The sequence below is a fragment of the Somniosus microcephalus genome, chromosome 19 (assembly GCF_052327205.1).
Source record: "Somniosus microcephalus isolate GS21.2 chromosome 19, FLI_Smic_1.0, whole genome shotgun sequence".
Taxonomy (NCBI): domain Eukaryota; kingdom Metazoa; phylum Chordata; class Chondrichthyes; order Squaliformes; family Somniosidae; genus Somniosus; species Somniosus microcephalus.
The window spans coordinates 59,470,556-59,595,736 of NC_141005.1; the positions used below are offsets into that span (position 1 = coordinate 59,470,556).

At 45.2% G+C, this 125,181-nt stretch overlaps 3 protein-coding genes and 1 non-coding gene across 5 annotated transcripts; 1 reads left to right on the forward strand and 3 right to left on the reverse strand.

Moving 5' to 3' along the window:
- Positions 1 to 14,441: 14,441 nt before the first annotated feature.
- On the forward strand, positions 14,442 to 48,554 carry LOC147104499 (serine/arginine-rich splicing factor 1A-like). Of its 2 annotated transcripts, none has more exons than XM_085961854.1 (5): positions 14,442 to 14,460; positions 28,455 to 28,666; positions 37,852 to 38,015; positions 40,197 to 40,369; positions 48,281 to 48,554. In XM_085961854.1, the coding sequence occupies exons 2-5, from the start codon at positions 28,476 to 28,478 to the stop codon at positions 48,428 to 48,430; spliced, it is 678 nt and encodes a 225-aa protein (XP_085817980.1). In that variant the 5' UTR covers positions 14,442 to 14,460; positions 28,455 to 28,475; the 3' UTR covers positions 48,431 to 48,554. The 2 variants fall into 2 exon arrangements, with proteins under 2 accessions (XP_085817980.1, XP_085817979.1); XM_085961853.1 differs by lacking the exon at positions 14,442 to 14,460 and adding an exon at positions 27,559 to 27,842.
- Positions 48,555 to 49,407: 853 nt separating this feature from the next.
- On the reverse strand, positions 49,408 to 64,096 carry gatc (glutamyl-tRNA amidotransferase subunit C). The gene is made up of 5 exons (XM_085961855.1): positions 63,559 to 64,096; positions 62,319 to 62,369; positions 61,530 to 61,690; positions 53,026 to 53,129; positions 49,408 to 49,689 (listed from the first exon to the last, which is right to left on the reverse strand). The coding sequence occupies exons 1-5, from the start codon at positions 63,709 to 63,711 to the stop codon at positions 49,628 to 49,630; spliced, it is 531 nt and encodes a 176-aa protein (XP_085817981.1). The 5' UTR covers positions 63,712 to 64,096; the 3' UTR covers positions 49,408 to 49,627.
- A 34,856-nt stretch (positions 64,097 to 98,952) lies between these two features.
- triap1 (TP53 regulated inhibitor of apoptosis 1) lies at positions 98,953 to 106,258 on the reverse strand. The gene is made up of 2 exons (XM_085961857.1): positions 105,996 to 106,258; positions 98,953 to 99,508 (listed from the first exon to the last, which is right to left on the reverse strand). Exons 1-2 carry the CDS (start codon positions 106,140 to 106,142, stop codon positions 99,416 to 99,418), a joined length of 240 nt encoding a protein of 79 aa, XP_085817983.1. The 5' UTR covers positions 106,143 to 106,258; the 3' UTR covers positions 98,953 to 99,415.
- Positions 106,259 to 106,724: 466 nt separating this feature from the next.
- On the reverse strand, positions 106,725 to 106,797 carry trnak-uuu (transfer RNA lysine (anticodon UUU)). The gene has a single exon. It is a non-coding gene; the product is annotated as a tRNA-Lys (tRNA).
- Between the last annotated feature and the right edge of the window lie 18,384 nt (positions 106,798 to 125,181).

The following is a 125,181-nucleotide window of genomic DNA, read 5'->3' on the forward strand; positions in this document are numbered from 1 at the left end:
TGTATCTAACAAGCCATACAATTACCCATTAAGAGTAATTTTAACATACTTGATGCTGAGTTGGCTATATAAAAAAAATCAAAATACAAATTTCAAACCATTTTATACAAATTTAAAATACTGTAAATCACAGTACACATCAACAACAACTTTTATTTATATAGTGCCTTTAACTTGGTAAAAATGTCCCAAGGCGCTTCACAGGAGCGATTATCAAACAAATTTTGACACCGAACCACTTAAGGATATATTAGGACAGCTTGGTCAAACAGCTAGGTTTTAAGGAGTGTCTTAAAGGAGGAGAGAGAGGCGGAGAGGTTTAGTGAGGTACTTTAAAATCTTAGGGCCTAGGCAGCTGAAGGCACGTCGACTAATGGTAGAGCGTTGAAAATCTGGGATCCGCAAGAGGCCAGAATTGGAGGTGCACGGAGATAACGGAGGGTTGTAGGGCTGGAGGATGTTCGAGATATGGAGAGCTGAGGCCATGGAGCGATTTGAAAACACGGATGAGAATTTTAAAGTTGAGACGTTGCTGGACACTTTAACTTTAGCATTACCTTGATGCTCAGTTGATGAGGCACTGACCTGTGTGACACTGAGCCAGAGATAGGAAGGTCATATGTTCAGTAACACAGAAGAGGAAAGGACTGTCTGTGTGGAGTTTGCACATTCTCCCCGTGTTTGCGTGGGTTTTCTCCGGGTGCTCCGGTTTCCTCCCACAGTCCAAAGATGTGCGGTTTAGGTTGATTGGCTATGATAAATTGACCCTTAGTGTTAGGGGGATTAAATACGTGGGGTTACGGGGATAGGGTGGGATATGTGTCGGTGCAGGCTCGATGGGCCGAAATGGCCTCTATCTGCACTGTGGGGTTTCTGTGATCTGTGATCTGTGTGATCTGTGAGCAAGCAGTTTAGATTTAATTACATTACAAAGAAACTGGTGTATGTGTGGAGTAGACTGCCCGGGAATCAGGGGAAGACCAATTATCAGTAAATTCAAAGGGGAGTTGGATGCGTATTTAGCAAGGCAGGCAAGTAAGGGAGCATGAGAGGTGTATGAAATTTTATGCAAGGAAATTGTATAAAGCCACGCTTTAGTTCATGGGGGCAAGGAGGAAGCGTGTTTGCTTATGAGAGCGGACTTGTTGCGTTGGTCACAAGAAAAGTATCTAGAGTGAGCTCAAATGATACGATCATCAAATCATTGCCTGCAACAACACAGAATAACTGCACTTCCATATATATATATTATGCACAGTTGCTCAAGAGTTCCAACAGTGACTCTAAAGCATGCACAATCTTGTTCATGTGTCATTGCTACAAAATCATGTTTACAATTTTATTATTCTGGGAGGTTTGCACAGACAAGCAACGTGAAAATTGCATTCCTGGCTTTTATGGGGGGAGGGGGGGCAAAAGAGTAAAGTGGCATCCCGGATAGCAACCGGAGGGAGCCAATTACTTTTGCCACCAAGAAATGAGACCACTCCTGATCTGGTGGTCTTTGCCTCTAGAGGAATGTACCCAGCTCATTTATATTACAATGCTGCCTCTAGAGGAGATGTTGTAATGTTAATGGGTATATTTTAATAATGCTGACAAAGTTTTAATCACTTATGCATCCACATGCATGATCAGCAGACGCAAAGTCCAGTCTGTAGAATTATGGTGCCATTTGATAATGCAGCACAGCAACATGCCAACAGACTGGATTGCACTCAGTGTCACTGTAGTACCACTGTAGGCAGCAATAATAATCACACTGAAAATGTAAAGAGATTACAGGCATAGCATTATCAGGAGTAACAAGTTCTTTCTTTCTTCCGTTACCTTTGGCATGCTTTTCCTCAGTAGCTGGTAGTGTGGTTTTTGCTGGAAGAACCAGCTGAAAATCAATTACCACCCAAAGTGAATGTTTTCCCTCACTGAAGCATGAAAAGAATTTACATATGGTGACTGTAGTGTATGTAACCGTTCTACCTTTAAGAGAACTATTGTATGTAACCGTCCACCTTTAAGAGAACTATTTTAGGTGTTGCACTACTTTATCTTGGCTGCTGTATACTGTAATACCGGGAGTGACCACACCGGTATATAAGTGCTGTGTAAGGATTTATTGGGCAGATTCGCCCTGACCTTCGAATAGTAAAGTCCTGTTAAAGTTACTCTTGTAGTCTGTGTATTAATTCACCATATAACCCACAGACTTTACAGTGGCGACGGGTTCGATCTTACCCTGCGGCAGCGACACACCCGAAGCAGTTAACGAGCGTCGAGAAGAGGCACCCGCCCTCGTCGTTCTGCTGAGAGAAGACTCGAGTCTGCAGAGCAAGGAAGAAGGAAGGATTCAGACACGAAGCCTTCCATCAGCAACAGGCTGTTATTGTCCCTTCTGCCACGACGGTGAGTGAGCCGATCAGCCAAGAGAAGCAAGTCGGCCACGTTGACTGTGAGTAGGGGAAAAATAAAAATAAACGGAGGATAAGGGCGGTGAACTCGACCACGGTCGGGGGGGAAAGGAGCCGGACAGAAGTCGGGCCCAGAGGCGCTGAGACTGGGGCAGCGTAGGGCACGGAAGCCGCGGTACAAGCGGGAACGCAGCCGGTGTGAGAGACCGGGATACAAGCGGGAACGCAGCCGGTGTGAGAGACCGGGCTACAAGCGGGCTGGGAGACGCAACAGCGTCGTGAGACAGCTCGACCGCGACCGGCGAAAGGCCAGGCAGCTACCGAGGCCGCGAGGCGCTGCGACCGGGATCGTAAGGTGCGGGAAGAAATAAAAATAAGAAACCGCGGAGAACTCAGCCGCAGCCGGGGAAGGAAAGGACCGGACTGCGAGAGGGCTGGGAGGCGCGATTGGAAGCCGCTGAGGGAGAGACAGAGCCCGAGTGAGCGGGAGAGACAGAGCCGAGCGAGGGAGACCGAGGAGATTCAGCCAGCGGCTGGAACTGTTCGCCGTCAACGGGTTGTCCCCAGCGCCGGTTGCCCTGCCGAGAAAAGGGAACAAGGAACGCACTGAAGCCGGCGCGCAGGCTGCGAACTCCGAAAGCCAGCGGTCGTCGCCCGAAGGAAAGCTTACCCCTCCCGCCAGGGGAAGAAATGCGGGAAGCCGCCAGTAGGCGGGGAAGAAGACAGAAGCGGGAAACCGCCATTTTGAAAGTGGGCGGGGAAGAAGACAAGCGCGGGAAACCGCCATTTTTGGAAAAAAAAAAGTAACGAACAAATTCGTTGTGGTTTCTCAAAAAGATAGTGAAGATGCCTAAGCATGGTAACATCAACAACTTCGATTCCGAGGTGGAAGATTGGGCCACGTACGTAGAACGCATCGAGACATATTGTGAGGCCAATAAAATAGCAGATGATGATAAAGCTCTCACCTTATTAAACGCAATGGGGGCGAAGACATACGGGCTATTGAAGCATCTTCTATCACCAGCTAAACCGGCGGATCAGACTTTCGCTGATATTGTTGCTGTCCTGAAGGATCATTTGAACCCCACGCCGCTGATGTTGGCGGAACGATTCAAATTTTATGCGAGAACGCAACGGAAAGAGGAAAGCAACGCAGAATACTTGGTCGAACTGCGTAGACTAGCGAAATACTGCCAGTTTGGGGAAAATCTGACAGAGGCATTGAGAGACAAGTTCGTGTGCGGGTTGTCGAAGGAAGGAACACAAAAGCGACTGCTCGAAGAGAACGATCTTACACTTGACAAGGCTGTCCTTATTGCAGCATCACACGAAGCAGCCGCGAGAGGCACTGCGGAAATGCAGCTGAAGGCAGCGGTACTCAGCGTGGATCAAATGACTTCGGGTACAACAAAATGTTATCGTTGTGGGAAGACAACACATGACCAGAACCAATGCTGGTTTAAAAACCAGGAATGTAGAAAATGTGGCAAGCTTGGTCACATAGCTAAAGTATGCCGGTCAGGAAAGAAGACCAACAACAGAAAAAAGTCACCGCAGGAAAAGTACAGCAAGGTACACAAGGTGGCTGAGAAGAGTTCCGATGAACAGAATTCGGATTCAGACCCGAACGGCCAGGAACTGGGTAGTCTGAGAATTTACAATGTGAGTAAGGAAGCTGACCGACAAACTATCTGGGTCACGCTAAAAGTAGCCGGAGTCCAAGTGAAAATGGAATTGGACACAGGATCAGCCCTATCAGTCATAAATCGAAGGGATTACAACCGGCTATTCTCACATATACCCTTGAGAGATACCAAGATCGTATTGCAGACATACACGGGGCATAAAGTATACCCCATGGGAAAGATACAAGTCAAGGTGAGAGACAGGGGCAAAGAACACCAAGGAATGGACTTATATGTACTACCTGAGGGAGGTCCACCACTTCTGGGACGGGAGTGGATCAGGGAAATAAACATGGAATGGCACTACCTAAAAGCAATAACGAGTGAGAACTCGGTGAAGACAATCAGCTCAGACTCTGAAACGGATGACGACAAGACCAGCCCAGGTGCGAAAGACAAGTCTAAAATGGACTTGCTGACTAAGGTTGGAAAAACGAAGGAGTGCATAAATACTGATGCTTCAAAGGAGAACAAAGTTTCAGAACAGAATTCCACTGAACAACAACAACATAGTTTGGCAGAGAATTCTGAGTCTGTCCAGTTTACAGACATGCACAAGTCTGAGGAACACCGGGCTCGAACTCAACTCCATTTTAAATTACAACAGCAATTAGAACAATTGAGTTGCCGTCTCGAGCAAGAGATAAAAGCAATGAAAACGTTCTTTGACACAGAGTGGGAGAATCTGGAAAGACAACAGAAACAGCTGAGGGAGAAAAGGGAGCAGGAGCACACAAACCGTCTGCGCAAGGAGGCCAAACGAATCAAAGCTGATTCGGTTTCTGAAGGTGCGTGCTCTAATCTGGTGGAGCAAGATGTTCAGCAACTGAAGGCGCTTGTTAGCAGATTGCAGGCAGAAAAGGCTGAGTTGGTCGCCATGAATTCCGAGCTCCTACTGAAGTTGGGTGCAGCATCACCGGACGAGTCATTTGTGGAAATTCGAATGGTGGAGGCTGCGGATGATGGCGAAGTAGAAACAGCAAAGGAGCCCCAGGGCAAGGTTATAAACAGCCCTGCAGCTACTGGGAAACGGATGAGGTCAGAAGAGTCAACGGTCAGCCAACTCCTTCATATGTTGAGGGACAAGACTCTGAAATGGGAACAATTTGGACATGAGTCTAAATCTTCAAAGGAGAGGGGTTTGGAGCTCCCAAAAGTTATTGGAATAGCTGAGGTTGCAACACAGACTGAGAAGATGGCAGCAGAGCAAACCTTGGATGCCAAAAGTACGCTGATTCACGTCAATGTTGAACAACAGAATGCTGAAACAGCTGCTCCAGTAGAGGGATTGAATAATACAATCAATCAATCTCCCAATGAAGTTGAAGTATTGAAATCACGAATGAGGTCAGTAGTAAAAGACTTGCAGGAAGCCCAGAAAAAGCTGGATGAAACTGAACGCATGAAGAAGTCTCTTCAGGAAAGATGTCTGGATTTGGAACAAAAGCTGGCTAACGTCCAGCTGGATATGGAGGAAATAGAAGACCCTCTCGCTGGCCTAGCTCAGGACGACACCGAATATTACCATGACCTGTTGGACGACACCGAATATTACGATGACCTGCTCTGCCCAGCTTGTGATGAAAATTCCCAAAGTGCAGAAACCATGAAGAATCACCTAAAGTCTAAGGAACATCGGGAGATGGTGGCGCTACTACAGAAAAAGGAGGACGAGAAGGAGGAACGGTGCATGCAGCTGGCAGCTGACAGTGGAGCCCAGAGAGTCTCCAAGAAGCAGAAAAGGAAAAGACGAAGCAGAAGATGATGACCATCTGAACCATTATCACCTCTACCAGGTCACGCACGTGGTCTCTCCGTACGGAGCCAAATCAGTTTGGAAGTAGAAAAACTTCCCAAGGTACTCAAGCTTTTAGAAGTCAACAATGCTGGTTCAGAAGTGACGGAAGTTCAAGCTGTTAAGTCCAGTGAAGGACTATTGGATGAGTCACTCCAGCAACGTGAACCGACTACACCGAGACTGAATCTGTGAACTGTTTTCCGCAGAGACTGAATCTGTGAACTGTTTCCCGCAGAGACTGAATCTGTGAACTGTTTCCGCAGAGACTACATCTGTGAACTGTTGTTACATGAAGTTGGATATATGTTATGTTTAATGGGGAATAAGTATGTTGTAAGCTAAAAAGGGAGGATTGTAGTGTATGTAACCGTTCTACCTTTAAGAGAACTATTGTATGTAACCGTCCACCTTTAAGAGAACTATTTTAGGTGTTGCACTACTTTATCTTGGCTGCTGTATACTGTAATACCGGGAGTGACCACACCGGTATATAAGTGCTGTGTAAGGATTTATTGGGCAGATTCGCCCTGACCTTCGAATAGTAAAGTCCTGTTAAAGTTACTCTTGTAGTCTGTGTATTAATTCACCATATAACCCACAGACTTTACAGTGACGTCTGCTCAGTAGATCTTGCACATGATGTGTGCCTTCTCTTGTGTTTTCTGTCCAAAAATATTCTCACCGAGGACAAAGCTGCATTGCTTTGTATACAACGGAGGTAGAACATACAAAAAAGACTCAGCCTATCCATTTAGACATTGCAACCTCATGCACCACACTCCCCAACCATTAGTAATTCTAACTGAGAAGAAAAGAGAAACTGTGGCCAATTTCAGAAAAATTCCCTCTGATTTCCTAAGGCAAACAAGCAAGCTCCAGGAGTGCTTTATTTGTCGTGGTAACGGAAGAAAGAACGAACTTGTATTGATATAACGCCTTTCATGACCTCAGGACGTCCCAAAGCACTTTACAGCCAATGAAGTACTTTTGAAGCGTGGTCACTGTTGTAATGTAGGAAACAGACAACTAAATGTACTTACATAATTCCTCTCCTTCCGAACCCCCCATTTATGCCCCGGTGTCCTTAAGAACATAGAACTGTACAGGACGGAAAATATCATTTCATCCATTGGGCCAGTCAATACCCCCTTAGCCTTCAATTACTCTGCCATAAATGTCATCCTCTCAAAACGTATAACATACTCTGCTTGCACAGACTCCCTAAGTAGGACATTCCACATATTCGCCACCCTATGAAGGAAGAACTTGTATCTCGGACTGTGTAATCATCTAATCTAAACGTGAATCCAAGTCTCCCTTGACCTACAGCTTGTATTAATATTAAACATCACTGTGGGATGCAGTTCCTCTATGTCCTTTAGGATCTTAAGTATCTCGGTAAGATCAGCCCTAAGCCTCTGTTTTTCCTATGTAAACATCCCTTGTATCCATGGTCTTCTCTCAGGCACAAATGCCCAAACCCATTTATCAACTTAGTTTGTACTTTGTATCCCTCCAAGGTCAGGCTGTCCCTCCTGTTCCCAGAACTGTACATATTTTTGAGAAGACCATCTTTGACAGGCCTTGGCCTCACCAACAAAGGGCAACATTGGAATACTGTTGGTATGGGTGGAAGCCTGTTCTCCACCGCTGCATAAAAGGAGAAAAATCAAGCAGCTATTGGGAGTGCATTTTTATGACTACTACAGCCAGCAGAATATCATTACCACAGACAGTGTTACTGTACTACGTGCATGTACCAGCAGTAGGAGAATTGCACCCTAATCCTGTTGAGTGTTTCATAATCATCACTTTTTTCTGGGTTTTTTCTAGTTACTCCCTCCTCCCCTGAAGGTGCTGACTCATACTGGATATGATTCCACAAGAGAACCCAGGTGATTGTGAACAATGAATCACATGTGAGTGTGAACAATGAATGTCGGCAGTCTGTTCAACTGTGGAATGCATCACAACCAAGCCTGACTGTGACCTCACTTGTCCCTGTACAACAAAGGGGCCGGGCCAGCTGCATTCAGGAAAACATCTACAGTGGCCTAACTAGCGGTCTTTAAAGGGACTTCTAGACGCTGCCACCAAAAATACACGTTTAAAAAAAATACTTGCCTGAACGTGGAGCCGGGAGAAGCAGGAATGCTCTTCCCATGTCCACTGCTGTGCCGAAGACCGTTGCTGACCCCCTCTACAGTTCTCCAGTAGAATTTTTGTTTCTTTGGATTTTTGTTAATTTTTTCAATAGCATGAGTACTAAGTATTGATTGAATAAAATGACTTGGAAAAGTAAGATTAAACAACAATAACAACTTGCATTTATATAGCGCCTTTAATGTAGTCATAGAATCGTAGAATGGTTACAGCACAGAAGGAGGCCATTTGGCCTGTCGAGCTCATGCCGGCTCTCTGCAGGAGTACTTCAGCTAGTCCCACTCCCCCCACCCTATCCCCGTAGCCCTACAAAATTTTTTCCTTCAGGTACTTATCCAATTCCCTTTTGAAAGCCATGATTGAGTCTGCCTCCACCACCCTTTCAGGCAGTGCATTCCAGATCATAACCACTTGCTGCGTAAAAAAGATTTTCCTCATATCGCCTTTGGTTCTTCTACCAATCACCTTAAATCTGTGTCCTCTGGTTCTCGACCCTTCTGCCAATGGGAACAGTTTCCCTCTATCTACTCTGTCCAGACCCCTCATGATTTTGAACACCTCTATCAAATCTCCTCTCAACCTTCTCTGCTCTAAGGAGAACAACCCCAGCTTCTCCAGTCTATCCACGTAACTAAAGTCCCTCATCCCTGGAACCATTCTTGTAAATCTTTTCTGCACCTTCTCTAAGGCCTTCACATCCTTCCTAAAGTACAGTGCCCAGAATTGGACACAATACTCCAGTTGTTCATCATAACTTCCTTGCATTTGTACTCTATGGGCTGGATTTTCATTGAGGAGGTGGGACTACAACTTTCGGGGTTGTAGTCCCGCCTCCATCGAGTTCTAGCCAACCCACGCAATTTTGACTTGATTGACCTGTGGGCGGGCTCAGCAGGCCAATTAAGGGCCACCCGGCAACAGGTGATGTCACAGATTGACATTTCATCTGTCGAGACCTTTTGACAGATGAAATATCGGCGTTTCACAGCTGTTTGAAGCTGTCAAACGCTGACCATCTGTACTCCAAGTTAATCCGGATGATTTAGAGATCTCCCCGGAACAGAAAGCTGAATGCTGCAACTTTTGACAGATCGTGGCCATTCTGCTTTCTGTGCCGGTGAGATGAGGGACTCCCGAGACCTGAAGGAAGGAAAGCTGTAAGGTAAGTAAATGTAAGTAAAACTTCTTTAAACACCTTACACACACCAAACACACTTACCTCTTCACTCATGCACCCATCACTCGCCTGAACACCGGACATCTCGACCCTCCAAGTCCTTCATCCCGACGGCCCGCCTCGCTAACTTGGCGTGGTTTGGAGCCATCGGGAATCCCACATTTCACCAATGAAAATAGTGATTAGGCTAAAAACTGCCTGTTAACTACCTGTTAACAGGCAGTTAATTGGCACTAATCCCCTTCCTGCCTCAGGGAGGCGGGTCCCAGTGCGGGTCGGGTACCCGCCTCCTTTGAAACTGGCATGGAGGCGGGATGGGTTCGTGCCCCCCGATTTCGGGATTTTAACCCCCCACACGCCTCCAATCCCGCCTCCACGGCCCAATGAAAAACCTGCCCTATGCCTCTATTTATGAAGCCCAGGATCCCGTATGCTTTTTTAACTGCTTTCTCAACCTGCCCTGCCACCTTCAACAATTTGAAAGAAAAGAAAGACTTGCATTTATATAGCGTCTTTCACGACAACCAGATGTCTCAAAGTGCTTTACAGCCAACGAAGCACTTTTTGAAGTGTAGTCACTGTTGTAATGTAGGAAACATATACCCCCAGGTCTCTCTGTTCATACACCTCCTTTAGAATTGTACCCTTTAGTTTATACTGCCTCTCCCCGTTCTTCCTACCAAAATTTATCACTTTGCACTTATTATTGAAATCTATGATTAAGGACAGAGTGACTTAGAGAAATTTGAGCTGATTAGAGAGAGCCAACATGGATTTGTAAAGGGTATGACATGTCGAACGAACCTAATTCAATTTTTTGAGGAAGTAACTAAAGTAGTAGATGGTGGAATGTCTATGGATATAGTTTATATGGACTTCCAGAAGGCATTTGATAAGGTTCCACATAAGAGACTGTTGGCTAAAATTAAAGCTCATGGAATTGAGGACAAATTATTTGCTGGTTAGGAGATTGGTTAGGCAGAAGAAGACAGAGAGTAGGGATAATGGGTATGTACTCAAATTGGAAGGAAGTGACGTGGTGTCCCACAAGGATCTGTGCTGAGGTCTCAACTATATTTATTAATGACTTAGATAACGCAATAGAGAGCCATATATCCAAGTTTGCTGATGACACAAAGATTGGTGCCATGGTAAGTAGTGTAGACGGGAGCATAAAATTATAAAGAGACATTGATAGATTAAGTGAGTGGGCAAAACTGTGGCAAATGGATTTCAATGCAGGTAAGTGTGAGATCATCCATTTTGGACCAAAAATGGATAGATCTTCGTATTTTCAAATGGTGAAAAGCTAGGAACAGTGGAGGTCCAAAGAGATTTAGGGGTCCATATACACAGATCACTAAAATATAGTAGTGAGGTACAAAAATAAACCAAAAGGCTAATGGAATGTTAGCCTTTATAACTAGAGGGCTAGAATATAAAGGGGAAGTTTTGCTACAGCTATACAAAGCCCTGGTTAGACCACATCTGTGTACCGTTCTGGGCACCACACCTTAGAAAAGATATTATGGCCTAGAAATTCAGGTCTCCATGGGTGAGTACGCACGGGGTACTCACCCGTAAGCCCAATGGAAGTGCCGGTTTTGTGCATGCACTGCGCATGCGCGGGAAACAGGCACTTCCGTTCCCCTGAAAGAAGGGGTTCAGAAGTCGAACGCGTGCGCAGGAGAGGCAGCGCGTGCGCATCGAACTTATTTTTTTTTTGCAGGTTTTCCCGGGAAGGTAAGTCTCCAGAAGTTAGACATGTAAAAAGCAGTCGCAAGGCCTGCTTTTTACAAGGTAAGTGGTGAATTAATTAAAATTAAAACATTTTTCCACAGGTTTATTATTTTTAAATACTTTAAAGAAAGGTAAGTTTATTTTTAGCCCCGTTAGAAAATTTAAATTATTGTTTAAAATAGTTATTTCATGTAATTTATAGTTTATTTTAAAAATGTTATTTTTTTATTTTTTTATTTATTAGAATATTTAGTGATGTTTTGGGGTTTATAGTATTTATAGGTTTGACAGGTCCTGTCAAACTTCTGAATGAAGCATTCCCTGCTACCATTGGCTCTCCATGGCCCACGTGATCCCAGGGGACGCTTCGAACTAACTGCGTCCCTGGGATACGCAAGCACTGCACGCCGGCAGTTGGAGGAGGCCCAGGATCGCAATTCCACGGGGGCTCACAGCTCAATGGCCGGCGCAGTAGGTAAGTTCAGGTCGCGGGCTTGCACCCGCGGGAAGCCCCCGACCCGAATTTTTGGCCCAATATTGGCCTTGGAAGGAGTGCAGCACAGATTCACCAGAATGTTTCCAGGCCCCAAGGATTAGATTATGAGGAGAGATTACATAAACTAGGTCTGTATTCCCTGGAATATAGAAGGTTAGGGGGTGATTTGATTGAGATTTTTACGGTTTTGAAAGGAATTGATAAGGTAGATAGAGAGAAACGTTTTCCGCTGGCGGGGGAGGGAGGTGCGGGGAGTCTAGGACAAGGGGACATAACTTTAAGGTCAGAGCCAGGCCATTCAGGAGAGAAGTTAGGAAACACTTCTTCACGCAAAGAGTGGTAGAAGTGCGGAACTCTCACAAAAAGCAGTAAATGCTAGCTCAATTAATAATTTTAAATCTGAGATCGCTAAGACTTTTGCTAGCCAAGGATATTACGGGATATGGAGCCAAGGCAGGTGGATGGAGTTCGGATACTGATCAGCCATGATCTCATTGAATGGCGGAATAGGCTCGAGGGGCTGAATGGCCTACTCCTATTCCTATGTACATAGGAGTGGTATCAGATAAAATTTGACACCAAACCACATAAGGAGATATTAGAACAGGAAAGAGGTAAGTTTTAAGGAGCACCTTAAAGGAAGAGAGAGAAATAGAAAGGTTTAGGGAATTCCAGAGCTTGGGGCCTAGACAACAACAAATAGTATTTATATAGCGCCTTTAATGTAGTAAAACGTCCCAAGGTGCTTCATAGGAGCATTGTTAAACAAAATTTGACACCGAGCCACATAAGGAGATATTAGAGCAGATGACCTAAAGTTTGGTCAAAAGAGGTAGGTTTTAAGGGGCGCCTTAAAAGAGGATAGAGAGGCGGAGAGGTTTAGAGAAGGAATTCCAGAGCTTAGGGCCTAGGCAGCTGAAGGCACGGCCGCCAATGGTGGAGTAATTCAAATTGGGGATGCTCAAGTGGCAAGAATTGGAGGAGCGCAGGGATGTCGGAGGGTTGTATGGCTGGAGGAAGTTACAGAGATAGGGAGAGGCAAGGCTATGGAGGGATTTGAACATCGAGACATTGCTGGTCCGGGTGCCAATGTAGGTCTGCGAGCACAGGTGTGATAGGTTTATGGGACTTGGTGTGAGTCAGGATACGGGCAGCAGAGTTTTGGATGAGCTCAAGTTTACGGAAGGTGTAAGATGGGATGCCAGCCACAAGAGCATTGGAATAGTCGAGTCTGGAGGTAACCGAGCATGCATGAGGGTTTCAGCAGCAGATGGGCTGAGGCAGGGCAGAGACGGGCGATATTACAGAGATGGAAGTAGGAGGTCTTGGTGATGGAGATGACATAGGGTTGAAAGCTCATCTGAGTCAAATAGGATGCCTAGGGTGCGAGCAGTCTGGTTCAGCATTAGACAGTGGCCAGGGATTTTCTGCTTATCCGATATGGGATGTTGGACAAGCAGATGCAGTGGAGGAGACGAGGGAGAGGTAGAGCTGGGCATCGTCGTGTACATGTAGAATCTGACGTCGTGTTTTCGGATTAAAGGATAAATCTTGGTGCTGGCTTTATCCGTGAATTTCCCAGAAATGATTCCCAGTCTGCGCTGATTATCTGATCTGAGCTGGTGTAGTGGTAGGAGTGCTCTAATGGGCTTCAGACCAATTTAGAAAATATCATCAGAGTTTCCACTCTTGATTGCTACCCATTGACTCTGCTGGAAATATGCATATGTGAGCATTGGATGAGGACAGGTTCAGGTTCCAGTAGAAATAATTCCATTATCTCGTCTCCTCATAACCAGTTTCTAGTATCACCTTGGTCAATCTATGTTCTTACTGCCTCGTGCTCTTATAGCCTGTTGACATTCACTAGGGTCACACCTGAAGAATGGCCGCCTGGGCGAGGTACAGGAGGACAATTGGTACCTGTGGTACTGTACCCCAGCAAGGATTCTGCATTTTCAAGAGGAGAGGGAAGAAAAATGGTGGAAAGAAATACAGTAAAGACCTAAAACAGGTCCTGGCAGATGTTCAATAGTCACATCTCTGCTAAAGGCACTGACTCTGGGAGTTTCCACAGGCACCATACATAGGCATCAGCCAAGTCGCCATTCTTCATATGTAATCATAAGAAGTAATTGTCAATAGGCTATTCAACATCACAGGGCGTGACAGCCAACCCTGATCCTATTATCACACATGGTGTGGAGATGCCGGAGTTGGACTGGGGTGGACAAATGTAAAAAGTCACACAACACCAGGTTATAGTCCAACAGCTTTATTTGAAATCACAAGCTTTCGGAGCGCTGCTCCTTCTTCAGGTGAAGTGGAGAAGGAGCAGCGCTCCGAAAGCTTGTGATTTCAAATAAAGCTGTTGGACTATAACCTGGTGTTGTATTATCACACAGGCACTTTCCAGCCGAGAAAGCTAGTTAGCAGTAAGGAAAGGGAACATGGCATGTTTTTCCCCTTCCTGAGCTGAGGTCAATTGTACCAGTCCAAATAATGTCCTGGCTGAGATCGGCCAACTCTATCAACTAGGAATCAAATCTAGGACCTTCTGGCTTATATGGTTTAGTACTGCACTGGCTGATGCCTTTACCCAGTAGTCATCAAGAGAACTACTTTCTGCTTTCTATTGCCAATCCTCAGGTATAATATCCTGTAGAACCATTGGGGGCTAAATTGGGTCATGTTGTGCCCGTTTTGTAGGTGCTATGCGGCCACGTAAGACTCAAATGGACGTGCACACTACCGAAGGGAAATGCGCAAGGCGCCATCTTGGATTTGCACGCGCGCGTATATCAACCGCAACATGCAGAGCAGCGAGATGTTGACCTGAATCAGTGTGCAATGCTGATTTGAAGCCACAGCTGCCATTTTTGAACTGCACACTCCAGTCTTAACCTCACACAGCTGAACACGATGTTAAACGGAATGAAGGCCCCCCAACAACACCAGCACTATTTAAAGAAATCATGAAGTACTAACAGGTCAGTTGCTGGATTATTTCTTCAGGCTGCTGGTGCACTTGTACATGTTTTTGGAGGTTTCCCATACTTGGCTAAAGTTTGAATACAGAGAGTTGTGTGACTTTTTTGTTGTATGAAATATTGTGCTGAAAGGAGCTGCTTCCAGACAAGGGTAGCCTGGTGTGGCTTCCTCTGGAAAGTGAACATGACTGGGATAATGAAGAGAGGCCACGCAGATCAGGACAAGCTGCTAGAAGAGGGAGGAAGCGGATGGGGACTAGGGAACTCGGCAAGAGGCCATATATGCAGAGGGCCTTCAGGAAGAAATTCTCTTAGCTCAACTTCAGCAAGGACCAATGGATGAGCTGACTTTGCTTCGAAAAACGAGATTGTGAGTGAAATCTTCCAACTGCATGGCCTTCCATGGCCTCGCCCCTCCCTATCTGTCAGCTGTGGCTCAGTTGGTAGCAAACTCGCCTCTGAGTCAGAAGATTGTGGGTTCAAGTCCCACTCCAGGGACTTGAGCACATAAAGCTAAGCTGACACTCTAGTGCAGTGCTGAGAGAGTGCAATGCTGAGGGAATGCTGCACTGTCGGAGGTGCCATCTTTCGGATGAGATGTTAAACCGAGGCCCTGTCTGAGCTCTCAGGTGGACGTAAAAGATCCCATGGCACTATTTTGAAGAAGAGCAGGGGAGTTACCACTGGTGTCCTGGCCAATATTTATCCCTCAACCAACATAACAAAAACAGATTATCTGTTCATTATCACATTGCTGTTTGTGGGAGCTTGCTGTGCGCAAATTGGCTGCTGCGTTTCCCACATTACAACAGCGACTCCACTTCAAAAGTACTTAATTGACTGTAAAGTGCTTTGAGACATCCGGTGGTCGTGAAAAGCACTATATAAATGCAAGTCTTTCTTTCTTTCTTCTATCTCTAACCTCCTCCAGCTCTACAACCCTCCGAGATCTCTGCGCTCTACCAATTCTTGTGCATCCCCGATTTTAATCACTCCACCATTGGCGACCATGCCTTCAGCTGCCTCGGTCCTAAGCTCTGGAATTCCCTCCCTAAACCTATCTGCCTCTCTAACTCTCCGCCTTAAGACATTCCTTAAAACCAACCTCTTTAACTAAGCTTTTGGTCATCTGTCCTAAAATCTCCTTGTGGCTCGGTGTCAAATTTTCTTTGATAATGCTCCTGTGAAGTGCCTTGGGACATTTTACTGTGTTAAAGGTGCTATATAAATGCAAGTTGTTGTTGTGCAGCCTCAAAGCAGGGCAAAGACAGCATTGCCTGTGGTTGTCAAGGTGACCATGGCTCTTAATTTTTATGCATCTAGCTCCTTTCAGGTTGCAGCTGGAGATTAATCAACATCTCGCAGTTTGCAGTGCACTGCTGTATAAGGGAGGTCACTGAGGCTCTCTATACAAAGAGAAACACACTCATTTCATTCCCTCTTGCGAGGAGCGAGCACAAGATTTTGCATGGACCTCAGATGCTCCAATGATTGTCTCACTAGGACTTGATAAAATTTGGCTTGAAACAGGATTGGAAGTTAGAGGGATAATGACAGACTGTAATAATAAAATGCTCTGTGGTGACATGATGGTTCCTATGTTGCTGGGGCTGGGGAAGGGAGCTGTTGTCTGGAGGGCAGCCAGCAAGGGTGGGTTTGGTTGTTTGGATCGAAGAGCCAAAGAGTTCTATTATTTTAAAGGATTGGCTCTGGTTTTCCCAATGCCTAAACAACATTATCTGACTAATAACAGGAGAATATGAAAAACACTCTACTTTGATCTTGAACTTGTTTTCAGTTCCACCTGCACCTAGTCTTCTTGTACATGAGCATTATATTAGTAATGTGTCTTGGCACTGTTTTGAACTGTACAAATGGGAGAATCATTTGGAAATTAGTGAACTTAGTAGAGACTAATAAATAAGGTCGCAGCTTTGCTTGCTGGTCTGGGCTGTTATCTGATCTCAGCCAGGCTAATGGAGGGTGATGCAACTGGCCTAATTGACCTTGCTTAGGGAGGTGAGCTAAGTTCCACTCCTGATTGATATCCAATTATCCTTTTTGGAATAAACACGTGTGGATGCTGGATGAGAACATGATTGGCTGTGGTGGTCCTCACAATTGAATGTTCCCTACATTACAACAGTGACTACACTTCAAAAGTACCTCTGGCTGTAAAATGCTTTGGGACATCCTGAGTTTGTGAAAGGCACTATATAAATACAAATTCTTTCTTTCTTTACTGATTACTCACTGTACAGGCTTACATGTAAAGAACAGGTACCTCAGCAAGGTACCACTGAGCTGATGATTTCTGTGGAACTGGACCACCGCACGAATCACTCCTTGAGAAGGGAGGGGAGAAAGAGGAAAAAACTGAGTGGGAGGGATTTTGAACCAATGTGGTTCATACTACAGCTTTAAAAAAAAAAAAAAGGAAGGTGCCAAAATATTACATGCTAGAATATGATTGATAGTCTACATGTAGTGGTATGAATAATTGAAAGATTGAACAGAATGTTATACATACGTTGGTGAGAGGTGAAATGGAAGATGGGCCATTGATATGCAAAGCAAGTTGAATTCTTTATCTCCTGCCTATATCTTGGGAAGTATATTTTGACAATTATGAGGTGCTACAGCATTTTTGTGTGAAAGATTTTTCTTCCTCTTTAGGTTCTCGCGTACAAATCCCCATCAAAAAGGGTTAGACAGAAAACCTACTCCCAGGCCTTAAGCTATATTGCCAACAGATGCTTCAGGTGACTTTTTGAGACTGCTACACTAAAATTACCATCACTTGATCAACTGTGACACCTTCAGTATTTTAATTTTATTTTTTGTGAGGGAAATTATTTGGTGGAGCAACTCTTTGGAAGGAAAGACTACTTAAATGTGTTAGAAAATGCAAGATCTATCTTGAGTGGCAAGTTAGTTACAACACTACAGCATTAGACTTTTGCAAATATGAGTCCGAGAATTCAAATCCCAAACCAGATTGATACTCAATTTCAGACGCCAAATTGGAAGCCAGGAGTTTTTTAAAAGTCGACAAACCAACATTAATGGTCAAGATTCATATTGCTGGACATTTCCAAATTTGAAATGAGTAAAGAGGAAGACTATGTAAATCAGGAAGAAGTGGTTAAATGATGCTTTAAAAACCTGAAGATTACAGGAGAAAGGAATTAATGTGGAGGTATGCTATTCCATGGTATTGAGGTCCTGGAAAAAAAAATAGATAGGATAGGAAACTAGAGGGATAAATTTGTAAACCCTCGCTGCTGGCTGGATGGATGGGTGTGTGGGTCAGAGAAATCACTATAGAGCCAATTCTGTTCTCCCATCTAGTGGGGCTCCACACTAGGATCCTCAACTTGAAAAATTACCCCATAGATATCAACACAGGATACAGGGAGGAGACAGAGTGTTTGTGCGCATCACCCACTTTTGTGAGTTATTTATTTTCCCTCTCTAGGTTCCCACACACAGTTTAAGAACTCAAGACTTAAATAATATTTAGGAATAAATAAGAAAATTCTATTTGGCCCAACAAGCATGCAATTTTTGGTTGATCACTCTCACCTACCTGACTTATCCCTCAATTTCTTCCGTCTCCCGAAACTATCTAATTGTCTCCAACCCATTTGCCAAATAAGAGGACAGACAGCAGACTTCTTGCTTTTAGTGAAAAAAATCATACAATCTATTTTGATTATTTAGATTTTGTACATCCAAATTCTCCAAACTGAATTACTGCTGTTTGATTGGACTTACTGATGCTAAGACGGAAATTGTTCTTGCCAGGTTGCTTGTTGTCCATGCTAGACAGTGTGGGATGGTCTGGTCTCTGATTTTCTATCATTCCCTCTCCACGTCATTTTTCACACTGGCAACCCAAAGACAACACATCACTGTATGGGGAATCGTAGGTAAAACTCATTCACCGACCATGTCATCAAGAAGGCTGACTTGCACTTTGACTTCCCAGGAGATAAATTTACCTGTCAGAAAGGGTAAGCACAGCCCCTGTCTGTAGCCTGGACCCTTCCTAAGCATGAAAGCACCAGTGACTACAGCACCAGTGAGTGCTATTCACATGATGTGTTTTTTTGGTCAGTTTGGTGTCTGACATATACAGAAAACCATCACCATGTTTTAGAGTTTCCAAGCCAAACTACTGAGAAATCTATACCTGTAATTTCTGTTTGCCTGATATGAAGTGCACACCCTCTCCCCAAAAGGACACACCCCACTTACCTAAGTTCAGGGAGTTTAGGCACAGGTTGTCCGGGAGAAAGCTTAGAACCCCCAAGTGTCCACAGGAAATTTTTAGCAAGTAAAACTGTGGAGTTTACTAATACAGAGCATTAGTAAGCTTCCTGCTTCTCATTCAACTCAGACCACCCTCCCCATTAAGACATTGCTTGCAGGGTTATCTGGACCCAAGTACAAACTTCCAGCACTTCACTGCTGACTACAAAACCTGGGTCAATTAGTTTAATTCAGTCTCAGAACTTCTAATTAGTGTGCATAAGATTTGCTGCAATGAAGTTGAGGCTTTTGGAGCCTGCCTACATCATAATCTTTTGATAATCTTAAAAGCCATAATTTATAGTTGATTTTATAACCCAGTATCTGCATTGCCTTGTGCCAAGACAAACAGTGGCCTGTCAAAATCACCATTATCTATCACCTTGTTCAGTGTTTGCCTGTAGTAATTGGTTTCCCCACCCCCACCATTCACACCTGGCATCTTCCAAGTACCATAGGAGTGAGCTGAGCGGAGAAATTGTTTTCACTGGTGATTTAGACAAGTTGAGTGAGTGGGAAAATACATGGCAGATGCAGTATAACGTGGATAAATGTGAAGTTATCCACTTCGGTAGGAAAAACAGGAAGGCAGAGTATTATTTAAATGGTGATAGATGGAGAAATGTAGATGTTCAAAGGGACCTGGGTGTCCTTGTACACCAGTCACTGAAAGCAAACATGCAGGTGCAGCAAGCAGTTAGGAAGGCAAATGGTATGTTGGCCTTCATTGCAAGAGGATTTGAGTACAGGAGCAAGGATGTCTTACTACAGTTGTACCACACCTGGAGTACTGTGTGCAGTTTTGGTCTCCTTACCTAAGAAAGGATATACTTGCCATAGAGGGAGTGCAGCGAAGGTTCACCAGACTTATTCCTGGGATGGCAGGACTGTCGTATGAGGAGAGATTGGGTCAACTAGGCCTGTATTCACTAGAGTTTAGAAGAATGAGAGGGGATCTCATTGAAACGTATAAAATTCTGACGGGGCTAGACAGAGTGGATGCAGGCAGGATGTTTCCTCTGGCTGGGGGGGTCTAGAACGAGGGGTCACAGTCTCAGGATACGGGGTAGGACATTCAGGACTGAGATGAGGAGAAATTTCTTCACTCAGAGGGTGGTGAACCTGTGGAATTCTCTACCACAGAAGGCTGTGGAGGCCGTCACTGAATATATTTAAGAAGGAGATAGATTTCTAGACGCAAAAGGCGTCGAGGGGTATGGGGAGAGAGCAGGGATATGGTATTGAGATAGAGGATCAGCCATGATATTGAATGGTGGAGCAGGCTCGAAGGGCTGAATAGTCTACTCCTGCTCCTATTTTTCTATGATGGGTCCAGGTTCCATAAGTGAACCCGGCTTGATCAAGTTAGATTACTGAGTCTTCCACAGCAGATTGATTTGGTTACAATCTTCCATCAGCAAATGTGTTATCTTGGAACCACCTCTATCCAAAAGATATGCTGCTTACTACTTTCCTGGCAGTCGTCAGTTGATCAGCAGACAACTGCTGATCAACAAGCTGTCAGCGTTGGCTCAGTAGTAAAACTCTCACCTCCAAGGTAGAATGTCATGGTTTCAAGCCCCACTCCAGAGACTTGAGCATATAAATCTAGGCTGACACTTTAGTGCAGTACTGAGGGAGTGCTGGCCTGTTGGAGGTGGCATCTTTCAGATGAGACATTAAACCAAGGACTCGTCTGCCCTCTTGGGTGAATGTAAAAGATCCCATGGCACTATTCGAAGAAAAGCAGAAGAGTTCTCCCTGGTGTCCTGACCAATATTTATCCCTCAACCAACATCACTAAAAAAAAAAATGATTATCTGGTCATTATCACATCACTGTTTGTGGGACCTTGCTATGTGCAAATTGGCTGCTGTGTTTCCCTACATTACAGCAGTGACTACACTTCAAAATTACTTAATGGCTATAAAATGCTTTGAGACGTCCTGATGTCATGAAAGGTGCTATATAAATGCAAGGTCTTCTTTAATTTATAAATGTGGATTTGAGCACTCGCTAGATGGACAAGAGGTACTAAGACTGCTCATGCTCTGGTGAGCAGTACTCACCATAAATTGTATGAGTGCATTGCCACCATCCTCCAGACCACAGCTTGGACACAAACGACATCCCATTAAAGGTGGTTCCACCAATTGGAGGTGCAGAACTTCAGCAATAATTGCTTGTCTCTCTGCAACCTAATCATGGTAACTAGCAAACCCTGGATATATGAGCAAATGTTCTCATATCAAACCCCCAGGTAATGCCTTCCAACAGCATTCAAGAGTTTCCTTGTCAGCTGAACAGCATGTTGGAAGGACCTGCACAGGGCCGCTTGGGTTGTATGTTAATGTCCTAGACTTTGAAATATGGTGCAACATAACAGGCTCACTCCACACCTACTCCTGAATCCAATGTTTAGCAGTGACGTGCCTGCTGTGAGGCTGAGCCTCTTCTAGGGTACTCAGTGTCAGATCGTTGTAAGTCGGAGCTCACATTCCTTGCAGTTGTGACCTTTTTTTCCACAAATCCACCTCACAACGTAATCTTGGATCTTACACATGTTCTGGAGGTGGGCCAGGCTGGTATACCCCACAATCTGTTATGCCAGTAGCGCATGTGTTTGTGTGGCAGAGTCAGTGGCTGATCGTGCCAGGAATGTTAGCTTCAGCAATGAATGCTTTATATCAATGTCTCTGCCAGTTTATGCAAGTGAGTCTCAGTCTGCCTGTAAGTATGCCAGTGCTAATATGGGTACAGTATTCCCACTGACAGCATTGGAGAGCACAGACTTGCCACTTTTCAGTTCAGCTGAATTTTCCGCACAGTATATATGAGTGAGTCTGAAGGTGAATGTGAGTCTGTGACAGTGACAGCACAAGTATAACACTTCTGGTGGCACAAGTGAGTGTCAGTTCCAGCAAGCACAGGCTCTCATGCTGAATGAGTTAAGTCAATTCATTTCCTAGTTGTGTGACAGCAAACATCAATGTGGCTGTACCAGTGTGACAGCTGGACACAATGAGTGATAGTGCTAATGATCTAGGGACTCAGATAGAGAATGGGTCAAGGCTCATTTTTCCACTCACTGGCTGTGAGTAAATGGCAATGCAAGTAGTCTGAGTGTGAAATACCAATGAATACTGGTGTGACAATGCCTTTTGGTACCCATATGAGTATGACAGGGTCAGTTAGACCTAATGTGAGTGTGGCACTACCAGTCATTACTAATGTAACAATTTCAGTTAGTGCTGATATGGCAGTGATAGTGTGGCAATGTCCGTTCCAGTCAGTAGTCAGTTGGCACCAAACACAATGACATTGCCAGTCCATGCTCCTGTGACCATGCCAGTTTAGTGCCATTATGCCAGTACCAATACCATTTGGATGTGATCGTAGTCATCAGTACCAGTGCAGCAGTGCCAATCAATACAAATGCTGCAGCGTCAATCAGTGCCAATGAATGTGACAATGATAAGTGGCAGTGATGTAACAGTCCCAGTGTAAGTGTCAGTCAGTGCTGGTATAACACAACCAATCAGTACCTGTGTGCTAATGCAATTGTGCCAGTCAGTGCCATCCAATGCCAATGAATGTGACAATGCAGTTAGTACCACTGTGACAGTTCATGAGTATGCCAGTGTAACACTACCAGTCAGTGCCAATAAGTGTGGCAGCGCTAGTTAGTACTGGTGTGACACTGTCAAGTCAGTGCTAATGTGACAGTGCTAGTCAGTCTTCATAGAATCATAGAAATTTCTGGCACAGAAGGGGGTAATTCAGCCCATCGTGTCTGTGCCAGTATTCTTTTGTGCCAATCGGTGCTAGTGTTAGAACAACTTGTGTTTATATAGTGCCTTTAAAGTAGAAAAACATCCAGAGGTGCTTCACAAAAGCATAATCAATCAAAAAATGGATGCTGAGCCAAAGAAGGAGTCATTAGCAGGGGTGACTAAAAGCTTGGTCAAAGAGTTGGGTTTATGGGGGGTCTAAAGGAGAAGAGGGAGGTGGAGGGGTGCAGAATATAGGGCATAAACAGTTGAAAGCACATAGTGCCAATGTTACAGCCAGTCACTATGTGGCAATGGCGGTTAGTGTGACATTCCTGGTTGGTGCCTGTGACTGTGCCACTCATTGGGCCAGAAATTAGGATCGGGTGCTTGCCGCGCGTGCAAGCCCCCGATGTGCACTCACCCAGCGCGCCGACATCTGAAGCCTGGGCCTGCTTGGAATTCCTGTCACTGGCCCGGTTCAGATGTCGGCGCGATGTGCTTGCCTGATCCAGCGGCGTAGTTAGTGCGATGTGCCGGCTGGGATCAGGTGAGCACTCTGCAGCCAATCAGGGGAGGGGAAACTTCATTCATGAGTTTGAGAGTAAAGACTGTCACTCATGAAAAGTATGGGCGCCCAAAAGACTAGTTTAACTTTAAATAAAATTTTATAAAACATCCCAATAATTAAATAAACTATAAATAACTTTTAAAAAACTATTTTAAACAATAAAATTTTTGAAAAAAATATTTTTTTAAGAAAACAGGTCTAAAAATAAACTTACCTTACTGTAAAGTCCTTAAAAACAATGAAGCTGTGGAAAAAATTTAATAATTTTAAATAATAGACCACTTACCTTCAAGAATCCACTCCTTACGCCTCCTTTTCAGATGTGTAAAAAGTTCAGGCCCTTGCACACGGGCAAACCTGTCAAAAAGAAGGAAGTTCAACGTGTGCGCGCAGAGTCCTGCGCGCACGCGTTGGACCTCTGAACCCCTTGGAGGAAATGCCGGTTTCCTGCGCATGCGCTGTGCATGCTGAAATCCGGCACTTCCAACGGGCCCACGCGTGAGTACACCGTCCGTACTCACGCGTTGGGACCGGAATTACTGGCCCATTGTTGGTAAATAAGAACATAAGAATTAGGAGCAGGAGTAAGCCATATGGCCCCTCGAGCCTGTTCTGCCATTCAATAAGATCATGGTTGAACTTCCACCTAAACTCCACTTTCTTGATAGATCTCCATATCCCTTAATTCCCTAGAGCCCAAAAATCTATCTATCTAAGTTTTGAATATGCTCGATTCAACATCCACAGCCCTTTGGGGTAGAGAATTCCAAAGATTCACAACCCTCTGGGTGAAGAAATTCCTCCTCATCTCAATCTTAAATGGCTGACCCCTTATCCTGAGACTATGTGTTCTATAATTCTGTGGTGTGGAGATGCCGGTGTTGGACTGGGGTGGACAAATGTAAGAAGTCACACAACACCAGGTTATAGTCCAACAGCTTTATTTGAAATCACAAGCTTTCGCAGCACTGCTCCTTCGTCAGGTGAAGTGGAGAAATGCATAAAGACACAGCTTATATAGTCAGCGAATAATGTCAGATGTTTACAGGTAATCTTTCCAACTGCCATTTATCACACCTCGGCAGAGAGATAATCACAGCAATCAAAGGTGTGAATGGTGTCCAAACAGGTCAGTCAGGAAAACATTACATCAAAGAACAATGAGGTGGGGTCACAAGGGGTCAAATGTTGCAGATGCTGGGGTCTGTATGAAAAATAAAAAAACAGACAAAAAACATTTTTTTTGCTGGAAATCACAGCAGGTCCGGCCGCATCTGTGTAGAGAGAACAAGCCAACGACGACTCGAGTCTGGATGACCCTACGTCAGGTGGGGTTACATGTAGCGTGACATGAACCCAAGATCCCGGTTGAGGCCGTCCTCATGGGTGTGGAACTTGGCTATCAGTTTCTGCTCGACAATTTTGCGTTGTCGTGTGTCTCGAAGGCCGCCTTGGAGAATGCTTACCCGAAGATCGGAGGCTGAATCTCCTTGACTGCTGAAGTGTTCCCCGACTGGGAGGGAACACTCCTGCCTGGCGATTGTTGTGCGGTGTCCGTTCATCCGTTGTCGCAGTGTCTGCATGGTCTCGCCGATGTACCATGCTCCGGGGCATCCTTTCCTGCAATGTATGAGGTAGACAACGTTGGCCGAGTCACATGAGTATGTACCATGTACCTGGTGGGTGGTGTCTTCACGTGTGATGATGGTATCTGTGTTGATGATCTGGCATGTCTTGCAGAGGTTGCTGTGGCAGGGTTGTGTGGTGTCGTGGTTGCTGTTCTCCTGAAAGCTGGGTAATTTGCTGCGAACAATGGTCTGTTTGAGGTTAGGCGGCTGTTTGAAGGCGAGTAGTGGAGGCGTGGGGGTGGCCTTAGCGAGGTGTTCGTCATCGTCGATGACATGTTGAAGGCTGCGAAGAACATGGCGTAGTTTCTCCGCTCCGGGGAAGTACTGGACGACGAAGGGTACTCTGTTGGTTGTGTCCCGTGCTTGTCTTCTGAGGAGGTCTATGCTATTTTTCGCTGTGGCCCGTCGGAACTGTCGATCGACGAGTCGAGCGTCATATCCCGTTCTTAGGAGGGCGTTTTTCAGCGTCTGTAGGTGTCCATCGCGTTCCTCCTCGTCTGAGCAGCTTCTGTCGCAACACTACAGACTTCTTACAGAAACTCAGCACCCATGGACCAGTTGAACCAGGAACACTCCTCGCCACGATGGACGTCTCGGCACTCTACACCAGTATCCCCCACGATGACTGCATCGCTGCGACAGCCTCAGTACTCAACACCAACAACAGCCAATCTCCAGACGCCATCCTACAACTCATCCGCTTCATCCTTGACCACAATGTCTTCACCTTCGACAACCAGTTCTTTGCCCAAACACACGGAACAGCCATGGGGACCAAATTCGCACCCCAATACGCCAACATCTTCATGCACAAGTTCGAGCAAGACTTCTTCGCTGCACAGGATCTCCAACCAACGCTATACACCAGATACATCGACGACATTTTCTTCCTATGGACCCACGGCGAAGAATCACTGAAAAGACTACACGATAACATCAACAAGTTCCATCCCACCATCAAACTCACCATGGACTACTCCTCAGAATCGGTTTCATTCTTGGACACACGAATCTCCATCAAAGACGGACACCTCAGCACTTCACTCTACCGCAAGCCCACGGACAACCTCACGATGCTCCATTTCTCCAGCTTCCACCCTAACCACGTTAAAGAAGCCATCCCCTATGGACAAGCCCTGCGAATACACAGGATCTGCTCAGACGAGGAGGAACGCGATGGACACGTACAGACGCTGAAAGACGCCCTCGTAAGAACGGGATATGACGCTCGACTCGTCGATCGACAGTTCCGACGGGCCACAGCGAAAAATCGCATAGACCTCAGAAGACAAGCACGGGACACAACCAACAGAGTACCCTTTGTCGTCCAGTACTTCCCCGGAGCGGAGAAACTACGCTATGTTCTTCGCAGCCTTCAACATGTCATCGATGACGACGAACACCTCGCTAAGGCCATCCCCACGCCTCCACTACTCTCCTTCAAACAGCCGCCTAACCTCAAACAGACCATCGTTCGCAGCAAATTACCCAGCTTTCAGGAGAACAGCGACCACGACACCACACAACCCTGCCACAGCAACCTCTGCAAGACATGCCAGATCATCAACACAGATACCATTATCACACGTGAGGACACCACCCACCAGCTACATGGTACATACTCATGTGACTCGGCCAACGTTGTCTACCTCATACGTTGCAGGAAAGGATGCCCTGGAGCATGGTACATTGGTGAGACCATGCAGACACTGTGACAACGGATGAACGGACACCGCTCAACAATCGCCAGGCAGGAGTGTTCCCTCCCAGTCGGGGAACACTTCAGCAGTCAAGGACATTCAGCCTCCGATCTTCGGGTAAGCATTCTCCAAGGCGGCCTTCGAGACACACGACAACGCAAAATTGTCGAGCAGAAACTGATAGCCAAGTTCCGCACCCATGAGGACGGCCTCAACACTGGGATCTTGGGTTCATGTCACGCTACATGTAACCCCACCTGACGTAGGGTCATCCAGACTCGAGTCGTCGTTGGCTTGTTCTCTCTACACAGATGCGGCCGGACCTGCTGTGATTTCCAGCAAAAAAAAATGTTTTTTGTCTTTTATATAGACCCCAGCATCTGCAACATTTGACCCTTTGTAACCCCACCTCATTGTTCTTTGATGTAATGTTTTCCTGACTGACCTGTTTGGACACCATTCACACCTTTGATTGCTGTGATTATCTCTCTGCCGAGGTGTGATAAATGGCAGTTGGAAAGCTTACCTGTAAACATCTGACATTATTCTCTGACTATATAAGCTGTGTCTTTATGCATTTCTCCACTTCACCTGACGAAGGAGCAGCGCTCCGAAAGCTTGTGATTTCAAATAAAGCTGCTGGACTATAACCTGGTGTTGTGTGACTTCCTATAATTCTAGACTCTCCAGCCAGGGGAAATAACCTCTCGGCATCTATCCTGTCAATCTCCCTTAGAATCTTTATATGTTTCAATGAGATCGCCTCTCAACCTTCTAAACTCCAGACAATATAGACCCAATCTACTCAAATCTCTCCTCACAGGACAACCCTTTCATCCCACGAATCATCCCAGAAATGGTAAGCATACCTGTGAATGCTGATGCATGTGTGTGACTAAGGTGACTGACTATGTGTATGTGTGTGAGTGAGTGACTGAGTGTGTGAGTGTTTAAGTGTCTGTTCCTGTATGTGAGTGCAAATGTGTGTGTGTATGTATGTGTGTATAAGTGTGTGTGTGTGTGTGTGTGTGTGTATGTATGTATGTGAGTGAGTGTACTCTTTGTGTAGGGACCATAAACAAATAAACTGTAACTTAAAAAAAACCTTAAATGCTCCATCTCCAGGGCCATCCGGGCGTGAACGTGGCCGGGGAAGAGAGGCGGGCCGAACGACCCCCTTGATCGCCCGCTGCCTGAGTTTGTGTGTGTGATAGTGAGTGCATGTGTGTAAGAGTTAGTGAGTGTGTGTACACCCGCCCGCCAGTGGCCACGCTCTGGCGCTGCGCGAGTTAATCGGCTCCTGAAGCCACAGTGCCCCCGCGCGACCGGCCGCGGAGTGGAAGCGGCGGGAAGCAACGTTGCTGCGGTCTGGGTGGGAGCACGAGCGTCGGAAACCGGAGTAAGTAGCGAGGCCCGAGCTTAGGGGTAGCCGGTGAGGAGAGGCCGGGGTGGCGGGGCCCGGGCCGGTGAGGAGAGGCCGGGGTGGCGGGGCCCGGGCCGGTGAGGAGAGGCCGGGGTGGCGGGGCCCGGGCCGGTGAGGAGAGGCCGGGGTGGCGGGGCCCGGGCCGGTGAGGAGAGGGCGGGGCCCGGGCCGGTGAGGCGAGGCCGGGCCCGTGAGGAGAGGCCGGGGTGGCGGGGCCCGGGCCGGTGAGGAGAGGCCGGGGTGGCGGGGCCCGGGCCGGTGAGGAGAGGCCGGGGTGGCGGGGCCCGGGCCGGTGAGGAGAGGCCGGGGTGGCGGGGCCCGGGCCGGTGAGGAGAGGGCGGGGCCCGGGCCGGTGAGGCGAGGCCGGGGTGGCGGGGCCCGGGCAGGTGAGGAGAGGCCGGGGTGGCGGGGCCCGGGCCGGTGAGGAGAGGCCGGGGTGGCGGGGCCCGGGCCGGTGAGGAGAGGCCGGGGTGGCGGGGCGCGGGCCGGTGAGGAGAAGTCGGGGTGTTGGGGCCCGGTGAGGCGAGGCCGGGATGGCGGGGCCCGAGCCGAGGTATTTGCCGGCGCTGAGTTTGCCTTGTTTTGCAGGGACCGCTTTTTGAGGGAAAGATGTCGGGCGGCTACCGGTGGGGAGGCCCCAGTGGCGGCGAGAGCCGCATTTACGTCGGGAATCTGCCGACCGATGTGCGGATCCGCGATATCGAGGACATCTTCTACAAGTACGGGAAAATCAGGGACATCGACCTGAAGAACAAGCGCGGCTCCGCGCCCTTCGCCTTTGTGGAGTTCGAGGACCCGAGGTAAACGGCCCAGGCCAGGCCCAGCCACACGCCTCGGACTGGAGGGAAAATCCGTTAAATACAAAGGGCTCTGCTCCAAATCTCAATCCCAAACCCGCTCACCCCCCACATCTGAATCCCAAACCCGGACTCACCCCCCACATCTCAATCCCAAACCCGGACTCACCCCCCACATCTCAATCCCAAACCCGGACTCACCCCCCACATCTCAATCCCAAACCCGGACTCACCCCCCACATCTCAATCCCAAACCCGGACTCACCCCCCACATCTCAATCCCAAACCCGGACTCACCCCCCACATCTCAATCCCAAACCCGGACTCACCCCCCACATCTCAATCCCAAACCCGGACTCACCCCCCACATCTCAATCCCAAACCCGGACTCACCCCCCACATCTCAATCCCAAACCCGGACTCACCCCCCACATCTCAATCCCAAACCCGGACTCACCCCCCACATCTCAATCCCAAACCCGGACTCACCCCCCACATCTCAATCCCAAACCCGGACTCACCCCCCACATCTCAATCCCAAACCTGGACTCACCCCCCACATCTCAATCCCAAACCCGGACTCACCCCCCACATCTCAATCCCAAACCCGGACTCACCCCCCACATCTCAATCCCAAACCCGGACTCACCCCCCACATCTCAATCCCAAACCCGGACTCACCCCCCACATCTCAATCCCAAACCCGGACTCACCCCCCACATCTCAATCCCAAACCCGGACTCACCCCCCACATCTCAATCCCAAACCCGGACTCACCCCCCACATCTCAATCCCAAACCCGGACTCACCCCCCACACCTCAATCCCAAACCCGGACTCACCCCCCACATCTGAATCCCAAACCCGGACTCACCCCCCACATCTGAATCCCAAACCCGGACTCACCCCCACATCTCAATCCCAAACCCGGACTCACCCCCACATCTCAATCTCAATCCCAAACCCGGACTCACCCCCCACATCTCAATCCCAAACCCGGCTCACCCCCGACATCTCAATCCCAAACCCGGACTCACCCCCCACATCTCAATCTCAATCCCAAACCCGGACTCACCCCCCACATCTCAATCCCAAACCCGGACTCACCCCCCACATCTGAATCCCAAACCCGGACTCACCCCCAACATCTCAATCCCAAACCCGGACTCACCCCCACATCTCAATCTCAATCCCAAACCCGGACTCACCCCCCACATCTCAATCCCAAACCCGGCTCACCCCCGACATCTCAATCCCAAACCCGGACTCACCCCCCACATCTCAATCTCAATCCCAAACCCGGACTCACCCCCCACATCTCAATCCCAAACCCGGACTCACCCCCCACATCTCAATCCCAAACCCGGACTCAACCACCACATCTCAATCCCAAACCCGGACTCAACCCCCACATCTCAATCCCAAACCCGGCTCACCTCCCAAATCCCAATCCCAAACCTGGACTCACCCCCAAATCTCCATTCCAAACCCGGCTCAATCCCCCAAATCTCAATCCCAAACCCGGCACACCCCTCAAATCCCAATCCCAAACCTGGGCTCAGTCCCAAACCCAGCTCACCCCCAAATCTCAATCCCAGCTCACCCCCAAATCTCAATCCCAAACCCAGCTCACCCCCAAATCTCAATCCCAAACCCAGCTCACCCCTCCGAATCCCAATCCCAAACCCGGCTCACCGCTTGAATCCCTATTCCAAACCCAACTCGCCCCTCAAATCCCAATCACAGCTCACCCCCCAAATTTCAATCCCAAACTGCAATCACCATAATATCTCAGTCAGGACCCCAGCGCACCATAAAATCACAATACTAAACCTGGCTCAACCAAACTTTCAATCATAAATGTAACTCATCATCAAATCTCAAACCTGGTTTGTTCCCAATCCTGCCTTATTCCCAATCCTGCCTTATTCCAAATCACAGTTCCAAACCCAGTTCAAATTCCACCCCCCAAAATCACAAATCCAGCTAATCCACAAATCAAAAGCTTGGATTGCATTATTTCCTTATAATAAAGATTTATAGCTGCACAGTTAGTTTATTTCTTTTTAAGGCTGGGCCTGTGTTATCCATGTTTGAGTTGCCACATGTCAAACCTGTTTCATTCAAGTTTTAGACATATTTAAAGAAAAGCTTTAACATGCATTTTCAAAGTTGTAAGATTCATGTTTCAAAATAAAGGCTTGTGCAAATTGTTTTCTTGGAAATCTGAAATAACTACAATTTCCAAATGTTGCTAAGGCAAACAAAATATTTCCAGTTTTCTTTTGAATTGAGTTTCGAAGCTGGGGAGCACCTGTGCTTTCTGGCTATAGGAACGGACCGATTCCCTTCGTCTTCGAGAAGTGCTGAATGAAGAATATCCTTTATATGGACGGGAGAATTAGCACTTAACCATTTTTCCCTTATTCCATTCCCCAGTCTCATTCCTGAAGCCTAAAGTGTGCCTGTGACACCATCGTATTGTCCAGTCAAGAACCCCCACCCTCTCCATTATCCTTGTTACTCTCCTGAAGCCACTGGGTCCTGCTGGTATGGGCTAGCACCTTAGCCTGGAGACAGAGAGGCCAATCGGGCCCCACATGCTCCCTTGCTGATATCAGTGAATTCAGCACAGATCGGGGTTGAATCTGCTACCACCTTGATGTATCTGGGTCAGCGCTACACTGGGCAGTGGATTTAACTATTGATCCATCAGGGAGCTCCGTGTTTTAGCTTGGTGCACACTACAGATCTGTTCTCCTGGGTGCCAAAACCAGAGGATGTTGGTTTTTAAAAAGAAGAAAAAGGGTAGGAATTGTTCAAGTTTTTGCAGTGGAGGCACATTAGAAGAATTGTATAGCTGTGTCCAAGTCTCTGCCAATAGGAGCCAGAACTTGGGTGAAGAGTGATTAAATCATCCAACAAAGACTGGAATAATAGATGTGTGCTTTTAGGTTTAAACAAAAAAAGGTGTGTTTAGAAAGAAAAGAAAGACTTGCACTTGCATAGTGCCTTTCACGACCTTCGATCGTCCCAAAGCGCTTTACAGCCAATGAAGTACATTTGAAGTGTAGATACTGTTGTAACGTAGGAAACGCGGCAGCCCATTTGTGCACAGCAAGGTCCCACAAACGGCAACATGATAATGACCGGATAATCTGTTTTTGTGATGTTAACTAAGGGATAAATATTGGCCAGGACACCGGGGCTAACTCCCCTGCTCCTTTTCAAATAGTGCCATGGGAGCTTTTATAGTTCCTATGATAGATATATATTTGTTGAAGGTATACATTTTTTTGTGACAATGGGTATATGCTACTTTGAAGTTGGAAATATTTTCCTTCAGTTCCATTCAGTAGCAATTTTGATTAGATTTTGCAATAGTAACTATTACTAACTTGCATGAAAGGTGCTACACAAATGTACGTTCTTGAATAGATAAAGAAATGTGAACAGGACTAATGACCAAGTGGGTAGCTACCAACTTGCATTTATATAGCACTTCTTGCGTGTCTCAAACATTTAAAATGCTTCACATACAATCAATTATTTTGTGCAGTGACTGTTATGGAAGCAAACATGGCAGCTGTTTTGCGCACACAATCCCAGAAACAGCAATAAGATGATTCACCAGCTAATCTTTTTCCAGAATATTGCCTGAGAGAGAAATGCTAGCCATGGCACTGAGAGAATTCCTTTCCCTCCTTTGCATATCATCAGATCTTTGATGTCCATTTAAACCAAAGGAACAGGCAGACAAGGTCTATGTTTAATATATCTCTGAGAATGCAACACTTAGTACTGCACCAGATTATCAAAGTAGATTGTGAAGTCCTGGAGTGGGGCTTCAACCCACAGCCTTCTGGCTTAGACAAGGGTGTTGGTACCAGTCGATCTAAGCTAACAGAGTGGTGATGTCTGGTATAATTCTGCCAGTTTTGTTCTTGGGCTATACTGATTTAGCTGATCTGAACCAGGGCAGTAGAATCATCGACTCTTACAGCAAAGAAGAGAACTTGTCGGACCTGTGCCAGCTCTTTGAAAGAGCTGTCCAATTTAGTCCCACGCTCCAGCTTTCTCCCCATAACCCTGCAAATTAGTTCTCTTCAAATACATGTCCGATTGCCTTTTGAACGTTCCTTTGGAATCTAATTCCACCACTCTTTCAGGTAGTATGTTCCAGATCATAGCAACCCTCTGTGAAATAATTTCTCATTTCCTCAGTTCTTTTGCCAGTTATTTTAAATCTATGGCCTTCTGGTTATAAAGCGTTTCTGGGCTAAGGAGGGAAAAATTTGGACAGGATTCCCCCTCCTGGTCACTGTTGGGTAAGGATAGAATTGTCTTGTCTCTAATCTCAGTTGGTGATTTGTAAGCCTGGTACACGCAATTGGTCTTGGACATCTAGGACACCAAGCTGTCAGCACTTGCAAGCTATACTGCAGAGGTTCTTCCACTACTCTGAAGCCAAATAACCAACAGATAGTTGAGGAAGCAACTCTGAAGCTGCTGGAAGACCTGATATTTGAACACATACTCATAAATCCAAGGTTTGATGCTCAACTTCATTAGGCCGCAGAGAGGCCATCAGTTGCTGCTGAAACACTGCACTTCCGACCCTTGTTCAGTGTGGTGTGGGCTGTGTTCACATTATGTGAGGAGGAATTCTTTATGCCTGATATCTGCTAGCAAAGGCAGTAGTCCATGCTTGTCAGTTGTCTAATGACCAACTGTTCTCCTTGGTTGGGGAGAGAATAAGTGGGAACTCTCTTGGATGAGAGACTGGAACTGATTCAACCCCTATGGCGTAATTGGATATCTGAGCCATGTAGGTCTACAGTACTGCAGGGAGCCATTGAAGATTCAAGAGACAGCCCAGCTCATTGGTGGGTCTTGGAAAGATAGCCCTATCACTGGGGGCTGGGATTCTTTCCACTCGGCTCCAGATCACTGTGTAAGCCAATGTCCTAAGGATCGTTTGGTCTTAGCTGAACAAGAGACCGCCTACTTTCACCTCCATAAAATCGCCTGACTCCGCCCCGCCTGGGCTTATCTGCTGAAACCCTGATCCATGCCTTTGTTATCTCTCGATAGTCCAACATTGTCCTGGCCGGCCTCCCATCTTCCACCCATCATAAACTTCAGCTCATTCAAAACTCTGCCCGTATCCTAACTCGCCCCAAGTCCTGTTCCCCCATCACTCCTGTGCTCACTACATTGGCTCCCGGTCTGGCAATGCCTCAGTTTTAAAGTTATCAAACTTGTTTTCAAATCCCTCCATGGCTTTGCCCCATTCTATCTCTCTAACCTCCTCCAGCCCTACAACCCCCCCCCGAGATCTCTGCACTCCTCCAATTCTGGCTCCTTGCGCATCCCCGACTTTAATCACTCCACCATTGGCGGCCGTGCCTTCAGCTGCCTAGGCCCTACGGTCTGGAATGTCTCCTTATGTGACTCGGTGTCAAATTTTGTTCAATAACGCTCCTTTGAAGCGCCATGGGACTTTTTACTTTTAAAGGCGCTATATAAATGCAAGTAGTTGTACTTTTGAAGGTTCTTAGTCTTGCCGACCTAAGCTTAAGTTCTCTGGGCTTAGGTAAGTAGTGTGTGTCCCTATGGGAAGTGTGTATGTACTCCAAAAACTGGACTTTGCAGTAGCTTGGTTAGAATGCTGTTGAGCACAATGGTGGATATTGATTAGATGACTAGACAGAAAATAGTGATCCCAGTTCCACTTTCAGGGGCTCATTGCTAAATATTACGGTCTTTTCTAACTGATTTGTTTTAATTGTGAGCCCTGATATTTTTGTGTGTGTGTCATTGAGAAATAACTGTTTAATGGGGAAGTTACTGGCTTTAAGAAAGGAATTGCATAGTTTACACACTGAGGAATGAAAACCAAAATGTTCATTTACTATTCAGTTGTTTGTAATCTTTGAATGTAATATGCAGAAAGAAAGCCTCCTGTGTTTCTAAAAAGCTAAGTAGGTAAGGGCAACACGGTGACACAGCAAGTTGGAGCTCCAAAGCACTTCTCCATTTGATGACATTCCAATCTCAGCTATGCCATTGCTGGGTAACGTTAAGTGGGCGTCAGATGCTTTACCCTGAGTGGATAATTTGTTGAGCCCTGCTCAACTACATGATGGGCGCTTGGAGCTAGGTTGCCTATTCACCTCATTTGAAATAAAAACCTTTTAATCAACATGTACCTCCTGCTATGTTTCTCTGGGAGCATCTGGGCAATTTTGTGATCTTAAAATGATCCTACATTTACTTTAGAGTTCCTATGGATATCAAATGGCTCTGAGGGCCTTCTGTAAAGCATCAAGTTGCAATGCTACACGCACGCTTAAAATCAGAATTAACAACAGATCTTCACTGGCAAAATTGGAAGCCTGAATGACAGTGTTAGCCTGTTGAGTGGGACCAATCTTGGCTTCAGCTCCTGGAGTTGCACATGGAGTTACTGATTTGACTCCCAAGCAATGTTCCCTCTAATTTTTTTTGTGCGCGGTCCCTTTAAATTTGCTGCGTGGCCGCACATGCGCAGTATCTCTTCCAGCTTGTGAGTTGCCTGCGTGGAACCTCCAGATTGATGCGCGGCCGCACGCCCGTGCACCTTAGGGGGAACGTTGTTCCCAAGTCAGTAAAATATGCTCCATTATGCTAATCTTTCAGACCCACCTCATGTTATTGCAAGTCGAACCAGCAGTGCAAGTATTGCAGATTTTCACAAACCCATCTGCGTGTAGAATTGAAGCAAAGATTCTTGCATCATGTGGTATGAATTAGGATCAGTACCAGTCTGGTATCATTGTATGTGGTTCCAATAGGATTTCAGAGTGAAATTTTCTACCTCTTTTCTGATGGAATTCTCTGGGGGTATGAGGCAGGAGAATCCACTGGGCAAGATTTCCTCTGTTTGCTATTTGTAGCAAAATTATAATTATACTCATGAAAATTGTCCAGAGATCCCACTCCTGATTGGTGTCCAGCAAGTCTTGCTGGAAATGCATCTGTGTAGATGTCGAGTGATACAGGATTGGGCTCGGCTGTGATGCCCCCACATGGACATATAGCCCGCTGACAACTTTGCTATCTTAAATTCACATAAATAATGGCTACTTGGGTGAGGTACTGAAGGGCGAGTGGTGCCTTGGATCCTTAGCCTAGAAAGGGAGTCGACTTACTCAGCCGAGCAGAAAATTGGGTGGGGGGAAGCAATTGTCTAGAGTGGGCGGAAATGGGGTTAATTCGAGTCCAGAAGACAAGCCACAGAGCTTGTGTACTTTTCTAGCTCTGACTCTGGTGTTGTAAATACTAAGAAAAAAACTTAAATATCTATTGCGACTGTAACCTGGCTTCAGCTAGCCATTAGGTAGGCGTGAAACATGAAACAGTTTCCCTGTTACTGCATTTAGCAGTTAGGCTGCTGTGTTAAAATTAAATATTTTTGTGACAGAGCCGATGAATCAAGGAGCTGGGAATGTAAACAAGCTGTGTTGTGCACTATTTAAAACTTGTGTTTGGAGCTATTACTGAGGGAGTGTAGTAACATAGAAGCACAATCTGTAGCTCATTAAAATCAGACAAGCCTGGAAATACACAACAGGTCCAACTACATCTGAAAAGAAAAAAGATACGGTTCAGAACTGACACTCTCTACCTGAAACATTAGCCATATTTTCTCTCTTCAGATGCTGAGCAACCTGCTGTGTACTTCTAGCACTTGTTTTTATTTCAGATTTCCAGCATTTGCATGCAGACTTAAAAAAAAACTGTAGCCAAATTAATTCAACATATGAGATGCAGCTGAATTGCATTCAGCCGTGCGTATGGTTCAGTACATTTTATTCAGCTCGTGCTGTAAGGACATTATGAATCGTGGTCATGGTTTTGAATGACTTCTCTTCTGTGGTAAACGGCTGAACCTTCCTTCCAGCTGCATTGGGATCCACGTGTCGGGGTGCCTTGTTTTAGAACAATCCACAAAAAGTTACATTACAAATCAACTCCTAAATAGTGATAGGATAAAGGAGTGTTGTAATTCAAAGCTGCAGTATTGTACCCAGGTTTATTTGCTGTATTAGTACCAATAGGTATAGCAAAAAAAAAACACAATTATACCAGTGCGCTTTACTGTTGGGCCGCACTCTTGTTTGACCACTCAGCATGCTACCAACCCCAGTGACATACATACAACAAACAGTACTTCGCCCTGGTTTTTATACAGCTCAAAATAATTTCTCTGGACACAACCAGTGTTTGGAAGGTCAAATCCACAATTGTATATTTTGTTTTAACAGCTCAATTGGATATAGTACAGGTTGAACACCGGTAATCCGGCTCCCGGGTCCGGCACCTTCAGTGGTCCAGCACAAGGAAGGTCCTGCTGTCACATTCCCTCCCTGGGATGGGTCTGGCTCGGGTCCCGGGACCGCCGCCGGGTCAGGATCAGCGCCTGGACCGCGCAGCATCACCGACGGCTCGGCGGAGCGATGGAGCCCGAGCAGCCCGGGGTCGGCGGCGGCACAGGGAGGGCAGCAGCAGGAAGAGGAGGAGCAGGTGGTGGCGGTGTTTGTGGTGACTTTCGACACCTTCAGTGGTTCGGAATTTTCAGTGGTCCGGTACCAGCCTGGTCCCGAGGGTGCCGGATTACCGGGGTTGTACCTGTATGAAAATTCCACAGTTAACCATTAGGCTTTGTTGAAATCTATGGAACGTGCATTTACAACCTCCATACTGTGGTCACTGGGCAGCTTTGAAACCAGAGGACAAATAATGTAATTGCATTACGATAGGAAACTCATCTGTGTACTGTGCTGCTGCTTACTAGAATGGTCGGCCGAGTTCTGTAAAGCACGGAAGGATCCTTTCCAGTCTCGAACGTAACCTGTTTTTAATTGATAAATGTACATATTCTCTCTTGGTCCAGCTACAATCTTGGTTTTGTGTTCATTTGCCTGTGTACTTTTTGCAGCTTGTAGTGACACTTCAGCCAAAAGGACCATCCGTATACATCTCAACTGGGGAACCTGTGAAGCATCTGAAATAAATAGATCAATTATAGAACTCCTATTGGTGGCAACATTGACTGGATCTTTCCTTACGTTACACATAAGGAAGAAATTTCCAAATAGATGGAAAATTGTGGCTTAACTTCTTCCTCCCCCCTTGCATTGGCAGAGATGCACAAGACGCAGTCTATGGAAGAAATGGTTATGATTATGGAGTCTATCGTTTACGGGTGGAGTTCCAGAGAGGCAGAGGAATTGGCGGAGTCGGCGGTGGATCTAGAGGAAGACCAGGACCACCTGCCCGCAGATCAGATTTCAGGGTCATTGTCTCCGGTGCGTTTTTGTTTCCGTTTCATGTTTGACAGCCAATGTTTTTGTTTAAAAACCTGAGTAGAGTTGGAAAACCGTTTAGTGTAGAATATCCATGTTAAGCTGGGGTGTCCTTATGATGGCCCACAACCCCTGGCAATCCGACCCACAAAGCCCAAGCAACTCGCTTTCTGTTTACTCTTATATTTCATACTGTTTTAAATTTAGTGATCTTGGAGGCTTGGAAAGGGCTGTTGCCTCGTTTGTTGATAAATCCTAAATGAAAACTTCAACATCTGTTAATCCCAGCAAATTAACCGGAATATTCATTTAAACTTTATATTGGACTGCGAGGAACCGTGTATGCACCATGACCTAAGTTTGGACAAAAAGCTTTGGACACTCCTGTTATCAAGCAACTTCATATGTTTAAGGATGAAGATCATTGTCGCATGCAGCCTCGTACATGGGTTTATGTACTGATCCTTATTCCGCTACAGAACTAGAAGTGCTCAGTTTAACAAGTGCATTATTGCTGCTTTCCCTGGAAAGAATCAGCAGCATAGAACATTAAAAAAAAAATTGAGGCCACCGCAATATTTTTGTTTTAGAATCATGCACATATCTTAAATGTGATCTAAAATGTCTGGTTTGAAAATCGCTAACCAGCACTACTAGAAAAGTTTCTTTTTTTTAGTTTCTCTTTTCCATTTTTCTCTGCCAGTTTTCTCCCCTCCGTCACCCCCTAGGCATTGGCTACTTGCAAGGCTGTGGTTCCACAGGGATCCTCTAGTACATCACCAAAGTGGCGGCTGTTCATTTTTGAGCCTAGACAGCAAGCTATTTGACTCTGGATAGGGGCCATCATAGCTAAGCCCGATTCAGTCCTTATCCAATGTCCACGCACGGGCACTTTGCTGTAGGAATCCCTGGATGCCAGTCAAGAATGGGAACCCGGACTGAATTTTCTCCCCTCTAGTTTAAGGGTGCTGGAGCCAATTGTAACAGCACTAATGATGCGAGCATATTAGTGTTTTGTTATATCATTCTTCAAGAGCTGGCACTGATTGCTTGGTGTAAAAACAGAAAATGCTGGAAAATATACATTGGATCAGTCAACATCTTAAAGAGAAAAAGACAAGTTAATGTTTGAGTTGAGACTGTTCTACAAACTCAATCTTTTTCTACTTCATATGCTGACTGACCTGCTGTGGTTTGCTGTTTTTATCCCTGATTTCCAGCATTCCTTCTAACTTCGCTAATTGATTCCCCTGGACCGATGATTCAGACTTTATGGAGAGAACATGCATCTGAGGCCCATACATTTTTCGTCACGACGATCAAAGAAAATCTGGGACAGAACAAATTCCTTCTGGATTGATTCTTCAAAGATGTTGCTGAATTTTACCGGACATTGATCAGTAATTTTTCCTGATCTAACGTTTCAGCAGCCTGTATTCAGTCCTACCTGAGTTCAACCCAGTGGGACTTGGGTCTGTTTCACTTGTTAAATGAGTTATATATTTTGCTCCCCGCTGTTACCCTCTTGTATATTGTGACTTTTGTTACATTTAATACTTCAGTCCAGGTATTGCAATTTTCAACAAAAAAAAACTAAAAAGTTAAAAAAACGGATTATGGAAGGGAACCGCGTGATCTTTGTGGCATACTGTGAGGGCAGCTGATTTATCATCACTCAGATCCATTCAGAAATGGCATTTTCACTACTCCTGGACCACTTAATGCAAAATTCAGGTGCTCAGACAGCAAATCGCACTCCGTGGGACATGTCATGGAACATGCTGTGCCAAATAACTTGGCCTACATTTTCAAATATATTTTCTGTGGGTGAAGATAAAGATACTTTATTAACTAGCACTTAAAATGTGGTTGAATCTGTTGCTTGAGGAGCAATCAGTCCTAAACACTTTTGGAGGAAGTAATTTGACTGCAGCAAACCGGAGCACACACATGCTGGAGTCATTTAAGAAAGTTGGATGCATGAGAATTTCTAAGAGGGACTGAATGGCCTCCCTCATCCATATTTACGCTGTGAACTTGTGAAAAATCATTGGTTCTGGAATCGAAACATTATTTCTTCACTTTTGCAATCTTCTGAATTAAACTTATCTCTGGCGCGTGTGCACACGGCACACCCTATTTCGGTCCTCCGGGTTAACGCTTGTAAAATCTTTTCCTGTGTAGGGTTACCTCCCTCCGGCAGCTGGCAGGATTTGAAGGATCACATGCGGGAGGCTGGTGATGTTTGCTATGCAGATGTTTTAGGAGAAGGTGCAGGAGTGGTGGAGTTCCTCCGCAAGGAGGATATGGATTACGCAGTACGGAAGCTCGATGATACAAAATTTCGCTCTCACGAGGTTAGTTTGTTTCAGCTGCAAATGATTGTTAGGAAAATTAGGAAAAGGCTTGAAACTTTAGGCCGTTCACACGTTAGTGATACCATCTCCTGGCAGCTTGATTGGTAAATGCAGTGACCCGTGTGTAACTTGAGTCCTACAGATCAGAAGGATTCGGGTACAATCCCTGGTTTGTGTTGTTCGCTGATCTCAGCAAATTAGCAGTAAAGCTGCTATATTGGGCTTTCGTGCTTCTGAGTTAGGAATGGAGGGATAAATCAGCCAGGGCGGCGCTCATGGCTGCTAATCAGTTACCATGGCATGGACGTTTAATGAGGGCAGGATTGGTTTGACTCTGATTTCCCCCCACTATCAAATAGCCCTGTCAGCACAAACTCTCTAGGCCCAAGTGGATTAGTGTTCAACTTGGATGAGGCACAAGTGCCCGTAGAACACTACACCAGCATGAGTATGCACCTTCAGGGGCGGAGGGAAGAAAATAATCAGTGTGGCCTGGTTATAACACATTAAACATTGGTTCTTTTTTAAAACATATTGTTTATTTTGCTGAGTTTGAAAGAGAAACAGAGGATGCTATGTATACAATAAGAAAATACTGCAGATGCTGGAAATCTGAAATAAAAACAAAATGCTGGAGATACTCAGCAGGTCAGGCAGCATCTGTGAAGAGAGAAACAGAGTTAATGTTTCAGGTCGATGACCTTTCGTCAGAACAGATGTTATGTATATTTGAGACTGGATATAGAGTCCTTAGCTGTTCCTATATAGATATACTAGCTGGAGTGCCCGGCGGTGCCGAGGCTTTTTCGAGGGCATGTTGTTGGAAGAGAGACAGAGAGAGAGAGAGAGCGCGACTGGGGGGGGAAGAGAGAGAGAGACTGGGGGGGAAGGGAGGGCGGGGGGGGAGGGAAGGGAGGGCGGGGGGGAGGGAAGAGGGGAAGGGTGGGGGGAAGGGGGGGTGTGGGGGGGAGGAGGGTGGGGGCTGGCGGGGGGGGGGTGGAAAGGGAGGGGGGAGATAAACTTAAAGTACAGGAAACTTTGCGCTATCCGGCACCCACTCTTCAGAGTTAATGTTGAGAGATACGGAGATTCTTATCTCTGTATTTAACAACAAACACTGTTGCTTAGCAACAGCTTCTAAACACTCAGGTGTGGCCCTGTAGCTAAAGCTGTTGCTATAGCTACAGACCTTGCACAGCTACACAGTCGATTGTCTGTCACAGACACAGATTTGGAGCACAGAAGCCCCACCCACTCTATGTTCCTGTACTAAGATGGCCGCGCATGCACTCTGTTACACACTGAATCAAAATGGCGTCACACTGAAACTTTTTGCCCTCCTTGACAAACATGGCTGCCGTTAACCGGGGGGCTGTCTGCAGAAGAAATTTCCTCAGCTGCAAACACAGGATCTTCAGATTATTATTTGGGGCTTGCAACCTTACCCCAGTTGCTTATGAAGCCTCCCCACCTACTGACCCCGGGAATGGAGCTGAGGCAGCACACCCTCTGCCAGTGTTTGTCTCTGTCTGGGCCGGGAGCCTGGGTCTCGAGTTGCACTGCTGGCAGTTGGAGAAACCTAGGCCCCGGGCCTGGAAAAACGGTGAAAGGTAGGAGAATTATAGAGGTTAGACAAAAGATTTACAAATTAATTAACTTTTTTAAAAAACAATTTGTGTTTTAAAAGCAACTTTTTTTTTGCTGGAAATGTATATTTGAAAAGACGCAGAAAGCAGGAAAAAGAATGGAAGCAAGATGGCGGCTACTCACCTCGGTTCAGAACGATAAGGCCCGCCCACACACGCACCGATTGGCCTGGCGGCACACGCCAGCAACCCGGCGTACGATTGGTCGAGCTCGAGGTCGCTAATGAGCGGATAATGAGATGCTAATGAGCGAAAAGTTGAAGGTTTTTGGGATACCGCGGGCGGGATTATAGCCCGGCCGAAACGTAAATACGCTTAAAACCGTCTCGGAAGCGTAAGCTTTCTTTGGAGGTAACGCGCGCGTAGGTACGCCCTGTAACTTTCGAGCGCATAGCCCGACAGACGCACAGGCGATGACAGACAGATGTACCGATTTATATATATATAATATATATATATATATATATATAGATATAGATATAGATAGATATAACAGGGGAGCAGAGTTTGTGGTGAAGGCCAAAGGCGATGGCTTCCATCTTTCTGATGGATGAGTCACAACTTTCTCCAACTCAACAAGACTGGATGTCAGACAAGCAAATTAACAGTACAGAGGCAGCAGAGGTCCAGGAAGATGCAGGAAGGGTAGCGCTGGAAAGCATTGGTGTATATGACGCTACATCTGAGGATACTGTAGGCAAGAAAAGGGGGAGGCCGGGTGGAAATTGTGGGCGACTCCAGAGGTGATGGTGCGGATGAGGGGAGAGTTGCTCTGACTAAGTTTAGATCGGTAGGAATGCAACCCTGCAAAGGAGGAGATGCATTAAAGGCGAATGGCATAATTGACCATATTGAAGACTGTGGAGAGATTAAGGAGTACAAGAAGGAATAAGCACTGGTCACAGTGACAGAGGGTATCATTGAAGACTTCGGTTGGGGTCATTTCAACGTTGAGAAGGGTGGAAGCAGAATCTGGATGGTTTGAACAGGTAGTTACCGGAGAAATGGGAGGCGATGATATCTTAAAGGATTTAGGAGAGGGGCGCTGGGGGGTTGGAGATAGGATGCTGGTTAGCAAGAATGGAAGGGTGGAAGGTGTGTGTTTTGAGGAGGAGGAGAAGGATGATAATTTTGACAGTAAAAGACAGTGTCTGAGGAGGTGGATCCATTGACAGTATTAGCTAGTATGGGGGCCAGAAAAGAGAGTTGAGTGGGGAGGGTATTGAGGGAGCAGCAGGTGTGTCTCATAGATGAGAAGTTTCATGGAGATGGGGGAGAAGCTGCAGAGATATGGCAGTGGATGGGCGTTTGGGCCAAGAGGCAGCTGCTTTTGGAGACAAAAAAATCCATGAGCTCCCCGCACTTGGTGTTTGAGACAAGGCTGGAGGGTCGGGGAGAAGGGCTTAGGGAGGCTTTTGGTCATAGAAAAGGAGCTTGGGGTTATCCCAGCCCTCCAGAATGTTACTAGAGTAATTGGCGTTTTTTGGCTGAGGATAACAAGCATGTTCAAGCCAGGTCTGGTGACCGATGACTAGGCACTTGTGCACCAGTTATGCTCAAGTTTATGGCCCTCAGATTTAAGTGAGCGAAGATGGGAGGCCTTGCAAGGAGAACAGCAGAGGTGGAAGATGCTGATAGTTTTAGTGGGATTAAAGATAGAAGTGCGAGCACGGTTAAAGAAATTGACAGTCCTGGAGTGGTCACAGTGAATGGAGGGCCAAAGTTGGGGGATTTGAGTGTGAGGTTGTAAGGATCTTGGAGAGTTTTTGCATTAGCGGGTGGTTAAAGTAGTGGATTGGAGGAGGATAGAGGTAAGGAAGTGGTCGGAGATAGCCTTGTCAGATTGAAACCATGGGTGTACAGAGGCCACAAGAGATGGTTTGATGCTGGAGTTGGAGGAGAAACGAGAGGTGGTGTGGCCATAGGGAAGGAGATAGAAGATGCCGAAAGAAAAAGATCTGGAGCGGAAGCTAAAGTGCACACATGAATGGAAACAAAGTGAAGTCTGGAATACACACCCACCCAGACTCCCCTGAAATTCTGATGTTCAGAGCAGGCGAATATTTGGACTCTCCATTGTGAAAAGTAAAGCTGTACTCCCCTTCCGCTCTATCTACAGCTCAATTATTGCAACATCAGTGCATTAATTAGTGAGCTTAGTTTTAAATCAAATTGTGTTTATGATTGGATTATAAAGTAAAGCACAGAGCTACATATGAACAATGACGGTCAGATAAAGACCTTCTGGTCCATCGAGCCTGTCCCTCACAATTGCGATACCTTATGCATCACAATATATACTCTCCACCCCACCCAAAACCATGTGATCTCCTGGGAGAGGCCAATTTAAGGGGGGAAATCTGAGAATTTCCTCTCTGACCCATCTAGGCGATCAAAACTAGTCCAGGAGATCACTTTGGCCCTGAATTCCCTGCCTTCTGCAAGAGGTGATCTCTGCCCCAGCCAGAAACCGGTCCAGCTCTCGCTTGGATGCTGATTCGCTGAATTCCTTCACCACACAAGATGGCAGCCTGTTCCTGAGGTCCACAATTCTCTGGGAAAAGAACCAGATCTGGCCTTATACAACTTAAAATTGTGACTCCTGGTCCTCCCTAACCTATTTAATTGTAACAAACTGTCAACTGGAACACAGCCTATTCCCTTCATTGTCTTAAACCTCAATCAGACCCCCCCTAAGTCTACACTTCTCTAAAGTCTAGCGGCCCTCCTGCACCCTCTCCAAAGCCTCAATTTCACCCACCACGTGAGGAGACCAAAACTGGACACAATATTCCTAGTGAGGCTTGACCAAGGCAAAATAGTATGCCTTGTCTTCTACTCAATTGTCCTATGGATACACCCCAACACCCTATTTGCTCTAGCTATCACTTCACAGCATTGCTCATGTACCTTTAGAGATGTATGCACTAGAGTGCCCAAATCTCTTTCTATCTCCACCTTTAATGCTTTTTCCTGAAAGGTGTATTAATGTTGAGCATTTACCCGGCCCACATGCATAACACTGCATTTATCCAAGTTATACATAATTTGCCAGTCATGAGCCCAATCTCCCAACACATTAAGATCCATCCGAAGCAGACGAGCATCGTCTACAGTCCTAACACTCGCACAGATCTTCGTATCATTTGCAAATTTGCAGATCATGCCCCCAACACCTACTCCAGACCATTAATAAAAATAGTAAAGAGCAACAGTCCTAACACCGATCCCTGCGGGACACCACTGGTGACCGGTCTCCAAACAGATCCAAATCCATCTATAACTACTTTTTGCCTACGTCCTGCCAGCCTGTTCTCAATCCAGCTCAATATATTACCACCAATACCAGAGGATTTGATCTTACAGAGAAGCCTCTTGTGTGGTACCTTATCAAAAGCTTTTTGGAAGTCTAAGTAGACAATGTCTACTGGGCTTTCCTCATCCACCAACTTTGTAACTTCTTCAAAATATACAATTAGATTTGTAAGACATGATCTTTTTATGAAGCCATGTTTGGTGTCCCCAGTATGTCCCTCTCTATCCAAGCATTCATATATTGTATCACTAATGAGTCCCTCAAGCATCTTATCTATTTCGGGCTTGGTGTGAAACAGAGCCCTACAGACAAGGTAGGGCCCAGCTTCAATCTCATATCTCTACTGGGTCAACTGAACTTGGCCAGGGTTTTCACTCCTGATCGCTGCCCATCGTTTTCTGTTAGGAAGTGGGTACAGGAAACTCTTAACCGACACCTAAATAACCGGAAATCTCTGTTAACCGGCAAAATTCAGGAGTAGGTTCAGGTAAGTTTTACTTCATATTAGTGGCAGTTCCTGGATCTGTGGCTGTGTAACTGGGGTTCGTGCACTTGTTCGCTTGGTCTGTGGCCGGAGTTCCTGCACATGTTGCTAAGCAACAGGGAAGCCTGGATTTGTTGCTGTGTACGGAGCTCTCGTACCTTTTAAACTATACCTCTGTAATCCGGACTTTTTGATAAACCGGCACCACGCCGGTCCTGTTGGTGCCGGATAATAGAGTTTCCTGTATGTGGGCTATGGATGAGATGAGGACAGGATATAACCTGTTAGCACCCACCCACTACCCAAAGGTAGCTGATGCATTTGGAATTGTACCGTAAACCAGTGCCATTGTGGCGTTCGGGGCGGGGGAGTTGGCGAGGGAATAAAGGCAAACATATTTCAATAGCATAGCTGAAGTAATGTGCAGTTGAGACGAATCTGTACCAGTGTAGACTAGCTTGTGCAGACACTGTTTTGGGAAAAGATGAGCGTCTGTTCTCCAGATGTTACAACAGTAATTCAGGTGTTTCCTGGAAACTTGGAGATGTTTCAACTTGGAATGTCAATATTTTTCATAGCAGCCAGATTCCATATTAATCAGCAGCATTTTCTGCCAGGGACATTCAGAACTAGTCACTGCACAATTTCCACTCCCCCATTTGTCGCCCTCTCTCCCCCCGAATCATCCAATTGGCTATTTTGTGTATATCAGCCAGGGCCAGGATTCTGAGTGTTTATTTGATGGAGCAGAGCCCAATCCTGTCCTCACCAATCATCCACGTACAGCAGGAGTCACTACATAATGATTAGGAGCTCCAGGGACTGGGGGAATGCACAGTCTAATTGTAACTCTATTGCCAGTCTTCAGCAGGTTGAGAATCAAACCAGGTACCTTCTGGTCTGTATGGCTCAATAATTACACTGGTTTTATCAACTGGACAGTCATGGGACCTGGTAGAGATTGTTTCTCTAATTGACAGGAATGTAACTCTTCCCATTTCAGGTATTCAGTATTTGCATCAAGCACGCTCAGGTCAGGTATCGCACAGCCAGATGCAGAGTAGGGATTCTTCTACTCTGCCTCAGTCCCAACCTCAAGAGCACCCCCTACTGCACCAGCTGCCCTGTGGTCTCAGTGAGATTTTGGATTAGCGCTGAACTGGGTACAGTTTTGTGCTGTGGGCTGCACCTACTAGGAACTGGATTGAGATGCCCAAGCTCATTTTACACAACCCTTATAGTCAGTAGACAGGAGACTATTATTTTATAAATCTGGGCTGGATTTCAAACCAGGTCCCAGAGATAAAAGGTCACTGTCTAAACCACTGTGCCACCCAGAGTTCCTTTCTAACAGAAAAAGAGGAATGCCACTTTGGGAGGGGGTTATTGTGTTCTGGTAGCAAGTACATAGTGCCAACTTTGGTCAGTCATTGCACTCTCGCCCACAAGTAAAAAATATGGTGGTTGAACTCCGACTCCAGGCCTCAAGAACATAACCTGACACTTCAGTGCATTACTGAGGGAGTGCTGCACTGCTGAAGGTGCCATCTTTTGGGCGAGACATTAAACCAGAGCCCTTTCTACCTGTTCAGGTTGGATTTAAAGAAAAGCAGTGAGTTCTGGTGTCGTAACTGATGTTCATTCCTCAGCAAACACCAGAAACAAATTAGCTGCTCATTCATCTCATTGCTGTTTGAGGGATCTTGCTAAGTGTTCACCTCCATGGCAGTCAGGTGCTGGAGTTTCCGGCAGCAAGGGGCACTCAGTGAGTGGCGTGGGCATCTACCAGTCCCATGACGTGCTCTCCCATTCACCCCGCAAACTCCAGCAGGGTGAGCACGGGCGGGCACCAGTGGGCATGATCTTTACTGCTGGGATTGCAGCCTGCATGTTTTCAAGGCCATTGTGTATTTAAAGTAACAGCAAATTATTCTAACTTTGAAACACTTGTGTTGATTTGATAAAGATGTAACTTGAGTCACACACAGAAAATAGCAGATTCTGGGCCGAGTTTACTGATCTCCACCATGGCAGCAGATTGTAACAGTGGGTGTCAGCATTTCTGGCTTAGGAAGGCAAAGATCAGCCAGGGTTGCTTGCCCAGCTGGACAGTGTAATTTGTAAACTTTGGGTGAAGATGGGTTTAGAGACTGGGATGTGATCCCTCAGATTGTTGAATAGACTCTCCGCGTTCACTGGGCTTGCATGTGAATGCCCACCACTCCAGGCGTGTCTGGAGCCCGTGGAACCATACCCAGCAGAAGTTAACACCTTCAGGGTGAGGGAGGAGAAAATTAACAAACAAGGAAGTTTTTTTTTAAAAAGAGGAAACAATGTTATGCAGTAAACTCCTCCTGGCTGTTGTACTATTTGCTATCAATGAGACACAAGCTGCTTAATGCTGTATTCAAACCCTTTTCCACAGCTTCTGCTCACAGCACTGATACCAATCATTTCTTTTCCAGGGAGAGACTGCTTATATTAGAGTTCGTGCAGACAAGCCCAGAAGTTCTAGTTACGGCAGGTCAAGATCAAGGTCTCTTTCCAGAGGTCGATATTCTCCCTATCAAAGCAGAAGCTCCCCTCGGTATTCACCCAAACCCCAATATAGATGAGGACTTGGTAGTCAGAAATTTCTTTTTAATTCACATTCCATCATTGGCAGTTAGTTTTTTTTCTTCAATTCTATATTTCGTGAGATGCTTTGAATTAAATAAACTTGGGTTTTTTTTCTTTTTATTGACTTTGTTGTGTTTTGTTCCATGGATCTTTACTGACTTCTCAATTAATTTAGCATACTTCCTTTTTTAAATAAAAAGGTAGCCAGGGACATGCTGTGTGTTTATTTGTGAAGAAAGGTATTTTGTGCCATGTACATCAACTTGTCACAATCCACTCCTTCAAAAACACACACCAACCAAGTAAATCTTGAAGTTCTAATACTTGTTGATAATTTGAAATAATAAGACTATGAAAGAAATGAACCATGAAGAAAATGTTAAATTGGATATTAACCTGGGATTTTTCCTTAACTAAAATTTTTTTAAAGGAATTTGTTCTAAATTGAAGTTATGGAGGAGTTTGCTGTTGGAGATAGCTGCTTGTCTGTTTCAGCAGCTAGTGGCAGTGTCAGCTGTGGCTCAGTAATAGTATTTGGCCTTGGGCAGAAGAGTGGGAAGCCCCACGCCAGAGCCTTGAACACATAATCTAGGCTGACACTTCAGTGCAGGGGGGGTGCTGCACTGTCGAAAGTGCTGTCTTTTAGATGAGACTTTAAACCACGTCTGTCTCTCAAGTGGATATAAAAGATCCCATAGCACGATTCAAAAGAGAGCTGGGGAGTTCAGACAGTTTAGTGTCTCATCTGAAAGATGGCACTTCCCTCAGTGCCGCACTGAAGTGTCAGCCTAGATTATGTGCTCAAGTCTCTGGAGTTGGACTTGAAACCAAACCCTTCTGCCTCAGAGGCTACAGTGCTACCCACTGAGCCAAGGGACACCTTTTCTGGTTTTATTCCTCAGATGAGCCTCTAACTTTTTCTGTCCAGTGAGTTATTTTTGATATTATTAAATCTAACATTTCCACACGTTGATTGAGAAACATAATCTGCATTTTTTACTGAATTTCAAATGTAACGGCACTGCCATTTGACATTATGAAAAATCAGTTCAGTTGACATGGTGTTGTACTTGGGTCTTCGCTGGTGCAGGCACAGTGATTTCAGCGAGATCCCCCCCCGCCAAAAACATCCATTTGAAAATTCTTTTGTTTTGATCCCAAAGTTTCCTCTGTCATAAAGCACCAGTCCGTGGTCACCAGTTAGAATGCTGGAGAAAAGTGTCTCTCTCTTCTTTCTTTGGCAGTGGAATATTGCCTAGAAATAAAAGATGTTTATTTACATTGTGCAAAATACAATCCTAGTAAGACACTGCAAAAAGCAAATGATTGTTTGGGCAAGTGATCTTTGTTGCTCAGAAATGGTCACTTCTGTACAGAATTGGATACTCGCTGCACCAACAGAATCACGCTGCACACAGTGGCTGCAATTGTCTAACTCTGCACTTCCCGGCCCATGGTTTTCCTGTCCTGACTGGGGAGCAATCTTGGGCATAGCGAGCGTACAATTGGAAAACCCTAGCCAGTAAGTGTAGAAAGTAACACTCATTGAACAGCACTTTTCCTGACCATTCTAACTGGGGTGTAATATATGCAGCAAAATCATGTTTTACAGAGTAAGTGATGGGAGAGTGCTTTAAAGTTGTAACAGTATCGGGTTCTGATAATGCTCTGAAACTATTTAAGGATCCCTCTCCCGCCCCCTGATTTTCTTGTGCTCGCCTGAAGGCTCCGATTCACAAGTTCCATAGGAGCAGCAGCCTTATTTATCTTTAAGTGGATATTCACGTGAGCTAAGAGGGTGAGTGGTGACGGGCTGTTGTACCATGAGGGCCAGAGCGGAGTCTGATCCCATCTTCAGTTGATACGTGCACTTTCCAACAAATGGTCACTGAACAGTGATCAGGAACGCTGGCTATTAATTACCCTACACTACCTCGAGAAACAGACTAATTATTGCAACCCCACCTTGGCTAAGATTGGCTTCATTATGGTGCAGAACCATAACACAAGCCTGCTCCTTGCATATACATTTCCTTTCCCATGAACCAATGAAAGAATTTAGACAACTCCAGTCTTGCTGCCAAGCCCCCACAATTATCATTTTATCCACCTAAACACAGCGATCAAATAACACTGCAGTACCATACAGTGCAAAATCCAATACATTTTGCAGATGAATACGTTCACGCTAAACAGTGACATGAACTCCCACTATCATCTGACATTTAAAATTAGCTGTTGTCAATGGGAATGGTTGGCTGGCTCTGAACTTTTGCATAAAGCAAACCTGCTAAGCAGCCTGGCTGACATTTTTGGTTGTTGAGGTAGCCTTGTGACCACCAACATATCTCAAATAATTTTACAAAGCCAAATAACAAAGTACATTCAGAATGGCTCCCCAATGGCTCAGTGAATTTTTCCAATGAGTAGCTAAGTGATACAGACCAGAATGTCTTGAGGTTTGATTCTGTGCCAAGTTAACTGATCTCAGCTCGAGTGGCAGCAAGAGACCTACAACTGGCCTCAGCACTCCTGGGTTAGGGAAAGGAAAAATCAGCCAGGCTTCCTGCTCCTCATCACTACCGAAGTGTATTTGGGTGAGCACAGGATCAGGCTTGGCTGGGAAGTCAAACAGTCTGGTGGTACTGCTAAGGCTCACCATGAATAATGGCCACTTCTATGAGGTACTGGACAGCATCCATTCCCATGAAGTCCAAAAGTAGAAAATGATAATACTGGAACCCTCTCACATTGAGAACAGGCATAATTTCCCATCAAAAGCCACACACTGATTTTCTTGAGATAGTTATTAAATGTGGCACTTTCAGTTTAACATGATAAAGTACAGCAATTTGGGTCTCCTCATTTATCTCGATGCAAAGATAGAAGTGGGAAATCAATATTGGAAATCACTGTGCAAAAAGATTAAATCACCACGGTTAAAGGACTACTCCAGGCAATACTGATAAATGCTTGAAGCCATTCTGTGTGATGGAGACTGAAATCACACAAAGGGTTGGCATCAGCTTTCAGCCTTCATTACTCGCTGCAATGACAGCATTGGGAAAGCAATGCAACTGGACCCTTCAGTTGTTAGCAGCTACCCATGCATAAAATCAGCTCATTCAAATTCCAACGGTCCTGCGACTCATTCTATCAATCATTATCAGTATTTGTGTGTCTAAATGGCATGAACTCTTAACATCTTCCCTCTCCACGATTTCTGAAGCACTCGTAGGTGATGTGGGTTAACAGTGTGTTTAATATGGACGCCCTGCTATTCTGACTTCAACATTGTGCCCAATCATTGGAATAAAACTGAACATTGAGAATATGCTGCTGTCCCAGCCAGCAGCCCAGTTACAGCTTTTGGGATGACAAAAGCTCGAAGGAGCCTCAGCCCACCTCCAGACTTCATTGCTCTCCATGCCAACCTCCCATTCTCCACCGTCCATAAACTCCAGCTCATCCAAAACTCTGCTGCTTGTATTCTTTCTTGTACCATGTCCTGCTTGCCCATCACCTCTTTTCTCATGGACCTACTTTGACTCCCAGTTTGCCAACACCTCAAATTCATCCTTGTATTTAAAATTGCTCCATGGCCTTGCCCCTTCCATCTCTGTAACTTCCTTGAGCCTAAATTTCCCCTCCTCTGATTCCAGTTTCCACCGCAGTTCCCCTTTCCTTTGCACGATCATTGGCAGCTGTACCTTCAGCCACCTAAACCCCTCCAAATCCCTTAAGACCCTCTGAAAGGCTTTTTCTTTGGCTCTATTTTCCTCATGCATTAAGAAGCATTAAAGTCACTACTATTTAAATACCAGACATTGTTGTTGACCTTGCAATTCCAGATGTTGGCACTGGGTGCCTGAAGTGGGAAGTGTCGTATTCCTCAGCACTAACATTCCTCACATTGATGAGCATAACTAAAAAAAACACTACACTACCATCCAGAAGAGTAATATAATTTTAAAATCAGACTACTGAAGCGTGAAGCACATTTTAAGCAACGTGTAAACATTTCACTTCACACCCTCCATCCCTTCTCCATTGGCTCAAAGGTAAAAGTCATTATCTGTGTGCCACAGATCAGGTTCAATCGCTGAGTTAGGATGAGTTAGCTGGTCTCAGCCGAAGTCTGACAGCTGCACCACCCGGAGTTAGGCAAAAGGAAAGTTAGCCGTGACTCCCACTCTCAACTGCTATATAACAACTCCCTCTACAAGTGTTCGTGTGTGGGTATTAGGCAAGATCAGGATCAGGCTTGGCAATTACATGTCCTACATGGTCAGACAGTCTTCTGACACTCACCCTCATGGCTCACATATCAACAGCAGCCGTTTGGCCAATACTGCCAAACATGGATCTTGTGGCAGCAAAGAGTCAATGGGGAAGATTTTCAATTAATGGAAATGAAAATCAGGCGGACAATTCGCAACTTCCATTTGACGTCTGGACAGCAAGTTGAAAATCTACACCAACGCCTTCGGGAGAGGATGGGCGAAAATTGTAGAGAACAAAATTTAATTCACACCACGTGATGAATGTAAAATCGGCAAACATTTCCAGTGGACAAGCTGGCTGAATTTACCTGGAGGTGCCACAATGTATTCCTCTACAACGTGCCTTGCATTGCTCAGGACCACCTCTGCACAGTAACCTTCTGTGACCTCGTCCGCACGCAAGTACAAAGGCCTGTGGAAAAAACAGCAATATTTTGGAAACTTAATTGAAAGGTCCTATTTTAATAGCTGTGGTCAATAAGACTGCATAGACCTGTGACAGACAACTCGGTGCTCTGGCAAGAAAATTACGTTTTAGACACCTGCTGCCCAAGCTCTGCACCACCCCCCCCCCCTTTCCCGGGCATTATTGCTTTACTACTTTTGCAGGCGTTGTGCAGACCAATATCGTGTGCATCCAGTTAAACACTGAACAACCTGTTCAGAGCTGACTAATCTCAGAGTGAAGCAATAAATTTAAATATACAGATGATAACCATTGCTCCCATTTTTTCAGACAGTTACTAGTAATGATTCTGCTTTTGTCATTTTCAGCTCCTCTAGACCCATCTTTTGTTTCTTTTATTGTGCCATTACATCCCCTTTTGCCTTGCACCATCATCCCTATTGTCATTTAATCTCTCCTGCCTTCCACCCTATCACAGACCTTCCCTTTTGTGCTTTCCTCCCCTTCCCCTTCCTCTGTACTTGCTTAAAACCTGTTACATTTCTAACTTTTTCCAGTTCTGATGAAAGGTCATCAACCTGAAACATTAACTCTGTTTCAACAGATGCTGCCTGACCTGCTGAGTATTTCCAACATTTTCTGTTTTTATTTAAGTTTAAATATACGTTTACCTGAGGCTGGCTGATTCTATGGATTGACCTGTTGGTTTAGGGTAAATTACAAGCAATCTGCCCAGATCCAACAAAGAAAAGCCTTTGGGATTAACAAAGAATTTGCATATATATATATATATATAGAAGCAAAATACTGCAGATGCTGGAAATCTGAAATAAAAACAGAAAATGCTGGAAATACTCAGCAGGTCAGGCAGCATCTGTGGACAGAGAAACAGAGTTAACGTTTCAGGTCGATGAGCTTTCATCAGAACTGGAAAAAGTTAGAGCTGTAACAGAGAAAGTCTTGCTACAATTGTACATGGCCATGGTGAGACCACACCTGGAGTACTGTGCACAGTTTTGGTCTCCTTATCGAAGGAAGGATATACTTGCCTTGGAGGCGGTGCAACGAAGGTTCACTAGATTGATTCCTGGGATGAGAGGGCTGTCCTATGATGAGAGATTGTGTAGAATGGGCCTATACTCTCTGGCGTTTAGAAGGAGAGGTGATCTCGTTGAAACATACAAGATTCTGAAGGGGATTGACAGGGTAGATGCGGGGAGGTTGTTTCCCCTGGCTGGAGGGTCTAGAACTCGGAGGCACAGTCTCAGGATAAGAATCATAGAATCACAGAAACTTACGGCACAGAAGGAGGCCATTCTTCCCATTGTCTCTGTGCCAGCCGAAAAAGAGCTATCCAGCCTAATCTCACTTTCTAGCTCTTGGTCTGTAGCCTTGAAGATATGGCACTTCAAGCACATATCCAAGTCATTTTTAAATGTGCTGAGGGTTTCTGCCTCTACCACCCTTCCAAACCCACACCACCCTCTGGGTGAAAAAAAATCTCACCTTTCCTCTAATCCTTCCACCAATTACTTTAAATCTATGCCCCCTCTGCTAAGGGAAATAGGTCCTCTATCTAAGCCCCTCATAATTTTATACACCTCAATTAAATCTCCCCTCAGCCTCCTCTGTTCCAAAGAAAACAAACCCAGCTTGTCCAATCTTTCATCATAGCTAAAATTCTCTAGTCCTGGAGAACGTAACATTATATGGTAAAGAAAGCAATGTTGAAAGTATTTTTATATAAATTATACCCATTTGTGTTTTGGAAACAATCAGCAGCATCAATTTCGGTTCCAATCTTGCAGTTTCAGATGTAAGGGGATTAAAGAATGCCGAATTGCGATGGCCGGGAATCGAATCCAGGTCAATTACTTGGAAGGCAGCTATGCTCACCACTATACCACCATGGCTCACCGCCAGAATGAAATCAGGAGTTTCTGTGGAGTTGTCCCGCTCCCTTTGGGTTTCTGGTACTTTACTCACAGACAGTAAAATCAATCCTAAACATCAGCCCTTGAAAAGACTTAGATAGGCCATTTAAGACCGAGATGAGGAGGAATTTCTTCACTCAGAGGGTTGTGAATCTTTGGAATTCTCTGCCCCAGAGGGCTATGGATGCTGAGTCTTTGAGTATATTTAAGGCTGAGATAAATAGATTTTTGGATTCATGGGGAATCAAGGGATATGGGGATCGGGCGGGAAAGTGGAGGTGAGGTGGATGATCAGCCATAATCTTACTGAATGGCGGAGCAGGCTCGAGGGGCTGTATGGCCTACTCCTGCTCTTATTTCTTATGGCTCTGATTTTAAGCAAGTGCAGAGGCAGGGAAAGTGGGGAGAGGAAGGAAAGGTAAGGTCTGTGATAGGGTGGAAGGCAGGAGTGATTAAATGACAAAAGATATGATAGTACAAAGCAAAAGGAGATGGTAATGGGACAAGTAAATAAAGTAAAGATGAGTCTAGAAGAGGTGTAAATAGGAATATTAGAATCATCAGCAGCTGCCATGTGAAAAAATAGGGACCGAGGTTATGGTCTGAAATGGTTGAACTCGATGTCGAGTCCAGAAGGCTGTAAAGTGCCTAATCGAAAGATGTGGTGCCGTTCCTCGAGCTTCATTGGAACAGTGCAAGAGGCCAAGGTCAGAGTGGGAGTGGAGCGGAGAATTAAAGTGACAGGTGACTACAGTATACTAAATTGCAAAAAGTACAAGTAAATCACTGTTTCACCTGGAGGAAGTGTTTAGGGCCCTGGACAGTGGGAAGGGAGGGCGCTCCGCTCTTCCTTGAACAGAGGCCCAACCAGTCCCCATCCACCACCACCCTCCTCACATTGAACAACTTCTCCTTTGACTCCACTCACTTCCTCCAAATTAAAGGTGTTGCTATGGAAACCCACCTGGGTCCTAGCTATGCCTACCTTTTCATGGGATATGTGGAACTTTCTTTGTTCCAGTCCTACTCAGGTCCCCTCCCTCTTTTTCCGGTACATTGATGACTGTATTGGTGCCATTTCCTGCACTCGCCCTGAACTAGAAAATTTCATTCATTTTGATTCCAATTTCCACCCTTCCCTCACCTTCACATTGTCCCTCTCTGACTCTTCCCTTCTCTTCCTCGACTTTTCTGTCTCCATTTCTGGGGATAGGCTATCGACAAACATCCACTATAAGCCCACTGACTCCCACAGCTACCTGGACTACACTTCCTCCCACCCCGCTTCCTGTAAGGACTCTACTCCATTCTCCCAGTTTCTCCGTCTCCGCCGCATCTGTTCTGACGATGCCACCTTCCACACTAGTACTTCCGATAAGTCTTCCTTTTTCCTCAACCGAGGATTCCTCTACCATGGTTGACACGGCCCTCAACCGTGTCCGTTCCATTTCCCGCACTTCTGCTCTCACCCCTTCCCCTCCCTCCCAGAACCACAATAGGGTTCCCCTCACCTCCCCTTTCAGGATTCCGAAGGGACCGCTCCCTCCACGACACCCTGGTCCACTCCTCAATCACCCCCAACAATCCCTCCCCACAGCATCTTCCTGTGCAAGCGCAGGAGATGCAACACCTGCCCTTTTACCTCCTCCTTCCCACTTTCCCTGCCCCTGCAGCACTTGCTTAAAATCTGTTACATCTCTAACTTTTTCCAGTTCTGATGAAAGACCATCGACCTGAAATGTTAACTCTGTTTCTCTCGCCATAGATGCTGCCTGCCCTGCTAAGTATTTCCAGCATTTTTGCATATATATAATCCTGATGCGATTCAGGTGCACTCTATATTTAAATGTTCTCATGCTCAGCACAAAGAACCTCTCCCGCCGCCAAGGCCCTTCTTCCTCTGAACCCTAACATGACCTTAAGTGCAAGGTGATCTGAGAGTTAGTGTGCCTCAGGTGAACAATAGACCCCTTTTGCTGCTAAACTCACTGTAAATCGTACAAGACACCTTGTACTCTCCTGGTCTCTCTGATGGACAAACAAAACTCTGAGTCTACATTTCTGAGGCTACAAACTATTAATTAGGTTCATTAATTAAACAAGAGTAAACACAGCAGATTACAATAGTTTACAATTTCCCAGTGTCTCTTTCAAAACAATAAAAAGTAAAGAATATTTTCGCAGTTCTCCACAGAGCTTTAAATAACCTGCATCCTGATGAAACACTTTGTGAGAAACACAAGCTCACGGAATCCTCTGTTTACCACCACCCAAGAAGCAGTACCGGGTGGACACTCTCTCCCTCTAGAGGCCCATCCCACTTACCCAAGGCCAGAGAGCTTAGGTGCAGGTTGGTAGAACCACAGCTCAGGGACCCCAAATGTACATAGGGTGCTGCTGGAGATGAACCGGCGAAAACCATGCAGCTTTCCAGAGCTTCTTCCTGCTACTTGTGCAGCCAGAACACTCTACCCACTGGGGCTTTGACACGTGAGAATAAATGGGCACCAGTCCAAATGAGAGATTAGGAGGGGTGACCAAAAGATTGGTCAAAGAGGCAGGTTTTAAGATGAGTTTTAAAGGAGCAGAGAGAGGCAGAGGGGTTTAGGGAGGGAATTCCAGTGTATTCAGCCTAGCTGTTTAAAGGCCTGGCTATAGTGCGATCTAAACACAAGGATATAAATCATATCATCAAAACAGTTTCCGTTTGAGCACCAATGCCACACTGCCCAAGACCTGGGGGGCAGGGTAAAAGTCTAGATGCTGGGTTCAGAACGTCACAAAAGGGGGCATGGAAGATCTAAAATAAGGATACTGGCCTCTTTGAATCTCAAACTCACAGTGAGCTGACTTTCACATCGGGGCTCAAAGGTGAGCAACACACCGACTTCACTTAACCCATTTATGATTATATACTGTTGTCAGCGGCCCTACTGACAGCAGAGAGGATTTCCCCACAATGACTTATACCGCTCTCACCCCCCAACAATCAACGCCTCCATGACCGGAGCATTCTTTTCTAAACTGGAAATTTTTCCAAGGTTAGTCACTTGTTCTCATTCTTCACTCCACGTCAACCCATGTCTCTTGTGTAGAGAGCGCGAAGGTGCCATACCCACATCTCTGCCAATGCCTTGTGTTCCGTCAGCAGGGAGGGAGAGTTAGCACCCAGCCTGGAATACCCTGACTGCCCCCCAGCCCCCACTGTGAAGAGAGGGATTTATGGGGAAATTTTTTGTTTCAAATTAAAAAAAAACTAAAATCCCATTTTAGTTAGCCTCCCTTTTCCTGTCTAATTCACATTACATACAGATTTCGAACAGATTTGGCAACTCAAAACTGGGCATCCATGAGGCGCTGTGGGCCATCAGCAGCAGCAGAATTGTATTCAACCACAATCTGTAACCTCATGGCCCGGCATATCCCTCACTCTACCATTACCATCAAGCCGGGAGATCAACCCTGGTTTAACGAAGAGTGCAGGAGAGCATGCCGGGAACAGCACCAGGCATACCGAAAAATGAGGTGTCAACCTGGTGAGGCTACAACACAGGACTACTTGCATGCCAAACAACGGAAGCAACATGCGATAGACAGAGCTAAGCAATCTCAACCATCGGATCAAATCAAAGCTCTGCAGTCCTACCACATCCAGTCGTGAGTGGTGGTGGACAATTAAACAGTTAACAGGAGGAGGAGGCTCCAAAAATATCCCCATCCTCAATGATGGTGGAGCCCAGCACGTGAGTGCAAAAGACAAGGCTGAAGCATTTGCAACTATCTTCAGCCAGAAGTGCCGAGTGGATGATCCATCTCGGCCTCCTCCCGAGGTCCCCAGCATCACAGATGCCAGTCTTCAGCCCATTCAATTCACTCCACGTGATGTCAAGAAACAGCTGAAGACACTGGATACTGCAAAGGCTATGGGCCCTGACAACATTCCGGCAATAGTACTGAAGACTTGTGCTCCAGAACTAGCTGCGCCCCTAGCCAAGCTGTTCCAGTACAGCTACAACACTGGCATCTACCCGACAATGTGGAAAATTGCCCAAGTATGTCCTGTCTACAAATAGCAGGACAAATCCGACCCGGCCAATTACCGTCCCATCAGCCTACTCTCAATCATCAGCAAAGTGATGGAAGGTGTCGTCGACAGTGCTATCAAGCGGCACTTACTCAGCAATAACCTGCTAACTGACGCCCAGTTTGGGTTCCGCCAGGGCCACTCAGCTCCTGACCTCATTACAGCCTTGGTCCAAACATGGACAAAAGAGCTGAACTCAAGAGGTGAGGTGAGAGTGACTGCCCTTGACATCAAGGCAGCATTTGATCGAGTGTGGCATCAAGGAGCCCTAGCAAAACTGAAGTCAATGGGAATCAAGGGGAAAACTCTCCATTGGTTGGAATCATACCTAGCACAAAGGAAGGTGGTTGTTGGAGGTCATTCATCTCAATCACATGACATCACTGCAGGAGTTCCTCAGGGCAGTGTCTTAGGCCCAACCATCTTCAGCTGTTTCATCAATGACCTTCCCTCCATCATAAGGTCAGAAGTGGGGATGTTCGCTGATGATTGCACACTGTTCAGCACCATTCGAGACTCGTCAGATACTGACGCAGTCCATGTCCATATGCAGCAAGACCTGGACAACATTCAGACTTGGGCTGACAAGTGGCAAGTAACATTCGCACCACATAAGTGCCAGGCAATGACCATCTCCAACAAGCGAGACTCGAACCATCTCCCCTTGACATTCAATGGCATTACCATCGCTGAATCCCCCACTATCAACATCCTGGGGGTTACCATTGATCAGAAACTGAACTGGACCAGCCATATAAATACTGTGGCTACAAGAGCAGGCCAGAGGCTGGGAATTCTGCGGCGAGTGTCTCACCTCCTGACCCCAAAAAGCCTTTCCACCATCTACAAGGCACAAGTCAGGAGTGTGATGGAATACTCTCCACTTGCCTGGATGAGTGCAGCTCCAACAACACTCAAGAAGCTCGACACCATTCAGGATAAAGCAGCCCGCTTGATTGGCACTCCGTCCACCACCTTCAACATTCACTCCCTCCACCACCGGCGCACTGTGGCTGCAGTGTGTACCATCTACAAGATGCACTGCAGCAACTCGCCAAAGCTCCTTCAACAGCATCTTCCAAACCCGCGACCTCTACCACTTAGAAGGACAAGGGCAGCAGACGCATGGGAACATCACCACCTACAAGTTCCCCTCCAAGCCACACACCATCCTGACTTGGACCTGTATCGCCATTCCTTCACTGTCGCTGGGCCAAAATCCTGGAACTCCCTTCCTAACAGCATTGTGGGTGTACCTACACCATATGGACTGCAGTGGTTCAAGGCGGCGGCTCACCACCATCTTCTCAAGGGCAATTAGGGATGGGCACTAAATGCAGGCCTAGCCAGCCAGCGACACCCACATCCCATCAATGAATAAAAAAAACATTGTTCCCTGACTGAGAAGACAAGAGCGACTCACAATCCAAGGGCTCTGCAATCCAACCCTGGGGATAACCACTAGTGTTTCCCACTGTGATTGCCAGCTGTGCTCCACAATTCACTGGGAAACAGATTCCAGACAAGACACTACTGCACAGGGACTGTAAAGTGCCCTGCCTGCCACCAAGCTATCCACATCTGTGAAATCTTTCACCAAAACACAAAGGATTTTGAGCTATCAGCTTCAAACAATGAAACAGGAGGAAAGTCAGGGACAACAAAGCCCAGTGATCTCCCTCTGGTACCTCAACTCTTCAGTCATTGCATCCAGCTGTATCTTCATTAGGCGTCAGCCATTGACTCAGTGGGTAGCACTCTCGCCTCAGAGTCAGAAGGTCGTGCGTTCAAGTCCCACTCCAGAGACGGCACACAATCTAGGCCGATACTCCAGTGCAGTACTGAGGGAGTGCTGCACTGTCGGAGGTGCCGTCTTTCAGCTGAGACGTTAAACCGAGGCCGCGTCTGCCCTCTCAGAAAAGATCCCATGGCACTATTCGAAGAACAAGGGAGTTCTCCCTCGTGTCCTGGCCAATACTTATCCCTCAACCAACATCACTAAAATAGATTATCTGGTCATTAGTTTCTTCCCCCAATAACAGCAACAACTTGCATTTATATAGTGCCGTTAACGTAGTAAAACGTCCCAAGATGCATCACAGGAGCATAATCAGACAAACATTGACACCGAGCCACATAAGGAAACATCAGGACAGGTGACCAAAAGCTTGGTCAAAGAGATAGGTTGTAAGGAATGTCTTAAAGGAAGAGAGGTGGAGAGGTTTAGGGAGGGAATTCCAGAGCTTATAACTGCAATACCTTACATTTATCAGTGTAAAATTTCATTTCTCTGTACAATTGTATAACCAACCTAATTCACTTGTCTCTCCTACTCTCCTTACTTTCACAACCAATTTACAGTCATATAATAAGACAGAACACTGTTACCTGTCCTCCAACACCGAATCCATGGGCTCCACTCCCTCAGTGTCAACAACATGCAGCTGGTTGGCAAACTGTATGGCATTGGCCAACCTTTCCACACCCTCCTGGTTCCGAAAATCTATAAGTGCCAGCCGTTCCAGGTGGTCAATCATCTCCATGGATACCTGGAGGATTTGTTTTGCATATGGTGCTCATTAATATATAATAAATGTCCAACCTTAGCTCCTGTTAACTCAGCAGGTAAGTACTCCACCCATTATGCAACTGAGCCAGGTTCGATCCCCAGCCTGTGTCGAGTTAAGGATGCAGTAGGGGCACGGTGTCCCTGGACTACAAAAAGGAATAATCAATCTTCCTGGTCTTAATGTGCAAGAGCCGCAGCTGTATTCAGCTACTTTTATATTCTTTCTCCCCTCTCTCAGCTAAAGGCACTGAACCCCAAAGTAGTTCAACCATCAGTAGGTGCCTTCCATCCCCTCACCCCCAAGTGGCCTTCACGTGTGAGACTTGATGGTTCATGTTAGTAGACTGACTGTGGAAGCTCAGCTTGAGTCTGCCCACTTGTGCACTTCAAGCAGGGGTTGCTGGAGAGGAATAAGGAATTGATATCTCCCCTCCCTAACCCAGGGATGGTGAGCCAATTGTAGCAATCCTACCCCCCCGCCTACCACAACATAGACCAGGGGTCAAACTCATCACCTTCCAGGTCTGTATTGTTCACAGTTGGAGGTTTTACCACTGAGTCAATAGGGATGGCTGTCAGCTATTTTCAAATCTGAATAGCTTGCTTACCTCTGTAAGCTGACTGTCCTCGATGGGCTGCCAGGACGGACTCTGAGGCACCTACAAAGATCAAAAATACAAATCTAAATTATATGTGATCGGCTCCAATGACCCTGTGGTTAAATGGCTGACCAGCACTTGCTATTGGCCTCATGGATGAAGACTGACCACTTGGACGAGAGGGCAGATGGTGCTTGTGGTTTTGTGCCCCAGGAGAACTCCACTACAGCTTGAACCAGTAGCAGCAGGAAAGTAAAACACAAAAAAGGTAAGGAAATTGGCCCAGGAGTGTAACTTCCATCCAGCTAATTACACACTATCTATGGATCAGGTACAGTGTGACACAATAGTGTGCCAGGAATACAGGGTCAAACAGCAGGTGCACAGAAAGACAGTGTGACACGATAAACCTGGCCAACTGAGGCTATAGGTGGGTGAGACGGTAGGGCATGAGTGTTCTACTATAGGTGGGTGAGTCTATAGGGTGCAAGTGTTCTACTGTAGGTGGGTGAGCCTTTAGGGTGAGTGTTCTACTGTAGGTGGGTGAGTCTATAGGGTGCGAGTGTTCTATAGATGGGTGAGTCTATAGGGTGAGTGTTCTACTATAGGTGGGTGAGTCTATGGGGTGCGAGTGTTCTACCGTAGGTGGGTGAGTCTATAGGGTGCGAGTGTTCTACTATAGGTGGGTGAGTCTATAGGGTGAGTGTTCTACAATAGGTGGGTGAGTCTATAGGGTGAGTGTTCTACTATAGGTGGGTGAGTCTATAGGGTGCGAGTGTTCTACTATAGGTGGGTGAGTCTATAGGGTGCGAGTGTTCTACAATAGGTGGTTGAGTCTATAGGGTGCGAGTGTTCTACTGTAGGTGGGTGAGTCTATAGGGTGCGAGTGTTCTACTGTAGGTGGGTGAGTCTATAGGGTGCGAGTGTTCTACTGTAGGTGGGTGAGTCGATAGGGTGCGAGTGTTCTACTGTAGGTGGGTGAGTCTATAGGGTGCGAGTGTTCTACTGTAGGTGGGTGAGCCTATAGGGTGAGTGTTCTACTGTAGGTGGGTAAGCCTATAGGGTGCAAGTGTTCTATAGGTGGGTGAGCCTATAGGGTGCAAGTGTTCTATAGCTGGTGAATCGAAAGGGTGCGAGTGTTCTACTGTAGGTGGGTGAGCCTATAGGGTTCGGGGACACCGACGTTGAATAAATGCCCCGGACTCACAGGCCCGGCCGGTGCTCCCCTGACACGCCCCGCAGCCCCTACCTTGCTCCCGCTCCGGCTTGTCGGCGTCTCCTCAGTGTCATCGCAGCCGGGCGGCTTCACCCAACCGGCACCCCGAGGATTCACCGCCCGCTCAGGCCTCAGCCGCCGGGACAGCAGAAGCATCCGAACGGCCCGCAAACCGAGGCCCCACATCCTGGCTCCCGAGCGACGGCAGAGGCAGAGCCCGGAGTGAAGGCCCCGCCCAGAGCGTCCAGCACAGGCAACAACAGCTTGCCGATTGTGTACTCTTTTGATTTGGTGCACTAAAACAAATAAACTTTAACTGATAAAACTTTAAATGAACCTTAACAACTTAAATTAAAATTGTGTTGGCCGGGATGATGATGCACTCCAGTCCCCACCGGTCGTGGAAATACTCAAGCGTGCCGGCGGACACTGCGTGCTCCATCTCCAGGGCCATCGGGCGCGAATATGGCCGCGGAAGAGAGGCAGGCAGTCGAGCCGAACGACCGCCCGCTGCCTGGACCAGTTAATGGCTACTTTGGCCCGGCCCAGGAGCAGTCCAATGAGGAGGTCCTCCGATCTGCCTGCTCCCCTCCGCACCGGGTGACCTAAGATCAGGAGCATGGGACTGAAGTGCAGCCAAAAATCGAAGAGTAGCCCCTTCAAATAATTCGGCGATTGTGTACAGTGAGAGTGACCCACATATCCTGACCATTAACCCACTTTTCCTGATCAATAACCCACAGCTCCTGATTATTAACCCACATATCCTGATCAATAACACACAGCTCCTGATCAATAACTCACAGCTCCTGATCAATAACGCCACAGATCCTAATCAATAACCCCACAGATCCTGATCAATAACCCACAACTCCTGGTCAGTAACCCACAGATCCTGATCAATGACCCACAGCTCCTGATCAATAACTCACAGATTCTAATCAATAACCTCACAGATCCTGATCATTGTCATGAATCTTATCTGTAAGAAATCACACAACACCAGGTTATAGTCCAACAGCTTTATTTGAAATCACAAGCTTTCGGAGCGCTGCTCCTTCGTCAGGTGAAGTGGAGAGATGCATAAAAACACAGCTTATATAGTCAGAGAATAATGTCAGATGTTTACAGGTAATCTTTCTAACTGCCATTTATCACACCTCGGCAGAGAGATAATCACAGCAATCAAAGGTGTAAATGGTGTAAATAACAGTAAATAATAATTCTAATATGTCTAAGAGCGTTAAAAAAACAAGCCTGAAGGCTTTGTGTCTTAATGCGAGGAGCATTTGTAATAAAGGTGGATGAATTGGCTGCGCAAATAGAGGTAAACGAATACGATTTGGTTGGGATTACAGAAACGTGGCTCAAGGATGGCAAAGACTGGGAACTCAACATCCAGGGGTATTCGATATTCAGGAAAGATAGGCAAAAAGGAAAGGGAGGTGGGGTAGCATTACTGGTTAAAGAAGGGATTAATACAATTGTAATAAAGGATATTAGCTCTGATGATGTGGAATCTGTATGGGTAGAATTGAGAAATACTAAGGGGAAAAAAACATTAGTGGGAGTGGTATATAGACCTCCAAACAGTAAGGTGGAGGTTGGGGATGGCATTAAAAGGGAAATTAAAGAAGCGTGCAATAAGGGCACAGCAGTCATCATGGGTGACTTTAATCTACATATAGATTGGGCCAACCAAATTAGTAACAATACTGTGGAGGAGGAATTCCTGGAGTGTTTACGGGATGGTTTCCTGGACCAATATGTCGAGGAACCAACCAGAGATCAGGCCATCTTAGACTGGGTATTATGCAACGAGAAAGGATTAATTAGCAATCTTGTTGTACGAGGCCCCTTGGGTCGGAGCGATCATAATATGATCGAATTCTTCATTAAGATGGAGAATGAAGTAGTTGACTCAGAGACAAGGGTCCTCAATTTAAATAAAGGAAACTACGATGGTCTGAGGAGTGAGTTGGGTAGGATTGAGTGGGGAATGGCGCTCAAAGGGTTGACGGTAGATAGGCAATGGCAAACATTCAAAGACCGAATGGATGAGCTACAGAATTTGTTCATCCCAGTTTGGAGTAAAAATAAAACAAAAAAGGTGACTCAACCGTGGCTAACAAGGGAAATTAGGGATAGCATAAAATCCAAGGAGAGGAAAAAGCAATAATCCTGAGGATTGGGAGCAGTTTAGGAGTCAACAAAGGAGGACAAAGGGATTAATTAAGAAAGGGAAAATAGAATATGAGAGTAAGCTAGCAAGGAACATAAAAACTGACTGTAAAAGCTTTTATAGATATGTGAAGAGAAAAAGATTAGTGAAGTCAAGCATAGGTCTCTTACAGTCAGAATCAGGGGAATTTATAATGGGAAACAAGGAAATGGCAGACCAACTAAATGCATACTTTGGTTCTGTCTTCACAAAGGAGGACACAAATAACCTCCCAGAGATGCCGGGGAACATAGGGTCTGATGAAAGAGAGGAACTGAAAGAAATCAGTATTTGTAGGAAAATGGTGTTAGGAAAATTGATGGGACTGAAGGCCGATAAATTCCCAGGGCCTGATGGTCTACATCCCAGGGTACTTAAGGAAGTGGCCCTAGAGATAGTAGATGCATTACTGATCATCTTCCAGAACTCGATAGACTCTGGAACGGTACCCATGGATTGGAGGGTAGCTAATGTTACCCCACTATTCAAAAAAGGTGGTAGAGAAAAAGCAGGGAATTATAGACCGGTAAGCCTGACATCAGTAGTGGGGAAAATGCTAGAGTCTATTATAAAAGATGTAATAGCAGAACACTTAGAAAGCAGTGACAGGATCGGACAAAGTCAACATGGATTTACAAAAGGTAAATCATGCTTGACTAATCTACTGGAATTTTTTGAGGATGTAACTGGTAAAATAGATAAGGGAGAACCAGTGGATGTGGTGTATTTGGACTTTCAGAAGGCTTTCGATAAGGTCCCACACAAGAGATTAGCGTGCAAAATTAAGGCACATGGGATTGGGGGCAAGGTATTGACTTGGATAGAGAACTGGTTGGTGGACAGAAAGCAAAGAGTTGGAATAAACGGGTCGTTTTCCGAGTGGCAGGCAGTGACTAGTGGGGTACCGCAAGGATTGGTCCTAGGACCCCAGCTGGTCACAATATATATTAATGATCTGGACGAGGGAATTGGATGTAATATCTCCAAGTTTGCAGACGACACAAAGCTGGGCGGGAGGGTAAGCTGCGAGGAGGATGTCGGGAAACTCCAGTACGATTTGGACAGGTTGGGTGATTGGGCAGAAACATGGCAAATGCACTATAATGTGGATAAATGTGAGGTTATCCACTTTGGTGGCAAAAACAGGAAGGCAGATTATTATTTGAATGGCAATAGATTGGGAGAAGGGGAAGTGCAAAGAGACCTGGGTGTCCTTGTGCACCATTCGCTGATGGTAAGCATGCAGGTGCAGCAGGCGGTTAAGAAGGCAAATGGTATGTTGGCCTTCGTAGCAAGAGGGTTCGAGTACAGGAACAAGGATGTCTTGCTACAGTTGTACAGGGCCTTGGTGAGACCGCACCTTGAGTATTGTGTGCAGTTTTGGTCACCTTACCTGAGGAAGGACGTTCTCGCCATGGAGGGAGTGCAGCGAAGATTCACCAGGCTGATACCTGGGATGGCAGGAATGACGTATGAGGAGAGATTGTGTCGATTGGGCTTATACTCACTGGAGTTTAGAAGATTGAGAGGGGATCTCATCGAAACCTATAAAATTCTGTCAGGTCTGGACAGACTAGATGCAGGAAGGATGTTTCTGATGGCCGGGGAGTCCAGAACCAGGGGTCATAGTCTAAGGATAAGGGGTAAGCCATTTAGGACTGAAATGAGGAGGAATTTCTTCACCCAGAGAGTGGTGAACCTGTGGAATTCTCTGCCACAGAGGGCGGTGGAGGCCAGTTCATTAAATATATTCAAGAAAGAGGTGGATATATTTCTTGAGGCTAAAGGGATCAAGGGATATGGGGAAAAGGCAGGGACAGGGTACTGAATTTGGATGATCAGCCATGATCACATTGAGTGGCGGAGGAGGCTCGAGGGGCCGAATGGCCTACTCCTGCTCCTATCTTCTATGTTTCTATGTGTCCAAACAGGTTAGTCAGGAAAACATTACATCAAAGAACAATGAGGTGGGGTCACAAGGGGTCAAATGTTGCAGATGCTGGGGTCTGTATGAAAAACAAAAAAAGACAAAAAACATTTTTTTTGCTGGAAATCACAGCAGGTCCGGCCGCATCTGTGTGGAGAGAACAAGCCAACGACGACTCAAGTCTGGATGACCCTACGTCAGGTGGGGTTACATGTAGCGTGACATGAACCTAAGATCCCGGTGTTGAGGCCGTCCTCATGGGTGCGGAACTTGGCTATCAGTTTCTGCGCGATGATTTTACGTTGTCGTGTGTCTCGAAGGCCGCCTTGGAGAATGCTTACCCGAAGATCGGAGGCTGAATGTCCTTGACTGCTGAAGTGTTCCCCGACTGGGAGGGAACACTCCTGCCTGGCGATTGTTGCGCGGTGTCCGTTCAAAAATGTTTTTTGTTGGTTTTTTTGTTTTTTTGTTTTTCATACAGACCCCAGCATCTGCAACATTTGACCCCTTGTGACCCCACCTTTTCTTCTTTAATGTAATGTTTTCCTGACTGACCTGTTTGGACACCATTTACACCTTTGATTGCTGTGATTATCTCTCTGCCGAGGTGTGATAAATGGCAGTTAGAAAGATTACCTGTAAACATCTGACAGGTGTCTGTCACCGGCCTCGGGTGACTGTGTGGAGTTTGCACATTCTCCCCGTGTTTGCGTGGGTTTTCTCTGGGTGCTCCGGTTTCCTCCCACAGTCCAAAGATGTGCGGGTTAGGTTGATTGGCCATGATAAAAATTGACCCTTAGTGTTAGGGGGGATTAAATACGTGGGGTTACAGGGTTACGGGTATAGGGCTTGGGTGGGATGGCTGTCGGTGTAGGGACAGGGTGCTAGGGTTTGGATGATCAGCCATGATCTTGTTGAATGGCAGAGCAGGCTCGAAGGGCCGAATGGCCTACTCCTGCTCCTATCTTCTATGTTTCTATGACATTATTCTCTGACGATATAAGCTGTGTTTTTATGCATCTCTCCACTTCACCTGATGAAGGAGCAGCGCTCCGAAAGCTTGTGATTTCAAATAAAGCTGTTGGACTATAACCTGGTGTTGTGTGGTTTCTTACATTTGTCCACCCCAGTCCAACACTGGCATCTCCACACCATGAATCTTATCATTCATGAAGAAATGACTCATGAAATAACACTGGGCGGCCAGCTGGTGGCGCCGTCCAAGGAGTATAAATACTCGGGGTGGGCCCAGCTTGTCCAGGACGTTTTTGTAACCAGGAACTAGTGATGTAACTAGAATCTCATGGTTGTGAAACAGTTGATTAAAGCCTTGTTTTATACTCAACCAAGTGTTTAGTGAGTTTTCTTACGTCAATCATCAACCCACATCTCCAGATCAATAACCACATAGATCCTAATCAATAACCCACAGTTCCTGATCAATAGCCTCACAGATCCTGATCATTAACCCACAGATCCTAATCAATAAGTTCACAGATCTTGATCAATAGACCCACAGATCCTGATCAATAACCCACAGATACTAATCAATCACCCACAGATCCTGATCAATAGCCACACAGATCCTGATCAATAGCCCCACAGATGCTGGTTAAAAACCCCACAGATCCTAATCAATAACCCACAGATCCTGATCAATAGCCTCACAGATCCTGATCATAACCCCACAGATCCTAATCAATAATCCACAGATCTTGATCAATAGACCCACAGATCATGATCAATAGCCACACAGATCCTGATCAATAGCCCCACAGATGCTGGTCAATAGCCCCACAGAGCCTAATCAATAACCCAACAGATCCTAATCAAGAACCCACAGATCCTAATCAATAACCCACAGATCCTGATCAATAACCCCACAGTTCCTAATCAGTAAACCCACAGATACTAATCAATAACCCACAGATCTTAATCAGTAACCCACAGATCCTAATCATTAACCCCACCAATCCTAATCAACAACCCACAGATCCTAGTCAATAAACCCACAGATCCTAATCAATAACCCCACAGATCCTAATCAATAACCAATAGATCTGAATCAATAAACACAGATCCTAAACAATAACAGCACCAATCCTAATCAGTAACCAATAGATCTGAATCAATACCCCACAGATCCTAATCAATAACCCCACAGATCCTGATCAATAACCCCACAGATACTGATCAATAACCCCACAGATCATAATCAATAACTCACAGATCCTAATCAATAACTAACAGATCCTAATAAATAATCCACAGATCCTAATCAATAAACCCACAGATCCTGATCATTAACCCACAGATTCTAATCAATAACCCCACAGATTCTAATCAATAACCCCACAGATCCTAATCAGTAACTCACAGATCCTAATCAATACCTCACAGATCCTAATTAATAACCCATAGATCTTAATCAATAACCCCACAGATTCTAATCAATAACCTCACCAGATCCTAATCAACAACTCACAGATCCTAATCAATAACCCACAGATCCTAGTCAATAAACCCACAGATCCTAATCAATAACCCACAGATCCTAATCACTAACCAATATATCTGAATCAATAACTCCCAAATCCTAATCAATAGCCCCACAGATCCTGGTCAATAACCCAACAGATCCTAATGAATACCTCACACATCCAAATCAAGAACCCACAAATCCTAATCAATAAGCCACAGATCCTAATCAATAACACACAAATCCTAATCAATAACCCATTGAAATAAAGAATAGATTTGCCTTCCAAAGCTAGGCTTTATTAACTTTAAAATCTGCAGCACATCTTCCCACATCCAGTCCCAACCAAAGCTGGAAAAGAACTGAATTTAAGGTGGCCACAACACATCATGTGATCATCAACTACCAATGAGATTACAACATATATCCCAAGGCAGTTAACAAACAACCAATCACAATACTTTTACTAAACAAGGAATAATCACCACATTCACCCCTCCTTTTAAAATATACTCCAACCTAAATAACCTTTACAATTTATAATTAATCATTTACAACTAAAACTATGCACAACAAGAATAAAACTGTTCACATGACACAATACTAAATGAACAACAACAAATAGTAACATTGCACATAAGTATTAAGTATCTCTCAACTAAAATATACTATAATATTTCAACAATTTTAAAACATTACTATCAATTTAAAAGTCCATTTTCAATCGGTCGACCGGATATCTTGTTCGTGTCGACCTTCTTAACCTTGGTGAAATTCCTTGCCCTCCCACACCAGAAGGCACAGAAGTATCTTCAGCAGGAAGGCTATCCATATCCCGATTTTCAACGGTTTCCGGATTAGAAATCCCATCAGAAGGTAAACTGGGACGGTAATAAACATCTATCAAGGGCTGACTAATAGAAGTATAATTATCTGCAATCGGATTGGAAATATTCGTAGTATCTGTAACAGCATCCACATTATCTGAATCATGACTATTGTTAATATCCTCAGAAGAGGGCTGGCCCCCACAAGGAGCCAAGTCTTTAATTGAAACAGTACTTTCTTTCCCATCTTGGAATCGAATATGAGCATATTGGGAATTTGCCTCCAACAGCTCCACCTCCTCCACCAAAGGATCATATTTTGACAATCTAACATGGCGTCGAAGCAGCACAGGTCCCTGCATAGTAAGCCATGAAGGTACCGAATATCCCGTAGTAGATCTCCGCGGATAGTTAAAGAGCCTTTCATGGGGGGTCACATTAGTAGACGTTGAAAGCAATGATCTAATGGAATGCAGGGCATCAGGCAGTACCATTTCCCACTGTGTATTCTTAAGGTTCCGGGATGTCAAAGCCAACATAACTGCCTTCCAGATCACCCCATTGTATCGTTCGCACTGTCCATTACCCTGGGGATTATACAGGGTAGTTCTACTAGTAGAAATTCCCCGACTCTGAAGGTATTCCTTCAACTGGGAAGACATAAAAGAACTTCCCTGATCCGAATGGATATACGCAGGCATCCCAAAGATGACAAAAAGTTGAGTCAGACATTTAATAACTGTAGCAGCTGATACATTTGCACAAGGAAAAGCAAAAGGGAACCTTGAAAACTCATCCACAACAGTAAATATATATCGGTTTTGAGTAGTTGAAGGAAGAGGCCCCTTAAAATCGACGCTCAAATGCTCAAAAGGAGAAGTAGCCTTTATAAGATGAGCTCGTTGAGGCTTAAAGAAATTCGGTTTACACCGAGCACAGATAGAACATGATGAAGTCATCCGCTTGACGTCTTCAACTGAAAAAGGCAAGTTCTTACTGCGTACAAAGTGTATCATCCTCGTAACCCCAGGATGACATAAGGCATTGTGAAGATTAATAAGCGTATCTCCGTGAATCACAGAACAATAAGCCCTCGACAGTGCATCAGCAGCAACATTATCCTTCCCCGGACGATAAACTATGTCAAAATGGTAACATGCCAACTCAATCCTCCATCTCATTATTTTATCATTTTTGATCTTTCCAAAATGTTTAACATCAAACATAAAGGACACAGATTTTTGATCAGTTACCAACGTGAAATGTCACCCCGATAAATAATGTCTCCATTTACGCAATGCTTCTACTATTGCGTATGCCTCTTTCTCTATTGAAGAATGTCTTTTTTCACTATTGTTCAAAGTACGCGAGAAAAAGGCCACAGGTCTTCCATTTTGGTTCAGAGTAGCCCCAATTGCAAAATCCAAAGCATCCGTCTCGATCACAAAGGGAACCTGCTCATCAATAGAATGCACAACTGCTCCTAAAATATCCTTTTTAAAATTCTCAAAACATGTCCTGGCCTCCCTTGATAGAGGATATGTCGTAACGCGAATAAGAGGCCGGATCTTCCGTGAAAAATTTGCAATCCAATTAGAATAATAAGAAAACAGTCCAACAACTCATTGCAAAGCCTTAGAATTAGTAGGACAAGGTAAATCAATCAATGGTCGCAGACGTTCTGGATCTGGTTTAATCTTGTTTCCCGAGATAATATACCCCAATAGATTTACCTCAGTAGTCGAAAAGATACATTTCTCTTTGTTAAAAGTTAAACCAACTTTTTCCGCAGCTTGAAGGAATCTTTTTAAATTAGAATCATGCTCCACCCTTGATTTGCCACATACTGTGATGTCATCTAAGTATGAAAAGGTGTCAGAGAGGGAGTTATCACTTATAAAAGCATCCATTGCCCGTTGAAAACAAGCAACACCATTAGTAACACCAAATGGTATTCGGCAAAACTGATACAGCTTTCCACCAGCCTCAAAGGCCGTATATGGTTGATCCTTCTTAACAATAGGAATCTGATGATAAGCACTCTTTAAATCAATAGTGCTAAAAACCTTATACTGAGATACTTTGTTGATAAGCTCATCAATCTTAGGCAAAGGGTACGCATCTAATTGAGTATACCTATTAATAGTTTGGGAATAGTCTATCACCATTCGTTTCTTGTGTCTCTCGTTAGTCGTGACAACTACCTGTGCTCGCCAAGACGAACAACTAGGTTCAATGATTCCTTCCAATAAGAGACGTTGAACTTCAGAATTAATAAATTCTCTATCCTGACTACTATATCTTCTTGACTTGGTAGCAATTGGCTTACAATCCGACATCAAATTGGAAAAAAGTGATAATGGAGAAATAGATAAAGAGGTTAATCCACAAATAGATAAAGGTGGCTTAGTCCCTCCAAATGAAAGACTAAGAGACTCGTGTAACTGAAGCACATCATGTCCAATCAAAATATCCGCACAGAGATTAGGCAAAACAGATAGGTGTATATCAGTATACGTATTACCTAGAAGAATCATTTTCACAAAGCAACAACCAGCTATTTGTGAAGTAAGGGTCATCTGAGCCATACACACCTGATACGTAACAGGCGAAATTTTCAAATGCTTCTCCTTCGCAAACTGAAGACTTATAAAACTCTCAGTACTGCCCGTATCTATAAGGGCCTTCACTTCCAACCCATTAACTTGAGCCGTAACTATAGCTTTGTTTAGGCCATGAGCAAATGCAGCAGAAATTGATGCAATAAACGCCCTATCTAAAGGCTGAATAGTCACAGAGGAGGTAGTGGAGGAGGGCCCTCCCACACCAGGAGAGGAGGAGGTAATTGAACCTGATGATTTGCACACGCGTGTATAATGACCTCTCTTGCCGCATTTACTACACACAGCCTCCCGAGCAGGACACTTCAGACGAGGGTGCCGGATATTCCCACAAAAATAACACTTCTGAATCCTAGAGGCAACAGCCGCCAAAGTAGAAACTGTTTCAGAATCTAGTAAACCACTCCCATTAAGTCCACATAATTCCTTTTCATCCGAAACTGCCGAAACCATAGTCGCAGGCCGATTAAAAAGAGCATAAGAATCCGAACTTCTCTGAGCCACATCCAATGTAGAAGCTTGCTCAAAAGCACTTTTAAGATCCAAAGTCTTATTTTCTAACAACCGCTGACGAATTGATCTAGACAGTAATCCATTAATAAAAGCATCCCGTACCGATTCTTCCTTATATTCTTCAGCCGTCACGGCCTTATAATTACAGTTAACACTAAGGCACCGAAGTGCTTGTAAATAAGTATCCAAAGATTCTCCCACCTGCTGCCTACGGGCAGATAGAAGGTGACGTGCAAATACCTCATTCTTTGGTTTAACAAAAATCTTTTCCAATGTAGAAATAGCCACTTCATAAGTTTTACAGTCCAAAATATATTTATATACATCCGGAGCAATGTAGTTGATCAGCATATTCAGCTTATTTAGAGACTCTTGATCCAACACGCCCAAAAAGTTTTTAAATGTACAATACCAATGTTTCCATTTATCATCCACTCCAGCAGAATTGGGGTCAGCCTTGAATCGTTCTGGTTGAAGGTATCGCTCCATTCTAACATAAAGTTAATAAATTGAAATAAAGAATAGATTTGCCTTCCAAAGCTAGGCTTTATTAACTTTAAAATCTGCAGCACATCTTCCCACATCCAGTCCCAACCAAAGCTGGAAAAGAACTGAATTTAAGGTGGCCACAACACATCATGTGATCATCAACTACCAATGAGATTACAACATATATCCCAAGGCAGTTAACAAACAACCAATCACAATACTTTTACTAAACAAGGAATAATCACCACACCCATATATCCTAATCAATAACTCACAAATCATGATCAATAACCCCACAGATCCTAATCAACAACCCACAGATCCTAGTCAATTATCCCACAGATCCTAATCAATAACCCCACAGATCCTAATCAATAACCAATAGATCATAATTACTAACCCATAGATCCTAAGAAATAACCCATAGCTCCTAATCAATAACCCACAGATCCTGATCAATAACCCACAGGTCCTAGTCAATAACCCCACAGATCCTAATCAATAACCAACAGATCATTATCACTAACCCACAGATTCTAATAAATATCCCACAGCTCCTAATCAATAACACCACAAATCCTAATCAATAACCCACAGATCCTAATCAATAATCCACAGATTGAAGCCTCATGGCATCAGGTCAAGCACAGCAAGGAAACCTCCTGCTGATTACCACCTACTGCTCTCCCTCAGCTGATGAATCAGTACTCCTCCATATTGAACACCACTTAGAAGAAGCACTGAGAGTAGCAAGGGCACAGAATGTACTCTGGGTGGGAGACTTCAATGTCCATCACCAAGAGTGGCTCAGTAGCACCACTACTGACTGAGCTGGCCGAGTCCTGAAGGACATAGCTGCCAGTCTGGGCCTGCGACAGGTGGTGAGAGAACCAACACGAGCAAAAAACCTACTTGACCGCGTCCTCACCAATCTACCTGTCGCAGATACATCTGTCCTTGACAGCATTGGTAGCAGTGGCCACCACACAGTCATTGTGGAGATGAAGTCCCGTCTTCACATCGAGGACACCCTCCATCGTGTTGTGTGGCACTACCACCGTGCTAAATGGGATAGATTCAGAACAGATCTAGCAACTCAAAACTGGGCATTCATGAGGCGCTGTGGGCCATCAGCAGCAGCAGAATTGTATTCCATCACAATCTGTAACCTCATGGCTCGGCATATTCCTCACTCTACCATTACCATCAAGCCAGGGGACCAACCCTAGTTCAATAAGGAGTGCAGAAGAGTATGCTAGGAGCAGCACCAGGCATACCTAAAAATGCGGTGCTAACCTGGGGAAGCTGCAACACAGGACTACATGCATGCTAAATAGCAGAAGCAGCATGCTATAGAGAGAGCTAAGACATCCCACAATTAATGGATCAGATCAAAGCTCTGCAGTCCTGCAACATCCAGTCCTGAATGCTGGTGGACCATTAAACGACTAATGGGAGGAGGAGGCTCCATGAATATCCCCATCCGCAATGATGGTGGAGCCCAGCACGTGAGTGCAAAAGACAAGGCTGAAGTGTTTGCAACCATCTTCAGCCAGAATTGCTGAGTGGATGATCCATATCAGCCTCCTCCTGAGGTCCCCACCACCACAGAAGCCAGTCTTCAGCCATTTCTATTCACTCCATGTGATATCAAGAAATGGCTGAGCGCACTGGATACAGCAAAGGCTGTGGGCCCCGACAACATCCCGACTGTTGTGCTGAAGACTTGTGCTCCAGAACTATTGCACCTCTAGCCAAGCTGTTCCAGTACAGCTATAACACTGCCATCTATCCGACAATGTGGAAAACTGCCCAGGTATGTCCTGTCCACAAAAAGCAGGACAAATGCAATCTGACCAATTACTTGTGCCCGATGGCAGGGGAGTCCAGAACCAGGGGTCACAGTCTAAAGATAAGGGGTAAGCCATTTAGGACAGAGATGAGGAGGAATTTCTTCACCCAGAGAGTGGTGAACCTGTGGAATTCTCTACCACAGAAGGCAGTTGAAGTCAATTCATTAAATATATTCAAGAAGGAGTTAGATATATTTCTTAAGGCTAAAGGGATCAAGGGATATGGGGAGAAGGCAGGGACAGGGTACTGAGTTGGATGATCAGCCATGATCTCAATGAATGGTGGAGCAGACTCGAGAGGCTGAATGGCCTACTCCTGCTCCTATCTTCTATGTTTCTCAATCAGCAGCAAAGTGATGGAAGATGTTGTCGACAGTGCTATCAAGCAGCACTTACTCACCAATAACCTGCTCACCGATGCCCAGTTTGGGCTCCGCCAAGACCACTCAGCTCCAGACCTCATTATAGCCTTGGTCCAAACATGGACAAAAGAGCTGAATTCCAGAGGTGAGGTGAGAGTGACTGCCGTTGACATCAAGGCAGCATTTGACCGAGTGTGGCATCAAGGAGCCCTAGTAAAACTGGTCAATGGGAATCGGGGGGGAAAACTCTGCATTGGCTGGCGTCATACCTAGCACAAAGGAAGATTGTTGTGGTGGTTGGAGGTCAATCATCTCAGCCCCAGGACATCGCTTTTAGGAGTTCCTCAGGTCAGTGTTCTAGGCCCAAAGATCTTCAGCTGCTTCATCAATGACCTTCCCTCCATTATAAGGTCAGAAGTGGGGATATTCACTGATGACTGCACAGTGTTCAGTGCCATTCACAATTCCGCAGATAATGAAGCAGTCCATGCCCGCATGCAGTAAGAGCTGGACAACATTCAGACTTGGGCTGATAAGTGGCAGGTAACATTTGCGCCACACAAGTGCCAGGCAATGACTATCTCCAACAAGCGAGAGTATAACCAGCGCCCCTTGACATTCAACAACATTTCCTTCGCCGAATCCCCCACCATCAATATCCTGGGGGTCACCATTGACCAGAAACTTAACTGGACCAGCCACATAAATACTGTGGCAACAACATCATGTCAGAGGCTGGATATTCTGCGGCAAGTGTCTCACCTCCTGACTCCCCAAAGCCTTTCCACCGTCTACAAGGCACAAGTCAAAAGTGTGATGGAATATTCTCCACTTGCCTGGATGAGGGCAGCTTCAACAACACTCAAGAAGCTCGATACCATCCAAGATAAAGCAGCCCACTTGATTGGCACCCAATCCGCCACCTTAAACATTCACTCCCTCTACCACCGGCGTACTGTGGCTGCAGTGTGTACCATCTACAAGATGCACTGCAGCAACTCGCCAAGGCTTCTTCGGCTGCACCTCCCAAACCTGCAACCTCTACCAGCTAGACGGACAAGGGCTGCAGGCGCATGGGAACACCACCACCTCCAAGTTCCCCTGCAAGTCACACATCATCCTGACTTTGAAGTATAGCGCCGTTCCTTCATCGTTGCTGAGTCAAAATCCTGGAACTCCTTCCCTAACAGCACTGTGGGAGTACCTTCACCACACGGACTGCAGCGGTTCAAAAAGGCGGCTCACCACCACCTTCTTAAGGGCAACTAGGGATGGGCAATAAATGTTGGCCTTGCCAGGGATGCCCAAATTCCATGAACGAATAAAAAAAAAAGTTTTTAATTACCCACAGATCCTGATCAATAACCCACAGATCCTAATCAATAACCCACAGTTCCTAGTCAATAACCCCACAGATACTAATCAATAACCCACAAATCCTGATCAATAACCCACAGATCCTAATAAATAAACCACAGATCCTAGTCAATAACACCACAGATCCTAATCAATAACCCACAAATCATAATCAATATCCCATATATCCTAATCAATAACCCCAAAGATACTAATCACTAACCCACAAATCTGACTAATAACTTACAGATCCTAATCAATAACCCACAGAACCTAGTCAATAACCCCACAGATCCTAATCAATAACTCCACAGATTCTAATCAATAACCAATAGATCCTAATCAATAACCCACATATTCTAATCAATAACCCACAGATCATAATCAATAACTCACAGATTCTAATCAATAACCCACAAATACTGATCAATAACCCACAGATCCTAAACAATAACCTACAGATTCTAATAAATAAGCCACTGATCCTAATCAATAACCCCACAGATCCTAATCAGTAACCCACTGATCCTAATCAATAACAATTTGACTCTAATCAATAACTCACAGATCCTAATCAATAACCAATAGATGCTAATCAATAACCCACTGATTCTAATCAATAACCCACAGATTCTAATCAATAACCCACAGATTCTAATCAATAACCAACAGATTCTAATCAATAACCCACAGATCCTAATCAATAACCAACTGGTCTTAATAAATAACCCACAAATCCTGATGAATAACCCACAGGTCCTAATCAATATCGCCACAGATTATAATCAATAACCGATAGATCCTAATCAATAACCTACATATCCTAATCAATAGCCCACAGATCCTACTCAATAACCCAACAGATACTAATCAATAACCCACAGATCATAGTCAATAACCCACAAACCTGATCAATAATCCACAGATCCTAATCAATAACTCCACAGATCCTAATCAATAACCAATAGATCCTATCAATAACCAATAGATTATAATCAATAACCCACAGATCCTAATCAATAACCAAAAGATCCTAATCAATAACCTCACAGATCCTAATCAATACCTCACAGATCCTAACCAATAACCCACAGATCCTAATCAATAACCCACAGATCCTAATCAATAACCCCACAGATCCTAATCAATATCCCCACAGATCCTGATCAATAACCCACAGATCCTAATGAGTAAGCCCACAGATCCTAAAAAATAACAGCACAGATCCGAATCAATAACCCTCAGATCCAAATCAATAACCCATAGATCCTGATCAATAACCCACAGATCCTAATCAATAACAGCAGAGATCCGAATCAATAACCCACAGATCCTAATCAATATCCCCATAGATCCTGATCAATAACCCACAGATCCTAATCAATAACCCCACAGATTCTGATCAATAATGCAGAGATCCTAATCAATAACTCACAGATCCTAATCAATAACTCACAGATCCTAATCAATAACTCACAGAACCTAATCAATAACCACACAGATCCTGATCATTAACCCACAGATCCTCATCGTTAACCCACAGATTCTAATCAATAATCCACAGATTTTAAACAATAACCCCACAGATCCTGATGAATAACCCCACAGATCCTGATCAATAACATACCGATCCTGATCGATAACCCGCAGATCCTGATCAATAACCACATAGATCCTAATCAATAACCAATAGATCTGAATCAATACCTCACAGATCCTAATCAACAGCCCCACAGATCCTAATCAATAAGCCCACAGATCGTATTCAATAAGGCACAGTTCCTAAACAATAACACACAGATCCTAATCAATAACCCACAGACCCTAATCAATACCTCACAGATAATAATCAATAACTCCACAGATCCTAATCAATAAACCCACAGATCCTAACCAATACCTCGCAGATCCTAATCAATAGGCCCACAGATCCTAATCAATATTCCCATAGATCCTGTTCAATAACAGCACAGATCTGAATCAATAACCCACAGATCCTAATCAATATCCCCACATATCCTGATCAATAACCCCACAGATCCTAATCAATAACAGCACAGATCCGAATAAATAACCCTCAGATCTTAATCAATAGCCCCATAGATTCTGATCAATAACTTACAGATCCTAATCAATAACACACAGCTCCTAATCACTAACCCACAGATCCTGATCAATAACCCACAGATACTGATCAATAAACCACAGATCCTGATGAATAACCCCACAGATTCTGATCGATAAACCCCAGACCCTGATCGATAACCCACAGATACTGATCAATAACCACATAGCTTCTGATCGATAATGCAGAGATCCTAATCAATAACTCACAGATCCTAATCAATAACCCACAGATTCTAATCAATAACCCACAGATTCTAATCAATAACCCACATATACTAATAATAACCAACAGATTCTAATCAATAACCCACAGATCCTAATCAATAACCAACTGGTCTTAATAAATAACCCAGAAATCCTGATGAATAACCCACAGGTCCTAATCAATATCGCCACAGATTATAATCAATAACCGATAGATCCTAATCAATAACCTACATATCCTAATCAATAGCCCACAGATCCTAATCAATAACCCAACAGATACTAATATAATTGCAAAATACTGCGGATGCTGGAAATCTGAAATAACAACAGAAAATGCTGGAAATACTCAGCAGGCCAGGCAGCATCCGTGAAGAGAGAAACAGAGTTAACGTTTCAGGTCTGGGACCCTTCATCAGAACTGGAAAAAGCTGGAGATGTAACAGATATTAAGCAGGTGCAGAGACATGGGGGGGGGGGGAGTGGTTAGGAGGGGAGGAAGAAATAGAAAGAACATCCTGTACTTTTGTAAGAGGCAGGAAAGATAAAATGTTGCAAATGGGAATGGCAAAAATCATACTGCATGAAAAATGGGGGCAGGGATAATTATCTGAAATTGTTGAACTCAATGTTGAGTCCGGCAGACTGCAAAGTGCCCAATCGAAAGATGAGGTGCTAATCAATAACCCACAGATCATAGTCAATAACCCACAAACCTGATCAATAATCCACAGATCCTAATCAATAACTCCACAGATCCTAATTAATAACCAATAGATCCTATCAATAACCAATAGATTATAATCAATAACCCACAGATCCTAATCAATAACCAATAGATCATAATCAATAACCACACAGATCCTAATCAGTAACTTATAGATCCTAATCAATAACCCCACAGATCCTAATCAATAACCAAAAGATCCTAATCAATAACCTCACAGATCCTAATCAATAACCCACAGATCCTAATCAATAAACCCACAGATCCTGATCAATAACACACAGATGCTAAACAATACCACACAGATCCTAATCAATAACCCACAGATCCTAATCAATACCTCACAGATCCTAACCAATAACCCACAGATCCTAATCAATAACCCACATATCCTAATCAGTAACCCCACAGATCCTAATCAATATCCCCACAGATCCTGATCAATAACCCACAGATCCTAATGAGTAACCCCACAGATCCTAAAAAAATAACAGCACAGATCCGAAACAATAACCCTCAGATCCTAATCAATAACCCATAGACCCTGATCAATAACCCACAGATCCTAATCAATAACAGCAGAGATCCGAATCAATAACCCACAGATCCTAATCAATATCCCCATAGATCCTGATCAATAACCCACAGATCTTAATCAATAACCCCACAGAGTCTGATCAATAATGCAGAGATCCTAATCAATAACTCACAGATCCTAATCAATAACTCACAGAACCTAATCAATAACCACACAGATCCTGATCATTAACCCACAGATCCTCATCGTTAACCCACAGATTCTAATCAATAATCCACAGATTTCAAACAATAACCCCACAGATCCTGATGAATAACCCCACAGATCCTGATCAATAACACACCGATCCTGATCGATAACCCACAGATCCTGATCAATAGCCACATAGATCCTAATCAATAACCAATAGATCTGAATCAATACCTCACAGATCCTAATCAACAGCCCCACAGATCCTAATCAATAAGCCCACAGATCGTATTCAATAAGGCACAGTTCCTAAACAATAACACACAGATCCTAATCAATAACCCACAGACCCTAATCAATACCTCACAGATAATAATCAATAACCCCACAGATCCTAATCAATAAACCCACAGATCCTAACCAATACCTCGCAGATCCTAATGAATAAGCCCACAGATCCTAATCAATAACCCACAGATCCTAATCAATATCCCCATAGATCCTGTTCAATAACAGCACAGACCTGAATCAATAACCCACAGATCCTAATCAATATCCCCACAGATCCTGATCAATAACCCCACAGATCCTAATCAATAACAGCACAGATCTGAATCAATAACCCTCAGATCTTAATCAATATCCCCATAGATCCTGATCAATAACTTACAGATCCTAATCAATAACACACAGCTCCTAATCACTAACCCACAGATCCTGATCAATAACCCACAGATACTGATCAATAAACCACAGATCCTGATGAATAACCCCACAGATTCTGATTGATAAACCCCAGACCCTGATCGATAACCCACAGATACTGATCAATAACCGCATAGATTCTGATCGATAACGCAGAGATCCTAATCAATAACTCACAGATCCTAATCAATAACCCCACAGATCCTGATTATTAATCCACAGATCCTCATCAATAACCCAGAGATCCTAATCAATAACAGCAGAGATCCGAAACAATAACCCACAGGTCCTAATCAATATCTCCATAGACCCTCTTCAATAATAGCACAGATCTGAATCAATAAATGACAGATCCTGATCAATAACCCCACAGATCCTAATCAATAACCAATAGATCATAATAAATAACCCAGAGATCCTGTTCAATAACTCACAGATTCGAATAAATAACCCACAGATCCTAATCAATAAACCCACAGATCCTGATCAATAACATACAGATCCTAAACAATACCCCACAGATCCTAATCAATATCCCTCAGATCCTAATCAATAGCCCCATAGATCCTGATCAACAACCCACAGATCCTGATCATTAACCCACAGATCCTAATCAGTAACCCCACAGATCCTAATCAATAACCCCACAGATCCTTATAAATAACCTACAGATCCTAACCAATAACCCACAGATCCTAATCAATAACACAGAGATCCAAATCAATAACCCCACATATACTTATCAATAACCCACAGATCCTAATCAATATCCCCATAGACCCTGTTCAATAACAGCACAGATCTGAATCAATAACCCACAGATCCTAATCAATAACCCCACAGATCCTAATCAATAACCAATAGATCTGAATCAATAACCCACAGATCCTAATCAATAGCCCTGTGGTAAAACCACCAATGAACTCCTGTACAAATGAATAACTGTCTTTAAAGCAATGTTACAGCACCTATGTCCGTTTTTGAGTGTAAACAAGCTTTCTGTAAAAACCCTGAAACAACGCGATGACGTCATCACATTGGTCACGTGGTGCCCCGAGTGGCGGGAAACGTGATGACGTCATCACGTTGGTCACGTGGTGCCCCGAGTGGCGGGAAACGTGATGACATCAGAGGTGGAAGGTTCTGAGTTCAGACCTCATGGAACTAGTTACTGTGTAGACCTGTTTGCTGTTGCTCCTGCATGTTTTTGTTTTGTTCACCCGTTTAATTAAATTCGGTTAATTTACTGAACTGCCTCGACCTCAGTGATTTAGATAGGAATCCGTTGATACCTACATTGGTGACCCCGAAGCTTCGCGGACGATTTTCGCGGAGACAAGCTCGAGAACAAGATGGATGTAAATGCAGCGAGTTTGAAGCTCCCTCAATTTTGGGAACAACAGGCAGCCTCCTGGTTCGTTCAAGCGGAGGCTCAGTTCCAACTGCGAAACATAGTGCTGGATCAGACCCGTTACCTGTATGTGGCCTCCGCACTGGACAGCTCGACGGCTTCCCGCATTATCAGCCTGCTGGAGACCCCGCCCGCGGAGAACAAGTACAAAACGCTCAAGGCGCGCCTCCTGCAGGTATTCGGTCTCACAAAGGCGGAGCGCGCACGACGCTTGCTCGCACTCCCCGGGTTAGGCGATGCTAAGCCTTCCGAGTTGATGAGCCACATGCTCACCCTCCTCGGGTCCAAGCCGCAGTGTTTTATATTTCGTGAACTGTTCCTCAGCCAGCTCCCTGAGCAGGTACAAGCAGCCCTGGCCAAGTCGACGGCTACGGACGGTGTGGCGCTCGCGGCCGAAGCCAACACCATTTACGCGGTGATGCAACAGTATTGCACCACCTCGACGCACCCCGCCTCCAAGAACCCTGCCTCGGCACCTCCACAGACCGGCTTTTGCTACTACCACGCCCGTTTCGGTCAGAAAGCCAGATGCTGCCGACCCCCGTGTAAATTCGTGCCACCGGCACCGAGAAAGCAGCAACACCGATTGCGCGACCGGAAGGGAAGCCCCGAGGTCAGTTTCGCCTCCACAATGACAGTTGGTGATTCCGGGAATATCGGAGTCGCTCCGACAGGATTGTCCGACCTCCTCGGCGATTGACTTTGATGATTAAAGACACTTCTGGGGGGGGCGCATGTGGTAAAACCACCAATGAACTCCTGTACAAATGAATAACTCTCTTTAAAGCAATGTTACAGCACCTATGTCCGTTTGCTGAGTGTAAACAAGCTTTCTGTAAAAACCCTGAAACAACGCGATGACGTCATCACATTGGTCACGTGGTGCCCCGAGTGGCGGGAAACGTGATGACGTCATGGCGTCAGAGGTGGGAGGTTCTGAGTTCAGACCTCGTGGAACTAGTTACTGTGTAGACCTGTTTGCTGTTGCTCCTGCATGTTTTTGTTTTGTTCACCAGTTTAATTAACTTTGGTTAATTTACTGAACTGCCTCAACCTCAGTGATTTAGATAGGAATCCGTTGATACCTACAGCCCTAGAGCTCCTAATCAATAAGCCCACAGATCGTAATCAATAATGCACAGATCCTAAACAATAACACACAGATCCTAATCAATAACCCACAGAACCTAATCAATAACTGACAGATCATAATCAATAACCCCACAGATACTAATCAATAAATCCACAGTTCCTAACCAATACCTCACAGATCCTAATCAATAAGCCCACAGATCCTAATCAATAACCCCTCAGGTCCTAATCAATAACAGCACAGATCTAAATTAATAACCCACAGATCATAATTAATATCCCCACAGGCCCTAATCAATAATCCCATAGATCCTGATCAATAACTCCACAGATCCTAAGCAATAACCCACAGATCCTGATCAATAACCCACAGATCCTGATCAATAACCCCATAAATTCTAATCAATAACCAATAGATCTGAATCAATAGCCCACAGCTCCTAATCAATAACCCACAGATCCTGATCAATAACAAACAGCTCCTAATCATTAACCCACAGATCCTGATCAATAACCCACAGTTCCTGAGCAATAAACCACAGCTCCTAATTGATAACCCCACAGATCCTAATCAATAACCCCACAGATCCTAATAAATAACTGACAAATCATAATCAATAACCAATAGATCTGAATCAATAGCCCACAGATCCTAATCAATAACCCCACAGATCCTAATCAATAACCAATAGATCTGAATCAATAACCCACAGATCCTAATCAATAGCCCTACTGATCCTAATCAATAAGCCCACAGATCGTAATCAATAACGCACAGATCCTAAACAATAACACACAGATCCTAATCAATAACCCACAGAACCTAATCAATAACTGACAGATCATAATCAATAACCCCACAGATACTAATCAATAAATCCACAGTTCCTAACCAATACCTCACAGATCCTAATCAATAACCCCACAGACCCTAATCAATAAGCCCACAGATCCTAATCAATAACCCCTCAGGTCCTAATCAATAACAGCACAGATCTAAATTAATAACCCACAGATCATAATTAATATCCCCACAGGCCCTAACCAATAACCCCATAGATCCTGATCAATAACTCCACAGATCCTAAGCAATAACCCACAGATCCTGATCAATAACCCACAGATACTGATCAATAAACCACAGATCCTAATGAATAACCCCACAGATCATGATCGATAACCCCCAGATCCTGATCATTAACCGACAGATCCTCATCAATAACCCACAGATCCTAATCAATATCCCCACAGATTCTGATCAATAACCTACAGATCCTAATCAATAACCCCCACAGATCCTAATCATTAACAGCACAGATCCGAATCAATAACCCACAGATTCTAATCAATATCCCCATAGATTCTGATCAATAACCCACAGATCCTAATCAATAACCCCACAGATCCTAATCAATAACCCCACAGATTCTGATCGATAATGCAGATATCCTAATCAATACCTCAGACGTTAATCAATAACCGCACAGATCCTAATCAATAACCCCACAGATCCTGATCATTAACCCACAGATCCTCATCATTAACCCACAGATTCTAATCAATAACCCACAGATTCTAAACAATAACCCCACAGATCCTGATGAAAAGCACCCCAGATCCTGATCGATAACCCACAGATCCTGATCAATAACCCCATAGATTCTAATCAATAACCAATAGATCTGAATCAATAGCCCATAGATCTTAATCAACACCCCACAGATCCTAATCAATAAGCCCACAGATCGTAATCAATAATGCACAGATCCTAAACAATAACACACAGATCCTAATCAATAACCCACAGATCCTAATCAATAACTGACAGATCCTAATCAATAACCCCTCAGATCTTAAGCAATAACCCCATAGATCATGATCAATAACTCCACAGATCTAAATGAATAACCCACAGATCATAATCAATATCCCCACAGGTCCTAATCAATAACCCCATAGATCATGATCAATAACTCCGCAGATCCTAATCAATAACCCACAGATCCTGATCAATAACACACAGCTCCTAATCATTAACCCACAGATCCTGATCAATAACCCACAGTTCCTGAGCAATAAACCATAGATCCTAATTGATAACCCCACAGATCCTAATCAATAACCCCACAGATCCTAATAAATAACCGACAAATCCTAATCAATAACCAATAGATCTGAATCAATAACCTACAGATCCTAATCAATAGCCCCACAGATCCTAATCAATAAGCCCACAGATACTAATCAATAACCCCATAGATCCTAATCAATAACCCCACAGATCCTAATCAATAACCCAACAGATTCTAATCAATAAATCCACAGATCCTAATCAATACCTCACAGATCCTAATAAATAACCCCACAGATCCTAATCAATAAGCCGATTGGTCCTAATTAATAACGCACAGATCCTAATCGATAACTCACAGGCCCTAAACAATACCTCCCAGATCCAAATCAATAATCTCACAAATATAATCAATAATCCCACAGATCCTAATCAACAACCCACATGTCCTAATCATTAACCCCACAGATCCTGATCATTAACCCACAGATCCTAATGAAAAACCCAGAGATCCTAATCAATAAACCCACAGATCCTAATCAATAACCCCACAGACCCTAATCAATAACCCACAGATCCTAATCAATAAACCCACAAGTCCTAATTAATAAACCCACAGATCCTGATCAATAAACCCACAGGTTGGGATCATTATCCCACAGATCCTAATCAATAAACCCACAGATCCTGATCAATAACCCCACAGGTGTTAATCAATAACCCACAGATCCTAATCAATAACCCACAGATCCTAATCAATAACCCCACAGATCCTAATCAATAACCCCACATATCCTAATCAATAAACAATAGATCTGAATCAATAACCCGCAGATCCTAATCAATAAACCACAGATCCTAATCAATAAACAATATATCTGAATCAATAAATCACAAATTCTAATCAATAATCCCACAGATCCTAATCAATAAACAACAGATAATAATCAATAAGCCACAGATCCTAATCAATAACCCACAGATCCTGATCAATAAACCCACAGGTTCAGATCATTAACCCACAGATCCTAATCAATATACCCACAGATCCTGATCAATAACCCCACAGGTGTTAATCAATAACCCACAGATCCTAATCAATAACCCACAGATCCTAATCAATAACCCACAGATCCTAATCAATAACCCCACATATCCTAATCAATAACCAATAGATCTGAATCAATAAACACAGATCCTAATCAATAATGGCACCAATCCTAATCAGTAACCAATAGTTCTGAATCAAGAACCCACAGATCCTAATCAATAAACCACAGATCCTAATCAATAATCCCACAGATCATAATCAATAACCAACATACGAATCAATAACCCACAGATCCTAATCAATAACTAACAGATACTGATCAATAACCCACAGATCCAAATCAATGACCCACAGATCCTAATCAATAACCCCACAGATCCTAATCACTAACCCCATGTATCCTAATCAATAACCAATAGATCTGAATCAATAAACACAGACCCTAATCAATAATGGCACCAATCCTAATCAGTAACCAATAGTTCTGAATCAATAACCCACAGATCCTAATCAATAAACCACAGATCCTAATCAATAAACAATATATCTGAATCAATAAATCACAGATCCTAATCAATAATCCCACAGATCGTAATCAATAACCAACAGATACTAATCAATAACCTACAGATACTAATCAATAACCCACAGATCCTGATCAATAGCCCACAGATCCTAATCAATAACTATCAGATACTAATCAATAACCCACAGATCCAAATCAATGACCCACAGATCCTAATCAATAACCCCACAGATCCTAATCACTAACCCTATGTATCCTAACCAATAGATCTGAATCAATAAACACAGATCCTAATCAATAATGGCACTAATCCTAATCAGTAACCAATAGATCTGAATCAATAACCCACAGATCCTAATCAATAAACCACAGATCCTTATCAATAAACAATATATCTGAATCAATAAATCACAGATCCTAATCAATAATCCCACAGATCCTAATCAATAACCCCACAGATCCTGATCAATAGCCCCACAGATCCTGATCAATAGCCCCACAGAACGTAATCACTAACCCACAGATCCTGACCAATAGCCCACAGATCCTAATCAATAACCCACAGATCCTAATCAATAACCAACAGATACTAATTAATAACCCACAGATCCGAATCAATGACCCACAGATCCTAATCAATAAACCCACAGATCCTGATCAATAAATCCACAGATCCTGATCTTTAAGCAACAGATCCTAATCAATAACCCCACAGATCGTAATCAATAACCCCACAGATCCTAACCAATTACCCACAGACCTTAATCAATAACCAATAGATCTGAATCAATAACCCATAGATCTGAATCAATAATTAATAGATCTGAATCAATAATTTACAGATCCTAATTCGTAAACCCACAGATCCTAGTCAATAACCAATAGATCTGAATCAATAACCCCACAGATCCTAATCAATAATGCACAGGTGCTGATCAATAACCCACAAATCCTAATCAATAACCCACATATCCCAATCAATAACATCACAGATCCTAATCAATAAACAATAGATCTGGATCAATAACCCCACTGATCCTAATCAATAACCCACGGATTGTAATCAATAACCCTCAGATCCTAGTCAATAACCAATAGATCTGAATCAATATCCACACAGATCCTAATCAATAACCCAGACACTAATCAATAACCCACAGATCCTAATCAATAACCCACATATCCCAATCAATAACCCCACAGATCCTAATCAATAACCAACAGATAATAATCAATAACCCACGGTTCTGAATCAATGACCCACAGATCCTAAACAATAAATCCACAGATCCTAATCAATAAACCCACAAATCCTAATCAATAATCCACAGATCTTAAATCAATGACCCCATAAATCCTAATCAATATCCCACAGATCCTAATCAAAACCCCACAGATCCTAATCAATAAACTCACAAATCCTAATCAAAACCCCACAAATCCTAATCAATAAACTCACAGATCCTAATCAATAACCCCACAAATCCTAATCAGTAACCAATTGATCTGAATCAATAACCCCATAGATCCTAATCTATAACCCCAAAGATCCTGATCAATAACCCTGCAGATACTAATCATTAACCTCACAGATCCTGATCAATAGCCCCACAGATCCTAATCAATAAACCACAGATCCTAATCAATAACCCCACAAATCCTAATCAATAACCTACAGATCATAATTAATAACCCACAGACCCTAATCAGTAACCAATTGATCTGAATCAATAACCCCATAGATCCTAATCTATAACCCCAAAGATCCTGATCAATAACCCTACAGATACTAATCATTAACCTCACAGATCCTGATCAATAACCCCACAGATCCTAATCAATAAACCACAGATCCTAATCAATAACCCCACAAATCCTAATCAATAACCTACAGATCATAATTAATAACCCACAGACCCTAATCAATAACCAATAGATCTGAATCAATAATTCACAGATCCTAATCAATAACCCCATAGATCTTAATCAATAACCAATAGATCTGAATCGATAACCCACAGATCCTAATGAATAACCCACAGGTCCTAATCAATAACTCCTCAGGTTCTACTCAATAACCCCACAGATCCTAATCAATAACCCCACAGATCCTAATTAGTAAACCCACAGATCCTAGTCAATAACCAATAGATCTGAATCAATTACCCCACAGATCCTAATCAATAACCCACAGATGCTGATCAATAACCCACAGATCCTAATCAATAACCCACATTTCCCAATCAATAACCCCACAGATCCTAATCAATAACCAATAGATCTGGATCAATAACCAACAGATCTGAATCAATAACCCCACAGATCATAGTCAATAACCCACAGATCGTAATCAATAACCCACAGATCCTAGTCAATAACGTATAGATCTGAATCAATAACCCCACAGATCCTAATCAGTAACCCACAGATCCTAATAAGTAACCCTCATATCCCAATCAATAACCCACAGATCGTAATCAATAACAGCACAGAAACTAATCAGTAACCAATAGATCTGAATCAATAACCACATATCCTAATCAATAACCAGTAGATCTGAATCAATAACCCACAGGTCCTAATGAATAACCCACAGAATCTAATAACTCCACAAGTCCTAATCAATAACCCACGCACCTGAATTAATAACCCCACATGGTCTTTTTTTTATTCATTCATGGGATGTGGGTGTCGCTGCCAAGGCCAGCATTTACTGCCTTCCCTAATTGCCCTTGAGAAGGTGGTGGTAAGCCGTTGCCTTGAACCACTGCAGTCCGTGTGGTGAAGGTACTCCCACAGCGCTGTTAGGGAGGGAGTTCCAGGATTTTGACCCAGCGACGATGAAGGAATGACGATATATTTCCAAGTCTGGATTGCGTGTAACTTGGAGGGGAACTTGGAGGTGGTAGTGTACCCATGCGCACGCTGCTCTTGTCCTTCTAAGTGGTAGAGGTTACGGGTTTGGGACGTGCTGTCAAAGAAGCCTTGGAGAGTTGCTGCAGTGCATCTTGTAGGTGGTACACACTGCAGGCACAGTGCACCGGTGGTGGAAGGAGTGAATGTTTAAGGTGGTGGATGGGATGCCAATTAAGCGGGCTGCTTTCTCCTGGATTTGGTAGAGCTTCTTGAGTGTTGTTGGAGCTGCACTCATCCAGGGAAGTGGAGAGTATTCCATCACACTCCTGACTTGTGCCTTGTAGATGGTGGAAAGGCTTTGGGGAGTCAGGAAGTGAGTCACTCGCCCCAGAATGCCCAGCCTCTGACCTGTTGTTGTAGTCACAGTATTTATGTGGCTGGTCTAGTTAAGTTTCTAGTCAATAGTGACCCCCCGGGATGTTGATGGTGGGGAATTCGACAATGGTAATGCCATTGAATGTCAAGGGAAAGTGGTTAGACTTTCGCTTGGTGATGGTCATTGCCTGTCACTTGTGTGGCACGAATGTTACTTGGCACTTACAGGCCCAAGCCTGAATGTTGTCCAGGTCTTGCTGCATGCGGGCACGGACTGCTTCATTATCTGAGGAGTTGCGAATGGAACTGAACACTGTGCAGTCATCAGCGAACATCTCCACTTCTGACCTTATGATGGAGGGAAGGTCATTGATGAAGCAGCTGAAGATGTTTGGGCCTAGGACACTGCCCTGAGGAACTCCTGCCTTGATGTCAAGGGCAGTTACTCTCACCTCATTTCTGGAATTCAGCTCTTTTGTCCATGTTTGGACCAAGGCTGTAACGAGGTCTGGGGCTGAGTGGTCCTGGCAGAACCCAAACTAAGCATCAGTGAGCAGGTTATTGGTGAGTAAGTACCGCTTGATAGCACTGTCGACGACACCTTCCATCGCTTTGCTGACGATTGAGAGTGGACTGATGGGGTGGTGATTGGATTTGTCCTGCTTTTTGTGGACAGGACATAGCTGGGCAATTTTCCACTTTGTCGGGTAGATTCCAGTGTTGTAGCCACAAACTCTGCTCCCCAACCAACTCCATCCCTCTCCCTGGCAACTGTGAGGCTGAAGCAGACTGTTCACAACCTTGGTATCAAATTTGACCTCTTGTTGAGCTTCTGACCACATATCTGCGCCATCACTATGATCGCCTATTTCCACCTCCTAACATTGCCCTAATCCACCCCTGCCTCAGCTCATGTGATGCTTAAGCCCTCACCAATGCCTTAGTTACCTCTAGACTTGACTATTCCAACGCACTCCTGGCCAGCCTCCCACGTTCTACCCTCCGTAAACTTGAGGTCATCCAAAACTCTGCTGCCCATGTCCTAACTCGCACCAAATCCCGTTCACCCATCACCCCTGTGCTCACTGACCTATATTGGCTCCTGGTTAAGCAACGCCTTGATTTTAAAATTCTCATCCTTGTTTTCAAATCCATCCATGGCCTTGTCCCTCCCTATCTCTGTAATCTCCTCCAGCCCTCTGAGATATCTAAGCTCCTCCAATTCTGGCCTCGAGCATCCCCGATTTTAATCACTTCACCATTGACAGCTGTGCCTTCAGCTGCCAAGGCCTTAAGTTCTGGAATTATCTGAGGAAGGATGTTCTTGCCATGGAGGGAGTGCAGCGAAGATTCACCAGACTGATACCTGGGATGGCAGGAATGACGTATGAGGAGAGATTGGGTCGATTGGGCTTATATTCGCTAGAGTTTAGAAGAATGAGAGGGGATCTCATTGAAACTTATAAAATTCTAACAGGACTGGACAGACTAGATGCAGGAAGGATGTCCCCGATGGTCGGGGAGTCCAGAACCAGGGGTCACAGTCTAAGGATAAGGGGTAAGCCATTTAGGACTGAGATGAGGAGGAATTTCTTCACCCAGAGAGCGGTGAACCTGTGGAATTCTCTACCACAGAAGGCAGTTGAGGCCAATTCATTAAATATATTCAAGAAGGAGTTAGATATATTTCTTAAGGCTAAAGGGATCAAGGGATATGGGGAGAAAGCAGGGACAGGGTACTGAATTTGGATGATCAGCCATGATCTCATTGAATGGCGGAACAGGCTCGAGGGGCCGAATAGCCTACTCCTGCTCCTATCTTCTATGTTTTTATGTAATTCCCTCCCTAAACTTCTCCACCAGTCTCTACCTCTATTTCCTCCTTTAAGACGCTCCTTAAAACCTACCTCTTTGACCAAGCTTTTGGTCATCTGTCCCAGTATCTCCTTACGATAGCAAAATACTGCAGATGCTGGAAATCCAAAATAACAACAGAAAATGCTGGAAAAACTCAGCAGGCCAGGCAACATCCGTGGAGAGAAATTAGAGTCGACGTTTCGGGTAGACGTTTTGAAAAAGGGTTCACCTGAAACGTTGACTCTAATTTCTCTCCACGGATGTTGCCTGGCCTGCTGAGTTTTTCCAGCATTTTCTGTTGTTATTTCCAATATCTCCTTATGTGGCTTGGTGTCAAATTTTGTTTGACAACACTCCTGTGAAGTGTCTTGGGACGTTTTACTACATTAAAGGCGCTATATAAATACAAGTTATTGTTGAATCACTTACTGGAGAATACATGAGACAAGAGCTGTAAAGAAGAAAACACACTCCGGCTCAGACGACCATCCTGCTTGCTGTTCACATCACACCGACAATAATTGATTTCACATTTTAATTTGCCCCTTCACACCATGAGGGTTGCAAGTTACAGATCCTATTAGATATAACCGACCCTTCTGCCACTGGAAACAGTTTCTCCTTATTTACTCTATCAAAACCCTTCAAGATTTTGAACACCTCCATCAAATCTCCTCTTAACCTTCTCTGCTTTAAGGAGAACCCCAGTTTCTGTAGTCTCTCCACATAATTGAAGTCTTTCATCCCTGGTACCATTCTAGTAAATCTCTGCACCCTTTCTAAACCCTTGACATCCTTCCTAAAGTGTGGTGCCCAAAATTGGTCACAATACTCCAGCTGGGGCCTAACCAGTGCTTTATAAAGGTTTAGCAGAATCCATTCCTACTTAATAACCACATATAGAGTCTACTACCCTCTATAAAGATTCTAATCAAAAACCCAAAAGACATCCTACTAGTTTGGCTGACAATACTCCCTCAGAATAACCACCTCTGACAGTCCCATTGAGGAGTTCCTATAGAAGTCACATGAAATCCTGAAACACACAATGATAATCTAAACAAGGAAATGAGATAAATGACTTCGTGGTATTGGTTAAGGACATCAACCAATGGCCAGGACACCCTAACTCCTCTTCGAATATTTTTTCTTTATTCATTTGTGTCAGCGGCACTGGCAAAGCTGGCATTTATTGCCCATCCCGAGTAGCCCTCGTACAACGAAGTGACTTGCTAGTAAGCCAGGCCATTTCAGAGTCAAGCACTTTGGTGTGGGACTGGAGTCACATTTAGGCCAAACCAGGTAAGGACGGCAGGTTTCCTTCCCTAAAAGACGTAAGTGAACCGTTGGGTTTCCAGATTTCCGTAAACTGAATTCAATTCAAATTCTCAAACTGCCATGAACTCAAGTTAGAAACATAGAAGATAGGAGCAGGAGTAGGCCATTCGGCCCTTCGAGCCTGCTCCGCCATTCAATGCGATCATGGCTGATCATCCAAACTCAGTACCCTGTCCCTGTTTTCTCCCCATACCCCTTGATCCCTTTAGTCTTAAGAAATATATCCAACTCCTTCTTGAATATATTTAATGAATTGGCCTCTACTGCCTTCTGTGGTAGAGAATTCCACAGGTTCCCCACTCTCTGGGTGAAGAAATTCCTCCTAATTTCTGTCCTAAATGGCTTACCCCTTATCCTTAGACTGTGACCCTGGTTCTGGACTCCCCGAACATCGGGGACACCCTTCCTGCATCTAGTCTGTCCAGTCCTGTCAGAATTTTATAAGTTTCAATGAGATCCCCTCTCATTCTTCTAAACTCCAGCGAGTATAAGCCCAATCGACCCAATCTCTCCTCATACGTCATTCCTGCCATCCCAGGTATCAGCCTGGTGAATCTCCACTGAACTCCTTCCATGACAAGAACATCCTTCCTCAGATTAGGTGACCAAAACTACACACAATACTCAAGATGTGGTCTCACCAAGGCCCTGTACAGCTGCAGCAAGACATCCTTGTTCCTGTACTCAAACCCTCTCGCTACAAAGGCCAACATACCATTTTCCTTCTTAATCGCCTGCTGCAGCTGCATGCTTACCTTCAGCGACTGGTGCACAAGGACACCCAGGTCTCGTTGCACTTCCCCTTCTCCCAATCTATTGCCATTCAGATAATAATCTGCCGCCTTGTTTTTGCCACCAAAGTGGATAACCTCACATTTAACCACGTTATATTGCATCTGCTATGCTTCTGCCCAATCACCCAACCTGTCCAAATCCTGGAGTTTCTCAGCATCCTCCTCACAGCACACACGCCCACCCAGCTTTGTGTCGTCTGCAAACTTGGAGCTATTACATCTAGTTCCCTTGTTTGGATCATTAATATATATTGTGAATAGCTGGGGTCCAAGGACCGATCCCTGCGGTACCCCACTAGTCACTGCCTGCCACTCGGAAAAAGACCCGTTTATTCCAACTCTTTGCTTTCTGTCTGCCAACCAGTTCTCTATCCAAGTCAATACCTTGCCCCCAATCCCATGTGCCTTAACTTTACACACTAATGTCTTATGCGGGACCTTATCGAAAGCCTTCTGAAAGTCCAAATACACCACATCCACTGGTTCTCCCTTATCTATTTTACCAGTTACATCCTCAAAAAATTCCAGTAGTCAAGCACGATTTACCTTTTGTAAATCCATGTTGACTTTGTCCGATTCTGTCACTGTTTTCCAAGCGCTCTGTTGTTACATATTTTATAATGGACTCTAGCATTTTCCCCACTACCGATGTCAGGCTTACCTGTCTGTAATTCCCTGTTTTCTCTCTACCACCTTTTTTGAATAGTGGGGTAACATTAGCTACCCTCCAATCCATGGGTACTGTTCCAGATTCCATCGAATGTTGGAAGATGATCAGCAATGCATCTACAATTTCTAGGGCTACTTCCTTAAGTACCCTAGGATGTAGATTATCAGGCCGTGGGGATTTAACAGCCTTCAATCCCGTCAATTTCCCTAACACTATTTCCCTACAAATACTGATTTCTTTCAGTTCCTTCCTTTCATCAGACCCTATGTTCCCGACATCTCTGGGAGGTTATTTGTGTCCTCCTTTGTGAAGACAGAGCCAAAATATGTATTTAATTTAATTGGTCTGCCATTTCTTTGTTCCCCATTATAAATTCCCCTGATTCTGACTGCAAGGGACCTACGCTTGACTTCACCAATCTTTTTCTCTTCACATATCTATAAAAGCTTTTACAGTCAGTTTTTATGTTCCCTGCAAGCTTACTCTCATACTCTATTTCCCCCCTCTTAATTAATCCCTTTGTCCTCCTTTGTTGAATCCTAAACTGCTCCCAATCCTCAGGTTTACTGCTTTTTCTGGCCAATTTATATGTCCTCTCCTTGGATCTTATGCTATCCCTAATTTCCCTTGTTAGGTACGGTTGAGTCATCTTTTTTGTTTTATTTTTATGCCAAACTGGGATGAACAAATTCTGTAGTTCATCCATGCGGTCTTTGAATTATTCTCTGTTCTCTGGATTATTAGTCCAGTAACATAACCACCACACCACGGTACCCATGGTGCTATGAGATCTTTTACATCCACCTGAGGGGGTAAATGGAGCCTCGGGTTAACGTCTCATCCGCACTATGACACCTCAAGACACTGCAGCAATTCCTCAGTACTGCATTCATTATGCATTACAGCTACGGAAACAACCTGGGACTGATTTACATTTATAGATAACTTTTAATACCCTGAAGTCACATTTATGCACATTTTCCAACTCAATTACTGTATTTATTACCCACACTATTTAATTGTATAAATAGCATAATGTTCCTATTGTCTCCTCAAGCACTGCCCTACAATTACATTAGACCATGAAAGGTGCAGAACATGTGTTTATCCTGCCACTCTTCAATTATCCAGACAGATTTTTATCGAAGAAGTTAATTTAAGTGCACTTATCGCAGGATATGTGGTGACAATGGAGGGGGGTGGGGGGCGAGGAGGCGGTGAAAGGGATTCGCTGAATAGTGATTAAAAGCAAGAACACTGTCTGATCTCCTTCCTCTCCAGTCCAGAAACCAACAGCAGCAACCCCACTGGCTCCCTGCCTAAACCCAGGACCTTCCTGCTTTGGATGGTGCATTACGAACCACATACACATTTCTCTCACTGAGCCACAGAAGTTAGAAGACCCTTTTTTTCTCTCTCTCAAACCTCATGCAAGTTAGTTTGCATAATTTATATTCTACTGTTATATGCTCAAACTTTAACTACATCAGACAGGTTCTGTTCACATAATTTTTATAGCTTACAGCCAAAAGAATATTCAGCACTGGTCCTACATAGAAACAGAAGTAGGCCATTCAGCCACTCAAGTAGACCATGGCTGATCCTGTACATCAACACCATTTACCTGCCTTTGCTCCATATTCCTCGATACCCTTACCCAACAAAAATCTGTCTATCCCAGTCCTGAAAATTTCAATTGACCCAGCATCCACAGCTTTTTAGGGGAGCAAGTTCCAGATTTCCTCTACCCTTTGTGTGAAAAAGTGCTTTTCAATTTCACTCCTAAATGGCCAAGCTCGAATTTTAAGATTATACCCTCTTGTTATGGACCAGAGGAAATAGTTTATCTGTATTTACCCGATCAAATCCTTTAATCATTTTAAATACCTCGATTAGATCACTCCTCAACCGTCTAAACTCAAAGGAATACAAGCCAAGTTTCTGAAACCCATCCTCGCAATTTAACCCTTTAAGCCCTGGTATAATTCTGGTGAATTTGCGCTGTACCCACTCCAGGGCCTCCCGCTGATGTTCTCCTACTGCTGTCCCTGGTGAGGTAAGCTAACTCACAACAGACCAAAGAGCAAACCTGGAAACGTCCTCGTCTGCATGGGTCAGCTACTCACTGCTTACCCAGGTGAGCCATCAGGGGAGCAATAATTCAACGTAACCAAATATGTAGCTGCACCACAACAGTGAGTGAAGTCAACATATACATACAGGAATTAAATAAAGGTTAAGAGAGGCAGAAGATTTAAGGGAATATATTAAAACTTTGTCTGTTACAAAATGTTACTTTCATATATAATGTACTCATTCAGAGCAAAAAGCAAACGGTGATTTATACATTAGAGCAGTACATTCTCATATGATTTGGGTATCATATCTACATTTACCACCTCCGTCACAAAGACATTTCATTCGCTTCAAGCAAGTTAGAAAAACTGTACAAGGAAAATACAAAATTCACCCGACTTCCTCATATCTGGCACCAGGTTTTTTTTTGTAAATGTTTCTCTGATGATTCGCTGCTGTCATTCTGAAAATAAAAATTTTAAACTACAGAGTCCAACAGCATTCTGTTAAATCCTGCTCTCTGCATCCGATGTCTTGATATTCCCGACACGTGGCTGTGTAGATGTCTTTACCACAGTGATGCTAATTTAACCACATGAAAAAATTGGAGGCAAGAATCCAGTGCCATTGTCACATCACGATGAACCGCCACTTCCACAAGGCTTTTCCCGCTTGGGTCCCATGAATTCCAGTCCTTCAATAGGGATTTCCTTTTCCTTGATGGCTTTCTGTAATGAAAATAATGTTTTCTCATTAAAAAGCACAAGCTCTGCTGGAAAATGGGAACCCACCGATAGGGAAATATTAATTTAAAAACAAAAAACGGACAAAGACCAAGCTTCCTTGATGGTTTAGTCAGTGCGTGTAATATGTGGTAATGGTGCGGCCTTGACTCACTGTTTCTGGAGTCAGAAGGATCATGGGTTCAAGCCCCACTCCAGAGACTGGAGCACATATTCCAGTCTGACACTGGGTGAAATGCTGAGCTACACTGTCAGAGGTGCCATCTATAAATAAGATGTTAAACTGAGACCCCTCCTAGCTCGATGTAAAAGATCCCATAGCACTGTTTGAAGAGTTTCCCTGGTGTCATGGCCAACCTTTATCCCTCAACCAACATCACTAAAACAGATTACAGTATTTGGTTATTTATCAGTTGATTGCAAGAGCTTGCTGTGCATAAATTGGCTGCTGCATTTTCCTACATTAAAACAATTAACAGTTCAAAAATTACTTAATTGGCTGTGAAGCACTTTGGGACATCCTGAGGTTGTGTAAGGTGCTGTGTAAACATTCCAAGGCACTGATTAAATCGCTAATGGACCTACAATAGGAGAACGATCACTGGGAGTCGGGATTCTTCCGACTCAGCTCTAGATAACGCTACAAGATGGGGTGAGCCATAGCTGGACAAGCAGTGGGAAACAGGTCTGATAAACTACATGGTGTTAGAAGGTTAAACTCCAGCAGTATACACACACACACACACACAAAGTCTTGGCTGAAATTTACAGCACAGAAGGAGCTCTCCAGCCTAATCCCACTTTCCAGCACTTGGTCCATATCCTTGTAGGTTACGGCACTTCAAGTGCACATCCAAGTACTTTAAATGTGATGAGGGTTTCTGCCTCTACCACCCTTTCAGGCAGTGAGTTCCAGACCCCCACCACCCTCTGGGTGAAAAGATTTCTCCTCAAATTCCCTCTAAACCTCCTACCAATTACTTTAAATCTATGTCCCCTGGTTATCAACCCCTCTGCTAAGGGAAATAGGTCCTTCCTATCCACTCTATCTAGGCTCATCATTTTATACACCTCAATTAAGGTCGCCCCTCAGCCTCCTCTGTTCCAAAGAAAACAACCCCAGCCTATCCAATCTTTCCTCATAGCTAAAATTCCCCAGCCCAGGCAACATCCTCGGAAATCTCCTCTGCACCCTCTCTAGTGCAATCACATTCTTCCTGTAATGTGGTGACCAGAACTGCACGCAGTACTCTAGCTGTGGCCTAACTAGTGTTTTATACAGTTCCGGCATAACCTCCCTGCTCTTATATTCTCGGCTAATAAAGGCAAGTATCCCGTATGCCTTCTTAACAGCCTTATCTACCTGTCAATGAGGGTAGTGTGTTTGATATAGTCGATATGGATTTTAGCAAGGCTTTTGATAAGGTCCTGCATGGCAGACTGGTCACAAAAGTAAAAGCACATGGGATCCAAGGCAAAGTGGCAAGTTGGATCCAAAATTGGCTCAGAGGCAGGAAACAAAGAATCATGGTCAAAGGGTGTTTTTGTGACTGGAAGGCTGTTCCAGTGGGGTTCTGCAGGGCTCAGTACTGGGTCCTTTGCTTTTTGTGGTATATATAAATAATTTGGACTTGAATGTAGGAAGTATGATTAAGAAGTTTGCAGATGATACAAAAATTGGCCGTGTGGTTGATAATGAAGAAGAAAGCTGTAGACCGCAGGAACATAGTGGTTAGCACTGTTGCCTCACAGCGCCAGGGACCCGGGTTCGAATCCGGCCTCGGGTGACTGTCTGTGTGGAGTTTGCACATTCTCCCTGTGTTTGCGTGGGTTTCCTCCGGGTGCTCTGGTTTCCTCCCACAGTCCAAAGATGTGCGGGTTAGGATGATTGGCTATGATAAATTGACCCTTAGTGTTAGGGGGATTAAATACGTGGGGTTACGGGGATAGGGTGGGATATGTGTTGGTGCAGGGGTTACGGGGATCGGGTGGGATATGTGTCGGTGCGGGCTCGATGGGCCGAAATGGCCTCTATCTGCACTGTGGGGTTTCTGTGATTCTGTGACTGGTCTGGTGGGCAGAACAGTGGCAAATGGAATTCAATCCGGAGAAGTGTGAGGTAGTGCATTTGGGGAGGGCTAACAAGGCAAGGGAATACACAATAAATGGTAGGACACTCAGAAGTGCAGAGGAGCAGAGGGACCTTGGAGTGCATGTCCACAGATTCCTGCTACCTTCCTTGTTACCTCCTCAAAAACTCCAATCAAGTTAGTCAGACACGACCTTCCCTTAACAAATCCATGCTGACTGTTCCTGATTAATCCGTGTCTTTCTAAATGAAGATTTATCCTGTCCCTCAGAATTTTTTCCAATAATTTTCCCACCACCGAGGTTAGGCTTACTGGCCTGTAATTACTCGGTCTGCCCCTTTCTCCCTTTTTAAGCAACGGTACCACGTTAGCAGCCGTCTGGCACCAGACCTGTAGCCAGAGAGGATTGGAAAATGATGGTCAGAGCCTCTGCTATTTCTTCCCTTCCTTCTCTCAACAGTCTGGGATATATTTCATCCGGGCCTGGGGATTTATCCACTTTCAAAGATGGTAAACCCCTTAATACTTCCTCTTTCACTATATTTATTTCATCTAATATTTCACTCCTCCTCCCTGATTGCGATGTCTGCATCGTCCCTCTCTTGTGAAAACAGACGCAAAATATTCATTAAGAACCATACCCATGTCTTCCACCTCCACACACAGGTGACCTTTATGGTCCCTAATAGGCTCTACTCTTACTTTAGTTATCCTCTTGCTCTTAATGTATTTATAAAACATCTTTGGGTTTTCTTTGATTTTAGTTGCCAATATTTTCTCATGCCCTCTCTTTGCTTTCCTAATTTCCTTTTTAATTTCCCCCCTGCACTTTCTATACTCCTCCAGGGTTTCTGCAGTATTGAGTCCTCGGTATCTGTCATAAGCTTCCCTTTTTTTCTTTATCCTACCCTGTACTGTATGCCCCTTGACATCCAGGGAGCTCTAGATTTGTTAGTCCCACCCATTTTCTTTAAAGGAACATACTTGCTCTGAACCCCCACTATCTCCTCCTTGAATGCCTCCCACTGCTCTGACACTGATTTAACTTCAAGTTTCTGTCTGCAGTCCACTTTGGCTAAATCACATCTCAGCTTAGTAAAATTAGCTTTTCCCCAATTGCGAACTTTTATTCCTGGTCTATCCTTGTCCTTTTCCATAACTACACTAAATCTAACTGAATGATGATCACTACCACCAATATGTTCTCCCACTGATACCCTTTCCACCTGCCCAGCTTCATTCCCTAAAACTAGGTCCAGAACCACCCCCTCTCTTGTTGGGCTTGCTACGTACTGGCTAAAAAAGTTCTCCTGAATGCATTTTAAGAATTCTGCTCCCTCTATATCTTCCACACGAAGCACCAAGCACTCGGGTGAGAAGTGTCCTTATGAGGAGGGTGCGTGCACTTCATATTTGGCCAACAGAAACCAGATGGTTGCTGTGGATCTCAGCAGTTTAATTTGAAGACTCTTAACATTGCGATGGGTTTCCAGTCACAGTCTCAGAATAAAGGGGTCAGCCATTTAGGACGGAGATGAGGAGAAAGTCCTTCACTCAGAGGGTGGTGAATCTTTGTAATTCTCTACCCCGGAGGGCTGCGGAGGCTCAGTTGTCGAGTATATTCAAGACAGAGATCGATAGATTTTTGGATATTAAGGGAATCAAGGGATATGGGGATAGTGCAGGAAAGTGGAGTTGAGGTAGAAGATCAGCCATGATCTCATTGAATGGCGGAGCAGGCTCGAGGGGCCGAATGTCCTACTCCTGCTCCTACTTATGTTCTTATGTTCCACGTCAGGTAGCTGACCAGAAAAATCATCACGCTGGATGCTGGCTCTTTAATTGGTGCTATCAACTCTAACCCACTTTCCTTTACTGCTCTTCCTTTTCAAATATTTATCCAATTCCCTTCGGTTCCTTTATCCCCCACTCTGGGTGAGGGACTTCAATGTCCATCACCAAGAGTGGCTCGGTAGCACCACTACTGACTGAGCTGGCCGAGTCCTGAAGGACATAGCTGCCAGTCTGGGCCTGCGACAGGTGGTGAGAGAACCAACACGAGGGAAAAACCTACTTGACCACGTCTTCACCAATCTACCTGTTGCAGATGCATCTGTCCATGACAGTATTGGCAGCAATGACCACCGCACAGTCATTGTGGAGATGAAGTCCCATCTTCACACTGAGGACACCCTCCCATCATGTTGTGTGGCACTACCACCGTGCTCAATGGGATAGATTCATAATAGATCTAGCAGCTCAAAACTGGGCATCCATGAGGCACTGTGGGCCATCAGCAGCAGCATTCTACCATTACCATCAAGCCAGGGGACCAACCCTGGTTCAGTAAGGAGTGTCCTGCCACATCCAGTCATGAATGGTGGTGGACCATTAAACAACTAACAGGAGGAGGAGGCTCCATGAATATCCCCATCCTCAATGATGGTGGAGCCCAGCGCATGAGTGCAAAAGACAAGGCTGAAGCGTTTGCAACCATCTTCAGCCAGAAGTGCCGAGTGGATGATCCATATCGGCCTACACCCGAGGTCCCCACCATCACAGAAGCCAGTCTTCAGCCAATTCGATTCACTCCACGTGATATCAAGAAACGGCTGAGCACACTGGATACAGCAAAGGCTGTGGGCCCTAACAACATCCCAGCTATCGTGCTGAAGACTTGTGCTCCAGAACTAGCCACGCCTCTAGCCAAGCTGTTCCAGTACAGCTAAAACACTGGCATCTATCCAACAATATGGAAAACTGCCTAGGTATGTCCAGTCCACAAAAAGCAGGACAAATCCAATCTGGCCAATTACCGCCCAATCAGTCTACTCTCAAACATCAGCAAAGTGATGGAAGGTGTCATCGACAGTGCTATCAAGCGGCACTTACTCACCAATAACCAGTCACTGATGTCCAGTTTGGGTTCTGCCAAGACCACTCAGCTCCCGACCTCATTACAGCCTTGGTCCTAACATGGACAAAGGAGCTGAATTCCAGAGGTGAGGTGAGAGTGACTGCCCTTGACATCAAGGCAGCATTTGACCGAGTGTGGCATCAAGGAGCCCTAGTAAACATGAAGTGAATGGGAATCGGGGGGGGAAAACTCTCCACTGGCTGGAGTCATACCTAACACAAAGGAAGATGGTTGTGGTGATTGAAGGTCAATCATCACAACCCCAGGATTCGCTGCAAGAGCTCCTCAGGGCAGTGCCATAGGCCCAACCATCTTCAGCTGCTTCATCAATGACCTTCCCTCCAACATAAGGTCAGAAATGGGGATGTTTGCTGATGACTGTTCAGTGCCATTCACAACTCCTCAGATAATGAAGCAGTCCATGCCCGCATGCAACAAGACCTGGACAACGTTCAGGCTTGGACTGGTAAGTGGCAGGTAACATTCGCGCCGTACAAGTGCCAGACAATGACTATCTCCAACAAGCGAGAGTCTAACCACCGCCCCTTGACATTCAACAGCATTACCAGCGCCGAATCCCCCACCATCAACATCCTGGGAGTCACCATTGACCAGAAACTTAACTAGACCAGCCACATACATACTGTGGCAACAACAGCAGGTCAGAGGCTGGGTATTCTGCAGCGAGTGTCTCACCTCCTGACTCCCCAAAGCCTTTCCACCATCTACAAGGCACTAGTCAGGAGTGTGATGGAATACTCTCCACTTGCCTGGATGAGTGCAGCTCCAACAATACTCAAGAAGCTCAACACCATCCAGGAGAAAGCAGCCCGCTTGATCGGCACCCCATCCACCACCTTAAACATTCACTCCCTCCACCACCGGCACACCGTGGCTGCAGTGTGTACCATCTACAAGATGCACTGCAGCAACTTACCAAGGCTTCTTTGGCAGCACCTCCCAAACCCACGACCTCTACCACCTAGAAGAACAAGGACAGCAGGCGCATGGGAACACCACCACCTCCAAAATCCCCTTCAAATCACACAACATCCTGACTTGAAAGTATATCGTGGATCCTTCACCGTTGCTGGGTCAAAATCCTGGAACTCCCTCCTTAACAGCACTGTGGGAGTACCTTCACCACACGGACTGCTGCGGTTTAAGAAGGCGGCTCTCTCACCACCACCTTCTCAAGGGCAACTAGGGATGGGCAATAAATGCTGACCTTGCCAGTGACGCCCACGTCCCATATACGAATAAAAAATTCGTGGAGAGCACAGGATCGTGGAGTCTTACTAGACTTGCTTGAGCGGTTTGCTGCAGAACTCTCCCCAAGTACCTGACTCACTCCAAGATACCCAGCCTCTGCCTGGATAGCTGGCTCGGAGTCGCTGCCCCGGCCTCTCCCTCTCCCCGGCCGGCCTCTCCCTCTCCCTCTCCCTGACCCAGGCCTCAGCCTTACCCTCACGCACTCCTGGTACTGTTTAAAGAGTTCGCTGCACGGATCGGCGCTCCGTTCGCCCTTCAGGAACTTCTCGGCGAACCAGCGGTTGAAGCACAGATCGTATCCGCGCTTCAGCTCCAAGCACTCGGTGCCCACACTGTTCATATTCACCGCCCGCCTCAGGCCCGAGCCGCCAGCCCGCGTCACTGCAATGCAACGTGACAGCGGATCCGGGTCCGGCGGGCGGCGCCATAATTGATCCTGGCAGATAGTTTAAGCAACGGCTGCGGCCGCCATAATTAATCCTGGCAGATAGTTTAAGCAACGGCTGCGGCCGCCATAATTAATCCTGGCAGATAGCTTCAGCACTGCTGGGTGTCAGTGGCGCCATATCTGATCCTGGCAGCCACCGGCGCTGACTGGAGTAATACAGTTAGTGCGGAACGGGACTTGGCCCGTTGCTCGCGGTTTCTGGCCTCCGCCAATTTCCCGTCCTCGTTATTTTGCCTGCGATAAACTGTAACCCGCCATTCTGCTGTGTGCGGAGGAGAAACTCCAGGAGTAGCTGCTGGCGCTGGCCGCTGATTGCCGCTCAATACCGGTCTCTCAGGTCACCACAGCGGCCGGCCGGGGCTCTTCCCTTCTGTCAGAAATCGTTCAGTTTCAACTCTAAACGGTTTAGGATCAATAAAATACAATTTAACTTAATTAAAATTTTTAAAAAAAACAAGAAGCCAAAAAAGATACCGCCCGAACAGGGACTTGAACCCTGGACCCTCAGATTAAAAGTCTGATGCTCTACCGACTGAGCTATCCGGGCCCTGAAAATAAAACTGACTAGATCGAATTTACTGCATAGAAACAAGCCATGTGGGCTAATCAATCTCTGTAGGGACAAAAAGAAACTACTGCAGATGTTGGAAATCTGAAATAAAAACAGAAAATGCTGGAACTGGAAAAAAGCAGGAAATGGAACAGATTTTTAAGCAAGTGTAGGAGCTGGGAAAGGGGGGAGGGGATGAAAGAACAAAAGGGAAGGTCTGTGATAGGATAGAAGGCAGGAGAGTTTAAGAGACATTAAGAGATATTCAAAGCAAAAGGAGAAGGTAATGGGACAGGTTAAGAAACAAAAGATGGCTCTAGATGAAGTGTGAATTGCACTGGCAGAATGAAAGACAGCTGCCATGTGGGAGAGAAGAAAAGACACAAACAAAAAGTGTGGATAAAAAATATATATAGGATAGGGGCCGAGGTTATGATCTGAAATTGTTGAACTCTATGTTGAGTCCAGAAGGCTGTAAAGTACCTAATCGAAAGATGAGGTGCTGTTCCTCGAGCTTACGTTGAGCTTCAGTGGAACAATGCAAGAGGCCGAGTACGGTGAGGTCTGAGTGGGAGTGGAGCGGTAAATTAAAGTGACAGGCCACCGGAAGCTCGGGGTCCCCCTTACAGATTGAACGGAGGTGTTCCGCAAAGCGGTCGCCCAATCTGCGTTTGGTCTCCCCAATGTAGAGGAGACCACATCGTGAGCAGCGAATACAGTATACTAAATTGCAAGGAGTACAAGTAAATCGCTGTTTCACCTGGAAGGGGTGTTTGGGGCCCTGGACAGTGGGAAGGGAGGAGGTATAAGGGCAGGTGTTGCATCTCCTGCGCTTGCACAGGAAGGTGCCGGGCGAAGGGGAAGGGGTGTTGGGGTGATTGAGGAGTGGACCAGGGTGTCGCGGAGGGAGCGGTCCCTTCGGAATGCTGAAAGGGGAGGTGAGGGGAAGATGTGTTTGGTGGTGGGATCACGCTGCAGGTGGCAGAAATGGCGGAGGATGATACGTTGAATGTGGAGGCTGGTGAGGTGAAAGGTGAGGACAAGGGGAACTCAATAGTGGTTCCGGGAGGGAGGGGTAGGGGTGAGGGCAGAAATGTGGGAGATAGAACAGACACGGTTAAGGGCCGTGTCAACCACGGTAGAGGGGAATCCTCGATTGAGGAAAAAGGAAGACCTGTCGGAAGCACTGGTATGGAAGGTGGCATCGTCAGAGCAGATGCGGCGGAGACGGAGAAACTGGGAGAATGGAATAGTGTCCTTACAGGAGGCGGGTGGGAGGAAGTGTAGTCCAGGTAGCTGTGGGAGTCAGTGGGCTTGTAGTGAATGTTTGTCAATAACCTATCCCCAGAGATGGAGACGGAGAAGTCGAGGAAGGGAAGGGAAGAGTTGGAGATGGACCATGTGAAGGTGAGGGAAGGGTGGAAATTGGAAGCAAAGTGAATGAAATTATCTAGTTCAGGGTGAGAGCAGGAAACGGCACCGATACAGTCATTAATGTACTGGAAAAAGAGGTGAGGGAGGGGACCTGAGTAGGACTGGAACAAAGAGTGTGCCACATATCCCACGAAAAGGCAGACATAGCTAGGACCCATGCGGGTACCCATGGCAACACCTTTGATTTGGAGGAAGTGAGTGGAGTCAAAGGAGAAGTTGTTCAATGTGAGAACAAGTTCAGCCAGGCGGAGGAGGGTGGCGGTGGATGGGGACTGGTTGGGCCTCTGTTCAAGGAAGAAGCGGAGCGCCCTCAGGCCATCCTGGTGGGGGATGGAGGTGTAGAGGGATTGTATGTCCATAGTGAAAAGGAGGTGGTTGGGGCCAGGAAACTGGAAACTGTTAAAGTGACGGAGGGCGCGGAAGAGTTGCTGATGTAGGTGGGAAGAGACTGGACAAGGTAAGAAAAAAGAGTCGAGATAGGAAGAGATAAGTTCCATGGGGCAAGAACAGGCTGAAACGATGGGTCTACCAGGGCAGTCCTGTTTGTGGATCTTGGGAAGGAGGTAGAAGTGGGCTGTGCGGGGTTGGGGAACTATGAGGTTGGCAGCCGTGGGGGGAAGATCTCCAGAGGAGATGAGGTCAGTGACAGTCTTGGAAATGGTGGCTTGATGTTCGGTAGTGGGGTCAAACATGGGAGGGAAAGCAGTGAGTGAGGAGGATATTAAAAACCTGCAAAAGGACATAGACAGGCTAAGTGAGTGGGCAGAGATTTGGCAGATGCAATATAATGTTGGGAAGTGTGAGGTTATGCACTTTGGCAGAAAAAATCAAAGAGCATGTTATTATCTAAATGGAGAGAAACTGCAAAGTGCTACAGTACAAAGAGATCTGGGGGTCCTGGTGCATGAAACACAAAAAGTTAGTATGCAGGTGCAGCAGGTGATCAGGAAGGCCAATGGAATCTTGGCTTTTATTGCGAGGGGGATGGAGTATAAAAACAGGGAAGTCTTGCTGCAGTTATACAGGGTATTGGTGAGGCCATACCTGGAATACTGCGTGCAGTTTTGGTTTCCATATTTAAGAAAAGATATACTTGCTCTCGAGGCGGTTCAGAGAAGGTTCACTCGGTTGATTCAAGAGATGAGGGGGTTGACGTATGAGGAAAGGTTGAGTAGGTTGGGACTCTACTCATTGGAGTTCAGAAGAATGAGAGGCGATCTTATCAAAACATATAAGATTGTGAGGGGGCTTGATCGGGTGGATGCGGTGAGGATGCTTCCACTGATGGGTGAGACTAGAACTAGGGGGCATAATCTAAGAATAAGGGGCTGCCCTTTCAAACCTGAGATGAGGAGAAACTTCTTCACTCAGAGGGTAGTAAATCTATGGAATTTGCTACCCCAGAGAGCTGCGGATGCTGCAACATTAAATAAATTTAAAATGGAGATAGACAGTTTCCTAGCAGATAAGGGAATTAGGGGTTACGGGGAGAGGGCAGGGAAGTGGACGTGAGTCTAGATTCGGATCAGCCATGATCCTATTGAATGGCGGAGCAGGCCCGAGGGGCCGTATGGCCTACTCCTGCTCCTACTTCTTATGTTCTTATGTCATGGTCCAGGTGGAGGTTGGAGGAGGTGTCGGAGAGTTGACGTTCAGCTTCCGCTAGGTAGAGGTCGGTTCGTCAAACAACAACAGCACCACCCTTGTCAGCAGGTTTAATGACAATGTTGGGGTTGGATCTGAGAGAATGGAGTGCTGCAAGTTCAGAGGGAGGTAGGTTGGAGTGAGTGAGGGGAGCAGAGAAATGGAGACAGCCGATGTCACACCGGCAGTTTGCAAGGAAAAGATTTGAGAGGTTAAGAGGCCAGGGGGAGGGGTCCAGGTAGAACGAGAATTCTGAAAGCGGGAGAAAGGATCAGCCGTGCAGGGGAAGACTCCTGGCCAGAGAAGTGGGCACGGAGACGAAGGCGGCGGAAAAAGAGCTCAGCATCATGCCGAGCTCGAAATTCATTGAGGTGGCGGCATAAGGGGATGAAGCTCAGGCCTTTGCTGAGGACTGATCGTTTGGGGTCAGAGAGGGGAAGGTCAGAGGGGATAGTGAAAACGAGGCAGGGGGTGAGATTGGGAGAAGGGTTGGGGTCAGAGGAAAGTGAAGGGGAAGAAGATTCCGGAGGGGCATTGGTGTCCAAGTGTTGTTGAAGCTTGCGATCCTTGACAACTGAAAGGAAGAAAAAATGTTTTTTATTAAAGCGCCGGATGAGACGAAGGATGAAATGGAACTGCGAACCAGGACAGCTTTGAGATAGTGAGTCGGTGCTGCTGAAGAGAGAGGTCGAGAGTGTTCATGCGGCAGCACATGGCATTCAGCGTGGATCTCAGGATACGGCGAGAGCAGTGGTTCGAGGAATGCTGAATATCTTGGAGATATCTGTAGTCCTGGGTGGATCCAAAACACCAAGGGTTGAATTTCAGTTGGAATCCACGTGGAGTAAGTTGGAGCTGCCAGTGTCGGGAGTGGCGAGAGCCGAGGTTCAGTGAGTATTTAAACTCACTTTCGCTGGCTTTTTTTCACAGGCCATTGTCGGGAGCGGTGAGAGCGGAGGTTCAGTGAGTATTTAAACTCACTTTCGCAGGCTTTTTTACAGAGGCTTACCAATCTTGCAGACCAGTGGCGGCGTTCCAGAGCCACATCACGATTCAAAACGTGACGTGGGCAGGAGGAAGCTGCTGATTGGGTGAGTACTTATACTACTCTTTAGTTTGACAGTTAAGGTTCATAGTTTATAAAGTTTAGAAGGTCTTAATTTTGTGGTTATAGTTTCTAAGGTCTCTGTTGTGTAGCGGGGAATGCTAGGAAACAAGGGCCCTTGAGTATATCATTTAATTGCCGTATAATTGGTGGTATTGATTTAATTTAAATTAATTAAGGGGTAAGTCATGGCAGCAAAGCTCGGCCCAGTGGCATGCTCCTCCTGCACTATGTGGGAAATCAGGGACACTTCCTGTGTCCCTGACGACCATGTGTGCGGGCAGTGTATCCAGCTGCAGCTACTGGCAGACCGCATTGCGGTGCTGGAGCTACGAATGAATACATACTGGAGCATTCACGATGCTGAGGACGTCGTGGATATCACGTTTAATCAGTTGGTCACACCGCAGGTAAAGGCTGCACAGGCAGGAGGGGAATGGGTGACCGCCAGGCAGAGTAGTAGGCACAGGCAGGTAGTGCAGGGGTCCCCTGTGGCCATCCCCCTCTCAAACAGATATACCACTTTGGATATTGTTGGGGAGGATGGCTTATCGGGGGAAGGCAGCAGCAACCAACTTCCTGGCACCGTGGGTGGTTCTGCTGCACAGGATGGGAGGAAAAAGAGCGGGAGAGCTATAGTGATAGGGGATTCTATTGTAAGGGGAATAGATAGGCGTTTCTGTGGCCGCAAACGAGACTCCAGGATGGTATGTTGCCTCCCTGGTGCAAGGGTCAAGGATGTCTCGGAGCGGCTGCAGGGCATTCTGGAGGGCGAGGGTGAACAGCCAGTTGTCGTGGTGCATACAGGTACCAACGATATAGGTAAAAAATGGGATGAGGTCCTAAAAGCTGAATATAGGGAGTTAGGAGGTAAAATAAAAAATAGGACCTCAAAGGTAATCTCAGGATTACTACCAGTGCCACGTGCTAGTCAGAATAGAAATAGAAGGATATTTCAGATGAATACGTGGCTAGAAGAATGGTGCAAGGGGGAGGGATTCAAATTCCTGGGACATTGGAATCGGTTCTGGGGGAGGTGGGACCAGTACAAACTGGACGGTTTGCACCTGGGCAGAACCGAGACCGATGTCCTAGGGGGAGTGTTTGCTAGTGCTGTTGGGGAGGGTTTAAACTAAAATGGCAGGGGGTTCGGAACCTGTGCAGGATAGAAGCAAAAGACAGGAAGGAGAAAAGCAAAAGTGGAAGTCAGAGAAATCAAGGGTGTAAATCAAACATGGCCGCAGTAAACAATAATTCTAAAAGGTCTAAGCGTGTTATGAAAACAAGCCTGAAGGCTTTGTGTCTAATGTGAGGAGCATTCGTCATAAGGTGGATGAATTAGCTGCGCAAATAAATGTAAACGGATATGATATAATTGGGATTACGGAGACATGGCTCCAGGGTGACCAAGGCTGGGAATTCAACATCCAGGGGTATTCAATATTCAGGAAGGACAGGCAAAAAGGAAAAGGCGGTGGGGTAGCATTGCTGGTTAAAGAGATTAACACAATAGTAAGGAAGGATATTAGCTCTGATGATGTGGAATCTGTATGGGTAGAGCAGAGAAATACCAAGGGGCAGAAAACGTTAGTTGGAGTTGTATACAGACCCCCAAACTGTAATGCTGAGGTTGGGGATGGCATTAAACGGGAAATTAGAGATGCGTGCAATAAGGGCACAGCAGTTATCATGGGTGACTTTAATCTACATATAGATTGGTCTAACCAAATTAGTAACAATTCTGTGGAAGAAGAATTCCTAGAGTGTATACGGAATGGTTTCCTGGACCAATATGTCAAGGAACCAACTAGAGATCAGGCCATCTTAGACTGGGTATTATGTAATGAGAAAGGATTAATTAGCAATCTTGTTGTGCGAGGCCCCTTGGGGAGGAGCGATCATAATATGATAGAATTCTTCATTAAGATGGAGAGCGAAGTAGTTGATTCAGAGACTTGGGTACTGAATTTAAATAAAGGAAACTATGATGGTATGAGGCGCGAGTTGGCTAGGATGGATTGGGGAATGTTACTTAAAGGGTTGACGGTGAATAGGCAATGGCAAACATTTAAAGATCGCATGAACTACAGAATTTGTTCATCCCTGTTTGGCATAAAAATAAAACAAAAAAGGTGACTCAACCGTGGCTAACAAGGGAAATTAGGGATAGCATAAGATCCAAGGAGAGGACATATAAATTGGCCGGAAAAAGCAGCAAACCTGAGGATTGGGATCAGTTTAGGATTCAGCAAAGGAGGACAAAGGGATTAATTAAGAGGGGGAAAATAGAGTATGAGAGTAAGCTTGCAGGGAACATAAAAACTGACTGTAAAAGCTTCTATAGATATGTGAAGAGAAAAAGATTGGTAAAGTCAAGCATAGGTCCCTTGCAGTCAGAATATGGGGAATTTATAATGGGGAACAAAGACATGGTAGACCAATTAAATACATACTTTGGTTCTGTCTTCACAAAGGAGGACACAAATAAACTCCCAGAGATGTCGGGGAACATAGGGTCTAATGAGAGGGAGGAACTGAATGAAATCAGTATTTGTAGGGAAATGGTGTTAGGGAAATTGACGGGATTGAAGGCCGATAAATCCCCAGGGCCTCATAATCTACATCCTAGGGTACTTAAGGAAGTGGCCCTAGAAATAGTAGATGCATTGCTGGTCATCTTCCAAAATTCTATAGACTCTGTAACAGTTCCCATGGATTGGAGGGTAGCTAATGTAACCCCACTATTTAAAAAAGGTGGTAGAGAAAAAACAGGGAATTATATAGCGGTAAACCTGACATCGGTAGTGGGGAAAATGCTAGAGTCCATTACAAAAGATGTAATAGCAGAGCACTTGGAAAACAGTGACAGGATTGGACAAAGTCACCATGGATTTACAAAAGGTAAATCATGCTTGACTAATCTACTGGAATTTTTTGAGGATGTAACTGGTAGAATAGATAAGGGAGAACCAGTGGATGTGGTGTATTTGGACTTTCAGAAGGCTTTCGATAAGGTCCCGCATAAGAGACTAGTGTGCAAAGTTAAAGCACATGGGATTGGGGGTAAGGTACTGACTTGGATAGAAAACTGGTTGGCAGACAGGAAGCAAAGAGTTGGAATAAACGGGTCTTTTTCCGAGTGGAAGGTAGTGACTAGTGGGGTACCGCAAGGATCGGTGCTTGGACCCCAGTTATTCACAATATATATTAATGGTCTAGACGAGGGAACTAGATGTAATATCTCCAAGTTTGCAGACGACACAAAGCTGGGTGTGTGTGTGTGCTGTGAGGATGATGCAGAGAAACTCCAGTACGATTTGGACAGGTTGGGCGATTGGGCAGATGCAGTATAATGTGGATAAATGCAAGGTTATCCACTTTGGTGGCAAAAACAGGAAGGCAGATTATTAACTGAACGGCAATAGATTGGGAAAAGGGGAAGTGCAACGAGGCCTGGGTGTCCTTGTGCACCAGTCGCTGAAGGTAAGCATGCAGGTGCAGCAGGCGGTTAAGAAGGCAAATGGTATGCTGGCCTTCATAGCGAGAGGATTCGAGTACAGGAACAAGGATGTCTTGCTGCAGTTGTACAGGGCCTTGGTGAGAGACCACACCTTGAGTATTGTGTGCAGTTTTGGTCGCCTTATCTGAGGAAGGATGTTATTGCCATGGAGGGAGTGCAGCGAAGATTCACCAGGCTGATACCTGGGATGGCAGGAATGACGTATGAAGAGAGATTGGGTCGATTAGGCAGAGCAGGCTCGAGGGGCCGAATGGCCTATTCCTGCTCCTATCTTCTATGTCTATGGAGACAGTTGCTGAGGAAAGATATGTGGTTGTGAAAGTGAGTTTTGGTAGATACCTGATCAAACACGAGAAGGGAGACAGAAAGCAATTAAGATGAACAAGGTAAAAGAGACAAAGGGAAATCCCGTCAGAGAGAAGAGCAGATCCTCTTCAAGGTGGGCATTCCTGGAAGAGAGGTGGCAGTGAATTAAACACTAATACAGGTAGACTACCCTTTATCCGGACTTCCGAAAACCGAAACCCTCTAAAAACCGAAGGTTTTTTCGTTCAGCGTAAGTCGTGCGTACGAACGAAAAAACCTTCGGTTTTTAGAGGGTTCCGGTTTCGGAAGTTCGGATAAAGGGTAAGTCGTGCGCACGACCCCCCCGCGGACCCCGCCGGCCCCGACAACCGCCGACCCCCCCGCCGGCCCCGACAACCGCCGACCCCGCCAGCCCCGACAACCGCCGACCCCCCCGCGGACCCCGCCAGCCCCGACAACCGCCAGCCCCGACAACCGCCGACCCGCCGACCCCCCCGCGGACCCCGCCGGCCCCGACAACCGCCGACCCCGCCGGCCCCGACAACCGCCGACCCCGCCAGCCCCGACCCCCGCCGACCCCGACTGACTTACGCTGAGCGTCAGCGTAAGTCGTGCGTACGACCCCCCGCCGACCCCCCTTCCGAAATCCGAAATTCTCCTTTATCCGAAACTCGGCTGGTCCCGAGGTTTTCGGATAAAGGATAGTCTACCTGTACAAAAAAAAATACTGCAGATGCTGGAAATCTGAAATAAAAACAGAAAATGCTGGAGATACTCAGCAGGTCAGGCGGCATCTGTGAAGAGAGAAACAGAGTTAACGTTTCAGGTCGATGACCTGTGGGTGTTTATACTGCAAAGCCTCCTTCCACCTTACTTCATCTCACCCTATTGCTATATCCTTTCTCCCTCAAGTACTGATCTAGCCTCCCCTTAAATGCATCTATACTATTCGCCTCAACTACTCGTGATAGCGAGTTCCACATTCTCACCACTTTCTGCATAAAGAAGTTGCTCCTGAATTTCCTGTTGGATTTATTAGTGACTATCTCATAATTATAGCCCCTAATTCTGGTCTTCCCTACAAGTAGAAACATTTTCTCTACGTCTATCCTATCGAACCCCTTCATCATTTTCAAGACCTCTGTCAGGTCACCCCTCATTCTTCTCCCTTCGAGAGGAAAGCGCCCCAGCCTGTTCACTCTGCCGCACAACTACTGTCACTCATCACCGCCAGGACACAGTTCTCTCAAGCATTGTGCAAATTTCTGTTTTCAGTGATTGCTTTTCATTCACCTTCATCCCTTCACGCTCACTTTTAGTAAATAGCATTTTATGTTTCTTTCATTCTGTTGTTTCACACTCAACAAGTCCATGGCAATCATAGAAGCACAGAAAATTATGGCACAGAAGGAGGCCATTCGGCCCATCGTATCTGTGCCGGCGTAGGTGTGTCATCACCCTCAAGCGATGTGTACTGCCAGGCAGTTTTATTGCAGCATCTTTTATTTTTATTTGTTCATGCGATGTGGGCGTCGCTGGCAAGGCCAGCATTTACTGCCCATCCCTAATTACCCTTGAGAAGGTGGTGATGAGCTGCCTTCTTGAACCGCTGCAGTCCGTGTGGTGAAGGGACTCCCACAGTGCTGTTAGGGAGGGAGTTCCAGGATTTTGACCCAGCGACGATGAAGGATCGGCGATATATTTCCAAGTCAGGATGGTGTGTGACTTGGAGAACTTGGAGGTGGTGGTGTTCCCATGCACCTGTTGCCTTTGTCCTTCTAGGTGGTAGAGGTCGCGAGTTTGGGATGTGCTGTCGAAGAAGACTTGGCGAGTTGCTGCAGTGCATCTTGTAGAGGGTACACACTGCAGCCACAGTACACCAGTGGCGGAGGGAGTGAATGTTTAAGGTGGTGGATGGGATGCCAATCAAGCGGGCTGCTTTCTTCTGGATGGTGTTGCGCTTCTTGAGTGTTTTCGGAGCTGCACTCATCCAGGCAGTGGAAAGTATGCCATCACAGTCCTTACTTGTGCCTTGTAGGTGGTGGAAAGGCTTTGGTGAGTCAGGAGGTGAGACACTCGCTGCAGAATACCAAGCCTCTGACCTCTCTTCTGTGGAGATAGAAACAGAGTTAACGTTTCAGGTCAATAACCTTCCATCGATGAAAAGTCACCGACCTGAAACGTTAACCCAACATTTCTCTCTCCACAGAGGCTGCCTGACCTGCTGAGTGTTTCCAGCATTTTCTGCTTTTATTTCAGTTTTCCAGCATTCCCAGTATTTTGCTTTTGCTCCCGCCTTCAAATCAGTCCACTCGGTGGCTGGGCAGATTCAGATCCAGTGACGGAGTCTTAAAGGGAACTCTCTGAAGCTGAGGAGGAAGAGGGGGAGAAAAGGCAGAACATAGAAACATAGAAGACAGGAGCAGGAGTAGGCCATTCGGCCCCTCGAGCCTGCTCCGCCATTCAATGCGATCATGGCTGATCATCCAAACTTAGTACCCTGTCCCTGCTTTCCCCCCATATCCCTTGATCCCTTTAGCCTTAAGAAATATATCTAACTCCTTCTTGAATATATTTAATGAATTGGCCTCAACTGCCTTCTGTGGTAGAGAATTCCACAGGTGCACCACTCTCTGGGTGAAGACATTCCTCCTCATCTCTGTCCTAAATGGCTTACCCCTTATCCTTAGACTGTGACCCCTGGTTCTGGACTCCCCCGCCATCGGGAACATCCTTCCTGCATCTAGTCTGTCTAGTCCTGTTAGAATTTTATAAGTTTCAATGAGATCCCCTCTCATTCTTCTAAACTCTAGCGAATATAAGCCCAATCGACCCAATCTCTCTTTATACGTCATTCCTGCCATCCCAGGTATCAGTCTGGTGAACAGCCACGTGCCAAATTTATTGTGATTATACTATAGGCAACTAACGTATTTTCTCCCTGCAGTGACATGTTTCAATGCAAATTGCACTATTGTGTTCAGCGTTTGGTTTTCAATAAAACCAAAGCCTTTTTCCATGGAGCATCCAAATATATAAAGGTCACACTGTAGGCGTCACACATATACAAATTTTTGTGTCACACTTAAAAATAATGTATAAGGAAGAGGAAGAACATCATTTTTAATCTACTGGTAAAATTCCACAGCAACAGGAAAATAGCTTCCAATTGACTTCAAGGTCCACACTTAACAATTATATAAAAGGACGAAGCCCATTCTAAACCCGTGACCTCTACCACCTAGAAGGACCAGGGCAGCCAACGCATGGGAACACCACCACCTCCAAGTTCCCCTCCAAGTCACACACCATCCTGACTTGGAAATATACTGCTGTTCCTTCATCAGCGCTGGGTCAAAATCCTGCTGTTATAACACAACATATCATCTGAATTACCATGAGCATTGCCATAGGAGAGCCACAGTATCAAGAAGGGAAATAGGGCTGCTTCCTGTCACTCAACCCAAACTCCCACTTTACCACCCATTCACCACCAACCTCTTTCCCACTCACCACCACTAACTTCTCTATAGCTCAATTCTTTCCTCCTCCTTCCTCCACTAACTTTCCACCTCCCTACCACTCAACCCATACACCACAACTTTCCCCATCTGCCTGTCACAGATCTAAATCCACACTCGCATTACAAACTCCAACAGATTGGGACTTTTTTCTGGAAAAGAGAAGACTGAGAAGAGACATAACAGAGGTCTTTAAAATTATGAAGGGGTTTGATATGGTGTATGTGGAGACATTGTTTCCAGTTGTGGGTGAGTCCAGAACAAGAGGGCATAAATATCCATTAAGAGATTAAATAAAGAATTTAGGAGGACCTACTTTATACAGAGAGTGGTTAATGTGTGGAACTCACTGCCACATGGAGTGGTTGTAGCAGCGAGACTTGATGCATACATGAGGGAGAAGGGAATAGAGGGATATGGGGGGCAGGGTGGGAAGAGGTAATTTGAGTGAAAGGAATCTCGTGTGGAGTATAAACATAGGCATAGACCAGTTGGGCCAAATGGCATGTTTCTGTATTGTAGATTCTATGTAATTCCAGGTAAGTTAATTTAATTTTAATTTCCTAGTGATTTCTCTCCTTTTACTTTTATTTCTTTATTTTTAACCAACCTTGCTTTTATAGCAGTCATTTCATGCTGATTTCCTCTGACCTCAAACCAGGAATTTACAAACTGCCAATCTACACACTTGTTGCACTTCGAATTTTTCTCTCAACCAATTGACCTCAGCTTGTCCCTATTTACAGCATTTAGAACATGTGGTTTTAAAGGGATGCAGTTTCACCTCAGCAGCAGAATATATTGTGTGTTTAAAGGTATAATGATTGCTGTATTCCTACAGAACAACGTATCCTTTGACTACTCATAAACAACAGCTTGCAAAATCTGCTGGCTCTTAAAAATTAAATCATTCCTTTTAATACTTGTAGTGTCTCTGATATACTCAATGGGAACATAGGAATGTACAGGAATGGAAATAGCCATTGCCATCCACCTAACCAGTCCCAAAATTAGCAAAGTATCGTACCCTGGCCTACACTATCTCATACCTCTCAATCATTTTCTCCAACAAAGATCCACTTGAATTTGCCACCGATGTCCATCTCCACTGCTTTCTCCAGTCTACCCATTCTACTCAGCCAACTCATTCTTCTACCCATTTGAACATAAGTCTAAAGTTGCTGCTTTTTTTCCCCGTAAGATCTGTTGTGTATGTAATATGTGTGCTACTTTGAACCTATGGACAGGACTGCACTACTTGTTGGGCGTAGTGATACGCAGTACCACTCCTGGCCATAGGGGTATAAATAGTACTGTGGGTACTGATCTCCCCTCAGTTCCCACCTGTGGGCATGAAGTAAAGACCTATGTATAGTCCCTACCTCCAACCAGTAAAGACCTGTTTGAGTTATACGTTTAAGTCTTTGTGTTAATTGTTCAATACAATACACATACTTAACACTGGCGACGAGTCTGATTCGGACCCTGCGGCAGTCACTCCACGGCAGCTTCGTCCACAGCCAGGACGTTGCAGAGAGGTTTCCACCCTCTCCAACCCACTGGAAGACATCCTGACCTTGGAGCCTCCATCGGCGACCGTCAGCTTCTTCTCCAGCTTGGTGGTGGGTAAGCCGTTGTCTGAGCCGGGCAGCGACGCGACAGGCAGTCGACCGCGTTGGCCGCACGAACGGGGCTGGGGGAGCTGGAGGAATAGGGCGCGAGAGCCGCTTCGAGCGGGAGGCGTTTCAACAGAGCGATCGCATCTCCTGATAAGAGCCGAGAGCCGCTTCGCGATCCAGCGATTGCATCCGCTGATAAGGGCCGCACTCGGGCGATCGCGGCGAAGATAAGGGCCGCACTCGGGGGCTGAAGGGAGGCGGCGTCGGGGGACGGGTGAAGACCGCCAAGCGCGGGAAAACCGCCATTTTGTGGGCGGAGGACGACGGCAAGAGCGGGAAGCCGCCATCTTTGATAACAAGTAAAGAAAAGAAAATCTGAGAAATTGCAAATCTACAATGCCTAAACACGGGAATATTAGCACCTTTGATAGTGACCTCGAAGATTGGGCCATATATGTTGAAAGAGTAAAAAATTATTGTAAGGCCAATAAAATTCGTGACCAAGATAAAGCTCTAACATTATTAAATTTAATGGGTGCGAAGACATACGGGCAATTGAAACACCTGTTATCACCAGATGAACTGGCGGATAAGACGTTCGATGAGATTGTTACTGTCCTGAAAGATCATCTAAACCCCACGCCGCTGATGCTAGCGGAACGATTTAAATTTTACGACAGAAGGCAGCTACAGCATGAAAGCAATGCTGATTATTTGCTGGAATTGCGTAAATTAGCGAAATATTGCCAGTTTGGAACGGGACTGACAGAGGCACTTCGAGACAAATTTGTGTGTGGTTTATTTAAACAGGATACACAAAAGCGACTGCTAGAGGAGAATGAGCTGACGCTTGAGAAGGCGGTCACTATGGCAGCAGCACACGAAGCCGCAGCGAGAGGCACGGCAGTAATGCAGCTACGGTCACCGGAGCTCAGTGCACACAAATTGGGTGTGAGTTCTGGCAAATGTTATCGTTGTGGAAAGACAACGCATGATCAGAACCAGTGTTGGTTTAAAAACCAAGAATGTAGAACTTGTGGTAGGCTTGGACATATAGCTAGAGTATGCAGGTCAGGGAAGAAGACCAGCAACAAGAAGTCACCGCAAGGAAAATACGCAAAGGTACACAAGGTGACCGAACAGGAGTCCGATTCAGACGCTAGCAGTAATGAACTGGCTAGCTTAAGCTGTAATGAACTGGCTAGCTTAAGAGTACTCAACGCTGGTAAGGGTGCAGACCTCCAGACAATTTGAGTCACTCTTCAGATAGAAGGAGTCCAAGTAAAACTGGAATTGGACACTGGATCGGCATTGACGGTCATAAATAAGAAAGATTACAGAAAGTTATTCCAACATATTCCCCTACAGGATACGGGGATTATATTGAAAACATACACGGGGCAAAGAGTGTACCCCATCGGGAAAATAGAGGTTGCAGTGGTCCACAAGGGCGAAGACAGTCAAATAATGGACTTATATGTGATATCTGAAGGAGGTTCTCCACTACTAGGACGGGAGTGGATTAGGAAAATGAATATGGACTGGCATTTCCTACAAACAATAACGAGTGAGAACTCGGTGAAGATAGTCGGCCCAGACTCTGGAACGGATGATGGTAAGCCCAACTCAGGTGCAAAAGACAAAGTTTCAGCACAGAATTCCACTGAGCAACAACAACATAGTTTAACTGTGGATTCTGAGTCTGGCAAGTCTACTGATGTGCCCATTTCTGAGGGACACCGGGCTCGAACTCAACTCCATTTCAAACTACAACAGCAATTAGAACAAATGCTTCGCCGTTGTGAGCAAGAGTTGAATGCAACGAAAGAGTTCTTTGATATAGAGTTGGAGAATCTGGAAAGACAACAGAAGCAGCTGATGGAGAAAATGGAGCAGGAGCACACAAAACGTCTGATGTCAGAGGAGTTAACGGTCAGCCAACTCCTGCATATGCTGAAGGACAGGACTCTGAAATGGGAAAAACTTGAACACGAACTTCAATATTCAAACGAAAGGGGTTCGGAGCTCTCAAAGGTTATTGGAAGAGCTGAGGTGGCAACACAGACTGAGATGACTGCAACAGAGCAGCCCTTGGATGCCAAAAGTACGCTGACTCACGTCAACGTAGAACAACAGACCGCTGAAACAGCTGCTCCGGTAGAGGGATTGAATAGTCCGATCAATCAATCTCCAAAAGAAGTTGAAGTAGTAAAATCTCAAATGAGGTCATTAGTAAACGACTTGCTGAAAGCCCAGAAAAAGCTGGATGAAGAGGTACGCATGAAGAAGTCTCTTCAGGAAAGATGTCTGGACTTGGAACAAAAGCTGGCTAACGCCCAGCTGGGTATGGAGGAAATAGAAGACCCTCTCGCTGGCCTAGATCAGGACGACACCGAATATTACTATGTCCTGTCCTGCCCAACTTGTAACTTCGACTCCCACCATACAGAAATCATGGAGGAGCACCGAAAGTCTACGGAACATCGGGAGAAGGTGGCTCTACTACGGAAAAAGGAGGGAGAGAAGGAGGAACTGCGCATGCAGCTGGCAGCTGACAGTGGAGCCCAGAGAGTCTCCAAGAAGCAGAAAAAGAAAAGTCGAAACAGAAGATGACCCATCTGAACCATTATTACCTCTACCAGATCACACACGTGGTCCCTCCGAACGGAGCCAATTCAGTTCGGAAGTTCAAACTGTTAAATCCATGGAAGGACTATTGAATGAGTCACTCCAGCAACGTGAACCGACTCCACCACAGAGATTGAATCTGTGAACTGTTTTCCGCAGAGACTGAATCTGTGATCTGTTTTGACATGAAGTTATCTATGTATCTATGTTATTCTGTTATGTAAACCTGAAGTTATATATGTATATATGTTATTACGTTATGTTAAATGGGGAGATGACTGTAAAGCTAGGAAGGGAGGAATGTTGTGTATGTAATATGTGTGCTACTTTGAACCTATGGACAGGACTGCACTACTTGTTGGGCGTAGTGATACGCAGTACCACTCCTGGCCATAGGGGTATAAATAGTACTGTGGGTACTGATCTCCCCTCAGTTCCCGCCTGTGGGCATGAAGTAAAGACCTATGTATAGTCCCTACCTCCAACCAGTAAAGACCTGTTTGAGTTATACGTTTAAGTCTTTGTGTTAATTGTTCAATACAATACACATACTTAACAAGGTCTGCTGCATTTAGCTGTTTTTGTGCAATGTTATAATTGGCCTCACTGCTCACGGCTAGGGAGGAGAGAAAAAGGTTCCCACTCTTAATTGCTCTCCTGTTGGAAACGTGTTAACATTAAGTGAGGACAGAATCGGGCTTGGCTGTGATATATGCTCACAGATGAAGAATGCTCACTTGGGTGAAGGGGGTGAAGAGGTCGATGGTGTCCTCAGTGGAAATGTAACGCAGCATGGGTTACTTTTGCCTACATAACAACAGCCACTGCACTTCCAAAAAGTATTTAATTGACTGTGAAGCACTTTGGGACATCCCGAGGATGTGAAAGGGATTTGTGGTGAAACATTGTATTTTTGTCCTGAGTTGTTTTGGCAGCTGTCATTTTACTATTCAGTCTTTGTGAGCACAAAGATTAATAGTTAGATTAAGCCGGAAGTCCTGCACCAGGGCTGTCTCAATACAACGTTGCAAAGCCTATTGTTACAGCTGCCTGTAAAAGGCACGGGGGAGTCTGACACACAATATGTACAGACTTGGTGATTAGTTCCGTTTGTATTTGACTGACACGTGACCTTTTGAATTTTGGTGATCCAGATCCAGGATATACCAGTCACTCATTTCTGGGGTATAAAAATAATTTTGTGTGAATTGAGCAGTTGGCAGTTGGAAAATCTCACAGGCAGTTGGAGGACTTCATAAGGAAGCTGGAAAAGTAGCCAGGAGACAGTTTGAAAAGAAACAGCAGGTTTGATAGTCATGAAAAATTATTAGTGTTTATTTTTAGCACTTGTTACCTCTAGACTTGACTATTCCAACGCACTCCTGGCTGGCCTCCCACATTCTACCCTACGTAAACTTGGGGTCATCCAAAACTCGGCTGCCCGTGTCCTAACGCGCATCAAGTCCCGTTCTCCCATCACCCCTGTGCTCACTGACCTACGTTAGCTCCCGGTTAAGCAACGCCTCAATTTTAAAATTCTCATCCTTGTTTTCAAATCCCTCCATGGCCTCGCCCCTCCCTATCTCTGTAATCTCCTCCAGCCCACAACCCCCCCCCCCCCCCCCCCCCGAGAGATATCTACGCTCCTCTAATTCTGGCCTCATGAGCATTCCTGATTATAATCGCTCAACCATTAGCGGCCGTGCCTTCAGCTGCCTAGATCCTAAGTTCTGGAATTCCCTCCCAAGACCTCTCCGCCTCCCTTTCCTCCTTTTACGACGTTCCTTAAAACCTACCTCTTTAACTAAGCTTTTGGTCATTTGCCCTAATTTCTCCTTATGTAGCTCGGTGTTAAATTTTATTTCATGACACTCCTGTGAAGCGTCTTGGGACGTATTACTATGTTAAAGGTGCTATATAAAAATACAAGTTGTTGTTGTTAAATAAGAGTTATTTTGTGTCAGGAAAACGTGGTGGACATCCCATGTGATCAACATATTGGGTTGTACGGGCTAATTGTTAAAACTGGGTGTGCTACCCTATCCATAGCGCAGATAAGGACGTAGGTTACAGTTCATAGATTCTCATTCTAATTATGGAAACTACCTTTTATGAAAACAAGATAAAATTCTTGTAAAAAAAAGCCCAAACTGTAATAATTGTAATAACTGTTAAAGTGGGGTGACTATCAATCACATGCCAAAGAAGCTGTTTGAAGTTTAAAGCTAGATAAATTGCCAGAAGAAAACAGCAGTTTCTATGAGCACAAGATCTTTGGAAAAAGATGTCGGTAAAGAGATAGAATTAACAGCGGAGGAAAGAAAGAAAAAGAAAACCAGTGCCAACATGGAGCTGAAATGTATATATTGGCATTAGAGAAGGAAAGGGTACGAAGAGGAAAGGAGCAGACACAAGACTGAGAAAAAGGAATGATATTATTAGCACAAGGTGGAGTAGAAAGGGGTATAACTACTATGGTGGAGTGAAGGTCCAGGTGACTCAGCCCATAACTCTGTAGTTCATAACTTTATTATATGTAACAGCTTCTCAGGCTAAGGAAGAAGATGGCCAAGATGGATTCTTAAGGTCTTTTGAATCACTGGC

Coding starts and splice junctions, on each gene's coding strand:
- triap1 (XM_085961857.1), bottom strand. CDS start 106,142: ATGAACAGTGTGGGCACCGAGTGCTTGGAGCTGAAGCGCGGATACGAT. Junction 99,509..105,995: donor AGTACCAGGAGTGCGTGAGG/GTAAGGCTGAGG, acceptor TTTTCATTACAG/AAAGCCATCAAGGAAAAGGA.
- LOC147104499 (XM_085961854.1), top strand. CDS start 28,476: ATGTCGGGCGGCTACCGGTGGGGAGGCCCCAGTGGCGGCGAGAGCCGC. Junction 38,016..40,196: donor TTTCAGGGTCATTGTCTCCG/GTGCGTTTTTGT, acceptor TTTCCTGTGTAG/GGTTACCTCCCTCCGGCAGC. Junction 40,370..48,280: donor CAAAATTTCGCTCTCACGAG/GTTAGTTTGTTT, acceptor TTTCTTTTCCAG/GGAGAGACTGCTTATATTAG.
- gatc (XM_085961855.1), bottom strand. CDS start 63,711: ATGTGGGGCCTCGGTTTGCGGGCCGTTCGGATGCTTCTGCTGTCCCGG. Junction 53,130..61,529: donor GATTCGGTGTTGGAGGACAG/GTAACAGTGTTC, acceptor TTTTTTCCACAG/GCCTTTGTACTTGCGTGCGG. Junction 49,690..53,025: donor ATACATTGTGGCACCTCCAG/GTAAATTCAGCC, acceptor TTTTATTTCTAG/GCAATATTCCACTGCCAAAG.